The sequence below is a fragment of the Theropithecus gelada genome, chromosome 14 (genome assembly GCF_003255815.1).
Source record: "Theropithecus gelada isolate Dixy chromosome 14, Tgel_1.0, whole genome shotgun sequence".
NCBI lineage: Eukaryota > Metazoa > Chordata > Mammalia > Primates > Cercopithecidae > Theropithecus > Theropithecus gelada.
This window is the reverse complement of record NC_037682.1, coordinates 60,401,347-60,545,525: the sequence shown is the minus strand read 5'-3', so window position 1 is coordinate 60,545,525 and position 144,179 is coordinate 60,401,347. Positions and strand designations below refer to the sequence as shown.

At 39.2% G+C, this 144,179-nt stretch overlaps 1 pseudogene across 1 annotated transcript; it reads right to left on the bottom strand.

Annotated features, from left to right (window-relative positions):
• Nucleotides 1–73,958: 73,958 nt before the first annotated feature.
• On the bottom strand, nt 73,959–75,719 carry LOC112606484 (annotated as a pseudogene). The gene has a single exon (XR_003115640.1). The product of XR_003115640.1 is annotated as a perilipin-2 pseudogene (transcript).
• Nucleotides 75,720–144,179: the final 68,460 nt, after the last annotated feature.

Below are 144,179 nucleotides of genomic sequence, written 5' to 3'. Positions count from 1 at the left end.
ATTCATCTCACATAGATAAAGCTTTCTTTATATTACGGAGCTTGGAAATTCTGTCATGGACGGAACCATGAAGGGATATTCAGGAGCACATTCAGGCCAATGGTGAAAAAGAAAATATGTTCAGAAAAAAACTACAGAGAAGTTTCCTGAGAAACTGCTTTGTGCTGTCTGCATTCCAGTCAGGGAGTAATAACTCCTTTCTCTAAAGGCAGTGTTTGAACACTGTTCCTGTAAAACCGAGAATGTTATATTTTGGAGTGCATTGAAAACTATGGGGAAAAGTGAACTGTCCTCAAATAAAACCCAGAAAGAAGCCTTTGAAGAAACGGCTCTCTGATATGTGCATTCATTTCACAGAGTTAAAACTTAGTCTACATGGCCCAGTTTGGAAACACTGTCTTTGAGGAATCTGCGAAGATATATTAAGTGGCACTCGGAGGCCTGTGGTGAGCAAGGAAATGTCTTGCATTGAAAACTGGAGAGAACCTTTCTGAACAACTGCTTTGTGACATGTGTATTAATCAAATAGAGTTAAATCATTCTTTGAATTGAGCAGTTTAAAATCACTGTTTCTGTGGAATCTGAGGAACGACATTTAAGAACGCTCTTTAGAATATGCAGAAAGAAATATCCTCTGATAAAAAACAGAAGGAAGCTTTCTGTGAAACTGCTATGTGTCACGTGAATTCCTTTTGCTCAGTTAAGCTTCTCTTTTCATGGAACACTTTTCTAACATTCTTTATGTTTAGCAAGTGAAGGGATATTTGGGAGTGCTTTGAGGCTTACTTTGAAAAAGGAAATATGTTCAGATAGAAACTGGAGAGAGGCTTTCCAAGGAACTTCTTTGTGACCTGAGCATTTCACTCACAGTGTTATACCTCTCTTTTCATAAAGAATTGGGGAGTGTCTTTTGGAGAAAAAGATACTAAGGGACATTCGGGTGTATATGGACGGCTATGGTGAAAAAGGAAATAGCCTCAGAGAACAACTGGAAAGAAGCTTTCTGTGAATCTGCTTTTTGCTATTTTTATTCATCTCACATAGATAAAAGTTTCTTTACGTTACGCAGCTTGGAAACTCTGTCATGGATGGATCCACAAAGGGACATTCGGGAGCACATTCAAGACTATTTTGAAAAGGGAAATATCTCAGATAAAAACTGGAGAGAAGCTTTGTGAGAAACTGTGTTGTGATGTGTGCATTCCACTCAGGGAGTTATACCTCTTTTCTCATAAGGCAGTGTTTGAACATGTCTCCTGTAAAACCGAAAAAGTGATATTTTGGAGCGCATTGAAGACTATGGTGAAAATTGAACTATCCTCAAATAAAACCCAGAAAGAAGCATTGCAAGAAGCAGCTCTCTGATGTGCGCATTCATTTCACAGAATGAAAGCTTACTCTACATTGCCTAGTTTAAAAACTCTGTCTTTGAGGAATCTGCAAAGAGATATTAAGTGGCACCCAGGAACCTGCGGTGAGCAAGAAAATTTCTTCCATTGAAAACTGGAGAGAAGCTTTCTGAGCAACTGCTTTGTGAAGTGTGGATTCATCTCATAGCGTTAAATCATTCTTTTGATTGAGCACTTTGAATTCATTGTTTCTGTGGAGCCTGAGAAAGAACATTTTGGAATGGTCTTTAGAATATGATGAAAAGGAAATACCCTCAGATAAAAACCACACGGAAACTTTTTGTGAAACTGCTCTCAGTCATGTGAATTCCACTCACACAGTTAAGCTTCTCTTTTCATTGAGCAGTATTCTAACACTGTGTTTAGTCTGCGAAGGGATACTCGGGAGTGCTTTGAGGCTTATGGTGAAAATGGAAATATCTTCAGATAAACACTAGACAGAAGCTTTCTGAGGAGCTGCTTTGTGACGTGTGCATTCCACTCACAGAGTTACACTTTTCTTCTCATATAGGATTGGGGAATCTCTTTTGGAACAAAAGCTACCAGGGGACATTCAGGTGTATATAGACGGCTATTGTGAAAAAGGAATTACCCTCTGACAAAAAAGGGAAAGAAGCTTTCTGGGAAACTGCTTTGTGAAAGATATGTTTATTCCTCACACATAGATAAAACTTTCTTTGTATTACGCAGTTTGGAAACTCCATCAGGGACAGATCTGCAAAGGGACATTGGGGAGTACCTTCAGGCCTACAGTGAAAACAGAAATCTCTTCATATGAAAATTGGAGAGAAGCTTTCTGAGAAACTGCTTTGTGGTGTGTGCATTCCACTCAGGGAGATATACCTCTTTCTCATAAGGCAGTGTTTCAACACTGTTCATGTAAAACCGAAAACGTGATATCTTGTAGCGCATTGAAGACTAAGGTGAAAAGAGAACACTCCTCAAATAAAACCCGGAAAGAAGCGTTCCAAGAAAGTGCTCTCTGATATGTGCATTCATTTCACAGAATTAAAGCTTAATTTACATTGCCCAGTTTGGAAACGCTGTCTTTGTGGAATCTGTGAAGGGATATTAAGTGGCTCCCAACGGTCTGTGCTGAGCAAGGAAATGTCTTCCGTTGAAAACTGGAGAGAAGATTTGTGAGCAACTGCTTTGTGATGTGTGTATTCATCTCATAGAGATAAACCATTCTTTGGATTGATCTGTTTGAAAAACACTGTTTCTGTGGAATCTGAGGAAGGACATTTGGGAACGCCCTTTAGAATATGGAAAACTAAATATCCTCAGATAAAAACAAGAAGGACGCTTTCTGTGAACCTGCTGTCTGTCCTGTGAATTCCTCTCTCTCAGTTAAGCTTCTCTTGCATTGATCAGTTTTCATACTGTTTATGTTTAGCGTGCGATGTGATACTCGGGTGTGAAAAAGGAAATATCTTCAGATAGAAAATGAAGAGAAGCTTTCCTAGGAACTGCTTTGTGATGTGTGCATTCTACTCAGAGTGTTATACCTCTCTTCTCATACAGCATCGGGAAAACATTTTGGAGAAAACAGTACCAAGGAATATTCTGGAGCATATTGACACCTATGGTAAAAAAGGAAATAGCTTCAGATAAAAACTGGAAAGAAGCTTTCTATGAAACTCATTCCTGATATGTGTATTTATCTCACATAGTTAAAGCTTTCTTTATATTATGCAGCTTGGAAACTCTATCATGGAAGGATCCGCGAAGGCACATTTGGGGGCACATTCAGGACTGTGCTGAAAAAGGAAATATCTTCAGATAAAAACTGGAAAGAAGTTTCTGTGAATCAGCTTTTTGCTATATTTATTCATCTCACATAGATAAAGCTTTCTTTACATTACGAAGCATGGAAACTCTGTCATGGACGGATCCGCGAAGGGATATTCGGAATCACATTCATGCCTATGGTGAAATAGGAAATATCTTCAGATAAAAACTGGAGAGAAGCTTTCTGAGAAACTGCTTTATGGTGTGTGCATTTCACTCAGCGAATTTTACCTCTTTTCTCATACGTCAGTGTTTGAACACTGTTCATGTAAAACCGAAAATGTGATATGTCAGAGCGCATTGAAGACTACGGCAAAAAGTGAAATATCCTCAAATAAAACCCAGAAAGAAGCATTCCAAGAAACTGCTCTCTGATATTTGCATTCATTTCACAGAGGTAAAGCTTACTCCATGTAGCCCAGTTTGGAAACTCTGTCTTTGCGGAATCAGAGAAGGGATATTAAGTGGTGCCTGGAGGCTTGGGGTGAGCAAAGAAATGTCTTCGGATGAAAACTGGAGAGAATCTTTCTGAGCAACTGCTTTGTGATGTGAGTATTTATCTCATAGAGTTAAACCAATTTTGAATGAGCAGTTTGAAGTCACTGTTTTTGTGGAATCTGAAGAAGGACATTTGGGAACGCACCTTAGAATATGGAGAAAGAAATATCCTCTGGTAAATTCCAGAAGGAAGCTTTCTTTGAAACTGCTCTGTGTCACCTTAATTCCTCTCACTCAGTGAAGCCTCTCTTTTCATTGAGCAGTTTTCTAACACTGTTTATGTTTAGCATATGAAGAGATATTCGGGAGCACTTTGAGGTTTACAATGAAAAAGGAAATATGTTCAGACCGAAACTGGAGAGAAGCTTTCTGAGAAACTGCTTTGTGATGTGTGCATTTCACTCACAGGGTTATACTTCTTTTCTCATACAGCATCGGGGAAACCCTTTTGGAGAAAAAGTTACCAAGTGATATTTGGGAGCATGTTGATGCCTATGGTGAAACGGGAAATAGCCTCAGACAAAAACTGGAAAGAAACATTCTATGAAACTGCTCTGTGATATGTGCATTCATCTCACATAGATAAAGCTTTCTTTACATTGCTCAGCTTGGAAACTCGGTCATGGATCAATCCACAAAGGGACATTCGGGAGCACATTCAGGACTATGGTGAAAAAGGAAATATCTTCAGATAAATATGGGTAAGAAACTTTCTGTGAATCTGCTTTTTGCTATGTTTATTCATCTCACATAGATAAAGATTTCTTTACATTACGCAGCATGGAAACTCTATCATGGATGGATCCATGAATGGATATTCGGGATCACATTCGGGCCTTTGGTGAAAAAGGAAATATCATCAGATAAAACATGGAGAGAAGCTTTCTGAGAAACTACTTTGTGATGTTTTCATTCCACTCAGGGAGTTATAACTTTCTTCTCATAAGGCACTGTTTGAACAATGTTCCTGTAAAACTAAAAAAGTGATACTAGGAGCACATTGAAGACTATCGCAAAAAGTGAAATGTCGTCAAATAAAACACAGAAAGAAGGATTCCAAGAAACTGCTCTCTAACATGTCCGTTCACTTCACAGAGTTAAAGCTTACTCCACATTTCCCAATTTGGAAAGTCTGTCTTTGAGGATTCTGCGAAGGGGTATTAAGTGGCAACCATAGGCCTGTGGCGAGCAATGAAATCTCTTCCGCTGAAAATTGGAGAGAAGCTTTCTGGGCCACTCCTTTGTGATGTTTGTATTCATCACATAGAGCTAAATCATTGTTTGGATTGAGCACTTTGAAATCACTGTTTCTGAGGAATCTGAGAAAGGACATTTGGGAACGCTCTTTAGAATATGCTGAAAAAGAAACAACTGCAGATAGAAACCAGAAGTTAGCTTTCTGTGAAACTGCTCTCTGTCATGTGAATTCCACTCGCACAGTTAAGCTTCTCTTTTCATTGAGCAGTAGTCTGACACTGTTTTTATTTAGTGTGTGAAGGGATATTCGGGAGCGCTTTGAGGCTAATGGTGAAAAAGGAAATACCTTCGCATGGAAAGTGGAGAGAAGCTTTCCAAAGAGCTACATTGTAACATATGTATACGACTCACAGGGATATTCTTTTCTTCCATTAGAGAATTGGGGAATCTTTTTTGGAGAAAAAGCTACCAAGGGACATTCGGGAGTATGTGGACGACTATGGTGAAATTGGAAATATCCTCAGATAAAAACTGGAAAGAAGATTTCTGTGAAACTCCTTTGGGATAGATATGTTTATTCATCTCACATAGATAAAACTTTCTTTTATTATGCAGTTTAGAAACTGCATCATGGACGGATTCGCGAAGGGACATTCAGGAGCTCATTCAGGCCTCTGGGGAAATAGGACATATCTTCAGATAAAAACTGGAGAGAAGCTTTCTGAGAAACTGCTTTGTGATTTGTGCATTCCACTCAGGGAGTTATACCTCTTTTCTCATAAGGTAGTGTTTAAACACTGTTCCTGTAAAACTGAAAAAGTGATATTTTGCAATGCATTGAAGACTATGGCGAAAAGTGAAATATCCTGAAATAAAACTCAGAAAGAAGTGTTCCAAGAACATGCTCTCTGACGTGTGCATTCATTTCAGAAAGTTAAAGCTTACACTACGTTGCCCAGTTTGGAAACTATCTTTGAGGAATCTGTGAAGGGATATTAAGTGACGCCCGTAGGATTGTGGTGAGAAAGAAATGACTTCCGATGAAAACTGGAGAGAAGCTTTCAGAACAACTGCTCTGTGATGTGTGTATTCATCTCATAGAGTTAAACCATTCTTTGGATTGAGCTTTTTGAAATCACTGTTTCTGTGGAATCTGAGAAAGGACATTTGGGAATGCTCTTAAGTGTGTGCTGAAAAAGTAATACCCACCAATAAAAACCAGAGGGAAATTTTCTGTGAAACTACCCTAGGTCATGTGAATTCCACTCACACAATTCAGCTTCTGTTTTCATTGATCATTATTCTAACACTGTTTTTGGTTAATGAACTAAGGGATACTCGGAAGAGCATTGAGGCTTACGGTGAAAACAGAAATATCTTCAGATAGATACTAGAGAGAATATTTCTGAGGAGTTGCTTTGTGACGTGTGCATTCCACTCGCAGAGTTATACTTTTCTTCTCATAGAGGATTGGGAAATCCTGTTGGGAGAAAAAGCTACCAGGGGACTTTCGTGGGTATATGGATGGCTATGATGAAAAAGAAAATATCCTCAGACAAAAACTGGAAAGAAGCTTTCTTTGAAACTGGTTTGTGATAGATATGTCCATTCATCTTACATAGATAAAATTTTCTTTCTATTACGCAGTTTTGAAACTGCATCCATACCGATTCACGAAGGGACATTTGGGAGCACATTCAGACCTATGGGGAAAGAGGAGATATCTTCAGAAAAAAATTGGAGAGAAGCTTTCTGAGAAACTGCTTTGTGATGTGTGCATTCCACTCAGGGAGTTATACCTCTTTTCTCATAAGGCAGTGTTTGAACACTCTTCCTGTAAAAATCGAAAAGTGATACTCTGCTGAGCATTGAAGACTATGGCGAAAAGTAAAATATCCTGATAAAAAACCCAGAAAGAAGCATTCCAAGAAACTGCACTCTGACGTGTGCATTCATTTCAGAGAGCTAAAGCTTAGACTACGTTACTCAGTTTGGAAACTCTGTCTTTGAGGAATCTGTTAGGGAATATAAAGTGGCTCCCAGAGGCTTGTGGTGAGAAAGGAAACCTCTTCCCATGAAAACTGGAGAGAAGCTTTCAGAGCAACTGCTTTGTGATGTGTATTAGTCTCATAGAATTAAATCACTCTTTGGATTGAGCAGTTTGAAATCACTGTTTCTGTGGAACCTGAGAAAGGACATTTGGGAATGCTCTTAAGAATATGCTGGAAAAAAATACACTCTGATAAAAACAAGAAGGAGACTTTCTGTGAAACTGCTCTAGGTCACGTGAATTTCACTCACACAGTTAAGTTTTTTTTTTCATTGAGCAGTATTCTAACACTGTTTTTGATTAGTCAGCGAAGGGATACTCGGGAGCACTTTGAGGCTTCCGTGAAAATGGAAATATTTTCAGAGAGATACTGGAGAGAAGATTACCCAGGAGATGCTTTTTGACTTGTGCATCCCACTCACAAAGCTACACTTTTCTTCTCAGAGATGATTGGGGAATCCCACATGGAGAAAAAGCTACCAGGAGCATTCAGGAGTATATGGACGGCTATGGTGAAAAAGGAACTATAATCAGACAAATAGTGGAAAGAAGCTTTCTGTGAAAATGCTTTGTGATAGATATGTCTCTTCATCTCACATAGATAAAACATTCTTTCTATTACACAGTTTTGAAACCACGTCATGGACAGATTCACAAAGGGACATTCGGGAGCACATTCAGGCCTGTGGGGAAATAAGAGATATCTTCAGATAAAAACTGTAGAGTAGCTTTCTGAGAAGCTGCTCTGATATGTGCATTCCACTCAGGGAATTATGCCTCTTTTCTCATAAGGCAGTGTTTGAACACTGTTCCTGTAAAACTGAAAAAGTGATATTTTACAGCTAATTTAAGGCAATGGTGAAAAGGGAAATGTTCTGAAATAAAACCCAGAAAGAAGCATTCCAAGCAACTGATCTCTGACGTGTGCATTCATTTCAGAGAGTTAAAGCTTACACTACATTGCCCAGTTTGGAAACTCTGTCTTTTAAAAATCTGTGAAGGGATACCAAGTGGCACCCAGAGTCCTGTTGTGAGAAAGGAAACGTCTTCCAATGAAAAACTGGAGAGAAGACTTCGGATCAACTGCTTTGTGATGTGTGTATTCATCTCATAGAGTTAAATCATTCTTTGGATTGAGCAGTTTGCAATCACTGTTTCTGTGGAACCTGAGAAAGGACATTTGGGAACGCTCTTAAGAATATGCTGAAAAAGAAATGCCCTCTGATAAAAGCAGTAGGAAACTTTCTGTGAAACTGCTCTAGGTCACGTGAATTCCACTAGCACAGTTAAGTTTCTGTTTTCATTGAGCAGTATTCTAACACTGTTTTAGGTTAGTCAGTGAAGGGATACTCGGGAGTGCATTGAGGTTTATGGTGAAAACGGGAATATCGTCAGATAGATACTGGAGGGAAGATTTCCGAGGAGCAGTTTTGTGACGTGTGCATTCTACTCACTGAGTTATGCTTTTCTTCTCATAGAGGATTGGGGAATCCAGTTTGGAGAAAACGCTACCAGGGGGCATTTGGAAGTATATGCACGGCTATGGTGAAAAAGGAAGTATCCCCAGACAAAAACTGGAAAGAAGCTTTCTGTGTAACTGCTTTGTGATAGATATGTCTATTCATCTCACATAGATAAACTTTCTTCCTATTATGCAGTTTTGAAATTGCATCAATGACGAATTCACGAAGGAACATTCGGGAGCCCAATCAGGACTGCAGGCACATAGGAAATATCTCCAGATAAAAACTGGAGAGAAGCTTTCTGAGAAACTGCTTTGTGATGTGCTCATTCCACTCAGGGTGTTATACATCTTCTCTCATAAGGCAGTGTTTGAACACTGATCCTGTAAAGCAGAAAAAGTGATATTTTGCAGTGCACTTAAGACTATGGTGAAAAGTGAAATACCCTGAAATCAAACCCAGAAAGAAGCATTCCAAGAAACTGCTCTTTGACGTGTGCATTTATTTCAGAGGGTTGAAACTTATACTACGCTGCCCAGTTTGGAAACTCTGTCTTTGAGTAATCTGGGAAGGGATATTAAATGGCTCCCAGAGGCTTGTGGTGAGAAAGGAAATATCTTCCGATGAAAAGTGGAGAGAGGATTACGGACAACGCCTTTGTGATGTGTGTATTCATCTCATAGAGTTAAATCATTCTTTGGATTGAGTAGTTTGAAATCGCTGTTTCTGTGGAACCTGAGAAAGGACATTTGAGAACGCTTTTAACAATATGCTGAAAAGAAATACCCTCCGTTAAAAACCAGTAGGAAACTTTCTGTGAAACTGCTCTTCTTCACGTGAAGTCCACTCGCATAGTTAAGCTTCTGTTTTCATTGAGCAGTATTCTGACACTGTTTTAGGTTAGTTAGCTAAGGGATACTTGGGAGCGCTTTGAGGCTTATGGTGCAAACTGAAATATCTTCAGATATGTACTGGAGAGAAGATTACCGAGGAGCTGCTTTGTGATGTGTGCATTCCACTCACAGAGTTATACTTTTCTTTTCATAGAGTATTGGGGCATCCCGTTTGGAGAAAACACTACCAGGGTCCATTCGGAAATATATGGATGGCTATGGTGAAAAAGGAAATATCCTCAGACAAATTGGAAAGAAACTTTCTGTGAAACTGCTTTGAGATAGATGTGTCTATTCATCTCACATAGATAAAACTTTCTTTCTGTTACACAGTTTTGAAACTGTGTCGTGGATGGATTCTCATAGGGACATTCGGGAGCACTTTCAGGCCTGTGGGGAAGTAGGAAATATCTTCAGATAAAAACTGGAGAGTAGCTTGCTGAGAAACAACTTTGTGATGTGTGCATTCCACTCAGGGAGTTATACCTATTTTCTCATAAGGCAGTTTTTGAACACTGTCGCTGTAAAAATGAAAAAAAATGATATTTTGCAGCACATTGAAGACTATGGTGAAAAGTGAAATATCCGGAAATCAAACCCAGAAAGAAACGTTCCAAGAAACTGCTGTCTGATGTGTGAATTCATTTCAGACAGTTAAAGCTTACACTACATTGCCGAGTTTGGGAACTCTGTCTTTTTTGAATCTGTGAAGGGATATTAAGTGGCGCATGGAGGTTTGTGGTGAGAAAGGAAACGTCTTCACATGAAAACTGGAGAGAAGCTTTCGGAGCAACTGCTTTCTGATGTGTGTATTCATCTCATAGAGTTAAATCATTCTTTGGATTGAGCAGTTTGAAATCACTCTTTCTGTGGAACCTGAGAAAGGACATCTGGGAACGCTTTTAAGAATATCCTGAAAAAGAAATACCCTCTGATAAAAACTAGAAGAAAACTTTCTGTGTAACTGCCCCATTAATCTAACACTGTTTTAGGTTAGTCAGCTAAGGGATACTCGGGAGTGCTTTGAGGCTTGCGGTGAAAACGGAAATATCTTCAGATAGATACTGGAGAGATTTCCGAGGAGCTGCTTAGTGATGGGTGCATTCCACTCACAGAGTTATACCTTTCTTCTCATAGAGGATTGAGGAATTCTCTTTTTAAGAGAATGCTACCAGGGGACATTCGGGTGTATATGGACTTCTATGGTGAAAAAGGAAGTATCCCCATACAAAAACTGGAAAGAAGCTTTATGTGAAACTGCTTTGTGATTGATATGTCCATTCATCTCACATACATAAAAGTTTATTTCTATTAGACAGTTTTGAAACTGAGTCGTGGACGGATTCAAGAAGGGACATTCGGCAGCACATTCAGGCCTGTGGGGAATAGGAGATATCTGCAGATAAAAGGAAATATCCTCAGACAAAAACTGGAAAGAAGCTTTCTGTGAAACTGCTTTGTGATAGATATGTCTATTCATCTCACAAAGATAAAACTTTCTTTCTGTTATGCAGTTTTGAGACTGTGACATGGACAGATTTGCGAAGCACATTCAGGCCTGAGGGGAAATAGGAAATATCTTCAGCAAAAAACTGGAAAGAGGCTTTCTCAGAAACTGCTTTGTGATGTGAGCATTCCACTCAGGGACTTATTCCTCTTTCTCATATGGTAGTGTTTGAACACTGTTCCTGTAAAACTGAAAAAGTGATATTTTGCAGCGCATTGAAGACTATGGGGAAAAGTGAAATATTCCGAAATACAACCCAGAAAGAAGTGTTCCAAGAAACTGTTCTCTCACGTGTGCATTCATTTCAGAGATTTAAAGCTTACACTATGTTGCCCAGTTTGGAAACTCTGTGTTTGAGGAATCTGTGAAGGGATATTAAGAGGCTCCCAGAGGCTTTTGGTGAGAAACGAAACGTCTTCTTATGAAAACCGGAGAGAAGTCTTCAGAGCAACTGCCTTGTGATGTGTGTATTCGTCTCATAGAGTTAAATCATTCTTTGGGTTGAGCAGTTTAAAATCACTGTTTCTGTGGAACCTGAGAAAGGACATTTGGGAATGCTATTAAGAATATGGTGAAAAAGAAAAGCCTTCTGATAAAAACCAGAAGGAAACTTTTTGTGAAACTGCTCTAGGTCACGTGAAGTCCACTCCCACAGTTATGCTTCTGTTTTCATTGAGCAGTATTCTAACACTGTTTTAGGTTATTCAGCTAAGGGATACTCAGGAGCGCTTTGAGGCTTACGGTGAAAACTGAAAAATCTTCAGATAGATACTGGAGAGAAGATTTCCGAGGAGCTGCTTTGTGACGTGTGCATTGCACTCACAGAATTGTACTTTTCTTCTCATAGAGGATTGGGAAATACTGTGTGCAGAAAAAGCTATGTGGGAACATTCAGAAGTATATGGACGGCTATGGTGAAAAAGAAAATATCTTCAGACAAAATCTGGAAAGAAGCTTTCTGTGAATCTGGTTTGTGATAGATATGTCTATTCATCTCACACTGATAACACTCTCTTTCTATTACGTATTTTTGAAACTGCATCATGGACGAATTCACAAAGGGACATTCGGGAGCACATTCAGGCCTACGATGAAAAAGGAGATACCTTCAGTTAAAAACTGGATAGAAGCTTTCTGAGAAACTGCTTTGTGATGAGTGCGTTCCACTGAGGGAGTTATTCCTCTTTCCTTATAAGGCACTGTTTTAACATTGTTCCTGTAAACCTGAAAAAGTGATAATTTGCAGTGCATTGCAGACAATGGTGAAAGGTGAAATATCCTGAAATAAATCCATGAAAGAAGCGTTCCAGGAAACTGCTCTTCGAAGTGTGCATTCATTTCAGAGAGTAAAAGCTTATACTACATTGCCCAGTGTGGAAACTCTGTCTTTGAGGAACGTGTGAAGGGATATTAAGTAGCACCCTGAGACTTGTGGTGACAAAGGAAACGTCTTCCGGTGAAAACTCGAGAGAAGCTTTCGGAGCAACTACTTTGTGATGTGTGTATTCATCTCATAGAGATAAATCATTCTTTAGATTGAGCAGTTTGAAATCACTGTTTCTGTGGAAACTGAGAAAGGACATTTGGGAACGCTCTTAAGAATATGCTGAAAAAGAAACACCTCAAATAAATAAAAGAAGAAAACATTCTATGAAACTGCACTAGGTCATGTGAAGTCCACTCGCACAGTTAAGCTTCTGTTTTCATTGAGCAGTATTCTAACACTGTCTTAGGTTGCTCAGCTAAGGGATATTCGGGAGCACTTTGAGGCTTATGGTGAAAGAGGAAATATCTTCAGATAGATCCTGGAGAGAAGATTTCTGACGAGCTGCTTTGTGACATGTGCATTCCACTCACAGAGTTATTCCTTTCTTCTCATAGATGATTGGGGAATCCCATTTGGAGAAAAAGCTACTAGGCAACATTTGGGAGTATATGGATGGCTATGGTGAAGAAGGAAATATCCTCAGACAAAACTAGAAAGAAGCTTCCTGTAAAACTGCTTTGTGATAGATATGTCTATTCATCTCAGAAAGATAAACCTCTCTATCTATTTTGCAGTTTTGAAACTGCATCATGGATGGATTCACGAAGGGACATTCGGGAACACATTCAGGCATACGATGAAAAAGGAGATACCTTCAGCTAAAAACTGGAGAGAAGCTCTCTGAGAAACTGCTTTGTGATGTGTGCATTCCACTCAGGGAGTTATACCTCTTTTCTCATAAGGCAGTGTTTGAACACTGTTCCTGTAAAAACTGAAAAAGTGATGTTTGAGAGCGCTTTGAAGACTATGGTGAAAAGTGAAATATCCTGAAATGAAAACCAGAAAGAAGCGTTCCAAGAAACTGCTCTCTGACGTGTGCTTTCACTTCAGAGTGTTAAAACTTACACTACGTTGCCCAGTTTAGAAACTCTGTCTTTGAGGAATTTGTGAAGGGATATTAGGTGGGGCCCGGAAGCTTGTGGTTAGAAAGGAATCGTCTTCCAATGAACACTGGAGAGAAGTCTTCGGGGCAACTGCTTTTTGATGTGTGTATTCATCTCATAGAGTTAAATCAGTCTTTGGATTGAGCAGTTTGAAATCACTGTTTTTGTGGAACCTAAGAGAGGACATTTGGGAACCTCTTGAGAATATGCTGAAAAAGAAATAGCCCCCAATAAAAACCAGAAGGAAACATTCTGTGAAACTGCTCTTCTTCACGTGAATTTCATTTGCACAGTTAAGCTTCTGTTTTCATTGAGCAGCATTCTCACACTGTTTTAGGTTACTCAGCTAAGGGATACTCGGGAGTGCTTTGAGGCTTACAATGAAAACGGAAATATCTTCAAATAGATACTGGAGAGACGATTTCCGAGGAGCTGCTTTGTGATGTGTGCATTTCACTCACAGAGTTATACTTTTCTTCTCACAGAGGATTGGGGAATCCCTTTTGGAGAAAAAGCTACGAGGGGACATCCGGGAGTATATGGACTGCTATGATAAAAAAGGAACCATCCTCAGAAAAAAACTGAAAAGAAGCCTTCTATGAAACTGCTTTGTGATAGATATGTCTATTCATCTCACATAGATAAAGCTTTCTTTCTATTATGCAGTTTTGAAACTGCATCATTGACAGATTCACAAAGGGAGATTCGGAAGCACGTTCAGGCCTGTGGGGAAATAGGAAACATTTTCAGATAAAAACTGGAGAGAAGATTTCTGAGAAACTGCTTTGTGATGTATGCATTCCACTCAGGGATTTATACCTCTTTTCTCATAAGGCAGTGTTTGAACACTGTCCTTGTAAAAATGAAAAATGATACTTTACAGTGCATTGGATACTATGGCGAAAAGTGAAATATCCCGAAATAAAACCCTGAAAGAAGCATTCCAAGAAACTGGTCTCTGACGTGTGCATACATTTCAGAGATTAAAAGCTTACACTACATTGCCCAGTTTGGAAACTCTGTCTCTGAGGAATCTGTGAAGGGATATTAAGTGGCGCCTGGAGGCTTGTGGTGGGAAAGGAAACGTCTTCTGAAGAAAACTGGAGAGAAGCTTTTGGAGCAACTGTCTTGTGATGTGTGTATTCAACGCATAGAGTTAAATCATTCTTTGGATTGAGCAGTTTGAAATCACTGTTTCTGTGGTACCTGAGAAAGGACATTTGGCAATGCTCTTAAGAATATGCTGAAAAAGAAATACTCTCCAATAAAAATGAGAAGGAAATTTTCTGTGAAACTGCTCTAGGTCACGTGAATTCCACTCTCACAGTTAAGCTTCCATTGTCTTTGAGCGGTATTCTAACACTGTTTAAGTTAGTCAGCTAAGGGATACCCGGGAGCGCTGCGGCATACGATAAAAACAGAAATATCTTCAGAGAGATCCTGGAGAGAAGATTTCTGAGGAGCTGCTTTGTGACGTGTGCATTCCACTCACAGAGTTATACTTTTCTTCTCATAGAGGATTGGGGACTCCCTTTTGGAGAAAAAGCTACCAGGGTACATTAGGGAGTACATGGACGGCTATGGTGAAAAAGGAAATACCCTCAGACAAAAACTGGAAAGAAGCTTTCTGTGAAACTGCTTTGTGATAGATATGTCTATTCTTCTCACATAGATAAAACTTTCTTTCTATTATGCAGTTTTGATACTGCGTCATGGACAGATTCGTGAAGGGAATTTCGGGAGCACATTGAGGCCTGGGGGAAATAGGAAATATATTCAGCTAAATACTGGAGAGAAGCTTTCTGAGAAAGTGCTTTGTGATGTGTGCATTCCACTCAGGGAGCTATACCTCTTTTCTCATAATGCACTGTTTGAACACTGTTCCTGTAAAACTAAAAAAACTGATATTCGGAGCACATTGAAGACTATGGTGAAAAGTGAAAATTGTCAAATAAAACCCGGAAAGAAGCATTAGAAGAAACTGCTCTCTGACATGTCCATTCATTTCACAGAGTTAAAGCTTACTCTACATTTCCCAGTTTGTAAAGACTGTCTTTGAGGATTCTGTGAAGGAATATTAAGTGGCAACCAGAGGCATGTGGCGAGCAAGGAAATGTCTTCCATTGAAAAATGGAGAGAAGCTTTCTGAGCAACTCTTCTGCGATGTTTGAATTCACCACATAGAGTTAAATCATTCTTTGGATTCAGCAGTTTGAAATCACTTTTTCTGTGGAATGTGAGAAAGGACATTTAGAAACGTTCTTTAGACTATCCTGAAAAAGAAATAACCTCAGATAGAAACCAGAAGGAAGCATTCTGTGAAACTGCTCTGTGTCAAGTGAATTCCACTCTCACAGTTAAGCTTCTCTTTTCATTCAGCAGTATTCTAATACTGTTTTTGTTTAGTCTGCTAAGGGATATTCAGTAGCGCTTTGAGGCTTACTGTGAAAAAGGAAATATGTTCAGACAGAAAATGGAAAGAAGCTTTCCAAGGAGCTGTTTTGTGACGTGTGTACTCCAATCACAGACTTATACCTTTCTTCTCATAGAGGATTGGGGATTGCCTTTTGGAGAAAAAGCTACCAAGGGACATTCGCGCATATATGGATGGCCATGGGGAAAAAGGAAATATCCTCAGACAGAAACTGGAAAGAAGACTTCTGTGAAACTGCTTTGTTATAGATATGTTTATTCATCTCACATAGATAAAGTTTTACTCATATTGTGCAGTTTGGAAACTCCGTCATGGACAGATCCACGAAGGGATGTTCGGTAGCACATTCAGGCCTACAGTGAAAAAGGAGATATCTTCAGATAAAAACTGGATGGAAGCTTTCTGAGAAGCTGTTTGTGATGTGTGCCTTCCTCTCAGGGAGCTGCACTTCTTTTCTCATAAGGCAGTGTTTGAACACTGTTCCTGTAAAACCAAAAAAGTAATATTTTGAAACGCATGGGAGACTACACTGAAAAGTGAAATATCCTGAAATAAAACCCAGAAAGAAGCGTTCCACAAAACTGCTCTCTGACGTGTGCATTCACTTCAGAGTGCTAAAGCTTACTCTATATTTCTCAGTTTGGAAAGTCTGTTTTTGTGGATTCTGCGAAATGATATTAAGTGACAACCAGAGACCAGTGGCCAGCAAGGAAAAGTCTTCCACTGAAAACTGGAGAGAAGCTTTCTGAGCAACTGCTTTGTGATGTGTATATGCATCTCATCGAGTTAAATCATTCTTTGGATTGAGCAGTTTGAAATCACTCTTTCTGTGGTACCTGAGAAATACACTTGGGAACGCTCTTAAGAATATGCTGAAAAAGAACTGCTCTCTGATAAAAACCATAAGGAAGCTTTCTGTGAAACTGCTCTGGGTCACGTGAATTCCACTCACACAGTTAAGCTTCTGTTTTCATTGAGCAGTATTCTAACATTGTTTTAGGTTAGTCAGCTAAGGGATACTCAGGAGGGCTTTCAGGCTTATGGTGAAAACGGAAATATCTTCAGATAGAAATGGGAGAGATTTCCGAGGAGCTGCTTTGTGACGTGTGCATTCCACTCACAGTTATATTTTTCTTCTCCTAGAGAATTGGGGAATCACTTTTGGAGAAAAAGCTAACAGGGTACGTTCGAGAGTATATGGACGGCTATGGTGGAAAAGGAAATATCCTCAGACAAAAACTGAAAATAAACATTCTGGGAAACTGCTTTGTGACACATATGTTTATTCATCTCACATAGATAAACTTTCTTTCTATTACGCAGTTTTGAAACGCCGTCATGGATGGCTTTGCAAAGGGACATTCGAAAGCATATTCAGACCAATGGTGAGAAAGGAAATATCTTCAAATAAAAACTAGAGAGAAGCTTTCTGAGAAACTGTTTTGTGATGTGTGCATTCCACTCAAGGAGTTTTACCTCTTTTCTCATAAGGCAGTGTTTGAACACTGTTCCTGTAAAGCCAAATAAGTGATATTTCTTAGTGCACTGAAAACTATGACGAAAAGTGAAATATCCTCAAAACCGAGAAAGAAGCATTCCAAGAAACTGCTCTATGATACCTGCATTCATTTCACAGAGTTAAAGCTTATGCTACTTTGCTCAATTTGGAAAGTCTGTCTTTGAGGAATTTGTGAAGGGATATTAAGTGGCGCCCGGAGGTTTCTGGTGAGCTACGAAGCATCTTCCAATGAAAACTGGAGAGAAGCTTTCTGAGCAACTGCTTGGTGATGTGTGTATTCAGCTCATAGAGTTAATCCATTCTTTGGATTGAGGAGTTTGAAATCACTGTTTTTGTGGAAACTGAGGAAGGACATTTGGGAACGCTCTTTAGAATATATAGAAAGAAATATCCTCAGGTAAAATCCAGAAGGAAGCATTATGTGGAACTGCTCTGTGTCGTCTTATTTCCTCTTGCTCAGTTAAGCATCTCTTTTCATTTAGCAGTTTTCCAACCCTGTGTATGTTTAGCATGTGAAGGGATATTCGGGAGCACTTTGAGGCTTACGGTGAAAAAGAGATGTGTTCAGACCGAAACTGGAGAGCAGCTTTTGGAGGAACTGCTTTGTGACGTGTGCATTCCACTCACAGTGTTTTACCTCTCTTCTCATACAGCATAGGGGAAACCCTTTTGGAGAAGAAGGTAGCAAGTGATATACGGGAGCATGTTGACACCTATGATGAAATGGGAAATAGCCTCAGACAAAAACTGGAAAGAATCTCTCTGAAACTGCTCTGTGATTTGTGTATTCATCTCACACATATAAAGCTTCCTTTACATTACCGCAGGTTGGAAACTCTGTCATGGACGGGACCCCAAAGGGACATTCGGGAGCACATTCAGGACTATGGTGAAAAAGGAAATATCTTCAGATAAAAACTGGAAAGAAATTTTCTGGGAATCTGCTTTTTGCTATGTTTATTCATCTCACATAGATAAAACTTTCTTTACATTACGCAGCTTGGAAACTCCGTCATGGATGGATCCACGAAGGGATATTCGGGATCACATTTGGGCTTTGGTCAAAAAGGAAATATCGTCAGATAAAAAGTGGAGAGAAGGTTTCTGAGAAACTGCTTGGTGATGTGTGCATTGCACTCAGGGAGTTATACCTTTCTTCTCATAAGACACTGTTTGAACACACTGTTCCTGTAAAACTAAAAAGGTAATATTCAGAGCACTTTGAAGACTATGGACAAAAATGAAATGTCATCCAATAAAACCCAGAAAAAAGCATTCCAGAAACTGCTCTCTGCCATGTGCATTCATTACAGAGAGGTAAAGTTTACTTTACATTTCCTAGTTTGGAAAGTCTGTCTTTGAGGATTCTGTGAAGGGATACTAAGTGGCAACTGGAGACCTGTGGCGAGCAAGAAAATGTCTTGCATCGAAAATAGGAGAGAAGCTTTCTGAGCAACTCTTTTGTGATGTTTGTATTCATCTCAGAGAGTTAAATCATTCTTTGGATTGAGCAGTTTGAAATCACTGTTTCTGTTAAATCTGAGAAAGGACATTTGGGAACACTCTTTTGAATATCCTGAAGAAGAAAGAACCTCAGATAGAAACCAGAAGGGAGCTTTCTGTGAAACTACACTATGTTGCGTGAATTCTGCTACCACAGTGAAGCTTCCCTTTTCATTGAGCAGTATTCTTTTTTTTTTTTTTTTTTTTTTTTTGAGACGGAGTCTCGCTCTGTCGCCCGGGCTGGAGTGCAGTGGCTGGATCTCAGCTCACGAGCAGTATTCTAACACTGTTTTTGTTTAGTCTGTGAAGGGATATTCGGGAGTGCTTTGAGACTTATGGTGTAAAAGGAAATATCTTCAGATAGAAACTGGCAAGAAGCTTTCTGAAGAGTGGCTTTGTGACGTGTGCATTCCACTCACAGAATTATACCTTTATTGTCATAGAGGATTGGGGAATCCCTTTTGGAGAAAAATCTGCCAGGGGACATTTGGGAGTATATGAATGGCCATGGTGAAAAAGGAAATATCTTCAGACAAAAACTGGAAGGAAGCTTTCTGTAAAAATGCTTTGTGATAAATACGTTTATTCATCTCATATAGATAAAACATTCTTTCAATTACAGAATTTTGAAACTCTATCATGGACGGATTTGCAAAAGGACATTCGGGAGCACATTCAGGCCTATGGTGAAAAAAGTAGTGTATTCAGATAAAAACTGGATAGAAGCTTTCTGAGAAACCGCTTTGAGATGTGTGCATTCCACTCAGGGGCTTTTATCCCTTTTCTCATAAAACAGTGTTTGAAAACTGTTCCTGTAAAACTGAAAACGTAATATTTCAGAGCGCAGTGAAGACTATGGCCAAAAATGAAATATCCTCAAATGAAACTCAGAAGGAAGCATTCCAAGAAACTGCTCTCCGATATGTGCATTCATTTCACAGAGTTAAAGCATACTCTTCATTGCCCAGTTTGGAAACTCTGTCTTTGAGGAATCTGTGAAGGGATATTAAGTGGTGCCCAGAGGCTCGTGGTGAGCAAGGAAACGTCTTCCGATGAAAACTGGAGAGAAGCTTTCTGAGCAACTGCTTTGTGATGTGTGTACTGGTCTCATAGAATTAAACTATTGTTTGGATTGAGCAGTTTGAAATCACTGTTTTTGTGCAATCTGAGGAAAGACATTTGGGAACACTCCTTAGAATATGGAGAAAGAAATATCCTCAGGTAAAATCTAGAAGGAAGCTTTCTGTGAAACTGCTCTGTGTCTTTTTAATTCCTCTGGCTCAGTTTCACCTCTCTTTTCATTGGGCAGTTTTCTGACCCTGTTTATGTTTAGCGTGTGAAGGGATATTTGGGAGCGTTTGAGGCTTACAGTGAAAAAGGAAATATGGTCCGACTGAAACTGGAGAGAAGCTTTCTGAGGAACAGCTTTGTGACGTGTGCATTCCACTTATAGTGTTATACTTGTCTTCTCATACAGAATCGGGGAAACCCTTTTGGAGGAAAAGGTACTAAGGGATATTTGGTAACATATTGACGCATATGGAGAAAGGAGAAATAGCCTCAGAAAAAAACTGGAAAGAGCTTTCTGTGAAACTGTTCTGTGCTATGTGTATTCATCTCACATAGATAATGCTTTCCTTACATTATGCTGCTTGGAAACACTGTCATGGACATATCCACGAAGGGACATTCAGGAGCACATTCAGGACTATAGTGAAAGAAGAAATATCTTAAGATAAAAACTGGAAAGAAGATTTCTGTGGATCTGCTTTTTGCTATGTTTATTCATCTCACATAGATAAATCTTTCTTTACATTACGCAGCATGGAAACTCCATCATAGATGGATCCGGGAAGGGATACTCAGGATCATATTCCTGCCTATGGTGAAAAAGAAAATCTCTTCAGATAAAAACTGGAGAGAAGCTTTCTGAGAAACTGTTTTGTGTTATGTGCATTTCACTCAGCGAGTATTACCTCTTTTCTCATATGTCAATGTTTGAACACTGTTCATGTAAAACCGAAAATGTGGTACATCAGACCGCATTGAAGACTACGGCGAAAAGTGAAATATCCTCAAATAAAACCCAGAAAGGAGCGTTCCAAGAAACTGCTCTCTCATATTTGCATTCATTTCACAGAGATAAAGGTTACTCTATGTTGCCCAGTTTGGAAACTCTGTCTTTGCAGAATCTGTGAAGGGATATTATGTGGCGCCCGGAGGCTTGTGATGAGCAAGGAAACATCTTCTGAAGAAAACTGGAGAGAATCTTTCTGAGCAACTGCTTTGTGATGTGAATATTCACCTCATAGAGTTAAATCATTTTTGAATGAGGAGTTTGAAGTCATTGTTTTTGTGGAATCTAAAGAAGGATATTTGGGAACGCTTCTTAGACTATGGAGAAAGTAATATCCTCTGGTAAAGCTTCCAGAAGGAAACTTTCTCTGAAACTGCTCTGTGTCACCTTAATTCCTCTCACTCAGTGAAGCCTCTCTTTTCATTGAGCAGTTTTCTAACCCTGTTTATGATTAGCATGTGAAGGGATATTTGGGAGCACTTTGAGGCTTACGGTGAAAAAGGAAATATGTTCAGACCGAAAGTGGAGAGAAGCTTTCTGAGGAACTGCTTTGTGACGTGTGCATTTCACTCAAAGTGTTATACCTCTCTTTTCATACAGCATCGGGGAAACCCATTTGGAGAAAAAGTTACCAAGTGATATTCGGGAGCTTGTTGATGCCTATGGCATAAGGGGAAATAGCCTCCGACAAAAACTGGAAAGATGTTTTCTATGAAACTGCTCTGTGATATGTGTATTCATCTCACATAGATACAGCTTTCTGTACATTACACAGCTTGCAAACTCTATCATGGATGGATCCACAAAGGGACATTCAGGAGCACATTCAGGACAATGGTGAAAAAGGAAATATCTTCAGATAAAAACTGGTAAGAAAATTTCTGTGAATCTGCTTTTTGCTATGTTTATTCGTCTCACATAGATAAAGCTTTCTTTACATTATGCAGCTTGGAAACTCCGTCATGGATGGATCTGTGAATGGATATTCGGGATCATATCTGGGTCTATGGTGAAAAAGGAAATATTGTCAGATAAAAACTGGAGAGAAGCTTTCTGAGAAACTGCTTAGTGATGTTTTCATTCCACTCAGGGAGTTATAACTTTCCTCTCATAAGGCACTGTTTGAACAATGTTCCTGTAAAACTAAAAAAGTGATACTAGGAGCACACTGAAGACTATGGCGAAAAGTGAAATGTCATCAAATAAAACCCAGAAAGAAGCATTCCAAGAAACTGCTCTCTGACATGTCCATTCCTTTCACAGAGTTAAAGCTTACTTTACATTTCCCAGTTTGGAAAGTCTGTCTTTGAGCATTCTGTGAAGGGATATTTAGTGGCATCCGAAGGCCTCTGATGAACAAGGAAATCTCTTCTGTTGAAAATTGGAGAGAAGTTTTCTGAGTCACTCTTTTCTGATGTTTGTATTCATCTCATAGAGTTAAATCATTCTTTGGATTGAGCACTTTGAAATCACTGTTTCTGAGGAATCTGAGAAAGGACATTTGGGAACGCTCTTTAGAATATGCTGAAAAAGAAAAAATGGCAGAAAGAAAACAGAAGGAAGCTTTCTGTGAAACTGCTATCTCTCATATGAATTCTGTTTGCACAGTTAAACTTCTCTTTTCTTTGAGCAGTATTCTAACACTATTTTTTTTTTTTTAGTGTGCAAAGGATATTCGGGAGCAGTTTGAGGCTTACAGTGAAAAAGGAAATACCTTCAGAAGGAAACTGGATAGAAGCTTTCCAAGGAGCTGCTTTGTAACATATGCATTCCACTCATAGAGATATACTTTTCTTCGCTAGGGAATTGGGGAAACTGTTTTGGAGAAAAAGCTACCAAAGGACATTCGGGAGTACATGGACGACTATGGTGAAATAGGAAATATCCTAAGACAAATACTGGACAGAAGCTTTCTGTGAAACTGCTTTGTGATAGATATGTGTATTCATCTCACATAGATAAAACTTTCTATATATGATGCAGTTTTGAAACTGCATCATGGGCGGATTCATGAAGGGACATTCGGGAGCTCATTCAGGCCTGTGGGGAAATAGGACATAACTTCAGATAAAAACTGGAGAGAAGTTTTCTGAGAAACTGCTTTGTGATGTGTGCATTCCACTCAGGGAGTTATACCTCTTTTCCCGTAAGGCAGTGTTTAAACACTGTTCCTGTAAAACAGAAAAAGTGTTATTTTGCAGCACATTGAAGACTATGGAGAAAAGTGAAATATTATGAAATAAAACCCAGAAAAAATTGTTCTAAAAAACTGCTCTCTGACGTGTGCATTCATTTCAGAGAGTTAAAGCTCACACTACGTTGCCCAGTTTGGAAACTCTGTCTTTGAGGAATCTGTGAAGGATTATTAAGTGGCGCCCGGAGGCTTGTGGTGAGAAAGAAACGTCTTCCGATGAAAACTGGAGAGAAGATTGTGGAGCAACTGCTTTGTTATGTGTGTATTCATCTCATAGAGTTAAATCATTCTTTGGATTGAGCAGTTTGAAATCACTGTTTCTGTTTAACCTGAGAAAGTACATTTGGGAACGCTCTTAAGAATATGCTGAAAGAGAAATACCCTCTGGAAAAACCTGTAGGAGACTTTCTGTGAAATTGCTCTAGGTCATGTGAATTCCACTCACATAGTTAAGCTTCTGTTTACATTGAGCTGTATTCTAATACTGTTTTAGGTTACTCAGCTAAGCAATACTCGGGAGCGCTTTGAAGCTTGTTGTGAAAATGGAAATATCTTCAGAGATATACTGGAGAAAAGATTTCCGAGGAGCTGCTTTGTAACGTGTGCATTCGACTCACAGAGTTATACTTTTCTTCCCAGAGAGGATTGGGGAATCCCGTTTGGAGAAAACATTACCAGGGGACATTCAGGAGTATATGGATGGCTATGGTGAAAAAAGAAATATCCTCAGACAAAAACTGGAAAGAAGCTTTCTGTGAAACTGCTTTGTGATGTGTGCATTCCACTCAGGGAGTTTTACCTCTTCTCTCAATTGGCAGTGTTTTAACACTCTTCCTGAAAAGCTGAAAAAGTGATATTTTGCAGCGCTTTGAAGACTATGAGGAAAAGTGAAAATCCAGAAACAAAACCCAGAAAGAAACGTTGCAAGAAACTTCTCTCTGACGTGTGCATTCATTTCAGTGAGTTAAAGGTTACACTATAATGCCCAGTTTAAAAACTCTGTCTTTGAGGAATCTGTGAGGTGATATTAAGTGGCACTCGGAGCTCATAAGAATATGCTGAAAAAGAAATACCCTTTGATAAAAACCAGAAAGAAATTTTATGTGAAACTACTCTAGGTCATGTGAATTTCACTCGCACAATTAAGCTTCTGTTTTCATTGAGCAGTGTTCTAACACTGTTTTAGGTTAGTCAGCTAAGGGATACTCGGGAGCGCTTTGAGTCTTATGGTGAAAATGGAAATATCTTCAGATGGATACTGGAGAGATGATTTCCAAGGAGCTGCTTTTTGAAGTGTGCATTCCACTCATAGAGTTATAATTTTCTTCTCAGGAACTATTGAGGAATCCTGGTTGGAGAAATAACTACCAGGGGATAGTCTGGAGTATATGGATGGTGAAGGTGAAAAAGGAAATATATTCAGACAAAAACTGAAAAGAAGCTTTCTGTGAAACTGCTTTGTGATATACACGTCTATTCATCTCACATAGATAAAAGTTTCCTTCTATTAAGGAGTTTTGAATCTTTATCATGGATGGATTCGTGAAGGGACATTCGGGAGTACATTCAGGCCTTGGGGAAATAGGAGATATCTTCAGATAAAAACTGGAGAGAAGCTTTCTGAGAAACTGTTTTGTGATGTGTGCATTCCACTCAGGGAGTTATACCTCTTTTCTCATAAGGTGGGTTTGAACACTGTTCCTGTAAAACTGAAAAAGTGATATTTTGCAGCGCATTGAAGACTATGGTGAAAAGTGAAATGTCCTGAAATAAACCCAGAAAGAAGCGTTCCAAGAAACTGCTCTTCGACGTGTTCCTTCATTTCATGGAGTTAAAGCTTACACTGCGTTGCCCAGTTTAGAAACTCTGTCTTTGAGGACTCTGTGAAGAGATATTTAGTGGCGCCCGGAGGCTTGTAGTGAGAAAGGAAACTTCTTCCGATGAAATTGGAGAGAAGCTATCGGAGCAACTGCTTTGTAATGTGTGTATTCATCTTATAGAGTTAAATCATTCTTTGGATTGAGCAGTTTGAAATCACTGTTTCTGTGGAACCTGAGAAAGGACATTTGGGATCGCTCTTAAGAATGTGCTGAAAAAGAAAGACCTTCTGGTAAAAACCAGAAGGTCGTTTTCTGTGAAACCGGTCTAAATTACGTGAAATCCACTCACCATGTTAAGCTTCTGTTTTCATTGAGCAGTATTCTAACACTGTTTTAAGTTAGTCAGCTAAGGGATACTCCGGAGTGCTTTGAGGCTTATGGTGAAAACGGAAATATCTTCAGATAGTTACTGGAGAGAAGATTTCCGTGGAACTGCTTTGTGACGTGTGCATTCTACTCACAGTATTATAACTCTCTTCTCATAAAGCATCGGGGAAACCCTTTATTTGATACTGTTCTGTGATATGTGTACTCATCTCACATAGATAAAGCTTTCTCTACATTACACAGCTTGGAAACTCTGTCAGGGACAGATCCACAAAGGGACATTCAGGAGCACATTCAGGACTATGTTAAAAAAGGAAATATATTCAGATAAATACTGGAAAGAATCTTTCTGTGAATCTGCTTTTCGCTATGTTTATTCATCTCACATAGATAAAGCTTTCTTTACATTACTCAGCTTGGAAACTCCATCATGGATGGATCCACGACGGGATTTTCAGGGTCACATTTGGGCCAATGTTGAAAAAGGAAATATCATCTGATAAGAACGAGAAGCTTTCTGAGAAACTGCTTGGTGATGTGTACATTCCAATCAGGGTGTGATACCTTCCTTCTCATAAGACACTCTTTCAACACTGTTCATGTAAAACTAAAAAAGGGATATTCAGGGCACATTGAAGACTACGGTGAAAAGTGAAATGTCATCAAATAAAACCTGGAAAGAAGCATTCCAAGAAACTGCTTTCTGACATGTTCATTCATTTCACAGAGTTAAAGCTCACTCTATATTTCCCAGTTTGGAAAGTCTGTCTTTTGGGATTCTGCGAAGGGATATTAAGTGGCAACCGGAGGCCTGTGGCAAGGAAGGAAATGTCTTCCGTTGAAAATTGAAGGGAAGCTTTCTGAGCAACTCTTTTGTGATGTTTGTATGCAGCTCATAGTGTTAAATCATTCTTTGGATTGAGCTGTTTGAAATCACTGTTCCTGTGGAATCTCAGAAAGGACATTTGGGAATGCTCTTTAGAATATGGAGAAAGAAATATCCTCAGGTAAAATCCAGATGGAAGCTTTCTGTGAAACTCCTCTGTGTCGTGTGAATTCCTCTTGCTCAGTTAAGCTTCTCTTTTCATTGGGCACTTTTCTAACACTCTTTTCCTTTAGCGTGCGAAGGGTTATTCAGGAGCACTTTGAGGCTTATGTTGGAAAAGGAACTATGTTCAGATGGAAACTGAAGAAAAGCTTTCAGAGGAACTGCTTTGCGACGTGTGCATTTCACTCACAGTGTTATACCTCTCTTCTCATACAGCATTGGGGAAATCCTTTAGGAGAAAAAGGTACAAAGGGCTATTCCAGAGCATATTGATGCCTATGCTGAAAAGCGAAATGTCTTCAGACAAAAATTGGAAAGAAGATTTCTGTGAAACTGCTCTGTGATATGTGTATTCATCTCAAATAGGTAAAGCTTCCTTTACGTTATGCAGGTTGGAAACTCTGTCATGGACGGATTCGCGAAGGGACATTTGGGAGCATATTCAATAGTATGACTAAAAGGGAAATACCTTCAGATAAAAACTGCAAAGAAGCTTTCTGTGAATCTGCTTCTTATTATGTTTATTCATCTCACATAGATAAAGCTTTCTGTACATTACACAGCTTGGAAAGTCTGACATGGACATGTCCGCGAAGGGACATTCGGGAGCACATTCAGGACCATGGTGAAAGTGGAAATATATTCAGAGAAAAACTGAATAGAAGCTTTCTGTGAATCTGTTTTTTGCTATGTTTATTCATCTCACATTGGTAAAGCTTTCTTTAGATTATGCAGCTTGGAAACTCCGTCATGGATGGATTCACAAAGGGACATTCCGGTACACATTGAGGCCTATAGTGGAAAAGGAAATATCTTCAGAAAAAAACTGGAGAGAAGCTTTCTGAGAAACTTCTTTGTGATGTGTGCATTCCACTCAGGGATTTATAACTCTTTTCTCATAAGGTAGTGTATGAACACTGTTCTTGTAAAACAGAAAAAATGACAAATCGGAGCGCTTTGAAGACTATGGCGTAAAGTAAAACATCCTCAAATAAAACCCAGAAAGAAGTGTTCCAAGAAACTGCTCTGTAATATGTGCTTTCATTTCACAGAGCTAAAGCTTACTCTACATTGCCCAGTTTGGAAACTCTGTCTTTGAGGAACCTAAGAAGAGATATTAAGTGGCTCTGGAGGCCTGTGGTGAGCAAGGAAATGTCTTCTGTTGAAAACTGGAGAGAAGCTTTCTGAGCAACTTCTTTGTGATGTGTGTATTTGTCTCATAAAGGTAAATCATTATTTGGATTGAGCAGTTTGAAATCACTGTTTCTGTAGTATCCCAGCAAGGACATTTGGGATCATTGTTTGGAATATGGAGAAAGAAATATCCTCAGATGAAAACCAGAAGGAAGCTTTCTTGTGAAACTGCTATGTATCGTGTGAATTCCTTGAGTCCTACAGTGGGAAAGGAAATATGTTCAGATAGAAACTGGAGAGAAGCTTTCCGAGAAACTGCTTTGTGACATGTGCATTTTACTCACAGTATTGTACGTCTCTTCTCATACAGCATAGGGGAAACCCTTTTGGAGAACAAGGTACCAAGGGATATCTGGGAGCATATTGATGCCTATGGTTAAAAGGGAAATAGCCTCAGACCAAAACTGGAAAGAAGATTTCTATGAAACTGTTCTGTGATATGTGTATTCATCTCATATAGATAAAGCTTTCTTTACATTATGCAGCTTGCAAACTCTGTCATGGATGGATCCACGAAGGGACATTCACGAGAACATTCTGGACTACGGTGAAAAAGGGAATATCTTCAGATAAAAACTGGAAAGAAGCTTTCTGAGAGTCTGCTTTTTTCTATGTTTATTTATCTCACATAAATAAAGCTTTCTTTCCATTACGCAGCTTGGAAAATCTGTCATGGATGGATCCGGGAAAGGATATTCGGGATCACATACGGGTCTATGATGAAAAAGTAAATATCGTCAGATAAAACCTGGAGAGAAGCTTTTGGAGAAACTGCTTGAAGATGTGCGCATTCCACTAAGGGAGTTAGAAATTTCTTCTCCTAAGACACTGTTTGAACACTGTTCCTGTAAAACTAAAAAAGTGATATTAGGAGTCTGTCTTTGAAGATTCTGCAAAGGGATATTAAGTGGCAACCGGATGCCTGTGGCAAGCAAGGAAATGTCTTCCATTGAAAACTGGAGAGCTTTCTGAGCAACTGCTTTGTGATGTGTGTACTTATCTCATAGAGTTAAATCATTCTTCGGAATGAGCAGTTTGAAATCAATGTTTTTGCGGAAACTGAGAAAAGATATTGGAGAACGCCCTTAAGAATATGATGAAAAAGAAATACCATCCTATAAAAATCAGAAGGAAACTTTCCGTGAAACTTCTCTAGGTCACGTGAATTCCACTCACACAGTTAAGCTTCCTTTTTTATTGGGCAGGATTCTAACACTGTTTTTGCTTAGTCAGGTAAGGAATACCTGGGAGCTCATTGAGGCTTACAATGAAAACAGAAATATCTTCAGATAGGTACTGGAGAGAAGATCTCTGAGGAGCTGCTTTGTGACGTGTGCAATCCACTCATAGAGTTATACTTTTCTTCTCATAGAGGATTGGGGAATCAAATCTTGAGAAAAAGCTACAAGGGGACATTCGTGAGTATATGGATGGCTATGGTGAAAAGGAAATATCCTCAGACAAAAACTGCAAAGAAGCTTTCTGTGAAACTGCTTTGTGCTAGATATGTCTATTCATCTCACATAGATAATACTATCTTTCTGTTATGCAGTTTTGAAACTACGTCATCGATACATTCATGAAATGACATTCGGGAGCACATTCAAGTCTGTGGGGGAAAAGGAGATATCTTCAGATAAAAACTGGAGAGAAGTTTTCTGAGAAACTGCTTTGTGGTGTGTGCATTCCACTCAAGGAGTTTTACCTATTTTCCCATAAGGCAGTGTTTGAACACTGTTCCTGTAAAACTGAAAAAGTGATATTTTGCAGTGCATTGAAGACTATGGCGAAAAGTGAAATATCCTGAAATAAAACTCAGAAAGAAGCGTTCCAAGAAACTGCTCTCTGACGTGTGCATTTATTTCAGAGAAATAAGGTTACAATATGCTGCCCAGTTTGAGAATTCTGTCTTTGAGGAATCTGTGAATGGATATTAAGTGGTGCCCAGAGGCTTTTGGTGAGAAAGGAAAGGTCTTCCAGTGAAAACTGGAGAGAAGCTTTCGGAGCAACTGCTTTGTGATGTGTGTATTCATCTCCTAGAGTTAAATCATTCTTTGGATAGAGCAGTTTGATTTCACTGTTTCTGTGTAACCTGAGAAAGTACCTTTGTAAACGCTCTTAAGAATATGCTGAAAAAGAAATACCCTCCGATATAAACCAGAAGGAAACTTTCTGTGAAACTGCTCTAGATCACGTGAAGTCCACTTGTACAGTTAAGTTTCTGTTTTCATTGAGCAGTATCTAACAATATTTTAGGTTAGTCATCTAAGAGATACTCAGGAGCACTTTGAGGCTTACTGTGAAAACGGAAATATCTTCAGATAGATACTGGAGAGAAGATTTCCGAGGAGCTGCTTTGTGACGAGTGCATTTCACTCACAGAGTTATACTTTTCTTCTCATAGAGAATTGGGAAATCCTGTGTGGAGAAAAAGCTACTGGGAGCACATTTAGGCCTATGATGAAAAAGGAGGTATCTTCAGCTAAAAACTGGAGAGAAGCTTTCTGAGAAACTGCTTTGTGATGTGTGCATTACACTCTGGGAGTTATAGCTCTTTTCTCATAAGGCAGTGTTTGAACACTGTTCCTGTAAAACTGAAAAAGTGATATTTTGCAACGCATTGAAGAGTATGGTGAAAAGTGAAATATCTGGAAATAAAACCCAGAAAGAAGCGTTCCAAGAAACTACTCTCAGACGTGTGCATTCATTTAGGAGAGTGAAAGCTTACACTACGTTGCCCAGTTTGGAATCTCTGTCTTTGGGAATCTGTGAACTGATATTAAGTGGCGCCCAGGGGCTTGTCGTGAGAAAGGAAACTTCTTTTGGGAAAAATTGGAGAGAAGTTTTCGGAGCAACTGCTTTGTGATGTGTGTATTCATCTCATAGAGTAAAATAATTCTTTGGATTTAGCAGTTTGAAATCACTGTTTCTTTGGAATCTGAGAAAGGACATTTGGGAACGCTCTTAAGAATGTGCTGAGAAAGAAATACACTGCAATAAAAACCAGAAGGAAACTTTCTGTGAAACTGCTTTAGGTCACTTGAAGTACACTCGTACCATTAAGCTTCTGTGTTCATTGAACTGTATTCTAACACTGTTTCTGATTAGTCAGCTAAGGGATTCTCAGGAGTGCTTTGAGTCTTATGATGAAAATGTCTTCAGATAGATACTGGAGAGAAGATTTCTGAGGAGCTGCTTTATGATGTGTACATTACACTCACAGAATTATACTTTTCTTCTCATAGAGAATTGGTAAACCCTGTGTGGAGAAAAAGCTACCAGGGGACATTCGGGAGTGTATGTACGGCTATGGTGAAAAAGGAAATATCCTCAGACAAAAACCGGAAAGAAGCTTTCTGTGAATCTAGTTTGTGATAGATATTTCTATTCATCTCACACAGATAAAGCTCTCATTCTATTACACAATTTTGAAACTGCGTCATGCACGGATTTGCGAATGGACTCTTGGGAGCACATTCAGGACTATGATGAAAAAGGAGTTATCTTCAGCTAAAAACTGGAGAGAAGCTTTCTGAGAAACTGCTTTGTGATATGTGCATTACACTCTGGGAGTTATACCTCTCTCCTCATAAGGCAGTGTTTGAACACTGTTCCTGTAAAACTAAAAACGTGATATTTTGCAAGGCATTGAAGACTATGGCGATAAGTGAAATATCTGGAAATAAAACCCAGAAAGAAGCGTTCCAAGAAACTGCTCTCTGACATGTGCATACATTTCAGAGAGTTAAAGCTTACACTACGTTGCCCTGTTTGGAATCTCTGTCTTTGAGGAATCTGTGAACTGATATTAAGTGGCACCTGGGGGCTTGGGGTGAGAAAGGAAACTTCTTTTGGGAAAAACTGGAGAGAAGTTTCCAGAGCAACTGCTTTGTGATGTGTGTATTCATCTCATAGAGTTAAATCATTCTTCGGATTGAGCAGTTTGAAATCACTGTTTCTATGGAATCTGAGAAAGGACATTTGGGAATGCTCTTAAGAATGTACTGAAAAAGAAATACACTGCAATAAAAACCAGAAGGAAACTTTCTGTGAAACTGCTTTAGGTCACGTGAAGTGCACTCGCACAGTTAAGCTTCTGTGTTCATTGAACTGTATTCTAACACTGTTTTTGGTTAGTCAGCTAAGGGATTCTTGGGAGCGCTTTGAGTCTTACGGTGAAAACGGAAATGTCTTCAGATAGATACTGGAGAGAAGATTTCCGAGGAGCTGCTTTGTGATGTGCGCATTCCACTCACAGAGTTATACTTTTTTCTCATAGAGTATTGGGGTATCCCGTTTGGAGAAAACGTGACCAGGGAACATTCAGGAGTATATGGACTGCTATGGTGTGAAAGGAAATATCCTCAGACCAAAACTGGAAAGAAACTTTCTGTGAAACTGCTTTGGAAAACATATGTCTACTCATAACACATAGATAAAATTTTCTTTATATTATGCAGTGTGAAACTGCGTCATGGATGGATTCACAAAGGGAATTTCGGGAGCACATTCAGGCCTGTGGGGAAATTGGAAATATCTTCAGATAAAAACTGGAGAAAAGCTTTCTGAGAAAGTGCTTTGTGATATGTGCATTCCACTCAGGGAGTTATACCACTTTTCTCATAGAGCAGGTTTGAACACTGTTCTTGTAAAACTGAAAAAGTGATATTTTGCAACACATTGAAGACTATGGTGAAAAGTGAAATATTCGGAAATAAAACCCAGAAATAAGCATTCCCAGAACCTGCTCTCTAATATGTGCATTAATTTCAGAGATTTAAAGCTTACACTACGTTGCTCAGTTTGGAAACTCTGTCTTTGAAGAATCTGTGAAGGGATATTAAGTGGCGCCCGGGCTTGTGGTGGAAAAGAAACCTCTTCCGATGAAAACTGGAGAGAAGCTTTTGGAGCAACAGACTTGTGATGTGTGTATTTATCTCATAGAGTTAAATCATTCTTTGGATTGAGCAGTTTCAAATCACTGTTTCCTGAGAAAGGTCATTTGGGAACACTCTTTAGAATATGTTGAAAAAGAAATACCCACCGATAAAAACCAGAAGAAAACCTTCTGTGAAACTGCTCTAGGTCACGTTAAGTCCACTTTGCACAGTTAAGCTTCTGTTTCCTTTGAGCAGAATTCTCACACTGTTTCAGGTTAGTCAGCTAAGGGATACTCGGGAGCGCTTTCAGGCTTACAGTGAAAATGGAAATGTCTTCCGAAAGATACTAGAGAGAAGATTTCCGAGGAGCTGCTTTGTGACATGTGCATTCCACTAACAGAGTTATACTTTCCTTCTCAGATAATATTAGGGAATCCTGTTTGGAGAAAAAGCTACCAGGGTCCATTCGGGAGTATATGGATGGCTATGGTGAAAAAGGAAATATCCTCAGACAAACTGGAAAGAAGCTTTCTATGAAACTGCTGTGGGATAGACATGTCTATTCATCTCATGTAGATAAAACTTTCTTTCTATTACGCAGTTTTGAAACTCCGTCATGGACGGATTCACGAAGGGACATTCGGGAGCACATTCAGGCCTTTGGGGAACCTGGAAATATCTTCAGATAAAAACTGGAGAGAAGCTTTCTGAAAACAGCTTTGGGGTGTGTGCATTCCACTCAGGAAGTTATACCTCTTTTCTCATAAGACAGTGTTTGAACAGTGTTCCTGTAAAACTGAAAAAGTGATATTTGGCAACACATTGAATACTATGGCGAAAGGTGAAATATCTTGAAATAAAACACAGAAAGAAGCATTCCAAAAAACTGGTCTCTGACATGTGCATTCATTTCAGAGAGTTAAAGCTTACACTATGTGGCCCAGTTTGGAAACTGTGTCTTTGAGGCATCTGTGAAAGGATATTAAGTGGTGCCCAGAGGCTTGTGGTGAGAAAGGAAACATCTTCCCATGAAAACTGGAGAAGAGCTTTCGGAGCAACTGCTTTGTGATGTGTGTATTCATCTCATAGAATTAAATCATTCTTTGGATTGAGCTCTTTGAGAACAATGTTTCTGTGGAACCTGAGAAAGAATATTTGGCAATGCTCTTAAGAATATGCTGAAATAGAAATACTCTCAGATAAAAGCAGAAGGAAACTTTCTCTGAAACTGCTCTAGGTCACGTGAATTCCACACTCACAGTTAATCTTCTGTCTTCATTGAGCAGTATTCTAACACTGTTTTAGGTTAGTCAGCTAAGGGATACTTGGAAGCCCTTTGAGGCTTATAGTGAAAACGGAAATATCTTCAGATAGACACTGGAGAAAACATTTATGAGGAGCTGCTTTGTGACGTGTGTGTTCCACTCACAGAGTTATACTTTTCTTCTCATAGACGATTGGGGAATCCCATTTGGAGAAAAACTACCAGGGGGCATTTGGGAGCATATGGACGGCTATGGTGAAAAAGGAAGTATCCCCAAACAAAAACTGGAAAGAAGCTTTCTGTGAAACTGCTCAGTGATACATATGTCTATTCATCTCACATAGATAAAACTTTCTTTCTGTTATGCAGTTTTGAGACTGCGACATGGACGGATTCATGAAGGGAGATTCAGGAGCACATTGAGGCCAGTGGGGAAACAGGAAATATCTTCAGCTAAAAACTGGAGAGAAGCTTTCTGAGAAACTGCTTTGTGATGTGAACATTCCACTCAGGGAGTTATACCCCTTTTCTCATAAGGCCGTGTTTGAACACTGTTCCTGTAAAACTGAAACAGTGATATTTTGCAGTGCATTGAAGACTATAGTGGAAAGTGAAATATCCTGAAATAAAACCCAGAAAGAAGCATTCGAATTAACAGCTCTCTGACGTGTTCATTCCTTTCAGAGAGTTAAAGCTTACTCTACGTTGTCCAGTTTGGTAACTCTGTCTTTCAGGAATCTGTGAAAGGATATTAAGTGCAACTGGAGGCTTGTGGTGAGAAAGGAAATGTCTTCCGATGAAAACTGGAGAGAAGCTTTCGGAGCAACTGCTTTGTGATGTGTGTATTCATCCCATAGAGTTAAATCATTCTTTGGATTGAGCAGTTTGAAATTACTGTTTCTGTGGAACCTGAGAAAGGACATTTGGGATCGCTCTTAAGAATATGCTGAAAAAGAAATACCCTCAGATAAAAGCAGAAGGAAACTTTCTGTGAAACTGCTCTAGGTCACATGAAGTCCACTCACACATTTAAGTTTCCGTTTTCATTGAGCAGTACTCTAACACTGTTTTAGGTTAGTCAGCTAAGGGATACTCAGGAGCACTTGGAGACTTACGGATAAAACCGAAATATCTTCAGATAGATACTGGAGAGAAGATTTCTGAGGAGCTGCTTTATGGCGAGTGCATTCCACTCACAGAGTTATGCTTTTCTTCTCATAGAGGATTGAGAAATCCTGTGTGGAGAAAAAGCTGCCAGGGGACATTTGGGAGTATACGGATGGCTATGGTGAAAAAGGAAATATCCCCAGAGAAACTGGAAAGAAGCTCTCTGTGAAACTACTTTGTGATATATATGTCCATTCATCTCACATACATAATGCTCTCTTTTTATTATGCAGTTTTGAAACTGCATCATGGATGGATTTCCGAAGGGACATTCAGGAGCACATTCAGGCTTGTGGGGAAATGGAATTATCTGCAGTTAAAAACTGGAGACAAGCTTTCTGAGAAAATGCTTTGTGATGTGTTCATTCCACTCAGGGAGTTTTACCTCCTTTCTCATAAGACAGTGTTTGAACACTGTTCCTGTAAAACTGAAAATGTGACAATTTGCAGTGCATTGAAGACTATGGTGAAGAGTGAACTGTCCTCAAGTAAAACCCAAAAAGATGTGTTTCAAGAAACTGCTCTCTGATATGTGCATTCATTTCAGAGAGTTAAAACTTACACTACATTGCCCAGTTTGGAAACTCTGTGTTTTAGGAATCTGTGAAGGGATATTATGTGTCAGACAGAGGCTTGTGGTGAGAAAGGAAACGTCTTCCAATGAAAACTGGAGAGAAGATTTCAGAGCAACTACTTTGTGAGGTGGGTATTCATCTCATAGAGTTAAAGTATTCTTTGGATTCAACAGTTTGAAATCACTATTTCTGTAGAACCTGAGAAAGGACACTTGGGAACGCTCTTAAGAATATACTGAAAATGGAACACCTTCTGACTAAAACGAGAAGGAACATTTCTCTGAAACTGCTCTAGGTCACGTGAAGTCCACACACAGTTAAGTTCCTGTATTCATTGGGCAGTATTCTAACACTGTTTTAGGTTAGTCAGCTAAGGGATACTCGGGAGAACTTTGTGGCGTACGGTGAAAACAGAAATATCTTCAGATAGATACTGGAGAGAACATTTCCAAGGAGCTGCTTTGTGACGTGTGCATTCCACTCACAGTGTTATACTTTTTTTCTCATAGAGGACTGGGGAATCCCGTCTGGAGAAAAAGCTACCAGGGTACATTCTGGAGGATATGGACGGCTATGGTGAAAAGGAATGTATCCTCAGACAAAAACTGGAAAGAAACTTTCTGTGAAACTGCTTTGTGCTAGATATGTCTATTCATCTCACATAGATAAACCTTTCTTTCTATTACACAGTTTTGAAACTGCATCATGAATGGATTCGTGAAGGGACATATGGGAGCACATTCAGGCCTGTAGGCTAATAGGAGATATCTTCAGCTAAAAACTGAGAGAAGCTTTCTGAGAGAGTGCTTTGGGATATGTACATTCCACTCAGGGAGTTATACCTCTTTACTCATAAGGCAGTGTTTGAACACTGTTCCTGTAAAACTGAAAAAGTGATAGTTTGCAGCGCATTGAAGACTATGGTGAAAATTGAAAACCCGGAAATAAAACCCAGGAAGAATCGGTCCAAGAAGCTGCTCTCTGACGTGTGCAGTCATGTCAGAGAGTTAAAGCTTACACTACATTGCTCAGTTTACAAACTCTGTCTTTGAGGAATATGTGAAGGGATATAAAGTGGCGCATGGAGGTTTGTGGTGAGAAAGGAATTGTCTTCCGATGAAAACAGGAGAAAAGCTTTCGGAGCAACTGCTTTGTGATGTGTGCATTGATCTCACAGAGTTAAATCATTCTTTTGATTAAGCAGTTTGAAATCACTGTTTCTGTGTAACCTGAGAAAGGACTTTTGGGAATGCTCTTAAAAATATGCTGAAAAAGAAATACCCTCCAATAAAAACCAGAAGGAAACTTTCTCTGAAACTGCTCTAGGTCACGTGAATTCCACACTCACAGTTAATCTTCTGTCTTCATTGAACAGTATTCTAACACTGTTTTAGGTTAGTCAGCTAAGGGATACTTGGAAGTGCTTTGAGGCTTATGATGAAAACGGAAATATCTTCAGATAGACACTGGAGAAAAGATTTACGAGGAGCTGCTTTGTGACTTGTGTGTTCCACTCACAGAGTTATACTTTTCTTCTCATAGACGATTGGGGAATCCCGTTTGGAGAAAAACTACCAGGGGCATTCAGGAGTATATGAACGGCTATGGTGAAAAAGGAAGTATCCCCAAACAAAAACTGGAAAGAAGCTTTCTGTGAAACTGCTCAGTGATACATATGTCTATTCATCTCACATAGATAAAACTTTGTTTTTGTTATGAAGTTTTGAGACTGAGTGGTGGACAGATTCACGAAGGGAGTTTCAGGAGCACATTGAGGCCAGTGGGGAAACAGGAAATATCTTCAGCTAAAAACTGGAGAGAAGCTTTCTGAGAAACTGCTTTGTGATGTGAGCATTCCACCGAGGAAGTTACACCTCTTTTCTCATAAGGCAGTGTTTGAACACTGTTCCTGTAAAACTGAAAAAGTGATATTTTGCAGTGCATTGAAGACTACAGCAGAAAGTAAAATATCCTGAAATAAAACCCAGAAAGAAGCATTCTAAGAAACTGCTCTCTGACGTGTGCGTTCATTTCAGAGAGCTAAAGCTTACACTACGCTGCCAGTTTGGAATCTCTGTCTTTGAGGAATCTGTGAACTGATATTAAGTGGTGCCTGGAGGCTTGTGGTGAGAAAGGAAACGTCTTTTGAGGAAAACTGAAGAGAAGTTTTTGGAGCAACTGGTTTCTGATGTGTATATTCATCTCATAGAGTTAAATCATTCTTTGGATTGAGCAGTTTGAAATCACTGTTTCTTTGGAACCTGAGAAAGTACATTTGGGAACGCTCTTAAGAATATGCTGAAAAAGAAATACCCTCTGATAAATACCAGAAGGAAACCTTCTGTGAAACTGCTCTAGGTCACGTGAATTCCACTTGCACAGTTAAGCTTCTGTTCTCATTGAGCAGTATTCTAACACTGTTTTAGGTTAATAGGCTAAGAGATACTCAGGAGCGCTTTGAGGTTTACGAGGAAAATGGAAATATCTTCAGATACATACTGGAGAGAAGTTTTCCAAGGAGCTGCTTTGTGACCCGAGAATCCCATTCACAGAGTTATACTTTTCTTCTTATAGAGGATTCGGGAATCCCGCTTGCAGAAAAGCTACCAGGGGACATTTGGGAGTATATGGACGGCTATGGTGAAAAAGGAAATATCCTTAGACAAAAACTGGAAATAATATTTCTGTGAAACTGCTTTGTGCTAGATAGGTCTATTCATCTCACATAGATAAACTTTCTTTCTATTACGCAGCTTTGAAACTGCGTGATGGATGGATTTGCAAAGGAACATTTGGCAGCACATTCAGGCCTATGGGGAAATAGGAGATATCTTCAGATAAAAACTGGAGAGAACCTTTCTGAGAAACTGCTTTGTGATGTGTGAATTCCACTCAGGGAGTTACACCTCTTTTCTCACAAGGCAGTGTTTGAATACTCTTCCGGTAACACTGAAAAAGTGATATTTCGCAGTGCATTGAAGACTATGGCGAGAAGTGAAATATCCTGGTATAAAACCCAGTAAGAGGCATTCCAAGAAACTGCTGTCTGACGTGTGCATTCATTTCAGAGTGTTAAAGCTTACACTATGTTGCTCAGTTTGGAAACTCTGTCTTTGAGGAATCTGTGAAGGGATATTGACTGGCGCACGGAGGCTTGTGGAGAGAGAGGAAATGTCTTCCAAAGAAAACTGGAAAGAAGCTTTTGGAGCAACTGCTTTGTGATGTGTGTATTCACCTCATAGAGTTAAATCATACTTTGGAAGGAACAGTTTGAAATCACTGTTTCTGTGGAACCTGAGAAAGGACATTTGGGAACGCTCCTAAGAATATGCTGAAAAATGAATACCCTCCGATAAAAACCAGAAGGAAACTTTCTGTGAAACTGCTCTACGTCACGTGAAGTCCACTCACACAGTTGAGCTTCTGTTTTCGTTGATCAGTATTCTAACACTGTTTTAGGCTAGTCAACTAAGGGATACTCGAGAGTGCTTTGAGGCATACGGTGAAAATGGAAATATCTTCGAATAGATACTAAGAGAAGATTTCCGAGGAGCTGCTTTGGGATGCGTGCATTCCACTAAGGGAGTTATACGTCTTTCCTCATAAGGCACAGTTTGAACACTGTTCCTGTAAAACTGAAAAAGTGAAATTTTGCAGCCCATTGAAGACTATGCCGAAAAGTGAAATATCCTGAAATAAAATCCAGAAAGAAGTGTTCCAAGAAACTGCTCTCTGATGTGTGCATTCACTTCAGAGTTAAAGCTTACACTACGGTGTCCAGTTTGGAAATTCTGTGTTTGAGGAATCTGTGAAGGGATATTAAGTGGTGCCTGGAGGCTTGTGGTGAGAAAGGAAACGTCTTCTGATGAAAACTGGAGAGAAGATTTTGGAGCAACTGCTTTGTGATGTGTCTATTGACCTCATAGAGTTAAATCATTCTTTGGATTGAGCAGTTTGAAATCACTGTTTCTGTGGAACCTGAGACAGGACGTTTGGGAACGCTGTTAAGAATATGCTGAAAAAGAAATACCCTCCGATAAAAACCAGAAGGAATCTTTCCGTGAAGCGGCTCTAGGTCACGTGAAGTCCACTTGCACAGTTCAGCTTCTGTTTTCATTGAGCAGTATTCTAACACTGTTTTAGGTTAGTCAGCTAGGGGATACTCGGGAGCGCTTTGAGGCTTATGGTGAAAACAGAAATATCTTCAGATAGATACTAGAGATTAGATTCTTGAGAAGCTGCTTTGTGACGTGTACATTCCACTCAGTGTTATATTTTTCTTCTCCTAGAGGATTGGGGAATCCCGTTTGGAGGAAAAGATACCAGGTGACATTTGGGAGTATACGGTCGGCTATGATGAAAAAGGAAATATCTTCAGACAAAAACTGGAAAGAAGCTATCTGTGAAACTACTTTGTGATAGATATGTCTATTCATCACCAACAGATAAACCTCTCTTTCTGTTACGCAGTTTTGAGACAGTGACTTGTACGGAATCGCGAAGGGAGACTCGGGAGCACATTCAGACCTACGATGAAAAAGAAGATCTCTACAGCTAAATGCTGGAGAGAAGCTTTCTGAGAAACTGCTTTGTGATGTGAGGATTACACTCAGGGACTTATACCTTTTTCTCATAAGGCAGTGTTTGAACACTGTTCCTGTATAACTGAAAAAGTGATATTTTACAGCACATTGAAGACTATGGCGAAAAGTGAAATATCCTGAAATAAATCCCTGAAAGAAGTGTTCCAAGAAACTGCTCTCTGACGTGTGCATTCATTTTAGAGATTTAAAGGTTACACTACATTGCCCAGTTTGGAAACTCTATCATTGAGGAGTCGGTGAAGGGATAGTAAGTTTCGCACAGAGGATTCTTTTGAGAAAGGAAACGTCTTCCGATAAAAACTGGAGAGAAGTCTTCGGAGCAACTGCTTTGTCATATGTGTATTCATCTCATAAAGTTAAATCATTCTTTGGATTGAGCAGTTTGAAATCACTGTTTCTGTGGAACCTGAGAAAGGACATTTGGGAATGCTGTTAAGAATATGCTGAAAAAGAAATACTCTGCGATAAAAAACTGAAGGAAACTTTCTGTGAAACTGCTCTAGCTCACGTGAAGTACACTCCCACAGTTAAGCTTCTGTTTTCATTGAGCAGTATTCTAACACTCTTTTAGGTTATTCAGTTAAGGGTTACTCGGGAGTGCTTTGAGGCTTATGGTGAAAACAGAAATATCTTCAGATGGATACTGGAGAGAAGATATCCGAGGACCTGTTTTCTGATGTGTGCATTCCACTCATGGAGTTATACTTTTCTTCTCATAGAGTATTGGGAAACACTTTTGGAATAAATGCTACCAGTGGACATTCTGGAGTATATGCACGGCTATGGAGAAAAAGGAAATATCCTCAGACAAAAAGTGGAAAAAAGCTTTCTGCAAAACTGCTCTGTGATAGATATGTCTATTCATCTCACATAAATAAAACTTTCTATTATGAACTTTTGAAACTGCGTCATGGAAGGATTATTGAAGGGACATTCGGTAACACATTCAGGCCATTGGGGAAATAGGAGATATCTTCAGACAAAGACTGGAGAGAAGCTCTCTCAGAAACTGCTTTGTGATGTATTCATTCCACTAAGGAGGTTATACCCCTTTTCTCATAAGGCAGTGTTTGAACACTGTTCCAGTAAAACTGAAAGAGTGATATTTTGCAACCCATTGAAGACTATGGCAAAAAGTGAAATATCCTGAAATAAAACCCAGATAAAAGCATTCCAAGAAACTGCTCTCTGACATGTGCATTCATTTCAGAGAGTAAAAGCTTACCCTACATTGCCCAGTTTGGAAACTTTGTCTCTGAGGAATCTGTAAAGGGATATTAAGTGGTGCCCGGAGACTTGTGGTGAGAATGGAAACGTCTTCCAATGAAGAGTGCAGAGAAGCTTTCGAAGCAACTGCATTGTGATGTGTGTATTCAACTCATAGAGTTAAATCATTCTTTGGATTGAGCAGTTTGCAATCACTGTTTCTGTGGAACATGAGAAAGGACATTTGGGAATGCTCTTGAGAATATGCTGAAAAGGAAATACCCTCCGAAAAAATCAGTAGGAAACTTTCTGTGAAACTGCTCTATGTCACGTGAAGTCCACTCGTACAGTTAAGCTTCTGTTTACATTGAGGAGTATTCTAACACTGTTTTAGGATAGTCAGGTAAGGGATACTCGAGAGCAATTTAAGGCTTATGGTGAAAACGGAAATATCTTCCGATAGATACTGGATAGTAGATTTCTGAGAAGCTGCTTTGTGATGTGCACATTCCACTCAGAGAGTTATACTTTTCTTCTCATAGAGGATTGGGGAATCCTGTTTGGAGAAAAAGCTACCAGGGGACATTGGGAAGTATATGGTCGGCTACAGTGAAAAAGAAAATATCCTCAGACAAAAACTGGAAAGAAGCTTTCTATGAAACTACTTTGTGATAGATATGACTATTCATCTCACATAGATAAAACTTTCTTTTTTACGCAGTTTTGAAGCAGCATCATGGACAGAATCGCGAAGGGACACACGGGAGCACCTTCAGGCCTATGGGGAAATGGAAAATACCTTCAGATAAAAACTGGAGAAAAGATTTCTGAGAGACTGCTTTGTGATGTGTGCATTACACTCAGGGAGTTATACCTCTTTTCTCATAAGGCGTTTTTGAACACTGTTCTTGTAAAACTGAAAAAGTGATATTTTGCATCGCTTTGAAGACTATGGTGAAAAGTGAAAATTCGCAAATACAACCCAGAAAGATGCTTTGCACGAAACTGCTCTCTGACGTGTGTATTCATTTCAGAGAGTTAAATCTTACACTACGTTGCCCAGTTAGGAAACTCTGTCTTTGAGGAACCTGTGATGGTATAGAAAGTGACGCACAGATGCTTGTTGTGAGAAAGGATATGTCTTCCAATGAAATCTGGAGAGAAGCTTTCAGGGCAACTACTTTGTGATGTGTGTATTCATCTCGTAGAGTTAAAAATCCTTTGGGTTGAGCGGTTTGAAATCACCGCTTCTGTGGAACCTGAGAAAGGACATCTGGGAACGCTCTAAAGAATATACTGAACAAGAAATACCTTCCAATAAAAACCAGAAGGAATGTTTCTGTGAAACTGCTCTAGGTTATGTGGATTCCACTTACACAGTTAAGCTTCTGTTTTCATTGAACAGTATTCTAGCACTGTTTTTGGTTAGTCAGCTAAGGGATACTTGTGAGCGCTTTGAGGCTTATGGTGAAAACCGAAATATCTTCAGATAGATACTGCAGAGAAGATTTCTGAGGAGCTGCCTTATGAGGTGTGCATTCCACTCACAGAGTTATACTTTTCTTCTCAGAGAGGATTAGGGAATCCCATTTGGAGGAAAAGCTACCTGGGGACATTCGGGAGTATATGGACAGCTATGGTGAAAAAGGATATATCCTCAGACAAAAACTGGACAGAAGCTTTCTGTGAAACTGCTTTGTGATAGATATATCTATTCATCTCACATAGATAAAACTTTCTTTCTATGACGCAGTTTTGAAACTGCATCATGTATGAATACATGAAGCAACACTCGGAGTACATTCAGGCTTGTGGGGAAATAGGAGATATCCTCATATAAAAACTGGAGAGAAGCTTTCTGAGAAACTCCTTTGTGATATGTGCATTCCACTCAGAGAGTTATACCTCTTTTATCATAAGGCAGTGTTTGAATACTGTTCCTGTAAAACTGAAAAAGTGATATTTTGCAGCACATTGAAGACTATTGGGAAAAGTGAAAATCCAAAAATAAAACCCAGAAAGAAGCGTTGCAAGAAACTGCTCTCTGAAGTGTGCATTCACTTCAGAGAGTTAAAGCTTACACTGCATTGCCCAGTTTGGAAACTCTGTCTTTGAGGAATCTGTGAAGGGATATTTGGTTGCACCTGGAGGCTTGGTGAGAAAGGAAACGTCTATTAGGCAGTTTTGGGACTACGTCATGGACGGATTCGCAGAGGGAGTTTGGGGAGCACATTCAGGCCTGTGGGGATATGGGAGATATCTTCAGCAAAAAATTGGAGGGAAGCTTTCTGAGACACTGCTTTGTGATAGATATGTCTACTCATCTCACATAGATAGAACTTTCTTTCTATTATGCAGTTATGAAACTGCGTCATCAGTGGATTCACGAACGAACATTCGGGAGCACATTCCAGCCTGTGGGGTATAGGAAATATCTTCAGATAAAAACTACAGAGAATATTTCTGAGGAACTGATTTGTGATGTGTGCATTCCACTTAGGGAGTTATACCTCTTTTCTCATAAGGCAGTGTTTGAACACTGTTCCTGTAAAGCTGAAAAAGTGATATTCTGCAGCGCATTGAAGACTATGGTGAAAAGTGAAATATCCTGAAATAAAACCCAGAAAGAAGCATTCCAAGAAACTACTCTCTGACGTCTGCATACATTTCTAGAGTTAAAGATTAAACTATGTTGCCCAGTATGGAAACTCTGTGTTTGAGGAATCTGTGAAGGGATATTAAGTGGTGCCCAGAGGCTTGTGGTGAGAAACGAAACCTTTTCCGATGAAAACTGGAGAGAAGCTTTCGGAGCAACTGCTTTGCGATGTGTGTATTCGTCTCATCGAGTTAAACCATTCTTTGGATTGAGCACTTTGAAATCACTGTGTTTGTGGAATCTGAGAAAGGACATTTGGGAACGCTCCTTAACATATGGAGAAAGAAATATCCTCCGATAAAATCCAGAAGGAAGCTTTCTGTGAATCTACTCTGTTTCGTCTTAATTCCTCTCGCTCAGTTAAACCTCACTTTTCATTGTGCAGTTTTCTAACCCTGTTTATGTTTAGTGTGCAAAGGGATATTCGGGAGCGCTTTGAGGTTATGGTGAAAAAGGAAATATGTTTAGACTGAAACTGGAGAGAAGCTTTCCGAGAAACTGCTTTGTGACGTGTGCATTCCACTCACAGTGTTATAACTCTCTTCTCATACAGCATCGGGGAAACCCTTTTGGAGAAATAGGTACCAAGTGATATTCAGGAGCATATTGAATCCTATGGTGATAAGGGAAACAGCCTCAGACAAAAACTGGAAAGAAGCTTTCTATGAAACTGCTCTGTGATATGTGTATTCACCTGCCATAAATAAAGCTTCCTTTACATTACGCAGCTTGGAAATTCTCTCATGGACGGATTCTCGAAGGGACATTCGGGAGCACTTTCAGGACTATGGTGAAAAAGTAAATATCTTCAGATAAAAACTGTAAAGAAGCTTTCTGTAAATCTGCTTTTGCTATGTATACTCATCTCACATAGATAAAGCTTTCTTTACATTACACAGCTTGGAAACTCCGTCATGGATGGATCCGCAAAGGGATATTAGGTATCACATTCAGGCCTATGGTGAAAAAGGAAATATCATCAGATGAAACCTGGAGAGAAGCTTTTGGAGAAACTGCTTGGTGATGTTTGCATGCCACTCAGGGAGTTATAACTTTCTTCTCATAAGGCACTGTTTGAACACTGTTCCTGTAAAACTGAAAAAGTGATACTCGGAGCACATTGAAGACTATGGTGAAAAGTGAAAATCGTCAAATAAAACCCGGAAATAAGCATTCGAAGAAACTGCTCTCTGATATGTCCATTCATTTCACAGAGTTAAAGCTTACTCTACATTTCCCAGTTAAGAAAGACTGTCTTTAAGGATTCTGCGAAGGGATATTAAGCAGCAACAGGAAGCGTGTGGCGAACAAGGAAATGTTTTCTGTTGAAAAATGGAGAGAAGGTTTCTGAGCAACTCTTCTGTGATGTTTAAATTCACCACATAGAGTTAAATCATTCTTTGGATTCAGCAGTTTGAAATCACTGTTTCTGTGGAATCTGAGAAAGCACATTTGGAAACGCTATTTAGAATATCCTGAAAAAGGAATAACCTCAGAAAGAAACCAGAAGGACGCATTCTCTGAAACTGCTGTGTGTCATGTGAATTCCGCTCACACAGTTAAGCTTCTCTTTTCAGTCAGCAGTATTCTAACACTGTTTTTGTTTAGTCTGCTAAGGGATATTCGGGAGCACTTTGAGGCTTATTGTGAAAAAGGAAATATGTTCAGACAGAAAGTGTAAAGAAGCTTTCCAAGGAGCTGTTTTGAGACGTGTGTATTCCAATCACAAAATTATACCTTTCTTCTCATAGAGGATTGGGGATTGCCTTTTGGAGAAAAATCTACCAAGGGACATTCATATTCACCATAGTCCATGAATGGCTATGGTGAAAAAGGAAATATCCTCAGAAAGAAACTGGAAAGAAGATTTCTGTGAAACTGCTTTGTGATAGATATGTTTATTCATCTCACATAGATAAAACTTTCCTTATAGCATGCAGTTTGGAAACTCCATCATGGAAGTATCCATGAAGGGATGTTTGGTAGCACATTCAAGCCTATGGTGAAAAAGGAGATATCTTCAGATAAAAACTGGATGGAAGCTTTCTGAGAAACTGCTTTGTGATGTGTGCATTCCACTCCGGGAGTTATACCTCTTTTCTCAAAAGGTAGTGTTTGAACACTGTTCCTGTAAAACTGAAAAAGTAATATTTCGAAGTGCATGGGAGACTATGGTGAAAAGTGAAATATCCTAAAATAAAACCCAGAAAGAAGCGTTCCACGAAACTGCTCTCTGACGTGTGCATTCATTTCAGAGTGTTAAAACTTCCTCTATATTTCCCAGTTTAGAAAGTCTCTCTTTGTGGATTCTGCAAAAGGATATTAAGTGGCAACCAGAGACCAGTGGCTGGCAAGGAAAAGTCTTCTGCTGAAAACTGGAGAGAAGCTTTCTGAGCAACTGCTTTGTGATGTGTGCATGCATCTCATAGAGTTGAATCATCCTTTGGATTCAGCAGTTTGATATCACTTTTTCTGTGGAACCGGAGAAAGGACATTTGGGAATGCTCTTAAGAACATGCTGAAAAAGAACTACCCCCCAATAAAAATCATAAGGAAGCTTTCTGTGAAACTGCTCTAGGTCACGTGAATTCCACTCTCACAGTTAAGCTTCGGTTTTCATTGAGTAGTATTCTAACACTGTTTTAATTAAGTCAGCTAAGGGATACTCGGAAGCGCTTTGAGTCTTGTGAAAACGGAAATATCTTCAGCTAGTAACTGGAGAGAAGATATCCGAGGAGCTGCTTTGTGATGTGTCCATTCTACTCACAGTTATACTTTTCTTCTCATAGAGGATTGGGGCGTCCATTTTGGAGAAAAAGCTACCAGGGGACATTTGGGAGTATATGGACGGCTACCGTGGAAAAGGAAATATCTTCAGAAAAAAACTGAAAATAAGCTTTCTGTGAAACTGCTTTGCGGTACATATGTTTATTCATCTCACATAGATAAACTTTCTTTCTATTATGCAGTTTTGAAACGCCGTCATGGACGGATTCGTGAAGGGACAATCGAGAGCACATTCAGACCAATGGTGAGAAAGGAAATATCTTCAAATAAAAACTGGAGAGAAGCTTTCTGAGAAACTGCTTTGTGATGTGTGCATTCCACTCAGGGAGTTTTACCTCTTTTCTCATAAGGCAGTGTTTGAACGCTGTTCCTGTATAACCGAAAATGTGATATTTCTTAGCACATTGAAAACTATGACGAAAAGTGAAATATCCTCAAATAAAACTGAGAAAGAAGTGTTCCAAGAAACTGCTCTATGATACGTGCATTCATTTCACAGAGTTAAAGCTTATGCTACTTTGCTCAATTTGGAAAGTCTGTCTTTGAGGAGTCTGTGAAGGGATATTAAGTGACGCCCGGAGGCTTGTGGTGAGCTAGGAAGCGTCTTCCGATGAAAACTGGAGAGAAGCTTTCTGAGCAACTGCTTTGTGATGTGTGTATTCAGCTCATAGAGTTAAACCATTCTTTGGATTGAGCAGTTTGAAATCACTGTTTTTGTGGAATCTGAGGAAGGACATTTGGGAACGCACTTTGGAATATATAGAAAGAAATATCTTCAGGTAAAATCCAGAAGGAGGCATTCTGTGGAACTGCTCTTTGTCGTCTTAATTCCTCTTGCTCAGTTAAGCCTTTCCTTTCATTGAGGAGTTTTCTAACCCTGTTTATGTCTAGCATGTGAAGGGATATTCGGGAGTTCTTTGAGGCTTACGGTGAAAAAGAAATGTGTTCAGACCGAAACTGGAGAGAAGCTTTCCACAGAACTGCTTTGTGTCGTGTGCATTCCACTCACAGTGTTATACCTCTCTTCTCATACAGCATAGGTGAAAACCTTTTGGAGAAGAAGGTAGCAAGTGATATTCGGGAGCATGTTGATGCCTGTGGTGAAATGGGAACTAGCCTCAGACAAAAACTGGAAAGAATCTCTCTATGAAACTGCTCTATGATTTGTGTACGCATCTCACATATGTAAAGCTTCCTTTATATTACCTCAGCTTGGAAACTCTGTCATGGACGGGTCCCCGAAGGGACATTCGGGAGCACATTCAGGACTATGGTGATAGAAGAAATATCTTAAGATAAAAACTGGAAAGAAGATTTCTGTGGATCTGTTTTTTGCAATGTTTTTTCATCTCACATAGATAAAGCTTTCTTTACCTTATGCAGCTTGGAAACACTGTCATGGACGGATCGATGAAGGGACCTTCAGGAGCACATTCAGGACTATGGGGAAAATCGAAATATCTTCAGACAAAAACCAAAAAGAAGCTTTCTGAGAAACTGCTTTGTGATGTGTGCATTCCACTCAGGGAGTTATACCTTTTCGCATAAGGCAGTGTTTGGACACTTTTCCTGTAAAACCAAAAATGTAATATTTCAGAGCGCATTGAGGACTACAGCAAAAAGTGAAATATCCTCAAATAAAACCCAAAAAGAAGCCTTCCAAGAAACTATTCTCTGATATGTGTTTTCATATGACAGAGTTAAAACTTACTCTACATTGCCCAATTTGGAAACTGCATCTTTGAGGAATCTGCGAAGGGATACTAAGCGGCGCCCGGAGGCCTGTGGTGAGTAAGGAAATGTCTTCCCTTGAAAACTGGAGAGAAGATTTCTGAGCAACTGCTTTGTAATGTGTGTATTCATCTCTTAGAGTTAAATCATTCTTTTGATTGAGCAGTTTGAAATCGCTGTTTCTGTGGAACCTGAGAAAGGAAATTTGGGAATGCTCTTTAGAATATGCTGGAAAAAAAATACCTTCAGATAAAACCCAGAAGCAAGCTTCCTGTGAAACTGCTCTGTGCCGTGTGAATTCCACTCGCCCAGTTAAGCTTCACTTTTCATTAAGCAGTTACCTGACACTGTTTATGTTTAGCGTGTGTAGGCATATTCGGGAATACTTTGAGGCTTACAGTGAAAAAGGAAATATGTTCTGATGGAAACTGGAGAGAAGCTTTCCGAAGTGCTGCTTTGTGACGTGTGCATTCCACTCACAGTGTTCTGCTTCTCTTCTCATATAGCATCTAGGAAACCCTTTCTGTGAAACTGTTATTAGATATGTGTATTCATCTCTCATAGATAAATCTTTCTCTACATTGCGCAGCTTGGAAACCCTGTCATGGATGGATCCACGAAGGGATATTCGGGAGCACATACAGGACTATGGTGAAAAAGGAAATATCTTCAGATAAATACTAGAATGAAGCTTTCTGAGAATCTGCTCTTTGCTCTGTTTATTCATCTCACATAGATAAAACTTTGTTTATATTACGCAGTTGGAAACTCCGTCACAGACGAATCCGCGCAGTGATATTTGAAAGCGCATTCAGGCCTATTGCGAAAAAGGAAACATATTCTGATAAAAACTGGAGAGAAGCTTTCTGACAAACTGCTTTGTGATGTGTGTATTCCTCTCAGAGAGTTATACCTCTTTTCTCATAAGGCAGTGTTTGAACCCTGTTCCTGTAAAACAAAAAAGTGATATTTTGGAGCGCATTGAAGACTATGGCTGAAAGTGATATATCCTCAAATAAAACCCAGAAAAAAGCATACCAAGAAACTGCTTTTGGATATGGGCATTCATTTCACAGAGGTAAAGCTTTCTCTACATTGCCCCATTTGCAAATTCTGTCTTTCAGGAATCTCTGAAGGGATATTAAGTGGTACCCGTTTGACTGTGGTGGGCAAGGAAATGTCTTTTGATGAAAACTGCAGAGAAGCTTTCTGAGCAACTGCTTTGTGATGTGTGTATTCATCTCATAGAGTTAAATCATTCTTTGGATTGAGCAGTGTGAATTCACTGCTTCTGTAGAATCTGAGGAGGGACCATTGGGAACGATCTTTAGCATATGGAGAAACATATATCCTCAGATAAAAACCAGAAGGAATCTTTCTGTGAAACTGCTGTGTGTCGTGTGAATTCCTCTTGCTCAGTTGAGCCTCTTTTCATTGAGCAGTTTTCTAACATTGTTCATGTTTAGCATATAAAGGGATATACGTCAGTACTTTGAGGCTTACAGTGAAAAACAAAATATGTTGAGATAGAAACTGGAGAGAAGCTTTCCACGGAACTGCTTTGTGACGTGTGCATTCCACTCACAGTATTATAACTCTCTTCTCATAAAGCATCGGGGAAACCCTTTATGTGATACTGTTCTGGGATATGTGTATTCATCTCACATAGATAAAGCTTTCTCTACATTACGCAGCTTGGAAACTCTGTCAGAGACGGATCCACGAAGGGACATTCGGGGGCACATTGAGGACTAGGTTAAAAAAGGAAATATATTCAGATAAATACTGGAAAGAATCTTTCTGTGAATCTGCTTTTCGCTATGTTTATTCATCTCACATAGATAAAGCTTTCTTTACATTACACAGCTTGGAAACTCCGTCATGGATGGATCCGCGACGGGATATTCAGGGTCACATTCGGGCCAATGGTGACAAAGGAAATATCATCTGATAAATACTGGAGAGAAGTATTCTGAGAAATTGCTTGGTGGTGTGTGCATTCCACTCAGGGACTTATACGTCTTTTCTCGTAAGGCAGTGTTTGAACACTGTTCTTGTAAAACTGAAAAAGTGATATTTTGCAGCACATTGAAGACTACGGCAAAAAGTGAAATATCCTGAAATAAAACCCAGAAAGAAGTGTTTCAAGAAACTGCTCTCTGAAGTGTGCATTCATTTCAGAGAGTTAAAGCTTACACTACATTGCCCAGTTTGGAAACTTGGTCTTTAAGGAATCTGTGAGGGGATATTAAGAGGCGCTCGGAGGCTTGTGGTGAGAAAGGAAACATCTTCCGATGAAAACTGGAGAGAAGCTTTTGAAGCAACTGCTTTGTGATGTGTGCATTCAACTCATAGGGTTAAATCATACTTTGTATTGAGCAGTTTGAAATCACTTTTTCCGTGGAACCTGAGAAAGGACGTTTGGAAACAGTCTTAAATATATGCTGAAAAAAAATACCCTCCAATAAAAACCAGAAGGAAACATTCTGTGAAACTACTCTAGGTCACAGGAAGTCTACTTGCACAGTGAAGCTTCTGTTTTCATTGAGCAGTATTCTAACACTGTTTTAGGTTAGTCACCTACGGGATACTCGGGAGCGCTTTGAGGCTAACAGTGAAAACGGAAATATCTTCAGATAGATACTGGAGAGACGATTACCAAGGAGCTGCTTTGTGACGTGTGCATTCCACTCACAGAGTTATAATTTTCTTCTCTTAGACGATTGGGGAATCCCGTTTGGAGAAAAAGCAACCAGGGGACGTTCTGATTAAATGGATGCCTATGGTGAAAAAGAAAATATCACCAGACAAAAACTGGAAAGAAGCTTTCTGTGAAACTACTTTGTGATAGATATGTCTATTCATCTCACATAGAAAACCTTCTTTCTATCACACAGTTTTGAAACTGCATCATGGACGGATTTGCAAAGGGACATTCGAGAGCACATTCAGGCCTGTGGTGAAATAAGACTTATCTTCAGCTAAAAACTGGAGACAAGCTTTCTGAGAAATTGCTTTGTGATGTGTGCATTCCACTCAGGGAGTTACACCTCTTTTCTCATAAGGCAGTGTTTGAACACTGTTCCTGTAAAACTGAAAAAGTGTTATTTTGCAGCCCTTTGAAGACTATGGTGAAAAGTGAAAATCCGGAAATAAAACACAGAAAGAAGCATTCCAAGAAACCACTCTCTGATGTGTGCATTCATTTCAGAGAGTTAAAGCTTACACTACGTTGCCCAGGTTGGAAACTCTGTCCTTGAGGAATCTGTGAGGGGATATTAAGTGGTGCCCAGAGGCTTGTGGTGAGAAAGGAAACGTCTTCTGACGTAAACTGGAGAGAAGCTTTGAGAGCAACTCTTTTGTGATATGTGCATTCATCTCATAGAGTTAAATCATTCTTGTTATTGAGCAGTTTGAAACCACTGTTTCTGTGGAACCTGAGAAAGGACATTTGGGAACGCTCTTAAGAATATGCTGAAAAAGAAATACCCTCCGATAAAAACCAGAAGGAAACTTTCTGTGAAACTGCTCTAGGTCACTTGAATTGCACTCGCACAGTTAAGTTTTTGTTTTCATGAAGCAGTATTCTAACACTGTTTTTGGTTAGTCAGGTAAGGGATACTCAGGAGCGCTTTGAGGCTTACGGTGAAAACCGAAATATATTCAGATAGATACTGGAGGGAAGATTTCCAAAGAGCTGCTTTGTGACATGTGCATTCCACTCACAGAGTTATACTTTTCTTTTCATAAAGTATTGTGGCATCCCATTTGGAGAAAACACTACCAGGGGCTATTCGGGAGTATATGCACGGCTATGGTGAAAAAGGAAATATCCTCAGACAAATTGGAAAGAAGCTTTCTGTGAAACTGCTTTGGAATAGATGTCTCTATTCATCTCACAAAGATAAAAATTTCTTTCTATTACACAGCTTTGTAACTGTGTCATGGACGGATTCGTGAAGTGACATTCGGGAGCACATTCAGGCCTGTGGGGAAGTAGAAAATATCTTCAGATAAAAACTGAAGAGTAGCTTTCCGAGAAACAACATTGTGATGTGTGCATTTCACTCAGGGAGTTATACCTATTTTCTCATAAGGCAGTCTTTGAACACTGTTACTGTAAAATGAAAAAGCGATCTTTTGCAGCGCATTGAAGGCTATGGCAAAAAGTGAAATATTCGGAAATAAAACCCAGATAGAAGCGTTCCAAGAAACTGCTCTCTGACGTGTGCATTCATTTCAGAGAATTAAAACTTACAGTACATTGCCCAGTTTGGAAACTCTGTCTTTGTGGAATCTGTGAATGGTTATTAAGTGGCTCCTGGAGGCTTGTGGTGAGAAAGGAAACGTCTTCCGATGAAAACTGGAGAGAAACTTTCAGAGCAACTGCTTTGTGATGTGTGTATTCATCTCATAGAGTTTAATCATTCTTTGGATTGAGCAGTTTGAAATCACTGTTTCTGTGGTCTCTGAGGAAGGACATTTGGGAATGCTCTTAAAGATATGCTGAAAAAGAAATACCCCCTGATAAAAACCAGAAGGAAACTTTCTCTGAAACTGCTCTAGGTCATGTGAAGTCCACTCACACAGTTAAGATTGTCTTTTCATTGAGAAGTATTCTAACACTGTTAAGGGTTAGTAAGCTAAGGGATACTCGGGAGCTCTTTGAGGCTAACAGTGAAAACAGAAATATCTTCAGATTGATACTGGAGAGAAGATTTCTGAGGTGCTGATTTCTGACGTGTGCATTCCACTCACAGAATTATACTTTTCTTCTCACAGAGGATTGGTGAATTCCGTTTGTGGAAAAAGCTACCAGGGGACATTCTTGAGTATATCGATGGCTATGGTGAAAAAAGAAATATCCTCTGACAAAAACTGTAAAGAAGCTTTGTGTGAAACAGCTTTGTGATAGACATGTCTATTCATCTAACATAGATAAAACTTTCTTTCTATTATGCAGTTTTGAAACTATGTCACGGACGGATTCGAGAAGGGACATTTGGGAGCCTTTCAGGCCTGTGGGGAAGAAGGAGATATCTTCAGATAAAAACTGGATAGAACCTTTCTTAGAAACTGCTTTATGATGTGTGCATTCCACTCAGGGAGATATACCTCTTTTCTCATAACTCAATGTTTGAACACTGTTCCTGTAAAACTGAAAAAGTGATAATTTGCAGTGCATTGTAGACTGTGGCAAAAAGTGAAATATCCTGAAATAAATCCCTGAAAGAAGCGTTCCATGAAACTGCTCTCCGACGTGTGCATTCATTTCAGGGAGTTAAAGCTTACACTATGTTGCCCAGATTGGAAACTCTGTCTTTGAGGAAACTGTGAAGGGACATTAAGTGGCGCACGGAGGCTCGTGGTGAGAAAGGAAACGTCTTCCTATGAAAACTGGGGAGAAGTTTTCTGAGCAGCTGCTTTGTGATGTGTGTATTCATCTCATACATTTAAATCATTCTTTGTACTGAGCAGTTTGAAATTACTGTTTCTGTGGGACCTGAGAAAGAACATTTGGGAACGCTCTTAAGAATATGCTGAAAAAGAAATAGCCTCTGATAAAAACAAGAAGGAAACTTTCTGTGAAACTGCTCTAGGTCATATGAAGCCCTTTCACATATTTAAGCTTCTGTTTTCATTGAGCAGTATTCTAACACTGTTTTGGGTTAGTCAGCTAAGGGACACTCGGGAGCTCTTTGAGGCTTACGGTGAAAATGGAGATATCTTCAGTTGGATACTGGAGAGATTTCCCAGGATCTGCTTTCTGACGTGTGCATTCCACTCACAGAGTTGTACTTTTCTTCTCATAGAATATTGGGGAATCCCGTTTGAAATAAGTGCTACCAGGGAACATTCAGGAGTATATGCATGGCTATGGAGAAAAAGGAAATCTCCTCAGACAAACAATGGAAAGAAGCTTTCTGTGAAACTGCTTTGTGATATATATGTCTATTCATCTCACATAGAGAAAACATTTATTCCATTACACAGTTTTGAAACAGCATCATGGATGGATTCACGAAGGGTCATTCGGGAGCACATTCAAGCCTGTGGGAAATAGGAGATATCTTCAGATAAAAACTGGAGAGAACCTTTCTGAGAAACTGTTTTGTGATGTGTGCATTCCACTCAGGGAGTTATACCTCTTTTCTCATAAGGCAGGTTTGAACACTGTTCCTGTAAAACTGAAAAAGTGATATTTTGCAGTACATTGAAGACTACGAAGAAAAGTGAAATGTCCTGAAATTAAACCCAGAAAGAAGCATTCCAAGAAACTGCTCTCAGACGTGTTCATTCATTTCAGGTAATTAAAGCTTACACTACGTTGTCCAGTTTGGAAACTTTGTCTTTGAGACATATGTGAAGAGATATTTAGTGGCGCCTGGAGGCTTGTGCTGAGAAAGGTAACGTCTTCCGATGAAAACTGGACAGAAGCTTTCGGAGCAACTGCTTTGTAATGTGTGTATTCATCTCATAGAATTTAATCATTCTTTGGATTGAGCAGTTTGAAATCACTGTTTCTTTGGAACCTGAGAAAGGACATTTGGGAACTATCTTAAGAATATGTTGAAAAAGAAATACACTCCAATAAAAACCAGAAGGAAACTTTTTGTGAAACTGCTCTAGGTAACGTGAAGTCCACTCGCACAGTTAAACTTCTGTTTTCATTGAGCAGTATTCTAACACTGTTTTAGGTTAGTCAGCTAAGGGATACTCGGGAGCACTTTGAAGCTTATGGTGAAAACGGAAATATCTTCAGATAGATACTGGAGTGTAGATTTCCGAGGAGCTTCTTTGTGATGTTTACATTCCACTCACAGATCATACTTTTCGTCTCATGGAGGATTTCAGAATCCCATTTGGAGAAAAAACTACTAGGGGACATTCGGGAGTATGTGGTCGGCTATGGTGAAAAAGGAAATATCCTCAGAGAAAAACTGGAAAGAAACTTTCTTTTAAACTGCTTTGTGATAGATATGTCTATTCATCTCGCATAGATAAAACTTTCTTTCTATTATGCAGTTTTGAAACTGCATCAGTGACGGATTCGCGAAGGGACATTCGGGAGCACATTCAGACCTGTGGGGAAATAGGAGATATCATCCCATAAAAACTGGAGAGAAGCTTTCTGAGAAACTTCTTTGTGATGTGTGCATTCCGCTTACGGAGTTTTACCTCTTTTCTCATAAGGCAGTGTTTGAACACTATTCCTATAAAACTGAAAATGTGATATTTTGCAGTGCATTGAAGACTATGGTGAAGAGTGAACTATCCTCAAGTAAAACCCAGAAAGATGCGTTCCAAGAAACTGCTCTCTGATATGTGCTTTCACTTCACAAAATTAAAGCGTACTCTACATGGCCCAATTTGCAAACTCTGTCTTCGAGGATATGTGAAGAGATATTAAGTGGTGCCCCAGAGGCCTGTTGTGAGCAAGGAAATGACTTCCCATGATAACTGGAGAGAAGCTTTCTGAGCAACTGCTTTGTGATGTGTGTATTCATCTCATAGAGTTAAACCATTCCTTGGATTGAGCAGTTTGAAATAACTGTTTCTGTGGTATCTCAGGAAGGACATTTGGGACCGTTCTTTGGAATATGGAGAAAGAAATATCCTCAGATGAAAACCAGAAGGAAGCTTTCTGTGAAACTGCTATGTGTCATGAGAATTCCTCTCGCTCTGTTAAGCTTCCCATTTTATTGAAGAGTTTTCTAACTCTGTTTATCTTTAGCGTGCAAAGGGATATTCGGAAATGCTTTGAGTCTTACAGTGAGAAAGTAAATATGATTAAATAGAAATGGAGAGAAGCTTTCCGAGGAACTGCTTTGTGACATATGCATTCCACTCACAGTGTTATACCTCTCTTCCAATACAGCATCGGGTATACCCTTTTAGAGAAATACTTACCATGTGATATTCAGAAGCATGTTGATGCCTATGGTGAAAAGGGAAATAGCATCAGACAGAAACTGGAAAGAAGCTTTCTATGAAACTTCTCTGTGACATGTGTATTCATCTCCCATAAATAAAGCTTTCTTTACATTACACAGCTTGGAAACTCTCTCATGGACGGATCCTCGAAGGGACATTTGGAAGCACTTTCAGGATTATGGTGAAAAAGGAAATATCTTCAGATAAAAAATGAAAAGAAGCTTTCTGTGAATCTGCTTTTTGCTATTTTTATTCATCTCACATAGATAAAGCTTTCTTTACATTACGCACCTTAGAAACTCCATCATGCATGGATCCGCGAAGAGATATTCAGGATCATATTGCAGCCTATGGTGAAAAAGGAAATATCATCAGATAAAACCTGGGGAGAAGCTTTCTGAGAAACTGCTTGGTGGTGTGTGCATTCCACTCAGGGATTTATACCTTTTTTCTCATAAGGCACTGTTTAAGCACTGTTCCTGTAAAACTAAAAAAAATGGTATTTGGAGCACATTGAAGACTATGGTGAAAAGTGAAAATCTTCAAATAAAACCCGGAAAGAAGCATTCCCAGGAACTGCTCTCTGACATGTCCATTCATTTCACAGAGTTAAAGCTTACTCTAATTTCCCAGTTTGGAAAGACTGTCTTTGAGGATTCTGTGAAGGGATATTAAGTGGCAACCGGAAGCGTGTGGTGAGCAAGGACATGTTTTCCATTGAAAACTAGAGAGAAGATTTCTGAGCAACTTTTTTTGTGATGTTTGAATTCACCACATAGAGTTAAATCATTCTTTGGATTGAGCAGTTTGAAATCACTCTTTCTGTGGAATCTGAGAAAGCACATTTGGAAATGCTATTTAGAATATCCTGAAAAAGAAATAACCTCAGATAGAAACCAGAAGGAAGCATTCTGTGAAACTGCTCTGTGTTGCGTGAATTCCGCTCACACAGTTAAGCTTCTCTTTTCAGTCAGCAGTATTCTAACACTGTTTTTGTTTAGTCTGCTAAGGGATATTCGGGAGGCTTTGAGGCTTACTGTGAAAAAGGAAATATGTTCAGACAGAAAGTGGAAAGAAGCTTTCCAAGGAGCTGTTTTGTGACGTGTGTATTCCAATCACAGAATTATACCTTTCTTCTCATAGAGGATTGTGGATTGCCTTTTGGAGAAAAACCTACCAAGGGACATTCGGGAGTCTATGAATGGCTATGGTGAAAAAGGAAATATCTTCAGACAGAAACTGGAAAGAAGATTTCTGTGAAACTGCTTTGTGATAGATATGTTTATTCATCTCAAATAGATAAAACTTTCCTTATATCATGCAGTTTGGAAACTCCGTCATGGAGGGATTCACGAAGGGATTTTCGGTAGCACATTCAGGTCTACGGTGAAAAAGGAGGTATCTTCAGATAAAAACTGGACGGAAGCTTTCTGAGAAACTGCTTTGTGATGTGTGCATTCCACTCAGGCAGTTATACCTCTTTTCTCAAAAGGCAGTGTTCGAACACTGTTCCTGTAAAACTGAAAAAGTAATATTTAGAAGCACATGATAGACTATGATGAAAAGTGAAATATCCTGAAATAAAACCCAGAAAGAAGCGTTCCACAAAACTGCTCTCAGACGTGTGCATTCATTTCAGAGTGTTAAAGCTTTCTCTGTATTTCCCAGTTTGCAAAAGTCTGTCTTTGAGGATTCTGCAAAAGGATATTAAGTGGCAACCAGAGACCAGTGGCCAGCAAGGAAAGGTCTTCCACTGAAAACTGGAGAGAAGCTTTCTGAGCAACTGCTTTGTGATGTCTGTATGCATCTCATAGAGGTAAATCATTCTTTGGATTGAGCAGTTTGAAATCACTCTTTCTGTGGAACCTGAGAAAGGACATTTGGGAAAGCTCTTAAGAATATGCTGTAAAAGTACTACTATCCGATAAAAATCATATGGAAGCTTTCTGTGATACTGTTCTTGGTCACGCGAAGTCCACTCTCACAGTTAAGCTTCTGTTTTCATTCAGGAGTATTCTAACACTCTTTTAGTTTAGTCAGCTAAAGGACACTCCTGAACGCTTTGAGGCTTATGGTGAAAACGGAAATATCTTCAGATAGAAACGGGAGAGATTTCCGAGGTGCTTCTTTCTGACGTGTGCATTCCACTCAAAGTTATACTTTCTTCTCATAGAGGACTGGGTAATCCCTTTGGAGAAAAAGCTACCAGTGGACATTTGGGAGTATATGGACGGCTATGGTGGAAAAGGAAATATCCTCAGACAAAAACTGAAAATAAGCTTTCTGTGAAACTGCTTTGTGACAGATACGTTTATTCATCTCACATAGATAAATTTTCTTTCTATTACGCAGTTTTGAAATGCCATCATGGATGGATTCATGAAGGGACATTCGAGAGCATATTCAGACCAATGGTGAGAAAGGAAATATCTTCAAATAAAAACTGGATTTTGAACCATCAAAGATCAAAAGAGACAATAAGGCCATTACATAATGGTAAAGGGATCAATTACACAGGAAGAGCTAACTACCCTAAATATATATGCATCCAATACAGGAGCACCCAGATTCATAAAGTAAGCCCTTAGAGACCTACAAAGCGACTTAGACTCCCATCCAATAATAATGGGAGACTTCAACACCCCACTGTCAACATTAGACAGATCTACGAGAGAGAAAGCTAACAAGGATATCCAGGAATTGAACTCATCTCTGTAGCAAGCAGACCTAATAGACATCTACAGAACTCTTCACCTCAGATCAACAGAATATACATTCTACTCAGCACCGCATCACACTTATTCCAAAATTGACCACATAATTGGAAGTAAAGCACTCCTCAGCAAATGTACAAGAACAGAAATTATAACAAACTGTCTCTCAGACCACAGTGCAATCAAACTAGAACTCAGGACTAAGAAAGTCAATCAAAACTGCTCAACTACATGGAAACTGAATAACCTGCTCCTGAATGACTACTGGGTACATAACAAAATGAAGACAGAAACAAAGATGTTCTTTGAAACCAATGAGATCAAAGATACAACATACCAGAATTTCTGGGACACATTTAAAGCAGTGTGTAGAGGGAAACTTATAGCATTAAATGCCCACAAGAGAAAGCTGGAAAGATCTAAAATTGACACTCTAACATCACAATGAAAAGAACTAGAGAAGCAAGAAAAAACACATTCAAAAGCTAGCAGAAGGCAAGAAATAACTAAGATCAGAGCACAACTGAAAGAGATAGAGACACAAAAAACCCTCCAAAAAATCAATGAATCCAGGAGTTGGGTTTGGAAAAGATCAACAAAATTGACAGACCGCTAGCAAGACTAATAAAGAAGAAAAGAGAGAAGAATCAAATAGACGCAATAAAAAATGATAAAGGGGATATCACCACCGACCCCACAGAAATACAAACTACCATCAGAGAATACTATAAACACCTCTACGCAAATAAACTAGAAAATCTAGAAGAAATGGATAATTTCCTGGACACTTACACTCTTCCAAGACTAAACCAGGAAGAAGCTGAATCCCTGAATAGACCAATAGCAGGCTCTGAAATTGAGGCAATAATTAATAGCCGACCAATGAAAAAAAGGCCAGGACCAGATGGCTTCACAGCTGAATTCTACCAGAGGTACAAGGAGGAGCTGGTACCATTCCTTCTGAAACTATTCCAATCAATAGAAAAAGAGGGAATCCTCCGTAACTCATTTTATGAGGCCAACATCATCCTGATACCAAAGCCTGGCAGAGACACAACAAAAAGAGAGAATTTTAGACCAATATCCCTGATGAACATCGATGCAAAAATCCTCAATAAAATACTGGCAAACCGGATCCAGCAGCACATCAAAAAGCTTATCCACCGTGATCAAGTGGGTTTCTTCCCTGGGATGCAAGGCTGGTTCAACATATGCAAATGAATAAACGTCATCCAGCATATAAACAGAACCAAAGACAAAAACCACATGATTATCTCAATAGATGCAGAAAAGGCTTTTGACAAAATTCAACAGCCCTTCTGCTAAAAATGCTCAATAAATTCGGTATTGATGAACGTATCTCAAAATAATAAGAGCTATTTATGACAAATCCACAGCCAATATCATACTGAATGAGCCAAAACTGGAAAAATTCCCTTTGCAAACTGGCACAAGACAGGGATGCCCTCTCTCACCACCCCTATTCAATATAGTGCTGGAAGTTCTGGCTAGGGCAATCAGGAAAGAGAAAGGAATCAAGGGTATTCAGTTAGGAAAAGAAGAAGTCAAATTGTCCCTGTTTGCAGATGACATGATTGTATATTTAGAAAACCCCATTGTCTCAGCCCAAAATCTCCTTAAGCTGATAAGCAACTTCAGCAAAGTCTCAGGATACAAAACTAATGTGCAAAAATCACAAGCATTCTTATACACCAGTAACAGACAAACAGAGAGCCAAATCAGGAATGAAATTCCATTCACAATTGCTTCAAAGAGAAGAAAATACCTAGGAATCCAACTTACAAGGGATGTAAAGGACCTCTTCAAGGAGAACTACAAACCACTGCTCAGTGAAATAAAAGAGGACACAAACAAATGGTAGAACATACCAATCACATGGATACGAAGAACCAATATCGTGAAAATGGCCATACTGCCCAAGTTTATTTAGAGATTCCATGCCATCCCCATCAAGCTACCAATGACTTTCTTCACAGAATTGGAAAAATCTACTTTAAAGTTTATATAGAACCAAAAAAGAGCCTGCATTGCCAAGACAATCTTAAGTCAAAAGAACAAAGCTGGAGGCATCACGCTACCTGACTTCAAACTATACTACAAGGCTACAGTAATCAAAACAGCATGGTATTTGTACCAAAACAGAGATATAGACCAATGGAACAGAACAGAGTCCTCAGAAATAATACCACACATCTACAGCCATCTGATCTTTGATAAACCTGAGAAAAACAAGAAATGGTGAAAAGATTCCCTATTTAATAAATGGTACTGGGATGATTGGCTAGCCAAAAGTAGAAACCTGAAACTGGATCCTTTCCTTACTCCTTATACGAAAATTAATTCAAGATGGATTAGAGACTTAAATGTTTCACCTAATACCATAAAAACCCTAGAAGAAAACCTATGTAGTACCATTCAGGACATAGGCATGGGCAAAGACTTCATGTCTAAAACACCAAAAGCAACGGCAACAAAAGCCAAAATGCACAAATGGGATCTAATTAAACTGAAGAGCTTCTGCACAGCAAAAGAAACTACCATCAGAGTGAGCAGGCAACATACAGAATGGGAGAAAATTTTTGCAATCTACTCATCTGACAAAGGGCTAATATCCAGAACCTACAAAGAACTCAAACAAATTTACAAGAAAAAAACAAACAACCCCATCAAAAAGTGGGCAAAGGATATGAACAGACAGTTCTGAAAAGAAGACATTCATACAGCCAACAGACACATGAAAAAATGCTCATCATCACTGGCCATCAGAGAAATGCAAATCAAAACCACAATGAGATACCATCTCACACCAGTTAGAATGGCAATTATTAAAAAGTCAGGAAACAACAGGTGCTGGAGAAGACGTGGAGAAATAGGAACACTTTTACAATGTTGGTGGGATTGTAAACTAGTTCAACCATTATGGAAAATAGTATGGCGATTCCTCAAGGATCTAGAACTAGAAGTACCATATGACCCAGCCATCCCATTACTGGGTATATACCCAAAGGATTATAAATCTTGCTGCTATAAAGACATATGCACACGTATGTTTATTGTGGCACTATTCACAATAGCAAAGACTTGGAATCAACCTAAATGTCCATCAGTGACAGATTGGATTAAGAAAATGTGGCACATATACACCATGGAATACTATGCAGCTATAAAAAAGGATGAGTTTGTGTCCTTTGTAGGGACATGGATGCAGCTGGAAACCATCATTTTCAGAAAACTATCACAAGAACAGAAAACCAAACATCGCATGTTCTCACTCATAGGTGGGAACTGAACATTGAGATCACTTGGACTTAGGAAGGGGAACGTCATACACCGGGGCCTATCATGGGGAGGGGGGAGGGCGGAGAGATTGCATTGGGAGTTATACCTGATGTAAAAGACAAGTTGATGGGTGCTGACGAGTTTATGGGTGCAGCATGCCAACATGGCACAAGTATACATATGTAACAAACCTGCACGTTATGCACATGTACCCTAGAACTTAAAGTATAATAATTAAAAAAAAAAAAGAAAAAGAAAAGAAAAAAAAAAGTGGAGAGAAGCTTTCTGAGAAACTGCTTTGTGATGTATGCATTCCACTCATGGAGTTTTACCTCTTTTCTCATAAGGCAGTGTTTGAACGCTGTACCTGTAAAACCAAAAAAGTGATATTTCTTAGCACATTGAAAACTATGATGAAAAGTGAAATATCCTCAAATAAAACCGAGAAAGAAGTGTTCCAAGAAACTGCTCTCTGATATGTGCATTCATTCACAGAGTTAAAGCTTACTCTACTTTGCTTAGTTTGGAAAGTCTGTCTGTGAGGAATCTGTGAAGGGATATTAAGTGGTGCCCAGAGGCTTCTGATGAGCTAGGAAGCGTCTTCTGATGAAAACTGGAGAGAAGCTTTCTGAGCAACTGCTTTGTGATGTGTGTATTCGTCTCATAGAGTTAAACCATTCTTTGGATTGAGCAGTTTGAAATCACTGTATTTGTGGAATCTGAGGAAGGACATTTGGGAACGCTCTTTAGAGTATATAGAAAGAAATATCCTCAGGTAAAATCCAGAAGGAAGCATTTTGTGGAACTGGTCTGTGTCGCCTTAATTCCTCTTGCTCAGTTAAGCCTGTCTTTTCATTGAGCAGTTTTCTAACCCTGTTTTTGTTAAGCATGTGAAGGGATATTTGGGAGTGCTTTTAGGCTTACAGTGAAAAAGAAATGTGTTCAGACCAAAACTGGAGAGCAGCTTTCCGAGGAATTGCTTTGTGACGTGTGCATTCCACTCACAGTGTTATACCTCTCTTCTCATACAGCACAGGGGAAAACCTTTTGGAGAAAAGGTAGCAAGTGATATTCGGGAGCATGTTGACCCCTATGGTGAAATGGGAAATAGCCTCAGACTAAAACTGGAAAGAATTTCTCTATGAAACTGCTCTGTGATTTGTGTATTCATCTCGCATATATAAAGCTTCCTTTACATTACCACAGCTTGGAAACTCTGTCATGGACAGGTCCCCAATGAGATATACGGGAGCACATTCAGGACTATGGTGAAAAAGGAAATACCTTCAGATAAAAACTGGAAAGAAGTTTTCTGGGAATCTGCCTTTTGCTATGTTTATTCATCTCACATAGATAAAACTTTCTTTACATTACGCAGCTAGGAAACTCTGTCATGGATGGATCCGCGAAGGGATATTCGAGATCACATTTGTGACTTTGGTGAAAAAGGAAATATCGTCAGATAAAAAGTGGAGAAAAGGTTTCTGAGAAACTGCTTCGAGATGTGTGCAATTCACTCCAGGAGTTATACCTTTCTTCTCATAAGGCACTGTTTGAACACTGTTCCTGTAAAACTAAAAAAGTAATATTTGGAGCACATTGAAGACTACAGAGAAAAGTGAAATGTCATCCAATAAAACCCAGAAAGAAGCATTCCAAGAAACTGCTCTCTGACGTGTCCATTCATTTCACAGAGTTAAAGCTTACTCTATATTTCCTAGTTTGGAAAGTCTGTCTTTGAGGATTCTGTGAAGGGATATTAAGTGGCAACTGGAGACCTGTGGCAAGCAAGGAAATGTCTTCCATCGAAAATTGGAAAGAAGCTTTCTGAGAAACTCTTTTGTGATGTTTGTATTCATCTCATAGAGTTAAATCATTCTTTGGATTGAGCAGTTTGAATTCACTATTTCTGTGGAACCCGAGAAAGGACATTTGGGAACACTGTTTTGAATATCCTGAAAAAGAAATAACCTCAGATAGAAATCAGAAGGAAGCTTTCTGTGAAACTATACTATGTTGCGTGAATTCGGTTCACACAGTTAAGCTTCCCTTTTCATTGAGCAGTTTTCTAACACTGTTTTTGTTTAGTCTGTGACAGGATATTCGGGAGCACTTTGAGGCTTATGGTGTAAAAGGAAATATCTTCAGATAGAAACTGGCAAGAAGCTTTCTGAAGAACAGCTTTGTGACGTGTGCATTCCACTCACAGAATTATACCTTTCTTCTCATAGAGGATTGGGGAATCCCTTTTGGAGAAAAACCTACCAGGGGACATTCAGGAGTATATGAATGGCTATGGTGAAAAAGGAAATATCCTCAGACAAATACTGGAAGGAAGCTTTCTGTGAAACTGCTTTGTGATAGATACGTTTATTCATCTCATACAGGTAAAACTTTCTTTCAATTATGCAGTTTTGAAACTCCATCATGGACGGAATCGTGAAAAGACATTCAGGAGCACATTCAGGCCTATGGAGAAAAAGGTAGTATATTCAGATAAAAACTGGATAGAAGCTTTCTGAGAAACTGCTTTGTGATGTGTGCATTCAACTCAGGGACTTTTATCTCTTTTCTCATAAAGCAGTGTTTGAACATGGTTCCTGTAAAACTGAAAACATAATATTTCAGAGCACATTGAAGACTATGGCCAAAAGTGAAATAGCCTCAAATAAAACCGAGAAAGAAGTGTTCCAAGAAACTGCTCTCTGATATGTGCATTCATTTCACAGAGTTAAAGCTTACTCTTTGTTGCCCAGTTTGGAAACTCTGTCTTTGAGGAATCTGTGAAGGGATATTAAGTGGTGCCCAGAGGCTTGTGGTGAGCAAGGAAACGTCTTCCGATGAAAACTGGAGAGAAGCTTTCTGAGCAACTGCTTTGTGATGTGTATATTGGTCTCATAGAGTTAAACTATTGTTTGGATTGAGCAGTTTAAAATCACTCTTTTTGTGCAATCTGAGGAAAGACATTTGGGAAGACTCCTTAGAATATGGAGAAAGAAATGTTCTCAGGTAAAATCCAGAAGGAAGCTTTCTGTGAAACTGCTCTGTGTCTTTTTAATTCCTCTCGCTCAGATTCACCTCTCTTTTCATTGAGCAGTTTTCTGACCCTGTTTATGTTTAGCGTGTGAAGGGATATTCGGGAGTGCTTTGAGACTTATGGTGAAAAAGGAAATATGTTCAGACCGAAACTGGAGAGAAGCTTCCCGAGGAATGGCTTTGTTTCATGTGCATTCCACTCACAGTGTTATACTTCTCTTCTCATACAGCATTGGGGAAACCCTTTGGAGAAAAAGGTACCAACGCATATTTGGTAGCATATTGACGCATATGGAGAAAGGAGAAATAGCCTCAGAAAAAAACTGGAAAGAAGCTTTCTGTGAAACTGTTCTGTGCTGTGTGTATTCACCTCACATAGCAAAGCTTTCTTTACATTATGCTGTTTGGAAACTCTGTCATGGACAGATTTATGAAGGCAAATTCAGGAGCACATTCAGAACTATGGTGAAAGAAAAAATATCTTAAGATAAAAACTGGAAAGAAGATTTCTGTGGATCTGCTTTTTGCAATGTTTATTCATCTCTCATAGATAAAGTTTTCCTTACCTTACGCAGCTTGGAAACACTGTCATGGACTGATCGACGAAGGGATCTTCGGGAGCACTTTCAGAACTATGGGGAAAATCAAAATATCTTCAGACAAAATCCGGAGAGAAGCTCTCTGAGAAACTGCTTTGTGATGTGTGCATTCCACTCAGGGAGTTATACCTCTTTTCTCATAAGGCAGTGTTTGGACACTGTTCCTGTAAAACCGAAATTGTGGTATTTCGGAGCCCATTGAGGACTATGGCGAAAAGTGAAATATCCTCAAATAAAACCCAGAAAGAAGCCTTCCAAGAAACTGCTCTCTGATATGTGTTTTCATATGACAGAGTTAAAACTTTCTTTACATTGCCCAATTTGGAAACTTTGAGGAATATGAGAAGGGATATTAAGTGGCACCCAGAGGGCTGTGGTGAGCAAGGAAATGTCTTCCCTTGAGAACTGGAGAGAAGGTTTCTGAGCAACTGCTTTGTGATGTGTGTATTCATCTCGTAGAGTTAAATCATTCTTTCGATTGAGCAGTTTGAAATCACTGTTTCTGTGGAACCTGAGAAAGGACATTTGGGAACGCTCTTTAGAATATACTGAAAAACAAATATCTTCAGATAAAACCCTGAAGCAAGCTTCCTGTGAAACTGCTCTGTGCCGTGTGAATTCCACTCGCCCAGTTAAGCTTCACTTTTCATTGAGCAGTTGCCTAACACTGTTTATGTTTAGCATGCGTAAGGATATTCGGGAACACTTTAAGGCTTACAGTGAAAAAGGAAATATGTTCTGATAGAAACTGGAGAGAAGCTTTCTGAAGTGCTTCTTTGTGATGTGTACATTCCACTCACAGTGTTATACCTCTCTTCTCATACAGTATCTAGGAAACCATTTCTGTGAAACTGTTATTAGATATGTGTATTCATCTCACATAGATCAATCTTTCTCTACATTTCGCAGCATGGAAACCCTGTCATGGGTGAATCCACAAAGGGATATTCTGGAGCACATTCAGGACCATGGTGAAAACGGAAATATCTTCAGATAGAAACTAGAAAGAAGCTTTATGTTAATCTGTTTTTTGCTCTGTTTATTCATCTCACATAGATAAAACTTTGTTTATAATACACAGTTGGAAACTCTGTCGTGGATGGATCCGCGACGTGATATTTGAAAGCTCATTCAGGCCTATTGCAAAAAAGGAAATATATTCCGATAAAAACTGGAGAGAAGCTTTCTGACAAACTGCTTTGTGATGTGTGTATTCCTCTCAGAGAGTTATACCTCTTTTCTCATAAGGCAATGTTTGAACACTGTTCCTGTAAAACGAAAAAGTGATATTTTGGAGTACATTGAAGACTATGGCTAAAAGTGATATATCCTCAAATAAAACCCAGAAGGAAGCATACCAAGAAACTGCTCTCGGATATGGGCATTCATTTCACAGAGGTAAAGCTTACTCTACATTGCCCCATTTGCAAATTCTGTCTTTCAGGAGTCTGTGAAGGGATATTTAGTGGTGCCCGTTCGCCAGTGGTGGGCAAGGAAATGTCTTTCGATGAAAACTGCAGAGAAGCTTTCTGAACAACTGCTTTGTGATGTGTGTATTCATCACATAGAGTTAAATCATTCTTTGGATTGAGCAGTGTGAATTCACTGCTTCTGTAGAATCTGAGGAGGGACCATTGGGAACGATCTTTAGAATATGGAGAAAGAAATATCCTCAGATAAAAACCAGAAGGAATCTTTCTGTGAAACTGCTGTGTGTCATGTGAATTCCTCTTGCTCAGTTAAGCTTCTCTTTTCATTGAACAGTTTTCTAACATTGTTCATGTTTAGCATATAAAGGGATATAGGTCAGCACTTTAAGGGTTATGGTGAAAAACAAAATATGTTGAGATAGAAACTGCAGAGAAGCTTTCCACGGAGCTGCTTTGTGACGTGTGCATTCCACTCACATTATTATAACTCTCTTCACAGAAGGCATAGGGGAAACCCTTTATTTGATACTGTTCTGGGATATGTGTATTCATCTCACATAGATAAAGCTTCCTCTACATTTCGCAGCTTGGGAACTCTGTCAGGGATGGATCCACAAGGGGACATTTGGGAGCAAATTCGGGACTATGTTAAAAAAGGAAATATATTCAGATAAATACTGGAAAGAATCTTTCTGTGAATCTGCTTTTCGCTGTGGTTATTCATCTCACATAGATAAAGCTTTCTTTACATTACGCAGCTTGGAAACTTCATCATGGATGGATCCGTGAAGGGATATTCGAGTTCACATTTTGCCAATGGTGAAAAAGGAAATATCGTATTGTAAATAATGGAGAGAAGCTTTCTGAGAAACTGCTTGGTGATGTGTGCATTTCACTCAGGGTGTTATACCTTTCTCCTCATAAGACTCTGTATCAACACTGTTCCTGTAAAACTAAAAAAGTGATATTCAGAGCACATTGAAGACTATGGTGAAAAGTGAAATGTCATCAAATAAAACCTGGAAAGAAGCATTCCAAGAAACTGCTCTCTGACATGTTCATTCATTTCACAGAGTTAAACCTTACTCTTCATTTCCGAGTTTGGAAAGTCTATCTTTTGGGATTCTGCGAAGGGATATTTAGTGGCAACCGGAGGCTTGTGGCAAGCAAGGTAATGTCTTCCTTTGAAAATTGAGGAGAAGCTTTCTGAGCAACTCTTTCATGATGTTTGTATGCAGCTCATAGTGTTAAATCATTCTTTGGATTGAGCTCTTTGAAATCACTGTTCCTGCGGAATCTCAGAAAGGACATTTGGGAATGCTCTTTAGAATATGGAGAAAGAAATATCCTGAGATAACTTCCAGATGAAAGCTTTCTGTGAAACTCCTCTGTGTTCTGTGAATTCCTCTTGCTCAGTTAAGCTTCTCTTTTCATTGAGCAGTTTTCTAACACTGTTTTTCTTTAGCGTGCAAAGGGATATTCGGGAGCGCTTTGAGGCTTACGTTGAAAAAGGAAATATGTTCAGATAGAAACTGGATAGAAGCTTTCTGACGAACTGCTTTGTGACGTAGACATTCCACTCACAGTGTTATACCTCTCTTCTCATACAGCATTGGGGAAATCCTTTAGAAGAAAAAGGTACGAAGGGCTATTCCAGAGCATATTGATGCCTATGGTGAAAAGGGAAATATCTTCAGACAAAAATTGGAAAGAAGCTTTTGACAAAACTGCTCTGTGATATGTGTATTCATCTCACATAGATAAAGCTTCCTTTACGTTACATAGGTTGGAAACTCTGTCATGGACAGATTCACGAAGGGACATTCGGGAGCACATTCAGTAGTATGACTAAAAGGGAAATACCTTCAGATAAAAACTGGAAAGAAGCTTTCTATGAATCTGTTTCTTGTTATGTTTATTCATCTCACATAGAAAAAGCTTTCTGTATATTACGCAGCTTTGAAACTCTGACTTGGACATATCCGCGAAGGGACAATCAGGAGCACATTCAGGACTATGGTGAAAGTGGAAATATATTCAGAGAAAAACTGAATAGAAGCTTTCTGTGAATCTGTTTTTTGCTATGTTTATTCATCTCACATAGATAAAGCTTTCTTTACATTACGCAGCTTGGAAACTCCGTCATGTATGGAACCACGAAGGGACATTTGGGAACACAGTCAGGCCTATGGTGAAAATGGAAATATCTTCAGATAAAAACCGGAGAGAAGTTTTCTGAGAAACTACTTTGTGACGTGTACATTTCACTCAGGGAGTTATACCTCTTTTCTCATAAGGCAGTGTTTGAACACTGTTCCTGTAAAACCGAAAAACTGATATTTTGGAGCCCATTGAAGACTATGGCAAAAAGTGAAATATCCTCAAATAAAACCCAGAAAGAAGCGTTGCAAGAAACTGCTCTCTGATATGTGCATTCATTGCACAGAGTTAAAGCTTACTTTACGTTTCCCAGTTTGGAAACTCTGTCTTAGAGGAAACTGCGAAGGGATATTAAGTGATACGCGGAGGTCTGTGATGAGCAAGGAAATGTCTTCCATTGACAACTGGAGAGAAACTTTCTGCTTTGTGATGTGTGTATTCATCTCGTAGAGTTAAATCATTCTTTGGATTGAGGAGTTTGATATCACTGTTTCTGTGGAACCTGAGAAAGGACATTTGGGAACACTCTTTTGAATATGGTGAAAAAGAAATATCCTCAGATAAAAACCAGAAGGAAGCTTTCTGTGTAACTGCTATGTGTCATTTGAATTCCTCTCACTCAGTTAAGCTTCTCTTTACATTGAGCAGTTTTCTAACACTGTTTATGTTTAGCCTGTGAAGGGATATTCAGGAGTGCTTTGAAGCTTTCAGTGAAAAAGGAAGTATGTTCAGATAGAAACTGGAGAGAAGCTTTCTGAGGAACGATTTTGACGTTTGAAGAAGTTTCAATGTGATTCCGAATATCCCTTCGCAGATCCGTCCATGACGGAGTTTCCAAGCTGTGTAATGTAAAGAGAGCTTTATCTATGCATGATGAATAAACATAATAAAAAGCAGATTCACAGAAAGCTTCTTTTCAATTTTTATCTGACAATACTTCCTTTTTCACCATAGGTCCAAATGTGATCCCAAATATCCTTTCGCGGATACATCCATGACAGAGTTTTCAAGCTGTGTAATGTAAAGAAAGCTTTATCTATTTGAGATGAGTACACATAACACAGAGCAGTTTCACAGAAAGCTTCTTTCCAGTCTTTGTCTGAGGCTATTTCCCTTTGTATCATAAGCATCAATATGCTCCAAGATATCCCTTGGTACCTTTTTCTCCAAGAGTGTTTTCCTGATGCTCTATGAGAAGCGTGGTAAAACACTGTGAGAGCAATGCACACGTCACAAAGCAGTTCCTCGGAAAGCTTCTCTCCAGTTTCTTTCTGAGCATATTTCCTGTTTCTCTGTAAACCTCAAAGCCCTCCATAATATCCCTTCACACTCTAAACATAGACAGTGTTAGAAAACTGCTCAGTGAAAAGGGAAGCTTAACTGAGTAAGAGGAATTCACACAAAATGTAGCAGTTTCACAGAAAGCTTCCTTCTGGTTTTTATCTGAGGATATTACCTTCTCCATATCCTAAAGAGCATTCCCAAATGTCCTTCCTCAGATTCCACAGAAACAGTGATTTCAAAATGCTCAATCCAAAGAATGGTTTAATGCAATGAGATGAATGCACACATCACAAAGCAGTTGCTCAGAAAGCTTCTCTGCAGTTTTCATCGGAAGACATTTCCTTGCTCACGACCGGACTCCCGGTGCCACTTAATATCCCTTCGTAGATTCCTCAAAGACAGAGTTTCCAAACTGGGCAATGTAGAGTAAGCTTTAACTCTGTGAAATGAATGCAAATATCAGGGAGCAGTTTCTTGGAACACTTCTTTCTGGGTTTTATCTGAGGATATTACACTTTCTCCATAGTCTTCCATGTGGTCCGAATATCATTTTTTTAGTTTTACAGGAACAGTGTTCAAACAGTGCCTTATGACAAGAAAGGTATAACTCCCTGAGTGGAATTGCCACATCACCAAGCAGTTTCTCAAAAAGCTTCTCTCCAGTTTCTATCTGATGATATTTCCTCTTTCACCATAGGCCCAAAAGTGATCCTGAATATCCCTTCACAGATCCATCCATGAGGGAATTTGCAAGCTGCGGAATGTTAAAAAAGCTTTATCTATGTGAGATGAATAAACTTAGCAAAAAGCAGATTCACAGAAATCTTCCTTCCAGCTTTTGTCTGAGGATATTTCCTTTTTCAGCATAGCTGGCCATGTACTCCTGAATGTCCCTTGATAGCTTCTTCTCCAAAAGGGATTCTCCAATCCTTTATGAGAAGAGAGGTATAACACTGGCAGTGAAATGCACCGGTCACCAAATAGTTCCTCGAAAGCCTCTCTCCAGTTACTATCTGAGAAGCCTAACTGAGTTAGAGGAATTCACATGACACATAGCAGTTTCACAGAAAGCTTCCTTCTGGTTTTTATCTGAGGATATTTCTTTCTCCATATTCTAAAGAGCATTCCCATATGCTCCTCCTCAGATTCCACAGAAACAGTGATTTCAAACTGCTTCACCCAAAGGATGATTTCACTCTAGGAGATGAATACACACGTCAAAAAGCAGTTGCTCAGAAAGCTTCTCTCCAGTTTTCAATGGAAGACATTTCCTTGCTCAACACAGGCCTCCAGAGAGCAGATTCTTCAAAAAAATGATAATTTGGGAAGCTTTGAAGACTATGGTGAAAAGTGAAACATCCTCAAATAAAACCCAGAAAGAAGTGTTCCAAGAAACTGCTCTGTGATATGTGCTTTCATTTCACAGAGCTAAAGCTTACTCTACGTTGTCCAGTTTGGAAACTCTGTCTTTGAGGAATCTACGAAGGGATATTAAGTGGCTCCGGAGGCCTGTGGTGAGCAAGGAAATGTCTTCCATTGAAAACTGGAGAGAAGCTTTCTGAGCAACTGCTTTGTGATGTGCGTATTCATCTCATAAAGTTAAATCATTCCTTGGATTGAGCCGTTTGAAATCAATCTTTCTGAGGTATCTCAGCAATGACATTTGGGATCGTTCTTTGGAATATGGAGAAAGAAATATCCTCAGATGAAAACCAGTAGGAAGCTTTCTGTGAAACTGCTTTGTATCGTGTGAATTCCTCTCGCTCAGTTAAGCTTCCCTTTTCATTGAAGAGTTTTCTAACACTGTTTATATTTAGCGTGCAAAGGGATATTCAGAAGCTCTTTGAGTCTTACGGTGAGAAAGAAATATGTTCAGATAGAAACTGGAGAGAAACTTTCCGAGGAACTGCTTTGTGACATGTGCATTTTACTCACAGTATTGTACGTCTCTTCTCATACAACATTGGGGAAACCCATTTGGAGAACAAGGTACCAAGGCATGTCTGAGAGCATATTGACGCCTATGGTGAAAAGAGAAAGAGCCTCATACAAAAACTGGAAAGAAGCTTTCTATGAAACTGCTCTGTGCTATGTTTATTCATCTCACATAGATAAAGCTTTCTTTACATTACGCAGCTTGCAAACTCTGTCATGGATGGATCTCAAAGGGACATTCGGGAGAACATTCTGGACTACAGTGAAAAGAGAAATATCTTCAGATAAAAACTGGAAAGAAGTTTTCGGAGAGTCTGCTTTTTTTCTATGTTTATTCATCTCACATAGATAAAGCTTTCTTTACATTACGCAGCTTGGAAACTCCGTCATGGATGGATCCGCGAAGGGATATTCGGGATCACATTTGGGTCTATGGTGAAAAAGTAAATATCGTCAGATAAAAACTGGAGAGAAGCTTTCAGAGAAACTGCTTGGTGATGTTTACATTCCACTCAGGGAGTTGTAACTTTCTTCTCATAAGGCACTGTTTGAACACTGTTCCTATAAAACTAAAACAGTGATATTAGCAGTCTGTCTTTGAAGATTCTTCAAAGGGATATTAAGTGACAACCAGATGCCTGTGGCGAGCAAGGAAATGTCTTCTGTTGAAAACTGGAGAGAAGCTTTCTGAGCAACTGCTTTGTAATGTGTGGATTTATCTCATAGAATTAAATCATTCTTTGGATTGAGCAGTTTGACATCACTGTTTCTGTGCAATCTGAGAAAGGACATTTGGGAACGCTCTTAAGAATATGCTGAAAAAGAAATACACTGCGATAAAAATCAGAAGGAAGCTTTTGTGAAACTGCTCTGTGTCTTGTGAATTCCCCTTGCACAGTTAAGCTTCTGTTTTCATTGAGCAGTATTCTAACACTATTTTAGTTTTGTCATCTAAGGGATACTTGGGAGTGCTTTGAGGCTTATGGTGAAAATGGAAATATCTTCAGCTAGAAACTGGAGAGAAGATTTCCGAGGAGCTGCTTTGTGACGTGTGCACTCCATTCACAGAGTTATACTTTTCTTCTCATAGAGGAATGGGAAATGCCTTTTGGAGAAAATGTTACCAGGGGACATTCGGGAGTATATGGATGGCTATGGTGAAAAAGGAAATATCCTCAGACATAAACTGGAAAGAAGCTCTCTGTGAAACTGCTTTGTGATAGACATGTTTATTCATTTCACATAGATAAGTCTTTCTTTCCATTACGCATTTTTTTTTCAGATCATACCAGAGCTGACACCAGTTTCTACCCCAGCCCACATGAAGATGTTTTTATTCAATACAAACCGGAACAGAGGCAACACAATGGCCACAGAATGAGAACATAAGTGCACTTGAATTTTTTCTGAGTTCTGGCTATAGGCTCTAACAAGCCTAGCAGTCTTTTCTTACCAGGTGAACAGAATCATCTGCTAACGCCAGAAACTTTAAAGCTCTTAATTCAGCTAGAAACAACTATAATTGAGGGCCTTTTTACTAGCTTCTTGCTTCCCAATTTAGGGTTGCCTAGCAAGTTAATTTCAACATAACAGGTCATCTGCCTGGCCACATCATGCACTAGTGCCAGGGGCAGGTTTAATGAGTTTTGTGCTCAGATCGCTGGGTCTCCTGGCTGCTCTTGTCCATCTCTGCACCTTGGTCCTGAGCATTCTGAGACTCAGTCAGCTGAGGATAAAAGGGACCTACCAGCCAGTTGAAGGGCGTGTTGTTAACAAGATAATCCATCACATCATCTAAAGATTCCTTCATTTTCTGCAGCTGCCCCTTGCTAGAAGTGAGGAGGCTGTCAGACACTTCCTTAAAGGAGGCAGCACTGCGGAACACTGAGTAGATGTCGCCTGCCATCACCCCCATGTGCTTGGCCTGATCTTGGATGTTCTGTGGTACGCCTTGGATGTTGGACAGCAGGTTGTGGCACGTGGTCTGGAGCTGCTGAGTCAGGTTGCGGGCAATTTCAAGAGTACATGACTCAATGTGCTCAGCACAGTGGGACTCATCAGTATCATCGTATCCAATGCTCCTTTTCCACTCCACCCATGAGAGGTAGAGCTTATCCTGAGCATCCTGAATTTTCTGATTGGCACTATGCACATTCTTCCTGGCAAATTCAATCAGGTGAACAGTGGAATGGAGCTGAGAAATGGTCTCTTGGATTTTTTGCTTAGCTTCTTTAACCCTGCTGAGAGCCTGCTGGTAGGCACGGGAGCGAAGCTTGGTAGATAGGGATCCCAGTCTAACATAATAACTTGGCTTCTGAACCAGATCAAATCCTTCAACTTTTTTTGCTTCTTTTTCTAGTTCTTCCTCAGTGAGAGGGAGGTACTGTTCTACCAACAGCTCTGATTTGGTGAGTGCATTTTCTACGCCACTGTTCACGAGCTGCATCATCCGACTCCCCAATACTGTGTTAATGCTGCCACTGACCACAGACTTGGTCTTCTCCACACTGCCAGTCACTGCCCCTTTGGTCTTGTCCATCACCCCTGTGATCGTGCTGGCCACAGAATCCTTGGCGCCAGTCACGGTAGTCGTCACAGCATCTTTTGCCCCAGTCACAGCACCTTTGGCATTGGCAACAATCTGAGTTGATGGCTGATTCAGAATAGGCAGTCTTTCCTCAATCCTGTCTAGCCCCTTACAGGCATAGATATTGGCAACTGCAATTTGCGGCTCTAGCTTCTGGATGATGGGCAGAGCACTGGTCATGGCCACGGAGGTGATGGTCATCACGCCCTTCTCTGCCATCTCACACACAGACTTCAGGTAGGGATATTGGTCCTTTGTACTGAGATAGGCTGAGGACATGAGGTTATACGTGGAGCTCACCAATGGCAGGTTGATCACCCGAGTCACCACACTCGGTTGTGGATCAGCTGCAACAGATGCCATTTTTCTTCCTGGAGAAAGAAATCGACGGACTGCAGCGAAAGGCGGAGAGCAGGCGCGTCCCAAAGGCGACTCCGGCTGCTACCACCCGGTCAAACTCCATTACGCATTTTTAAAACGTCGCCATGGAGAGATTCGTGAAGGGACGTTCAGGAGCACATTCAGGCCTATGGTGAAACAGGAAATATCTTCAGATAAAAAATGGAGAGAAGCTTTCTGAGAAACTGATTTGTGATGCATGCATTCCAATCAGAGAGTTATACCTCCTTTCTCATTAGGCAGTGTTTGAACACTGTGCCTGTGAAACTGAAAACGTGATATTTCGGAGTGCATTGAAGACTATGATGAAAAGTGAAATATCCTCAAATAAATCCCAGAAAGAACTGTTCCAAGAAACAGCTCTCTGATATGTGCATTTATTCACAGAGTTAAAGCTTTGTCTATGTTGCCCAGTTTGGAAACTCTATCTTTGAGGTATCTGTGAAGGGATATTAAGTGGCGCCCGGAGGCTTGTGGTGAGCAAGGAAATGTCTTCCAATGAAAAGTGGAGAGAAGCTTTCTGAGCAACTGCTTTGGGATGTGTGTATTCTTCTCATAGAGTTACACCATTCTTTAGATTGAGCAGTTTGAAATCACTGTTTTTGTGGAATCTGAGGAAGGACATTTGGGAACGATCCTTAGAATACGGAAAAAGAAATATCCTCAGGTAAAATCCAGAAGGAAGCTTTCTGTGAAAATTCTCTGTGTCTTGTGAATTCCTCTTACTCGGTTAAACTTCTCTTTTCATTGAGCAGTTTTCAAACTCTGTTTATGTTTAGCATGCGAAGAGATTTTGGGAATTCTTTGAGGCTTACGGTGAACAAGGAAATATGTTCAGATAGTAACTGGAGAGAAGCTTTCCGAGGAACTGTTTTGTGACGTGTGCATTCCACTAACAGTATTATACCTCTCTTCCCATACAGCATCAAGGATACCCTTTTGGAGAAAAAGGTACCAATTGATATCCAGGGGCATATTGACGTCTATAGTGAAAAAGGATATATCTTCAGATAACAACTGGAAAGAATCTTTCTGTGAATCTGCTTTTTGCTATGTTTATTCATCTCACATAGATAAAGCTTTCTTTACATTATGCAGCTTGGAAACTCTGTCATGGACAGACTTACAAAGGGACATTTGGGAGCACATTCAGGACTATGGTGAAAAAGGAAATATCTTCAGGTAAAAACTAGAATATTTCTGTGAATCTGCTTTTTACTATGTGTATTCATCTCTCATAGGTAAAGCTTTTTTACATTATGCAGCTTGGAAACTCCGTCATGGACGGATCCGCGAAGGGATATTCAGGATCACATTCTGGCCTATGGTGAAAAAGGAATCTTCTTCAGATAGAAACTGGAGAGAAGCTTTCTGAGAAACTGCTTTGTGATGTGTGCATTCCACTCAGGGAGTTATACCTCTTTTCTCATAAGGCAGTGTTTGAACACTGTTCCTGTAAAACTGAAAAAGTGATATTTCGGAGTGCCCTGAAGACTATGGCAAAAAGTGAAATATAATCAAATAAAACCCAGAAAGAAGTGTTCCAAGAAACTGCCCTGTGATATGTGCATTCATTTCACAGAGTTAAAGTTTACTCTACATTGTTCAGTTTGGAAACTCTCTCTTTCAGGAATCTGCGAAGGGATAGTAATTGGCGCCCAGAGACCTGTGATGAGCAAGGAAATACCTTCCGTTGAAAACAGGAGAGAAGCTTTCTGAGCAACTGATTTTTCATGTGTGTATTCATCTCATAGATTTAAGTCATTCTTTGGATTGAGAAGTTTGAAATCACTGTTTCTGTGGAACCTGAGAAAGGACATTTGGGAATGCTATTAATAATATACTGAAAAAGAAATACCCTCCTATAAAAACCAGAATAAAGCTTTCTGCGAAAGTGTTCTGTGTCATGTGAATTCCATTCGCAAAGTTAAGCTTCTCTTTTCATTGAGCAGTATTCTAACACTGTTTTAGTTTATTCTTCTAAGGGATATTCGGGAGTGCTTTGAGGCTTATGGTGAAAATGGAAATATCTTCAAATAGAAACTGGAGAGAAACTTTCCGAGGAGCTGCTTTGTGACGTGTGCATTCCACTCACACAGTTACACTTTTCTTCTCATAGAAGGTTGGGGAATCCCTTTTGGAGAAAAAGCTACCAAGGGACATTCGGGAGTATATGGACGACTATGGTGAAAAAGGAAATATCCTCAGACAAAAACTGGGATGAAGCTTTCTGTGAAACTACTTTGTGATAGATAGGTTTATTCACCTCACATAGACAAAACTTTCTTTCATTATGCAGTTTGAAACTCCATCATAGATGGATTCGTGAAGGGAGATTCGGGAGCACATTCAGTCCCATGGTGAAACAGGAAATATCTTCAGATAAAAACTTTAGAGAAGGTTTCTGAGAAACTGCTTTGTGATATGTGCATTTCACTCAAGAAGTTATACCTCTTTTCTCATAAGGCAGTGTTTGAACACTGTTCCTGTAAATCTGAAAAAGTGATATTTCCCAGCACATTGAAGACTATGGCGAAAAATGCAATATCTTCAAATAAAACCCAGAAAGAAATGTTCCAAGAACCTACTCTTTGATAGGTGCATTCATTTCACAGAGTTAAAGCTTATTGTACATTGCCCAGTTTGGACACTGTCTTTGAGGAATCTTCTAAGGGATATTGAATTGTGCCCGGAGGCCTAGAGTATGAAAGGAAACATCTTCCGATGAAAACTGGAGAGAAGTTTTCTGAGCAACTGCTTTGTGATGAGTGTATTCATCTCATAGAGATAAACCTTTCTTTGGATTGAGCAGTTTGAAATCATTGTCTCTGTGGAATCTGAGGAAGGACATTTGGGAACACTCTTATGAATATGGAGAAAGAAATATCCTCACATAAAAACCAGAAGGAAGCTTTCTGTGAAACTGCTATATGTCATGTGAATTCCTCTCGCTCAGTTAAGCTTCTCTTTTCATTGAGCAGTTTTCTAACACTGTTTAATTTAGTGTGTGAAGGGATATTCGGGAGCACTTTGAGGCTTACGTTGAAAAAGGAAATACGTTCAGAGAGAAACTGGAGAGAAGCTTTCCGAGGAAATGCTTTGTGACGTGTGCATTCCACTTACAGTGTTATACCTCTCTTCTCATACAGCATTGGGGAAACCCTTTTGCATAAAAAGATACCAAGGGATATCCAGAAGCATATTGACGCCTATGGCGAATAGGGAAATAGCCACAGACAAAAACTCAGTAGAAGCTTTTGTGAAACTGCTCTGTGCTATGTGTATTCATCTCACATACAAAAAGCTTCCTTTACATTGCACAGCTTGGAAAATCTGTCATGGACGGATCCGAGACGGACATTATGTGGCACATTCAGGACTATGGTGAAAAAGGAAACCTCTTCAAATGAAAACTCGAAAGAAATTTTATGTGAATCTGCTTTTTGCTACGTTTATTCATCTCATATAGGTAAAGCTTTCTTTACATTAAGCAGCTTAGAAACTCCATCATGGACGGATTCGGGAAGGTACCTTTAGGAGCACTTTCTGGACTATGGTGAAAAAGGAAATATCTTCAGATGAGAACCGGAGAGAAGCTTTCTGAGAAACAGCTTTGTGATGTGGGCATTTCACTCAGGGAGTTATACTTCTTTTCTCATAAGGCAGTGTTTGAACCCTGTTCCTTCAAAACCGAAAAAGTGATATTTCAGAGCGCATTGAAGACTATGGTGAAAAGTGAAATATCCTCATATAACACCTAGAAAGAAGCATTCCAAGAAATTGCTTTCTGATATGTGCATTCATTTCAGAGTTAAAGTTTACTCTACATTGCCCAGTTTGGAAACTCTGTCTTTGAGTATTCTGCGAAGGAATATTAAGTGGTGCCCAGGGGCCTGTGGTGAGCAAGGAAATGTCTTCCATTGAAAACTGGAGAGAAGCTTTCAGGGCAACTGCATTGTGATGTGTGTATTCATCTCATAGAGTTAAATCATTCTTTGGATTGAGCAGTTTCAAATCACTGTTTCTCTGGAACCTGAGAAAGGACTTTTGGGAACACTTTTAGAATATGATGAAAAAGGAATACCCTCAGATAAAAACCAGAAGAAAGCTTTCTGTGAAACTGCTCTGTGTCATGTGAATTCCACTAGCACAGTTAAGCTTCTGCTTTCATTGAGCAGTATTCTAACACTGTTTTTGTTTAGTCTGCAAAGGGATATTCGGGAGCTATTGAGGCTTATGGTGATAACGGAAATATCTTCAGATAAAAACTGGAGATAAGCTTTCTGAGGAGCTGCTTTCTGACTTGTACATTCCATTCAAAGAGTTACAACTTTCTTCTCATTGAGGATTGGGTCATGCCTTTTGGAGAAAAAGCTACCAAGGGACATTCAGGCGTATATGGATGGCTATGGTGAAAAATGAAATATGCTCAGACCAAAACTGGAAAGAAGCTTTCTGTGAAACTGCTTTGTGATACATATGTTTTTTCATCTCACATAGATAAAGCTTTCCGTATATTACGCAGTTGGAAACTCTGTCATGGACGGATCTGCGAAGGAACTTTCGGGTACATATTCAGGCCTATGGTGGAAAAGGAAATATCTTCAGATAAAAACTGGAGAGAAGCTTTCTGAGACACTGCTTTGTGATGTTTGCATTCCACTCAGGGAATTATACCTTTTTCTCATATGGCAGTGTTTGAACACTGTTCCTGTAAAACCGAAAATTGATATTTCAGAGCGCATTGAAGACTATGGCCAAAAGTGAACTATCCTCTAATAAAACACAGAAAGAAGCTTTCCAAGAAACTGCTCTCTGATATGTGCATTCATTTCACAGAGTTAAAGCTTAGTCTACTTGCCCAGTTTGGAAACTCAGTCTTTGAGGAATCTGCAAAGGGATATTGGTGGCTCCCGGAGGCCTGTGGTGAGCAAGGAAATGTCTTCGATAAAAACTGGAGAGAAGCTTTCTAAGCAACTGCTTTGTGTTGTGTGTATTCATCTCATAGAGTTAAACCGTTCTTTGGATTGAGCAGGTTGAAATCACTGTTGATGTAGAATCTGAGGAAGAATATTTGGAAATGCACTTTAGAATATGGAGAAAGAAATATCCTCAAATAAAAACCAGAAGGAAGCTTTCTGTAAAACTGCTGTGTTGTGTGAATTCCTCTCACTCAGCTAAGCTTCTCTTTTCATTGAGCAGTTTTATAACACTGTTTATGTTTAGTGTGCGAAGGGATTTCAGGAACGCTTTGAGGCTTACAGTGAAAAAGGAAATATGTTCAGATAGCAACTGGAGAGAAGGTTTCCGAGGAACTACTTTGTGATGTGTGCATTCCACTCACAGTGTTATACGTCTCTTCTCATACAACATCAGGGAGACCCTTTTGGAGAAAAAGGTACCAATTGATATCCAGGAGCTTACGGATGCCTATGGTGAAAAAGGATATATCTTCAGATAAAAACTGAAAAGAAGATTTCTGTGAATCTGTTTTTTGCTATGTTTATTCATCTCACATAGATAAAGCTTTTTTACATTATGCAGCTTGGAAACTCTCTCATGGATGGATTCGCGAAGGAACATTCAGGAGCACATTCAGGACTATGGTGAAAAAGGAAATATCTTCAGGTGAAAAATAGAAAGAAACTTTCTGTGAATCTGCTTTTTGCTATGTTTATTCATCACACATAGATAAAGTTTTCTTTATGTTACACAGCTTGGAAACTCCGTCATAGACAGATCCACAAAGGGATATTAGGAATCACATTCAGGCCGATGGTGAAAAAGTAAATATCCTCAGATAAAAACTGGAGAGAAGCTTTCTGAGAAACTGCTTTGTGATGTGTGCCTTCCACTCAGCGAGTTATGCCTCTTTTCTCATAAGGCAGTGTTTGAATACTGTTCCTGTAAAACCAAAAATGTGATATTACGGAGTGCATTGAAGACTGTACAAAAAGTGAAATATCCTCAAATAAAACCCAAAAAGAAGCGTTCCAAGAGACTGCTCTCTGATACATGCGTTCATTTCACAGAGCTAAAGCTTAATCTCCATTGCCCAGTTTGGAAACTCTGTCTTTGAGGAATCTGCAAAGAGATAATAAGTGTTGCCCGGAGGCCTGTGCTGAGCAAGGAGATGTCTTCCATTGAAAACTGGAGAGAGGCCTTCTGAGCAACTGCTTTGTGACGTGTATATTCATCTCATAAAGTTAAATCATTCTTTAGATTGAGCGGTTTGAAATTACTGCTTATGTGGAATCTGAGGAAAGATATTTGGTAACGCTCTTTAGAATACGCTGAAAAAGAAATGCCCTCCAATAAAAACCACAAGGAAGCTTATTGTGAAACTGCTCTGTGTCTTGTGAATTCCATCGCACATTTAAGCTGCTGTTTTCATTGAACAGTTTTCTAAAACTGTTTATGTTTAGAGTGAGAAAGGATATTCAGGAGTGCTTTGAGACTTACAGTAGAAAAGGAAATATGTTCAGCTAGAAACTGGAGAGAGGCTTTCCCAGGAGCTGCTTTGTGACTTCTGCATTCCACTCACAGAGTTATACCTTTCATCTCATAGAGGATTGGGGAATCCCATTTGGAGATAAAGGTACCAATGGACATTCAGAAGTACATGGACGGCTGTGGTGAAAAAGGAAATATTCTCAGACAAAAACTGTAGAGAAGTTTTATGTGAAACTTCTTTGTGATAGACATGTTTATTCATCTCACATAGAAAAAACTTTCTTAATATTACGCAGTTTGGAAATTGTGTCATGGAAGGATCCGCGAAGGGACATTTAGGAGCACATTCAGGCCTATGGTGAAAAAGGAAATATATTCAGATAAAAACTGGAAAGAAGATTTCTGTGAATCTGCTTTTTGCTATGTGTATTCATCTCAAATACATAAAGCTTTCTTTCCATTACGCAGCTTGGAAACACTGCATGGACGGATCCCCAAAGGGACATTTCGGAGCACATTCAGGCCTATGGTGAAAAAGGAAATATCTTCAAATAAAAACTGGAGAGAAACTTCCTGAGAAACTACTTTGTGATGTGGACATTCCATTCAGAGAGTTATACCTCTTTTCTCATAAGGCAATGTTTGAACACTGTTCCGGTAAAACCCAAAAAGTGATATTTTGAAGCACATTGAGGACTATGTTAAAAAGTGAAATATTCTCAAATAAAACCCAGAAAGAAGCGTTCCAAGAAACTGCTCTCTGATATGTGCATTCATTTCACAGAGTTAAAGTTTACTCTACATTGCCCAGTTTGGAAACTCTGTCTTTGAGGAATCTGCGAAGGGATATTAAGTGGTGCCCCGAGGCCTGTGGTAAGCACGGAAATGTATTCCGATGAAAACTGGAGATGAGCTTTCTGAGAAAATCCTTTGTGATGTGTGTATTCATCTCATAGAGTTAAACTATTCCTTGGATTGAGCAGTTTGAAATCACTTTTTCTGTGGAATCTGAGGAATCACATTTGGGAATGCTCTATAGAATATGGAGAAAGAAATAACCACAGATAAAAATCAGAAGGAAGCTTTCTGTGAAACTGCTATGTGTCATGTGAATTTCTCTCACTCAGTTTAGCTACTCTTCTCATTTAGCAGTTTTCTAACACTGTTTATGTTTAGCATAGGAAGGGATATTTGGGAGAGCTTTAAGGCTTATGGTGAAAAAGAAAATAGATTCAGATAGAAACTGGAGAGAAGCTTTCCAAGGAACTGCTTTGTGACGTGTGCATTCCACTCACAGTGTTATACCTCTCTTCCCAGACAGCATCAAGGAAACCCTTTTGCAGAAAAAGTTGCCGAGGGATATTAGGGAGCATATTTACGTATATTGTGAAAAGGGAAATAGCCTCAGACAAAAACCGGAAATAAGCTTTCTGTGAAACTCCTCTGTGCTACGTGTATTTATCTCACATAGATAAAGCTTTCTTTACATTACGCAGTTTGGAAACTCTGTCATGCACGGATCCGCTAAGGGACATTCAGGAGCGCATTCAGGCCTATGGTGAAAAAGGAAATATCTTAGGATAAAAACTGGAGAGAAGATTTCTGAGAAACTTTTTTGCGATGTGTGCATTCCACTCAGGGAGTTATACCTCTTTTCTCATATGGCAGTGCTTGAACACTCTTCCTGTAAAACCGAAAATGTGATATATTGGAGCACATTGAAAACTATGGCGAAAAGTGTAATATCCTCAAATAAAACCCAGAAACAAGCATCCCAAGAAACTGTTCTCTGATACGTGCATTCTTTTCACAGAGTTAAACCTTAAAGTACATTGCCCAGTTTGGAAACTCTGTCTTTCAGTAATCTGCGAACGGATATTAAGTGGCACCTGGAGGCCTGTGGTGATCAAGGAAATGTCTTCGATGAAAACTGGAGAGAAGCTTTCTTAGCAACTGGTTTGTGATGTGTGTGTATTCATCTCATAGACTTAAACCATTCCTTGTATTGAGCAGTTTGGAATCTCTGCTTCTGTGGAATCTGAAGAAGGACATTTGTGAACACTTCTTAGAATATGGAGAAAGAAATATCCTCAGATAAAAACCAGAAGGAAGCTTTCTGTGAAACTGCTATGTATCTTGTGAATTCCTCTCCCTCAGTTAAACTTCTCTTTTCATTGAGCAGTTTTCCAAAACTCTTTATATTTAGTGTGCAAAGGGATATTCGGGAGCACTTTCAGGCTTACGGTGAAAAAGGAAATATGTACAGATAGAAACTGGAGAGAAGCTTTCCAAGGTACTGCTTTGTGACGTATGCATTCCACTCACACTGTTATACCTCTCTTCTCATACAGCATTGGGGAAACCCTTTTGGAGAAAAAAGTTGCAAGGGATATTCAGGAGCATATTGATGCCTATGGTGAAAAGGGAAATAGTCTCAGACAAACACTGGAAAGAAGCTTTCTGTGACACTGCTCTGTGATATGTGTATTCATCTCACATAGATAAATGTTTCTTTATATTACGCGGCCTGGAAACTCCTTGATGGATGGATCCGTGAAGTGATATTCGGGATCACATTCAGGCCTATGGTGAAAAAGGAAATTTCTTCAGATAAAAACTGGAGAGAAGCTTTCTGAGAAACTGCTTTGTGATGTGCGCATTACACTCAGGGAGTTGTACCTCTTTTTTCATAAGGCAGTATTTGAACACTGTCCTGTAATACTCAAAAAGGGATATTTCGGAGTGCATCGAAGACTAGGATGAAAAGTGAAGTATCCTCAGATGAAACCCAGAAAGAAGCGTTCAAAAGAAACTGCTTTCCAATATGTACATTCATTTCACAGAGTTAAAACTTACTCTACAATGCCCAGTTTGGAAACTCTGTCTTCAGAAATCTATGAAGGGATATTTAGTGGCACCCAGAGGCCTGTGGTGAGCAACATTTCTCCCGATGAAAACTGGAGAGAAGTTTTCTGAGCAACTGCTTTGTGATGTGTGTATTCATCTCATAGAGGTAAACCATTCTTTGGATTGAGCAGTTTCAAATCACTGCTTCTGTGGAATCTGAGGAAGGAACATTTGGAAATGCTCTTTAGAATATGGAGAAAGAAATATCCTCAGAATAAAAGCAGAAGAAAGCGTTCTGTGAAACTGCTGTGTGTCGTGTGAATTCCTCTCACTCAGCTAAGCTTCTCTTTTCATTGAGCAGTTTTATAACACTGTTTATGTTTAGCGTGCGAAGGGATTTCGGGAATGCATTTAAGGCTTATGGTGAAAAAGGAACTATGTTCAGATAGAAACTGGAGAGAAGCTTTCCGAGGAACTGCTTTGTGATGTGTGCATTCCACTCAGAGTGTTATACCTGTCTTCTCATACAGCATCAGGGAAATCCTTTTGGAGAAAAAGGTACCAAATGATATCCAAGGGCATATTGACGCCTATGGTGAAAAAGGATATATCTTCAGATAAAAACTGGAAAGAAGCTTTCTGTGATTCTACTTTTTGCTATTTTTATTCATCTCACATAGATAAAGCTTTCTTTACATTACACAGTTGGAAACTCCGTCATGGAGGGACACGCAAAGGGACAAGTGGGAGCACATTCAGGACTATGGTGATAATTGAAATATCTTCAGATAAAAAATAGAGATAAGCTTTCTGAGAAACTGCTTTGTGATGTGTGCGTTCCACTCAGGGAGTTATACCTCTTTTTCATAAGGCAGTGTTTGAACACTGTTCCTGTAAAACCAAAAAAGTGATATTTCAGAGTGCTTTGAAAACTATGGCAAAAAGTGAAATATCCTCAAATAAAACCCAGAAAGAAGCGTTCCAAGAAACTGCTCTCTGATATGTGCATTCACTTCACAGAGCTAAAGCTTACTCTACGTTACCCAGTTGGGAAACTTGTCTTTGAGGAATCTGCGAAGGGATATTAAGTGGCGCTCAGAGGCCTGTGGTGAGCAAGGAAATGTCTTCTGATGAAAACTGGAGAGAAGCTTTCTGAGCAACTGCTTTGTGATGTGTGTATCATCTCATAGAGTTAAACCACTCCTTGGATTGAGCAGTTTTAAATCACTGTTTCTGTGGAATCTGAGGAAGGACATTTGGGAACGCTCTATAGAATATGGAGAAAGAAATACCCTCAGATAAAAAAAAGAAGGAAGCATTCTGTGAAACTGCCATGTGTTATATGAATTCCTCTCGCTCAATTAAGCCTCTATTTTCACTGAGCCGTCTTCTAACACTGTTAATGTTTAGCGTGCAAAGGGATATTTGGGAGCGCTTTGAGGCTTACGTTGAAAAAGGAAATATGTTCAGATAGAAACTGGAGAGAAGCTTAGCGAGGAACTGCTTTGTGACGTGTGCATTCCACTCACAGTGTTATATCTCTCTTGTCATACAGGATCAGGGAAATCCTTTTGGAGAAAAAGGTACCAAGGGATATTCAGTACCATATTGACGCCTATAGTGAAAAGGGAAATAGCCTCAGACTAAAACTGGAAGGAAGCTTTCTGCGAAACTGCTCTATGCTATGTGTATTCATCTCACATAGATAAAGCTTTCTTTACATTACACAGCTTGGAAACTCTGTCATGGACGTATCCGAGAAGGGACATTCGGGAGCACATTCAGTACTATGGTGAAAAAAGAAGCATGTTCAGATGAAACAGGAAAGTAATTTTCTCTGAATCTGCTTTTTGCTACATTTATTCATCTCACATAGGTAAAGCTTTCTTTACATTAGGCAGCTTGGGAACTCCGTCATGGACAGATTCACGAAGGTACATTCATTAGCACTTTGAGGCTTATGGTGAGAACGAAAATATCTTCAAATAGAAACTGGAAAGCAGATTTCAGAGGAGCTGTTTTGTGAAATTTGCCTTCCACTCTCAGAGCTGTACCTTTCTTCTCATAGAGGATTGTGGAATTCCTTTTGGAGAAAAAGTTACCAAAGGACATTAGGGAGTATATGGATGGCTATTTTGAAAAAGGAAATATCCTCAGACAAAAACTGGAAAGAAGCTTTCTGTGAAACTGCTTTGAGATATATATGTTTATTCATCTCACACACATAAAACTTTCTTTATATTATGCAGTTTGGAAACTCCATCATGGAAAGATCCGTGAAGGGACATTCGGGCGCACATTCAGGACCATGGTGAAAAAGGAAATATCTTCCGATAAAACATGGAAAGAAGCTTTCTGTGAATCTGCTTTTTGCCTTGTTTATTCATCTCACATAGATAAAGCTTTCTTTACATTACACAGCTTGGAAACTCTGCCATGGACGGATCTGCAAAGGGACATTCCGGTGTACATTCAGGACATTCTTTGCATTGAGCAGTTTGAAATCACTGCTTCGGTGGAATCTGAGGAAGGACATTTGTGAACGGTCTTTAGATTATGGAGAAGAAATATCCTCATATAAAAACCAGAAGGAAGCTTTCTGTGAAACTATAATATGTCGTGTGAATTCCTCTCTCTCAGTTAAGTTTCTCTTTTCATTGAGCAGCTTACTAACACTGTTTTTGTTTAGCGTGCGATGGGATATTCGGGAGTGCTTTGAAGCTTACAGTGAAAAAGGAAATGCATTCAGATTGAAACAGGAGAGAATCTTTCCAAGGAGTTGCTTTGTGACGTATGCATTCCACTCACAGTGTTATTCCTCTCTTCTCATACAGCATCGTGGAAACCCTTTTGGAGAAGAAGGTACCAAGGGACATTTGGAAGCATATTGATGCCTATGGTGAAAAGAGAAATAGCCTCAGACAAAAACTGAAAAGAAGCTTCCTGTGAAACTGCTCTGTGATATTTGTATTCATCTCATATAGATAAAGCTTTCCTACACTATGCAGCTTGGAAACTCTCTCATGGACGGATCCTCGAAGGGACATTCAGGAGCACATTCAGGACTATGGTGAAAAAGGAAATATCTTCAGTTAAAAAATGGAAAGAAGCTCTCTGTGAATCTGCTTTTTGCTATGTTTATTCATCTCACATAGATAAAGCTTCCTGTACATTATGCAGCTTGAAAACTCCATCATTAACAGATTCATGATGGGAAGTTTGGGAGCACCTTCAGGCCTATGGTGAAAAAGGATATATGTTCAAATGAAAACTGGAAAGAAGCTTTCTATGAATCTGCTTTTCGCTATGTTTATTCATCTCACATCGATAAAGCTTTCTTTACATTACACAGCTTGGAAACTCTGTTATGGACGGATCCATGAGGGGACATTCAGGAGCACATTCAGTAACATACTCAAAATGGAAATATCTTCAGATAAAAGTTAGAGAGAAGCTTTCTGAGAAACTGCTTTGTGATGTGTGCATTCCACTCATGCAGTTATACCCCTTTTCTCTTAAGGCAGTGTTTTAACACTGTTCCTGTAAACCGAAAAGTGATATTTCGGAGCACATTGAAGACTATGGCAAAAAGTGAAATAGCCTCAAATAAAACTCAGAAAGAAGCATTCCAAGAAACTGCTCTCTGACATGTGCACTCATTTCACAGAGTTAAAGCTTACTCTACATTGCCCAGTTTGGAAACTCTGTCTTTGAGGAATCTGCAAATGGATATTAAGTGGCGCCCGGAGGCCTGTGGTGAGCAAGGAAATGTATTCCGTTGAAAACTGGAGAGAAGCTTTCTGAGCAACTGCCTGTGATGTGTTTATTCATCTCATAAAGTTCAATCATTCTTTGGATTGAGCAGTTTGAAGTCACTGTTTCTGTGGAACCTGAGAAAGGACTTTTGGGAATGCTCTTTAGAATATGCTGAAAAAGAAATACCCTCAGATAAAAACCAGAAGGAAGCTTTCTGTGAAACTATTCTGTGTTGTTTGAATTCCACTCGCACTGTTAAGCTTCTTTTTTCATTGAGCATTATTCCAACACTGTTTTTCTGTAGTCAGCGAAAGGATATTGTGGAGAGCCTTGAGGGTTATGTTGAAAACAGAAATATCTTCAGATAGAAACTGGAGAGAAGCTTTCTGAGGAGCTGCTTTTTGACCTGTACATTCCACTCACAGACTTATACCTTTCCTCTCATAGAGGATTGGGGAATTTCTTTTGGAGAAAAAGCTACGAAGGGACATTCGGGAGTATATGGATGGCTACGATGAAAAAGGAAATATCCTCAGACAAAAATCGGAAAGAAGTTTTCTGTGAAACTTCTTTGTGATAGATATGTGTATTCATTTCACATAAATATGACTTACTTTATAGTACGCAGTTTGGAAACTCTGCAATGGACCGATCTGCGAAGGGACATTCGGGAGCACATTCAGGACTATGGTGAAAAAAGAAATATCTTCAGATAAAAACTGGAAAGAAGCTTTCTGTGAATCTGCTTTTTGCTATGTTTATTCATCTCACACAGATAAAGATTTCTTTATATTACGCAGCTTGGAAACTCCGTCATGGATGGATACGCGAAGGGCTATTTGGGATCACATTCAGGCCTATTGTGAAAAAGGAAATATCCTCAGATAAAAACTAAAAAGAAGCTTTCTGAGAAACTGCGTTAAGATGTGTGAATTCATCTCATAGACTTAAAATTTCACTTCACGGGGCAGTCTACTACCACTGTTTTTGGGAAATTTGTGAAGCCATATTTTGGGTCACATTGAAGCCTATGTTGACAAAGGAAATCTCCTCAGATAAACACTAGAAAGAAGTTTTCTGAGAAACTTCTTTATGATGTGGGAATTCATCTCACAGAGTTACAGTTTTCTCTCAATGAAGCAGTTTGCTAACACTGTTTTCATGGAATCTGCAAAGTGATATCTGGGAGGGCATTGAGGGCTATGTTGAAAAAGGAAATATCCTCAGATAAAAACTAGAAAGACGCTTTCTGAGAAACTGCTTTCTGATATCTGAATTCATCTCACAGAGTTACACTTTCGTTTCATGAAGCAATATCTTACCATTGTTTCTGGGGAATCTGAAAGGGATATTTTTGATCTCATTGAGCCTACGCTGACAAAGGAAGTATCTTCAAATAAAAACGAGATTTTATTTTATTTTATTTTTTTATTGCAGCACTATTCACAATAGCAAAGACTTGGAATCAACCCAAATGTCCATCAGTGACAGATTGGATTAAGAAAATGTGGCACATATACACCATGGAATACTATGCAGCCATAAAAAAGGATGAGTTTGCGTCCTTTGTAGGGACATGGATGCAGCTGGAAACCATCATTCTTAGCAAACTATCACAAGAACAGAAAACCAAACACCGCATGTTCTCACTCATAGGTGGGAACTGAACAATGAGATCACTTGGACTCAGGAAGGGGAACATCACACACCGGGGCCTATCATGGGGAGGGGGGAGGGGGGAGGGATTGCATTGGGAGTTATACCTGATGTAAATGACGAGTTGATGGGTGCAGCAGACCAACATGGCACAAGTATACATATGTAACAAACCTGCACGTTATGCACATGTACCCTACAACTTAAAGTATAATAATAATAAATAAAAAAAATAAAATAAAATAAAATAAAATAAACGAGAAAGAAGCGTTCTGAGAAACTGCATTGTGATGTGTGAACGCAACTCAGAGAGTTACATTTGTCTTTTCATTGATCAGTTTGCTAACACTGTGCTCTTGAAACCGGCAATGGGATATTTCTTAGCGCAGCAAAGCTTATGGGGACAAAGGAAATCTCCTCAGATAAAAACGAGAAAGAAACTTTCTTAGAAACTGCTTTGTGATGTGAGAATGCAACTCTTCCTGTGTTTCGAGGACCCGTTTGCCATCACTGTTTCTATGGAATCTTAGAAGTGATAATGTGGAACGCTATGAAGAATCTATGGACAACAGACATAGGTTCAGATAAAAACCAGAATGAAACTTTCTGAGAAACTGGTTTGTTATGTGTGAATTCATTTCACAGTGACACCACTCTTTCTTGGAGGAGTTTGCTAGCACTGATTTTGTGGAATCTCAGAAGTGATACCTCGGATATCGTTGAATCCCAGGGTGGAAAAGGAAACATCCTCAGATAAAAACTGCATAGAAGTCTTCTGAGAAACTGCTTTGTTTAGGTGAATTCAGCTCACAGAGTTACAGCATTGTTTTCATGGAGAAGCTTGCTAACAGTGTTTTCGCAGAATCTGCAATGAGACACACGGAGGCGCTCTGAGACCAGAAATAAACTCAGATGAAAAAGGAAAGAAGCTTTCTGAGAAACTGCTTTATGATGTGTGAATTCATCTCACAGAGTTACACCATCCTTTCGGGGAGGAGTTTGCTAGCACTTTTTCTGTGGAATTTCACAAGTGATATTTTGGATATCATTGAATCCCATGGTGAAAAATGAAATATCCTCAGATAAAAAATGGAGAGAAGCCTTCTCAGAAACTGCTTTGTGATGTGTGAATTCATCTCACAGAGCTACATCTTTGTTTTCATGAAGCAGTTTGCTAGCACAGTTTTCGAGGAATCCACAAAATGACATTTGGGAATGCAATGAGGTCTATGGAGAAAAAAGAAATATTCTCAGATAAAAACTGGAAAGAAGCGTTCTGAGAAACTGCATTGTGATGTGTGAATGCAAGTCACAGAATTACACACATCTTTTCATTGATCAGCTTGCTAACATTATTTTCTTGAAATCTGCAGTGGAATATTTTTCAGCGCCATGAAGCTTACGGTGACAAAGGAAATGTCCTCAGATAAAAACTAGAAAGAAGGTTTCTGAGAAACTCTTTTGTGATGTGTGAATTCATCTCGCAGAGTTACACCTTTCTCTCAATGAAGCAGTTTGCTAACACTGCTTTCGTGGAATCTGTAAAGTGATATTTAGGAATGCCTTGAGTCCTATGAGGAAAAAGGAAATATACTCAGATAAAAACTAGAAAGAAGCTTTCTGAGAAACTACTTTATGATTGTGTGAATTCATCTCACAGAGATAAACGTTTCTCTTCATGAAGCAGTTTGCTAACACAGTTTTCCTGGAATCCGTAAAGTGATATTTGGTAACGCTGAGGCCTAAAATGAAAAATGAAATATCCTCAGATAAAAACTAGAAAGAAGCTTTCTGAGAAACTGCTTTATGATGTGTGAATTCATCTCACACTGTTAAAGTTTCACTTCATGGAGCAGTCTGTTACCACTGTTTTGGGGGAATTTGTGATGCAATATTTTGTATCACATTGAAATCTATGTTGACATAGGAAATCTTCTCAGATAAAAACTAGAAAGAAGCTCTTTGAGAAACTTCTTTGTGATGTGTGAATTCATCTCACAGAGTTACTCCTTTCTCTCAATGAAGCAGTTTGCTAACACTGTTTTCGTGGAATCTGCAATGTGATATTTGGGAGCGCATTGAGTGCTATTTTGAAAAATTAAATATCCTCAGATAAAAATTAGAAAGAAGCTTTCTGAGACACTGCTTTCTGATAAATGCATTCGTCTCACAGATTTAAACTTTCATTTCACGGAGCAGTATCTCACCATTGTTTTGGGGGAATCTGAAAGGGATATTTTGGATCGCATTGAAGCCTACGCTGACAAAGGAAGTATCTTCAAATAAAAACGAGAAAGAAGCGTTCTGAGAAACTGCATTGTGATGTGTGAACGCAACTCAGAGAGTTACATCTGTCTTTTCATTGATCAGTTGGAAAGGTGAAACTTTTCAACTGATGGAGGGAAAGGTGTAACTCTGCGAGATGAATACACGCACCACAAAGCAATTTCTTAGAAAGCTTCTTTCTAGTTTTTATCTGAGGATATTTCCTTGGTCACTGTAAGCTTCATGACACTAAGAAAGATCCTACTGCAGATTTCGAGAAAACAGTGTTAGCAAGCTGATCAATGAAAAGAAATGTGTAACTCTGTGACTTGCATTCACACATCACAATGCAGTTTCTCAGAACGCTTCTTTCCAGTTTTTATCTGAGAATATTTCCTTTTTCACCATAGGCTTCAACACGCTCCCATATATCACTATGTGGATTCCATGAAAACAGTGTCAGTAAACTGCTTCATGAAGACAAAGGTGTAGCTCTGTGAGATGAATTCACACACCACCAAGAAGCTTCTGAGAAGGCTTCTCTCCAGGTTTTATCTGAGGATATTTCACTTTTCACCATGGGATTCAATGATATTCAAAATATCACTTGTGAAATTCCACAGAAAAAGTGATAGCAAACTCCTCCACGAAACAATGATGTAACTCTGAGAGAATAATTCACACATTACAAAGCAGTTTCTGAGAATGCTTCTTTCTGGTTTTTGTCTGAGGATATTTCATTTGACCGTATAGTCTTCAAAGCAATCTGAAATATCAGTTCTCAGATTCTACAAAACAGGGGTATCAAACAGCTCCACAAAAGACACATGTATCTCTGTGAGTTGAATTCACACATTACAAAGCAGTTTCTCAGAAAGCTTCTTTCCTTTCCCATTTGAGTTTATTTCTGGTCTCGAAGAGCCGCCTTGTGTCTCAATGCAGATTCTGCGAAAACGCTGTTAGCAAGCTTCTCAATGAAAACAGTGCTGTAACTCTGTGAGCTGTATTCACCTACAACAAAGCAGTTTCTCAGAGGGCGTCTCTGCAGTTTTTATCTGAGGATATTTCATTTTCCACCCTTGGATTCAATGATATCCAAAATGTCACTTCTGAGAGTCCACAAAATCAGTGCCAGCAAACTCCTCCATGAAAAAGTAGTGTCACTGTGAAATGAATTCATACATCTCAAACCAGTTTCTCAGAAAGCTTTAGTCTGCTTTTTATCTGAGGATATTTCCTTTGTCCATAGAGTCTTCATAGCGATCCAAACTATCACTTCTCAGATTCCACAGAAACAGTGCTAGTAAAAGGCTCCTCGAAACACAGGTGTAACTCTAAGTTGCATTCTCACATCACAAAGCAGTTTCTCAGAAAGCTTCTTTCTGGTTTTTATCTGAGGAGATTTCCTTTGTCACCATAAGCTTCATTTCACTAAGAAATATCTCATTGCAGATTTCAAGAACACAGTGTTAGCAAACTGATCAATGAAAAGAAAGGAGTAACTCTCAGAGTTGCAAACACACAAAATGCAGTTTTTCAGAACTCTTCTTTCTCGTTTTTATTTGAAGATACTGCCTTTGTCAGTGTAGGCTTCAATGCGATCCAAAATATCCCTTTCAGATTCCCCAAAAACAATGGTAAGAGACTGCTCCATGAAACCTAAGTGTAACTCTGTGAGATGAATTCAGATATCAGAAAGCAGTTTCTCAGAAAGCGTTTTTCCAGTTTTTATCTGAGGATATTTCCTTTTTCACCATAGGACTCAATGCACTCCCAAATATCACTTTTCAGATTCCACTAAAACATGTGAGCAAACTGTTTCATGCAGAGAAAGGTGTAACTCTGTGAGATGAATTCACACATCACAAAGAAGTTTCTCAGAAAGCTTCTTTCTAGGTTTATCTGAGGATACTTCCTTTTTCACTCTAGGCCTCAATGCGTTCCCAAATATCACTTTACGGATTCCATGAAAACTGTGTTAGCAAACTGCGTCATTGAGAGAAAGGTGTAACTGTGTGAGATGAATTCACACGTCACGAAGAAGTTTATCAGAAAGCTTCTTTCTAGTTTTTATCTGATGATATTTCCTTTGTCAACATAGGTTTCAATGCAATGCAAGATATCCCTTCACAAAGTGCCCAGAAATAGTGGTAACAGACTGCTCCATGAAACGAAAGTGTAACTCTGTGAGAAGAATTCGCACATCAAAGAGCAGTTTCTCAGAAAGCTTCTTTCTGGTTTTTATCTGAGGATATTTCCTTTTTCAACATAGGCCCCAAAGCGTTGCCAAATATCACTTTGCCGATTCTACGAAACCTGTGTTACCAAACTTCTTCATTGAGAGAAAGGTGTAACTCTGTGAGATGAACTCACATGTCACAAAGAAGTTTCTCAGAAAGCTTCTTTCTAGGTTTTATGAGAGAATATTTCCATTTTAACCATAGGCCTCAAAGCGCTCCCAAATATCACTGCAGATTCCACGAAAACAGAGTTAGCAAACTGCTTCATGAAGAGAAATGTGTAACCCTGTGCATTGAATTCACACATCACAAAGAAGTTTCTCAGAAAGCTTCTTTGTCATTTTTATTTGAGGATATTTCCTTTTTCACCATAGGCTTCAATGCGTTCCCAAATATCACTTTACGGATTCCAGGAAAACTGTGTGAGTAAACTGCTCAATGAAGAGAAAAGTTTATCTCTGTGAGATGAATTCACACATCATGAAGTATTTTCTCAGGAAGCTTCTTTCAAGTTTTTATCTGAGGATATTTCCTTTGTCAACATAGGTTTCAATGTGATCCAAATTATCACTTCACGAATTGCCCAGAAACAGTGGTAACAGACTGCTCCATCAAACGAAAGTGTAACTCTGTGAGGAGAATTCGCACATAAAAAGCAGTTTCTCAGAAAGCTTCTTTCTGGTTTTTATCTGAGGATATTTCCTTTTTCACCATAGGACTCAAAGCGTTCCCAAATATCACTTTGCTGAGTCCACAAAAACTGTGTTAGCCAACTTCTTCATTGAGAGAAAGGTGTAACTCTGTGAGATGAATTCACACGTCACAAAGAAGTTTCTCAGAAAACTTCTGTCTCATTTTTATGAGAGAATATTTCCTTTTTAACCATAGGCCTCAATGTGTTCCCAAATATCACTTTGCAGATTCCACTAAAACAGTGTTAGCAAACTACTTCATGAAGAGAAATGAGTAACTCTGTGAAATGAATTCACATGTCACAAAGAAGTTTCTCAGAAAGATTCCTTCTCGTTTTTACTTGAGGATATTTCCTTTGTCAGCGTAGGCTTCAATGCAATCCATAATATCCCTTCTAAGAATTCCCAAAGACGGTGGTAACAGACTGCTCCATGAAGTGAAATTTTAACTCTGTGAGATGAATTCACACATCATAAAGCATTTTCTCAGAAAACTTCTTTCAAGTTTTTATCTGAGGATATTTCTTTTTTCACCATAAGCCTCAAGCGTTACCAAATATCACTTTACGGATTCCAGGAAAACCTTGTTAGCCAACGGCTCAATTAAGAGAAAAGTGTATGTCTGTGAGATGAATTCACACGTCACAAGGTAGTTTCTCAGAAAGCTTCTTTCTGTTTTTATCTGAGGTATTTCCTTTTTCACCATCAGACTCAATGCAATTCCAAAAACAACGTGGCCGATGCCATGAAAACTTTGTTAGCAAACTCTTCATGGAGGGAATGGTGTAATTCTGCGAGATGAATACACACACCACAAAGCAGTTTCTCAGAAAGCTTCTTTCTAGTTTTACCAGAGGATATTTCCTTTGACACCGTAAGCTTAATGGCACTGCGAAACATTCCTTTGCAGATTTCACGAAAAAAGTGTTGGCAAACTGATCAATGAAAAGAACAGTGGAAGTCTGTGAGTTGCATTCACACATCACAGTGCAGTTTCTCAGAACGCTTCTTTCCAGTTTTCATTTGAGGATATATCCTTTTTCAACACAGGCCTCAATGCGCTCCCAAATATCACGTTGCAGTTTCCACGAAAAGATTGCAAGGAAACTGCTCCATGAAGATTAAGGTGTAACTCTCTGAGATGAATTAACACATCACAAAGAGGTTTCTCAGAAAGCTTCTTTCAAGTTTTTAATTGAGAATATTTCTTTTCTCAGGGTAGGCCTCAATACAATCCAATATATCCCTTCTCACATTCCCCAAAGACAGTGGTAATAGACTGCGCCATGATGTGAAAGTATAACTCTCTAAAATGAACTCACACATCATAAAGCGGTTTCCCAGAAAGCTTCCTTCTAGTTTTCACCTAAAGATATTTCCTGTTTCACTATAGGTCTCAATGGGCTCCCAAATATCACTATGCACATTCCTGGAAAACAGTGTTAGCAAACTGCTTCAAGAAGAGAAAGGTGTCACTCTGTGAGATGAATTCACCCATCACAAAGCAGTTTCTCAGAAAGCTTCTTTCTGGTTTTTCTCTGAGGATATTTCCTGTGTCTGAGGAGTCTTCATAGCGATCCAAAATAGCACTTCTGAGACTCCACAAAAACAGGGCTAGCAAACGGCTCCATGAAATACAGGTGTAATTCAGTGAGTTTAATTCCCACATCACAAACAGTTTCTCAGAAAGCTTCTTGCTTTTTTCAGCTGAGGCTATTTGTTGTCTCAAAGCGCCCCCATGTGTCTCATTGCACATTCTGCGAAAACACTCAATGATATCAATCTGTGAACTGAATTCATCAAAGCACTTTCTAAAAAGGCCTCTCTGCAATTTTTATCTGAAGATATTTCATTTTTCACCATGAGATTCAACGACATTCAAGATATCACTTCTGAGATTTCACAAAAACAGCGCTATGAAACTCCTCCATCAAAGAGTAGTTTAACATTGTGAAAATAATTCAGAAATCACAGATAAGTTTCGCACAAAGTTTTTTTCACGTTTTTAATTGCAGATATTTCCTTTGTCCGTATAGTCTTCAAAGCAAACCCAAATATCCCTTCCCAGACTCAACAAAAAGAGTGGTAACAGAATGCTCCATGAAAGGAAAGTGTACCTCTGTGAGATAAATTTAAATGTCAGATAGCAGTTTCTCAGAAAACTGTTTTCTAATTTTCACCTAAGGATATTTCATTTTTCACCACAGGCGTCAATGAGCTCACAAATATCACTTTCCAGATTCCAGGAAAACAGTGTTAGGAAACTGCTTCATGGAGAGAAACGTGTAAAACTGTGACATGAATTCACACATCACAAAAGATTTTCTCAGAAAGCTTCTTTCTCATTTTTATCGGAAGATACTTGCTTTGTCACCATAAGCTTCATGGCACTAAGAAATATCCCATTGCAGATTTCAAGAAAACAGTGTTGGCAAACTGATCAATGAAAAGAACAGTGTAAGTCTGTGAGGTGCATTCACACATCACAATGTAGTTTCTCAGAACGTTTCTTTCCAGTTTTCGTCTGAGGATATTTCCTTTTTCACCACAGGCCTCAATGCACTCCCAAATATCAAGTTGCACTTTCCACGATAACAGTGTTAGAAACTGATCTATGAACACTAAGGTATAACTCACTAAAATGAATTAACATATCCAAAAGAAGATTCTCAGAAACATTCTTTCACGTTTTTAATTGAGAATATTTCCTTGCTCAGCGTATGCCTCAATGCGATCCATTATATCGCTTCTCACATTCCCCAAAGACAGTGTTAATTGACTGCTCCATGATGTTAAAGTATAATTCTTTAAAATGAACTCACACATCATAAAGTGGTTTCTCAGAAAGCTTCCTTCCAGTTCTCATCTAAGGACATTTCATGTTTCACCATAGGACTCAATGCGCTTCCAAACATCACTTTGCAGATTCCACGAAAACAGAGTTAGCAAACGGCTTCATGAAGAGAAAGGTGTCGCTCTGTGAGATGAATTCACACATCACAAAGCAGTTTCTCAGAAAGCTTCTTTCTGGTTTTTCTCTGAGGATATTTTCTCTGTCTGAGGAGTCTTCATAGCGATCCAAAACATCACTTCTCAGATTCCACAAAAGTAGGGCTAGAAAACGGCTCCACGAAATACAAGTGTATCTCTGTGTGATGAATTCACACAACAGAAAACAGTTTCTCAGAAACCTTCTTTCCCGTTTTCATCTGAGGATATTTTCTTTTTCACCACAGGCCTCAAAGCACTCCCAAATATCACTCTGCAGATTCCACAAAAACTGTGCCACAAAACTGCTTCATGGAGAGAAACATGTAAACCTGTGAGATGAATTTACACATCACAAACAGTTTCTCAGAAAGCTTCTGTCTAGTTTTTATGGGAGGATATTTCCTTTGTCACCGAAAGCTTCATGGCGCTAAGAAATATCCCATTGTAGATTTCAAGGAAATAGTGGTAGCAAACTGATCAATGAAAAGGACGCTGAAACTATGTGAGTTGCATTCTCATATCACAATGCAGTGTCTCAGAACGATTCTTTAAACTTTTCATCTGAGGTTATATGCTTTTTCATCATATCCCTCATTGCGATTCCAAATATCACTTTTCAGATTCCAGGAAAACAGTATTAGCAAACTGCTTCATGAAGAGAAAGGTGTAACTCTGTGAGATGAAGTCACGCATCACAAAGAAGTTTCTCAGAGCACTTCTTTCCAGCTTTCATCTGAGGATATTTCCTTCGTAAGAGGAGTCTTCATAGCGATCCAAAATATCACTTCTCAGATTCCACAAAAAGAGTGCTAGTAAACTGCTCCTCGAAACACATGTGTGACTCTGTGAGATGAATACAAACATTACAAAGCAGTTTCTCAGAAAGCTTTTTTCTCGTTTTTATCGGAGGATATTTCCTTTGTCACCGTAAGCTTCATGGCGCTAAGAAATATCTCATTGCAGATTTCAAGAAAATAGTGTTGGCAAACTGATCAATGAAAAGAACAGTAAAGTCTGTGAGTAGCATTCACAGATCACAATGCAATTTCTCAGAAGGCTTCTTTCCATTTTTCATCTGAGGATATTTTCTTTTTCAGCATAGGCCTCGATGCGGTCCCAAATAGCATGTTGCAGTCTCCACGAAAACAGTGTTAGCAAACTGCTCCATGAAGACTGAGGTGTAACTCTCTGACAAGAATTCACACATCACAAAGACATTTCTCAGAAAGACTCTTTCAAGTTTTTAATTGAGAATATTTCCTTTCTCAGCATAGGCCTCAATGCAATCCAATATATCCATTCTCACATTCCCCAAAGACAGTGGTAATAGACTGCTCCATGATGTGAAAGTATAACTCTCTAAAATGAACTCACACATCATAAAGTAGTTTCTCAGAAAGCTTCCTTCTAGTTTTCACCTAAGGATATTTCCTGTTTCACCATAGGCCTCAATGGGCTCCCAAATATCACTATACACATTCCACGGAAACAGTGTTAGCAAACTGCTTCAAGAAGAGCAAGGTGTCACTCTGTGAGATGAATTCACACATCACAAAGCAGTTTCTCTGAAAGCTTCTTTCTGGTTTTTCTCTGAGGATATTTCCTCTGTCTGAGGAGTCTTCATAGTGATCCAAAATATCACTTCGGAGATTCCACAAAAACAAGGCTAGCAAACGGTTCCACGAAATACATGTGTAACTGTGTGAGATGAATTCACACATCACAAGGCAGTTTCTCAGAAAGCTTCATTCTGCTTTTTACCCAAGGATAGTTCCTTTGGCCGTATACTCTTCAAAGCGATTCGAAATATCCGTTCTCAGATTCCACAAAATCAGGGATAGCAAACGGCTCCATGAAATACAGGGGTAATTCAGTGAGTTGAATTCACACATCACAAACAGTTTCTCAGAAAGCTTCTTTCTTTTTTCAGTTGAGGCTATTTGTGGTCTCAAAGCGCCCCCGTGTGTCTCATTGCACATTCTGCGAAAACACTCTTAGCAAGCTTCTCACTGAAAACAATGATGTCACTCTGTGAGCTGAATTCTCCCACAACAAAACAGTTTCTCGGAAGGCCTCTGTGCAGTTTTTATCTGAGGATATTTCATTTTTTACCAGGGAATTCAAAAATATTCGAGATATCACTTGTGAGATTCCACAAAAACAGTGCTAGCAAACACCTCCATCAAAGAGTGGTTTAAGTCTGTGAAATGAATTCATACATCACAGAGAAGTTTCGCAGAAAGCTTATTTCACTTTTTTTTTTTTTTAGCGCAGAATGTTTCCTTTGCCTGAATAGCCTTCATAGCGAATGCAAATATCCCTCCCAGACTCAACACAAAGAGTGGTAACACAATGCTCCATGAAAGAAAAGTGTATCTCTGTGAGATGAATTCACACATCAGATAGCAGTTTCTCAGAAACTTTCCTTCCAGTTTTCATGTGAGGATGTTTCCTTTTTCACCACAGGCCTCAATGTGCTCGAAAATATCACTATGCAGATTCCACAAAAACTGTGTTAAGAAACTGCTTCATGGAGAGAAACGTGAAAACCTGTGAGATGAAATCACACATCACAAAGCAGTTTCTCAGAAAGCTTTTGTCTAGTTTTTATCCGAGGGTATTTCCTTTGTCACAGTATGCTTCATGACGCTAAGAAATATCATATTGTAGATTTCAATAAAAGAGTGTTAGCAACCTGATGAATGAAAAGAACACTGTAACTCTGTGAGTTGAATTCACACATCACAATGCAGTTTCTGAGAACGCTTCTTTAAACTTTTCATCTGAGGATATATCCTTTTTCACCATATCCCTCAATGCACTCCAAAATATCACATTTCAGATTCCACGAAAACAGTGCTAGAAAACTGTTTCATGCAGAGAAAGGTGTAACTCTGTGAGATGAATTCACACATCACAAAGAAGTTTCTCAGAAAGCTTCTTTCCAGTTTTCATCTGAGGATATTTCCTTTTTCACCACAGGCCTCATTGCGCTTCCAAGTATCACGTTGCAGTTTCCACAAAACAGTGTTTGCAAACTGCTTCATGAAGAGAAAGGTGTCACTCTGTGAGATGAATTCACACATCAAAAAGCAGTTTCTCTGAAAGCTTCTTTCTGGCTTTTATCTGAGGATATTTCCTCTGTCTGAGGAGTCTTCATAGCAATCCAAAATATCACTTCTGTGATTCCACAAAAACATGGTTAGCAAACGGTTCCAAGAAATACATGTGTAACTGTGTGAGATGAATTCACACATCACAAGGCAGTTTCTCAGAAATCTTCATTCTGCTCTTTATCTGAGGATAGTTCCTTTGGCCGATAGTCTTCAAAGTGATTCAAAATATCCATTCTCAGATTCCACAAAATCAGGGCTAGCAAACGGCTCCACCAAATACAGGTGTAATTCAGTGAGTTGAATTCACACATCACAGTTTCTTAGAAAGCTTCTTTCTTTTTTCAGTTGAGGCTATTTGTGGTCTCAAAGCGCCCCCATGTGACTCATTGCACATTCTGCGAAAACACTCTTAGCAAGCTTCTCACTGAAAACAATGATGTCACTCTGTGAGCTGAATTCACCCACAACAAAGCAGTTTCTGAGAAGGCCTCTCTGCAGTTTTTATCTGAGGATATTTCATTTTTCATCATGGGATTCAACGATATTCAAGATATCTCTTGTGAGATTCCACAAAAACAGCGCTAGCAAACTCCTCCATCAAAGAGTGGTTAAACTCTGAGAAATGAATTCACACATCACAGAGCAGTTTCGCAGAAAGCTACTTTCACCTTTTTTAATTGAGGACATTTCCTTTGACTGTAGAGCTTTCATAGCGAACGCAAATATCCCTTCCCAGACTCAACAAAAAGAGTGGAAACAGAATGCTCCATGAAAGGAAACTGTATCACTGGAGATGAATTCACACATCAGATAGCAGTTTCTCAGAAACCTTCTTTCCAGTTTTCATCTGAGGATGTCTTTTTCACCACAGGCTTCAATGGGCTCCGAAATATCACTTTGCAGATTCCACGAAAACTGTGTTAGGAATCTGCTTCATGGAGAGAATCGTGTAAACCTCTGAGATAAATTCACATATCGCAAAGCAGTTTCTCAGAAAGCTTCTGTCTTGTTTTTATGGGAGGATATTTCCTTTGTCACCGTAAGATTCATGGCGCTAAGAAATATCCCATTGTAGATTTCAAGGAAAATGTGTTAGCAAACTCATCTATCAAAAGAGCATGGTAACTCTGTGAAATGCATTCACACATCACAATGCAGTTTCTCAGAACGCTTCTTTAAACTTTTCGTCTGAGGATATATCCTTTTACAACATATCCCTCAAAGTGCTGCCAAATGTCACTTTTCAGATTCCATGAAGACAGTGTTAGCAAACTGCTTCATGAAAACTAAGGTGTAACTCTCTGAGATGAATTAACACATCACAAAGAAGTTTCTCAGAAAGATTCCTACATGTTTTTAATTGAGAATATTTCATTTCTCAACATAGGCCTCAATGTGATACAATATATCAATTCTCACATTCCCCAAAGACAGTGGTAATAGACTGCTCCATGATGTGAAAGTATAACTCTCTAAAATGAACTCACACATCACAAAGCAGTTTCTCAAAAAGCTTTCTTCTAGTTTTCATCTAAGGATATTTGCTGTGTCACCACAGGCCTCAATGCACTCCGAAATATCACTTTGCAGATTCCATGAGAACTGTGTTAGGAAACTGCTTCATGGAGAGAAACGTGTAAACCTGTGAGATGAATTTACGCAGCACAAAGCAGTTTCTCAGAAAGCTTCTGTCTAGTTTTTATGGGAGTATATTTCCTTTGTCACCATAAGCTTCATGGCGTTAAGAAATATCCCATTGTGGATTACAAGGAAAGAGTGTTAGCAAACTGATGAATGGAAAGAACACTGCAACTCTGTGAGTTGTAGTCACACATCACAATGTAGTTTCTCAGAATGCTTCTTTAAACTTTTCATCTGAGGATATATCATTTTTCACCAGATCCCTCAAAGCGCTCCCAAATATCACTTTTCAGATTCCACGAAGACAGTGTTAGCAAACTGCTTCATGAAGAGAAATGTGTAGCTCTGTGAGATGAATTCACACATCACAAAGAAGTTTCTAAGAAAGCTTCTTTCCAGTTTTCAACTGAGGATATTTCCTTCGTTCGAAGAGTCTTCATAGCGATCCAAAATATTACTTCTCAGATTCCACAAAAAGAGTGCTAGCAAACGGCTCCTCGAAATACATGTGTAACTCTGTGAGATGAATACACACATCACAAAGCAGTTTCTCAGAAAGCTTCTTTCTCGTTTATATCTGAGGATATTACCTTTGTAACCATAAGCTTCATGGTGCTGAGAAATATCCCATTGCAGATTTTAAGAAAACAGTGTTGAAAAACTGATCAATGAAAAGAAAAGTGTTACACTGTGAGGTGCATTCACACATCACAATGTAGTTTCTCCGCATGCTTCTTTCCCATTTTCATCTGAGGATATTACCTTTTTCACCACCGGCCTCAATGCGCTCCGAAATATCACTTTGCAGATTCCACGAGAACTGTGTTAGTAAATTGCTTCATGGAGAGAAACGTGTAAACCTGTGAGATGAATTCACACATCACAAAGCAGTTTCTCAGAAAGCTTCTGTCTAGTTTTTATGGGAAGATATTTCGTTTGTCACTGAAAGCTTCTTGGCGCTAAGTAATATCCCATTGTAGATCTTAAAGATATTGTGTTAGCAAACTGATCAATGTAAAAAACATGGTAACTCTCTGAGTTACATTCAAACATCACAATGCAGCTTCTCAGAATGCTTCTTTAAACTTTTCATCTGAGGATATATCCTTTTTCACCAGATCCCTCAATGCACTCCCAAATATCACTTTTCAGATTGTACGAAGAGAGTGTTAGGAAACTGCTTCATGAAGAGAAAGGTGCAGCTCTGTGAGATGAGTTCACATATCACAAAGAAGTTTCTCAGAAAGCATCTTTCCAGTTTTCATCTGAGGATATTTCCGTTTTCACCACAGGCCTCAATGCGCTCCCAAATAACATGTTGCAGATTCCACAAAAAGAGTGTTAGCAAACTTCTCCATGAAGAATAAAGTGTAACTCTCTGAAATGAATTCACACATCACAAAGAGGTTTCTCAGAAAGCTTCTTTCCAGTTTTCATCTGAGGATATTTCCTTTTTCACCACAGGCCTCATTGCACTCCCAAACACCATATTGCAGTTTCCACAAAAACAGTGTTCGCAAACTGCTCCATGAAGACTAACGTGTAACTCTCTGAGATGAATTAAAACATCACAAAGAAGTTTCTCAGAAAGCTTCTTTCACATTTTTAATTGGGAATAATTCCTTTCTCAGCTTAGACCTCAATGCGATCCAATATATCTCTTCTCACATTCCCCAAAGACAGTGGTAATAGACTGCTCCATGATGTGAAAGTATAACTCTCTAAAATGAACTGACACATCATAAAGCGGTTTCTCAGAAAGCCTCCTTCTAGTTTTTATCTAAGGATATTTCCTGTTTCACCATAGGCCTCAATGTGCTCCCAAATATCACTATGTAGATTCCACGAAAACAGTGCTAGCAAACTGCTTCATGAAGAGAAAGGTGTCACTCTGTGAGATGAATTCAGCCATGAAAAAGCAGTCACTCAAAAAGCTTCTTTCTGGCTTTTATCTGAGGATATTTCCTCTGACTGAGGAGTCTTCATAGCAATCCAAAATATCACTTCGGAGATTCCACAAAAACACGGCTAGCAAACGGTTCCACGAAATACATGTGTAACTGTGTGAGATGAATTCACACATCACAAGGCAGTTTCTCAGAAAGCTTCATTCTGCTTTTTACCCGAGGATAGTTCCTTTGGCCGAATAGTCTTCAAAGCGATTCGAAATATCCGTTCTCTAATTCCTCAAAATCAGAGCTAGCAAACGGCTCCACCAAATACAGGTGTAATTCAGTGAGTTGAATTCACACATCACAAACAGTTTCTCAGAAAGCTTCTTGCTTTTTTCAGCTGCGGCTACTTGTGGTCTCAAGGAGCCCCTGGTGTCTCATTGCACATTCTGCGAAATCACTCTTAGCAAGCTTCTCACTGAAAACAATGATGTCACTCTGTGAGCTGAATTCTCCCACAACAAAGCAGTTTCTGAGAAGGCCTCTCTGCAGTTTTTATCTGAGGATATTTCATTTTTCACCATGGGATTCAACCATATGCAAGATATCACTTCTGAGAGTCCGCAAAAACAGCGCTAGCAAACTCCTCCATCAAAGAGTGGTTTAACTCTGAGAAATGAATTCACACATCACAGAGCAGTTCCGCAGAAATCTTCTTTCACCTTTTTTAATTGAGGCTATTTCCTTTGACCGTATAACCTTCATAGCGAACGCAAATATCCCTTCCCAGACTCAACAAAAATAGAGGTAACACAATGTTCCATGAAAGGATAGTGTATCTCTGTGAGATGAATTCACACATCAGATAGCAGTTTCTCAGAAATCTTCTTTCCAGTTTTCATTTGAGGTTATTTCCCTTTTCACCACAAGCCTCAATGCGCTCTGAAATATCACTTTGCACATTCCATGAAAACTATGTTGGGAAACTCATTAATGGAGAGAAACTTGTGACTCTGTGAGATGAATTCACACATCACAAAGCAGTTTCTCAGAAAGCTTCTTTCTCGTTTTTATCTGAGGATATTTCCTTTGTCACCGTAAGCTTCATGGCACTAAGAAATATCCCATTGCAGATTTCAAGAAAACAGTGTTGACAAACTGATCAATGAAAAGAACAGTGTGACTCTGTGAGGTGCATTCACACATCACAATGCAGTTTCTCAGAATGCTTCTTTCCAGTTTTCATCTGAGGATATTTCCTTTCTCAACACAGGCCCAAATGCGCTCCCAAATATCACTATGCAGATTCCAAGAAAACTGTGTTAGCAAACTGCTTCATGAAGAGAAAAGTGTAGGTCTGTGACATGAATTCACACATCATGAAGAAGTTTCTCAGAAAGCTTCTTTCCAGTTTTCGTCTGAGGATATTTCCTTTTTCACCACAGGCCTCATTGCACTCCCAAATATCATGTTGCAGTTTCCCCGAAAACAGTGTTAGCAAACTGTTCCATGAAGACTAAAGTGTAACTCTCTGAGATGAATTCACATATCACAAAGAAGTTTCTCAGAAAGCTTCTTTCACGTTTTTAATTGAGAATATTTCCTTTCTCCACATAGGCCTCAATGTGATCCTATATATCTCTTCTCACATTCCCCAAAGACAGTGGTAATAGACTGCTCCATGATGTGAAAGTATAACTCTCTAAAATGAACTGACACATCATAAAGCGGTTTCTCAGAAAGCTTCCTTCTAGTTTTAATCTGAGGATACTTCCTGTTTCACCATAGGCCTCAATGCACTCCCAAGTATCACTATGCAGATTCCACGAAAACAGTGTTAGCAAACGGCCTCATGAAGAGAAATGTGTCATTCTGTGAGATGAATTCACACATCACAAAGCAGTTTCTCAGAAAGCTTCTTTCTGGTTTTTCTCTGAGGATATTTCCTCTGTCTGAGGAGTCTTCAGAACAATCCAAAATATCACTTCGGAGATTCCACAAAAACACAACTAGCAAATGGTTCCAAAAAATACATGTGTAACTGTGTGAGATGAATTCACACATCACAAAGCAGTTTCTCAGAAATCATTCTGCTTTTTATCTCAGGATAGTTCCTTTGGCCGAATAGCCTTCAAAGCGATTTGAAATATCCGTTCTCAGATTCCACAAAATCAGGGCTAGCAAACGGCTCCACCAAATACAGGTGTAATTCAGTGAGTTGAATTCACACATCACAAACAGTTTCTCAGAAAGCTTCTTGCTTTTTTCAGCTGAGCTATTTGTGGTCTCAAAGCGCCCCCATGTGTCTCATTGCACATTCTGCGAAAACACTCTTAGCAAGCTTCTCACTGAAAACAATGATGTCACTCTGTGAGCTGAATTCACCCACAACAAAGCAGTTTCTGAGAAGGCCTCTCTGCAGTTTTTATCTGAGGATATTTCATTTTTCACCATGGGATTCAATGATATTCAAGATATCACTTGTGAGATACCACAAAAACAGCGCTAGCAAACTCCTCCATCAAAGAGTGGTTTAACTCTGAGAAATGAATTCACACATCACAGAGCAGTTTCGCAGAAAATTTCTTTCACCTTTTTAAATTGAGGATATTTCCTTTGACTGTATAGCCTTCATAGCGAATGCAAATATCCCTTCCCAGACACAACAAAAAGAGTGGTTACAGAATGCTCCACGAAAGGAAAGTGTATCTCTGTGAAATGAATTCACACATGAGACAGCAGTTTCTCAGAAAACTTCTTTCCAGTTTTCATCTGAGGACATTTCCTTTTTCACCACAGGCCTCTATGCCCTCCGAAATATCACCCTGAAGATCCACGAAAATTGTGTTAGGAAACTGCTTCATGGAGAGAAACGTGTAAACCTGTGAGATGAATTCACACATCACAAAGCAGTTTCTCGGAAAGCGTATGTCTAGTTTTTATTGGAGGATATTGCCTTTGTCACCATAAGCTTCATGGTGCAAGAAATATCCCATTGTAGATGTCAAGGAAAGAGTGTTGGCAAACTGATGAATGAAAAGAACACTGTAACTCATCACAATGCAGTTTCTCAGAACGCTTCTTTAAACTTTTTATCTCAGAATATATCCTTTTTCACCATATTCCTCAATGCACTCCCAAATATCACTTTTTGGATTCCACGAAAACAGTGTACGCAAACTGCTTCATGAAGAGAAAGGTGTAGGTCTGTGAGATGAATTCACACATCACAAAGAAGTTTCTCAGAACGCTTCGTTCCAGTTTTCATCTGAGGATATTTCCTTTTCCACCACAGGCCTCATTGCGCTCCCAAATAACACGTTGCAGATTCCACAAAAAGAGTGTTAGCAAACTGCTCCATGAAGAATAAAGTGTAACTCTCTGAGATGAATTCACACATCACAAAGAGGTTTCTCAGAAAGCTTCTTTCCAGTTTTCATCTGAGGATATTTCCTTTTTCACCACAGGCCTCATTGCACTCCCAAACACCATATTGCAGTTTCCACAAAAACACTGTTCGCAAACTGCTCCATGAAGACTAACGTGTAACTCTCTGAGATGAACTCACGCATCACAAGGAAAGCATCTTTCTCGTTTCTATTGGAGGATATTTCCTTTGTCACCGTAAGCTTCATGGCACTAAGAAATATTCCATTGCAGATTTCAAGAAAGCAGTGTTGACAAACTGATCAATGAAAAGAAAAGTATAACTCTGTGAGGTGCATTCACACATCACAATGCAGTTTCTCAGAATGCTTCTTTCCACTTTTCGTCTGAGGATATGTCCTTTTTCACCACAGGCCTCAATGTGCTCACAAATATCACTATGCATATTCCACGAAAACTGTGTTAGGAAACTGCTTTATGGAGAGAAATGTGGAAACCTGTGAGATGAATTCACACATCACAATGCAGTTTCTCAGAAAGCTTCTGTCTAGTTTTTATGGGAGGATATTTCCTTTGTCACCTTAAGCTTCATGGCACTAAGAAGTATCCAATTTTAGATTTCAAGGAAAGAGTGTTAGCAAACTGATGAATGAAAAGAACACTGTAACTCTGTGAGTTGCAGTCACACATCACAGTGCAGTTTCTCAGAACGCTTCTTTAAACTTTTCGTCTGGTCGGGGCGGAGCAAGATGGCCCAATAGGAACAGCTCCAGTCTCCAACTCACAGCGCAAGTGACACAGAAGACCAGTTATTTCTGCATTTTCAACTGAGCCTCTGCTGCTGACAACCAGGCAAACAGGGTCTGGAGTGGACCTCAAGCAATCTCCAAGAGACCTACAGCTGAGGGTCCTGACTGTTAGAAGGAAAACTATCAAACAGGAAGGACACCTACACCAAAACCCCTTCAGAACGTCACCATCATCAAAGACCAGAGGCAGATAAAACCACAAAGATGGGGAAAAAGCAGGTCAGAAAAGCTGGAAATTCAAAAAATAAGAGCGCATCTCCCCCTGCAAAGGAGCACAGCTCGTCGTCAGCAACGGATCAAAGCTGGACGGAGAATGACTTTGACGAGATGAGAGAAGAAGGCTTCAGTCCATCAAACTTCTCAGAACTAAAGGAGGAATTACGTATCCAGTGCAAAGAAACTAAAAATCTTGAAAAAAGAGTGGAAGAATTGATAGCTAGAGTAATTAATGCAGAGAAGGTCATAAGCGAAATGAAAGAGATGAAAACCATGACATGAGAAATACATGACAAATGCACAAGCTTCAGTAACCGACTTGATCAACTGGAAGAAAGAGTACCAGCGATTGAGGATCAAATGAATGAAATGAAGTGAGAAAAACCAAAAGAAAAAAGAAGAAAAAGAAATGAACAAAGCCTGCAAGAAGTATGGGATTATGTAAAAAGACCAAACCTACGTCTGATTGGGGTGCCTGAAAGTGAGGGGGAAAATGGAATCAAGTGGGAAAACACTCTTCAGGATATCATCCAGGAGAACTTCCCCAACCTAGTAGGGCAGGCCAACATGCAAATCCAGGAAATACAGAGAACGCCAGAAAGATACTCCTCGAGAAGAGCAACTCCAAGACACATAATTGCCAGATTCACCAAAGTTGAAATGAAGGAAAAATCTTAAGGGCAGCCAGAGAGAAAGGTCGGCTTACCCACAAGGGGAAGCCTATCAGACTAACAGCAGATCTCTCGGCAGAAACTCTACAAGCCAGAAGAGAGTGGGGGCCAATATTCAACATTCTTAAGGAAAAGAATTTTAAACCCAGAATTTCATATCCAGCCAAACTAAGTTTCATAAGTGAAGGAGAAATAAAATCCTTTACAGATAAGCAAATGCTTAGAGACTTTGTCACCACTAGGCCTGCCTTACAAGAGACCCTGAAGGAAGCACTAAACATGGAAAGGAACAACCAGTACCAGCCATTGCAAAAACATGCCAAAATCTAAAGACCATCGAGACTAGGAAGAAACTGCATCCACTAACGAGCAAAATAAGCAGTTAATATCATAACGGCAGGATCAAGTTCACACATAACAATATTAACCTTACATGTAAATGGACTAAATGCTCCAATGAAAAGACACAGACTGGCAAACTGGATAAAGAATCAAGACCCATCAGTCTGCTGTATTCAGGAGACCCATCTCACATGCAGAGACATACATAGACTCAAAATAAAGGGATGGAGGAAGATCTACCAAGCAAATGGAAAACAAAAAAAAAGCAGGGGTTGCAATACTAGTCTCTGATAAAACAGACTTTAAACCATCAAAGATCAAAAGAGACAAGGAAGTCCATTACATAATAGTAAAGAGATCAACAGGAAGAGCTCACTATCCTAAATATATATGCACCCAATACAGGAGCACCCAGATTCATAAAGCAAGTCCTTAGAGACTTACAAAGAGACTTAGACTCCCATACAGTAATAATGGGAGACTTCAACACTCCACTGTCAACATTAGACAGATCAACGTGACAGAAAGTTAACAAGGATATCCAGGAATTGAACTCATCTCTGCAGCAAGCAGACCTAATAGACATCTATAGAACTCTCCACACCTAATCAATAGAATATACATTCTTCTCAGCACCACATCACACTTATTCCAAAATTGACCACGTAATTGGAAGTAAAGCACTCCTCAGCAAATGTAAAAGAACAGAAATTATAACAAACTGTCTCTCAGACCACAGTGCAATCAAACTAGAACTCAGGACTAAGAAAATCCAAACCGCTCAACTACATGGAAACTGAACAACCTGCTCCTGAATGACTACTGGGTACATAACGAAATGAAGGCAGAAATGAAAATGTTCTTTGAAACCAATGAGAACAAAGATACAACATACCAGAATCTCTGGGACACATTTAAAGCAGTGTGTAGAGGGAAATTTATAGCACTAAATGCCCACAAGAGAAAGCTGGAAAGATCGAAAATTGACACTCTAACATCACAATTAAAAGAACTAGAGAAACAAGACCAAACACATTTAAAAGCTACCAGAAGGCAAAAAATAACTAAGATCAGAGCAGAACTGAAGGAGATAGAGACACAAAAAACCCTCCAAAAAATCAATGAATCCAGGAGTTGGTTTTTTGAAAAGATCAACAAAATTGACAGACCGCTAGCAAGACTAATACAGAAGAAAAGAGAGAAGAATCAAATAGACGCAATAAAAAATGATAAAGGGGATATCACCACCGAACCCACAGAAATACAAACTACCATCAGAGAATAATATAAACACCTCTATGCAAATAAACTAGAAAATCTAGAAGAAATGGATAATTTCCTGGACACTTACACTCTCCCAAGACTAAACAAGGAAGAAGTTGAATCCCTGAATAGACCAATAGTAGGCTCTGAAATTGAGGCAATAATTAATAGTCTGCCAACGAAAAAAAGGCCAGGACCAGATGGATTCAGAGCTGAATTCTACCAGAGGTACAGGGAGGAGCTGGTACCATTCCTTCTGAAACTATTCCAATCAATAGAAAAAGAGAGAATCCTCCGTAACTCATTTTATGGGGCCAACATCATCCTGATACCAAAGCCTGGTAGAGACACAACAAAAAAAGAGAATTTTAGACCAATATCCCTGACGACCATCGATGCAAAAATCCTCAATAAAATACTGGCAAACCGGATTCAACAGCACATCAAATAGCTTATCCACCATGATCAAGTGGGCTTCATCCCTGGGATGCAAGGCTGGTTCAACGTTCACAAATCAATAAACGTCATACAGCATATAAACAGAACCAAAGACACATGATTATCTCAATAGATGCAGAAAAAGCTTTTGACAAAATTCAACAGCTCTTCATGCTAAAAACGCTCAATAAATTCGGTATTGATGGAACGTACCTCAAAATAATAAGAGCTATTTATGACAAACGCACAGCCAATATCATACTGAATGGGCAAAAACTGGAAAAATTCCCTTTGAAAACTGGCACAAGACAGGGATGCCCTCTCTCACCACTCCTATTCAACACAGTGTTGGATGTTCTGGCTAGAGCAATCAGGAAAGAGAAAGAAATCAAGGGTATTCAGTTAGGAAAAGAAGAAGTCAAATTGTCCCTCTTTGCAGATGACATGATTGTGTATTTAGAAAACCCCATTGTCTCAGCCCAAAATCTCCTTAAGCTGATAAGCAACTTCAGCAAAGTCTCAGGATACAAAACTAATGTGCAAAAATCACAAGCATTCTTATACACCAGTAACAGACAAACAGAGAGCCAAATCAGGAATGAACTTCCATTCACAATTGCTTCAAAGAGAATAAAATACCTAAGAATCCAACTTACAAGGGATGTAAAGGACCTCTTCAAGGAGAACTACAAACCACTGCTCAGTGACATAAAAGAGAACACAAACAAATGGAAGAACATACCATGCTCATGGATAAGAAGAATCAATATCGTGAAAATGGCCATACTGCCCAAGTTTATTTACAGATTCCATGCCATCCCAATCAAGCTACCAATGAGTTTCTTCACAGAATTGGAAAAATCTACTTTAAAGTTTATATAGAACCAAAAAAGAGCCTGCATTGCCAAGACAATCTTAAGTCAAAAGAACAAAGCTGGAGGCATCACGCTACCTGACTTCAAACTATACTACAAGGCTACAGTAATCAAAACAGCATGGTATTTGTACCAAAACAGAGATATAGACCAATGGAACAGAACAGAGTCCTCAGAAATAATACCAGACATCTACAGCCATCTGATCTTTGACAAACCTGACAAAAACAAGAAATGGGGAAAGGATTCCCTATTTAATAAATGGTGCTAGGAAAATTGGCTAGCCATAAGTAGAAAGCTGAAACAGAATCCTTTCCGTACTCCTTATACGAAAATTAATTCAAGATAGATTAGAGACTTAAATTTTAGACCTAATACCATAAAAACACTAGAAGAAAACCTATAGTACCATTCAGGACATAGGCATGGGCAAGGACTTCATGTCTAAAACACCAAAAGCAATGGCAGCAAAAGCCAAAATTCACAAATGGGATCTAATTATACTGAAGAGCTTCTGCACAGCAAAAGAAGCTACCATCAGAGTGAACAGGCAACCTACAGAATGGGAGAAAATTTTTGCAATCTACTCATCTGACAAAGGGCTAATATCCAGAACCTACAAAGAACCCAAACAAATTTACAAGAAAAGAACAAGCAACCCCATCAAAAAGTGGGCAAAGGATATGAACAGACAGTTCTCAAAAGAAAACATTCATGCAGCCAACAGACACATGAAAAAATGCTCTTCCTCACTGGCCATCAGAGAAATGCAAATCAAAGCCACAAAGAGATACCATCTCACACCAGTTGGAGCGGCAATTATTAAAAAGTCAGCAAACAACAGGTGCTGGAGAAGATGTGGAGAAATAGGAACACTTTTACATTCTTGGTGGGATTGTAAACTAGTTCAACCATTATGGAAAACAGTACGGTGATTCCTCAAGGATCTAGAACTAGAAGTACCATATGACCCAGCCATCCCATTACTGGGTATATACCCAAAGGATTATAAATCATGCTGCTATAAAGACACATGCTCATGTATGTTTATTGCAGCAGTATTCACAATAGCAAAGACTTGGAATTAACCCAAATGTCCATCAGTGACAGACTGGATTAAGAAAATGTGGCACATATACACCATGGAATACTATGCAGCCATAAAAACGGATGAGTTTGTGTCCTTTGTAGGGACATGGATGCAGCTGGTAACCATCATTCTTAGCAAACTATCACAAGAACAGAAAACCAAACACCGCATGTTCTCACTCATAGGTGGGAGCTGAACAATGAGATCACTTGGACTCGGGAAGGGGAACATCACACACCGGGGCCTATCATGGGGAGGGGGTAGGTGTGAGGGATTGCATTGGGAGTTATACCTGATGTACATGATGAGTCGATGGGTGCTGACGAGTTGATGGGTGCAGCACAGCAACATGGCACAAGCATACATATGTAACAAACCTGCACATTATGCACATGTACCCTAGAACTTAAAGTATAATAATAATAATAAATTTTTAAAAAATAATAGAAATAAACTTTTCATCTGAGGATATATACTTTTACATCATATCCCTCAGTGCGTCCCCAAATATCACTTTTCAGATTCCACGAAGATAGTGTTAGCAAACTGATGAATGGAAAGAACACTGTAACTCTGTGAGTTGCAGTCACACATCACAATGCAGTTTCTCAGAACGCTTCTTTAAGCTTTTCATCTGGGGATATATTCTTTTTTACCATATCCCTCAATGCGCCCCCAAATATCACTTTTCAGATTCCACGATGATAGTGTTAGCAAACTGCTTCATGAAGAGAAAGATGTAGGTCTGTGAGATGAATTCACACATCACAAAGAAGTTTCTCAGAAAGCTTCTTTCCAGTTTTCATCTGAGGATATTTCCTTTTTCTCCACGGGCCTCATTGCACTCCCAAATATCCTGTTGCAGTTTACACGATAACAGTGTTAGCAAACTACTCCATTAAGACTAAGGTGTATCTCTCTGAGATGAATTCACACATCACAAAGAAGTTTCTCAGAAGCTTCTTTCACGTTTTTAATTGGAAATATTTCCTTTCTCCGCATAGGCCCCAATGCAATCCAATATATCTCTTCTCACATTCCCCAAAGACAGTGGTAATAGACTGTTCCATGATGTGAAAGTATAACTCTCTAAAATAAACTCACACATCATAAAGCGGTTTCTCAGAAAGTTTCTTTCTAGTTTTCATCTAAGGATATTTCCTGTTTCACCATAGGCCACAATGCGCTCCCAAACATCACTATACAGATTCCATGAAAACAGTGTTAGCAAACTGCTTCATGAAGAGAAATGTGTCACTCTGTGAGATTAATTCAGCCATTAAAAAGTAGTTTCTCAGAAAGCTTATTTCTAGCTTTTATCTGAAGGTATTTCCTCTGTCTGAGAAGACTTCATAGAGATCCGAAATATCGGTTCCCAGACTCAACAAAAAATGGACTAGCAAACAGCTCCATGAAATACAGCTGTAACTCAGTGAGTTGAAATCACATATCACAAAGCAGTTTCTCAGAAACTTCTTTTTACTTTTTGTTTGAGTATATTTCCTTTGTCACCTCAAGCTTCATTGGGTAAGTAAATATCCCACTGCAAATTGCAAGAAAACTGTGTTAGCAAACTGATCAATGAAGAGGAAAGTTAAACTCTGTGATTTGCTTTCACACGTCACAATGCAGTTTCTCAGAACGCTTCTTTTCAGTGTTTATCTGAAGATATATTCTTTTTCACTGTAGCCCTCAATGTGCTCCCAAATATCACTTTGCAGATTCCATGAGAAAAGTGCTAGCAAACAGCTACATGAAGAGAAAGGTGAAACTCTGTGAGATGAATTCAAACATCAGAGAGACATTTTTCAGAAAACTTCTTTCTCGTTTTTATCTGGGAACATTTCTTTGGGCTGTATACTCTTCAAAGTGATCTGGAATATCAGTTCTCAGATTCCACAAAAACAGGACTAGCAAACAGTTCCATGAAATACAGCTATAACTCAGTGAGTTGAATTCACACATCCCAAAACAGTTTCTCAGAAAACTTCTTTCTACTTTTTGTTTGAGTATATTTCCTTTGTCACAGCAAGCTTGATTGGGCAAAGAAATATCCCATTGCAGATTTGAAGAAAAGAGAGTTAGCAAAGTGATCAATGAAAAGAAATGTGTAACTCTGTGAGTTGCATTCACACAATACAAAGCAGTTTCTCAAAACGGTTCTTTCCAGGTTTTGTCTGTGGATATTTTCTTTGTCACCATAGCCCTCATGCACTCCCAAATGCCACTTTGCAGTTTCCACGAGAACAGTGTTAGCAAACGGCTTCATGAACTCAAAGGTGGAACTCTGTGACATGAATTCACAAATCACAAAGAAGTTTCCCAGAAAATTTCTTTCTCGTTTATATCTGATTATATTTCCTTTTCCACCATAGCCCGCAATGGGCTCCCAAATATCACTTTGCAGATGCCAGGAGAAGAGTGTTAGCAAACAGCTACATGAACAGAAAGGTGGAACTCTGTGAGATGAATTCGCAGATCACATACAAGTTTCTCAGAACACTTCTTTTCAGTTTTTATCTGAAGATATTTCGTTTTTCACTGTATCCCTCAATTTGCTCCCAATTATCACTTTGCAGATTCCACCAGAAGAGTGTTAGCAAAGAGCTTCATGAACAGGAAGGTGGAACTCTGTCAAATGAATTCACAGATCGGAAAGAAATTTCTCAGAAAATTTCTTTGTCGTTTTTATCTGAGGATATTTCCTTTGGCCGTATAGTATTCAAAGTGATTGAAAATATCAGGTCTTAGTTTCCACAAAAACAGGACCAGCAAACAGCTCCACGAAATACAGCTCTAACTCAGTGAGTTGAGTTCACACTTCACAAAGGAGTTTCTCAGAAAGCTTCTTTCTACTTTTTATCTCAAGATATTTCCTTTGTCATAGTAAGCTTGATTGGGGAAAGAAATATCCCACTGCAGATTTGAAGAAAACTGTGTTACCAAACTGATTAATAAATAGAAAAGTGTAACTCTGTGAGTTGCATTCACACATCACAAAACAGTTTCTTAGAACGGTTCTTTCCAGGTTTTATCTCTGGAGGTTTTCTTTTTCACTGTAGCCCTAATGTGCTCCCACATATCACTTTGCAGTTTCCACGAGAACAGTGTTAGCAAACGGCTTCATGAACACAACGGTGGAACTCTGTGAGATGAATTCACAGATCACAAAGAAGTTTCTCAGAAAAATTCTTTCTCGTTTTTATCTGATTATATTTCCTTTTCCACCATAGCCCTCAATGCACTCTCAATTACACCTTGTAGATTCCACGATTAGAGTGTTAGCAAACAGTTCCATGAACAGAAAGGTGGAACTCTGTCAAATGAATTCACAGAACAGAAAGAAATTTCTCATAAAACTTCTTTGTCATTTTTATCTGACGATATTTCCTTGTCCGTAGAGTATTCAAAGCGATCGAAAATATCAGGTATTAGATTACACAAAAACAGGTCTATCAAACAGCTCCACGAAATACAGCTGTAACTCAGTGAGTTGAATTCATACATCACAAATCAGTTTCTCAGAAAGCTACTTTCTACTTTTTATCTGAAGATATTTCCTTTGTCACCGTAAGCTTCATTGGGCAAAGAAATATCCCACTGCAGATTTGCAGAAAAGTGTTAGAAAACTAATCAATGAACAGAAAAGTGTAACTCTGTGAGTTGCATTCACACGTCACAATGCAGTTTCTCAGAACGCTTCTTTTCCGTTTTTATATGAAGATATTTCATTTTTCACTGTAGCCCCCAATGCGCTCCCAAATATCACTTTGCAGATTCCAGGAGAAGAGTGTTAGCAAACAGCTACTTGAACGGAAAGGTGGAACTCTGTGAGATGAACTCAGTGATCACAATGCAGTTTCTCAGAACGCTTCTTTTCAGTTTTCATCTGAAGATATTTCCTTTTTCACTGTAGCCCTCAATGCGCTCCCAAATATCACTTTGCAGATTCCACCAGAAGAGTGTTAGCAAATAGCTTCATGAGCATGAAGGTGGAACTCTGTCAGAGGAATTCACAAATTAGAAAGAAATTTCTCAGAAAACTGCTTTCTTGTTTTTATCTGAGGATATTTCCTTTGGAGGTATATTTGGAGCGATTGAAAATATCAGGTCTTAGATTCCACTAAAACAGGACCAGCAAACAGCTCCGCGAAATACAGCTGTAACTTAGTGAGCTCAATTCACACATCACAAAGCAGTTTCTCAGAAAGATTCTTTCTACTTTTTATCTGAAGATATTTCCTTTCTCACTGTAAGTTTTATTGGGCAAAGAAATATCCCATTGCAGATTCCAAGAAAACAGTGTTAGAAAACTGATCAATGAACAGAAAAGTGTAGCACTGTAAGTTGCATTCACAGGTCACAATGCAGTTTCTCACAACCCTTCTTTTCAGTTTTTATCTGAAGATATTACCTTTTTCATTGTAGCCCTGAATGCGTTCCCAAATATCACTTAGCAGATTCCACAAGAAGAGTGTTAGCAAACAGCTACATGAACAGAAAGGTGGAACTCTGTGAGATGAATTCACAGACCACAATGCATTTTCTCAGAATGCTTCTTTACAGTTTTTATCTGAAGATATTTCCTTTTTCACTGTAGCCCGCAATGTGCTCCCAAATATCACTTTGCAGATTCCATGAGAAGAGTGTTAGCAAACAACTGCATGGACAGAAAGGTGAAACTCTGTGAGATGAATTCAGAGATCAGAAAGATATTTCTCAGAAAACTTCTTTCTCGTTTTTATCTGGGGATATTTCTTTGGGCTGTGTACTCCTCAAAGTGATCAGAAATATCAGTTCTCAGATTCCACAAAAACAGGACTAGCAAACAGTTCCACGAAACACAGCTATAACTCAGTGAGTTGAATTCACACATCACAAAGCAGTTTCTCAGAAAGCTTCTTTCTACTTTTTGTTTGAGTATATTTCATTGGTCCCCTTAAGCTTGATTGGGCAAAGAAATATCCGAAAGCAGTTTTGAAAAGAGAGTTAGCAAACTGATCAATGAAAAGAAATGTGTAACCCTGTGAGTTGCATTCACACATAACAAAGCAGTTTCTCAGAGCAGTTCTTTCCAGGTTTTTATCTGTGGATAATTTCTTTGTCACCATAGCCCTAATGTGCTCCCACATATCACTTTGCAGTTTCCACGAGAACAGTGTTAGCAAACGGCTTCATGAACACAAAGGTGGAACTCTGTGAGATGAATTCACAGATCACAAAGAAGTTTCTCAGAAAAAGTCTTTCTCGTTTTTATCTGATTATATTTCCTTTTCCACCATAGCTTGCAATGGGCTCCCAAATATCACTTAGCAGATTCCACGAGAAGAGTGTGAGCAAACAGCTACATGAACAGAAAAGTGGAACTCCGTGAGATGAATGAACAGGTCACATAGAAGTTTCTCAGAACCCTTCTCTTCAATTGTTATCTGAAGATATTTCCTTTTTCACTGTAGCCCTCAATGCGTTCCCAAATATCACTTTGCAGATTCCAGGAGAGTGTTAGCAAACAGCTACATGAAACGAAAGGTGGAACTCTGTGAGATGAATTCACAGATCACAATGCAGTTTCTCAGAACGCTTCTTTTCAGTTTTCATCTGAAGATATTTCCTTTTTCACTGTATCCCTCAATGCGTTACAAATATCACTTTGGAGATTCCACGAGAATAGGGTTAGCAAACAGCTACATGAACAGAAAGGTGAAACTCTGTGGCATGAATTCAGAGTAAGAAAGACATTTCTCAGAAAACTTCTTTCTCGTTTTCATGTGGGGATATTTCCTTGGGATGTATACTCTTCAAAGCAATCCGAAATATCCGTTCTCAGATTCCACAAAAACAGGACTAGCAAACAGTTCCACGAAATATAGCTGCAACTCAGTGAGTTGAATTCATACATCACAAAGTAGTTTCCCACAAAGCTTCTTTCTACTTTTTGTTTGAGTATATTTCCTTTGTCACCACAAGCTTCTTTGTGCAAAGAAATATCCCATTGCAGATTTGAAGAAAAGAGAGTTAGCAAACTGAGCAATGAAAAGAAATGTGTAACTCTATGAGATGCATTTACATATCACAAAGCATTTTCTCAGAAAGGTTCTTTCCAGGTTTCATCTGAAGATATTTCCTTTTTCACAGTAACCCTAAATGCGCTCCCAAATATCACTTTGCAGATTCCAGAAGAGAGTTAGAAAAAGGCTACATGAACAGAAAGGTGGAAGTCGGTGAAATATATTCGCAGATCACCTAGAAGTTCCTCAGAACGCTTCTTTTCAGTTTTTATCAGAAGATATTTCCTTTTTCACTGTATCCCTCAATCCGCGCCCAAATATCACTTTGCAGATTCCACCAGAAGAGTGTCAGCAGACAGCGTCATGAACAGAAAGGTGGAACTCTGTGAGATGAATTCACAGATCGCAATGCAGTTTCTCAGAATGCTACTTTTCAGTTTTTATCTGAAGATATTTCCTTTTTCACTGTAGCCCGCAATGTGCTCCCAAATATCACTTTGCAGATTCCACGAGAAGTGTGTTAGCAAACAGCTACATGAAGAGAAAGGTGAAACTCTGTGAGAAGAATTCAGAGATCAGAAAGTCATTTCTCAGAAAACTACTTTCTCATTTTTATCTGGGGATATTTCCTTGGGCTGTATACTCTTCAAAGCAATCCGAAATAGCAGTACTCAGATTCCACAATAACAGGACTAGCAAACAGTTCCACGATATACAGCTGTAACTCAGTGTTTGAGTTCACACATCACAAAGCAGCTTCTCAGATAGATTCTTTCTACTTTTTATCTGAAGATATTTCCTTCGTCACTCTAGCTTCATTGGGCAAAGAAAAATCCCCCTGCAGATTTCAAGAAAACTGTGTTAGCAAACTGATCAATTAACAGAAAAGTGAAACTCTGTGAGTTGCATTCACGTGTCACAATGCAGTTTCTCAGAACGCTTCTCTTCAGTTTTTTTCTGAAGATATTTCCTTTTTCATGTAGCCGTCAAAGCGCTCCAAAACACCACTTAGCAGATTTCACGAGAAGAGTGTTAGGAAACAGCTACAAGAACAGAAAGGTGGAACTCTGTGAGATGAATGCATAGGTCACTTAGAGGTTTCTCAGAACACTTCCTTTCAGATTTTATCTGAAGATATTTCCTTTTTCACTGTAGCCGTCAATGGGCTCCGAAATGTCACTTTGCAGATTCCAGAAGAGTGTTAGCAAACAGCTACATGAACAGAAAGGTGGAACTCTGTGAGATGAATGCACAGGTCACATAGACGTTTCTCAGAACGCTTCCTTTCAGTTTTTATCTGAAGATATTATCTTTTTCATTGTAGCCCTCAATGCGCTCCCAAATATCACTTAGCAGATTCTACGAGAAGAGTGTTAGCAAACAGATATATGAACAGAAAGGTGGAACTCTGTGAGATGAATGCACAGGTCACATAAAAGTTTCTCAGAACGCTTCCTTTCAGTTTTTATCTGAAGATATTTCCTTTCTCACTGTGGCCCTCCATGCGCTACCAAATATCACTTTACAGATTCCAGGAGAAGAGTGTTAGCAAACAGCTGCATGAAGAGAAGGGTGGAACTCTGTGAGATGAATGCACAGGTCACATAGAAGTTTCTCAGAAAGCTTTCTTTCAGTTTTGATCTGAAGACACTTTCTTTTTCACTGTAGCCATCAAAGCGCTCCCAAATATCACATTGCAGATTTCACGAGAAGAGTGTTACCAAACAACTACATGACCAGAAAGGTGGAACTCTTTGACATGAAACTGTAGGTCACACAAAAGTTTCTCAGACCGTTTCCTTTCAGTTTTTATCTGAAGATATTTCCTTTTTCAATGTAGCCCTCAATGCGCTCCTGAATATCACTTGGCAGATTCCACGAGAAGAGTGTTAGCAAACAGCTACATGAATAGAAAGCTGGAACTCTGTGAGATAAACTCAGAGATCAAAAAGACATTTCTCAGAAATCTTCTTTCTCACTTTTATCTGGGGATATTTCCTTTGGCAGTATACTCCTCCAAGCGATCTGAAATATCAGTTTTCAGATTCAACAAAAACTGGACTAGCAAACAGCTCCATGAAACACAGCTGTAACTCAGTGAGTTGAATTCACATATCACAAAGCAGTTTCTCAGAAAGCTTCTTTGTCCTTTTTATCTGAAGATATTTCCTTTGTCACCGTAAGCTTCATTGGGCAAAGAAATATCCCCCTGCAGATTTCAAGAAAACTGTGTTAGCAAACTGATCTATGGAGAGAAAAGTGTAACTATGTGAGTTGCATTCACAGGTCACAATGCACTTTCTCAGAAAACTTCTTTTCAGTTCTTATCTGAAGATATTTCCTTTTTCACTGTAGCCCTCAATGCGATCCTAAATATCACTTAGCAGATTCCACGAGAAGAGTGTTAGCAAACAGCTACATGAACAGAAATGTGGAACTCTGTGAGATGAATGAACAGGTCACATAGAAGTTTTTCAGAAAGCTGCCTTTCAGTTTTTATCTGAAGATATTTCCTTTTTCACTGTAGCCCTCAATGCACTCCCAAATATCACTTTGTAGATTCAACGAGAAGAGGGTTAGCAAATTGCTACATGAACAGAAAGGTGGAACTCTGTGAGATGAACTCAGAAATCAGAAAGACATTTCTCAGAAATCTTCTTTCTCGTTTTTATCTGGGGATATTTCCTTTGGCTGTATATTCCTCTAAGCAATCCGAAATATCGGTTCCCCAATTCAACAAAAACTGGACGAGCAAACAGCTCCATGAAATACAGCTGTATCTCAGTGAGTTGAATTCACACATCACAAAGCAGTTTCTCAGAAAGTTGCCTTCTACTTTTTATCTGACGGTATTTCCTTTGTCACCATAAGCTTCATTGGGCAAAGAAATTTCCCACTGCAGATTTCAAGAAAACTGTGTTAGCAAATTGATCAATGAACAGAAAAGTGTAATTCTGTGAGTTGCATTCACAGGTCACAATGCAGTTTTTCAGAACGCTTCTTTTCAGTTTTTATCTCAAGATATTTCCATTTTCACTGTAGCCGTTGGTGTGCTCCCAAATATCACTTAGTAGATTCCACGGGAAGAGTGTTAGCAAACAGCTACTTGAACAGAAAGGTTGAACACTGTGAGATTAATGCACAGTTCACATAGACGTGTCATAGAACGCTTTCTTTCAGTTATTATCTGAAGATATTTGCTTTTTCACTGTAGCCCTCAAAGCGTTCCCAAATATCACTTAGCAGATACCACGAGAAGAGTGTTAGCAAACAGCTACATCAACAGACACGTGGAACTCTGTGAGAAGCATGCACAGGTCACATAGAAGTTTCTCAAAACCCTTCCTCTCAGTTTTTATCTGAAGATATTTCCTTTTTCACTGTAGACCTCAATGCGCTCCTTAATATCACTTTGCAGATTCCACAAGAAGAGTCTTAGCAAACAAATATATGAACAGAATGATGGAACTCTGAGAAATGAATGCACAGGTCACATAGAAGTTCCTCAGAACGCTTCCTTTCAGTTTTTTTTCTGAAGGAATTTGCTTTTTCACTGAAGCCCTCAATGTGCTCCCAATTATAACTTTGCAGATTCCACTAGAAGAGTGTTAGCAAACAGCTACATGAACAGAGAGGAGGAACTTGGTGAGATGAACTCACATATCAGAAAGGTATTTCCAGAAATCTTCTTTCATGTTTTTATCTGAGGATATTTCCTTTGACTGTATACTCCTCCTAGTGATCTGAAATATCGGGTCTCAGATTCAACAAAAAATGTACTAGCAACAGCTCCATGAAATACAGCTGTAACTCAGTTAGTAGAATTCACATATCACAAAACAGTTTCTCAGAAAGATTCCTTCTACTTTTTATCTGAAGATATTTCCTTTATCACCATAAGTTTCATTGGGCAAAGAAATATCCCACTGAAGATGTTCCAGAAAACTATGTTAGCAAACTGATCAATGAACAGAAAAGTGTAACTCTGTGAGTTGCATTCACAAGTCACAATGCAGTTTCTCAGAATGCTTCTTTTCAGTTTTTATCTGAAGATATTTCCTTTTTCACTGTAGCCGTCAATGGGCTCCCAAATATCACACAGTAGATTCCACGAGAAGAGTGTTAGCAAACAGCGACATGAACAGATAGGTGGAACTCTGAGAGGAGAATGCACAGGTAACATAGAAGTTTCTCAGAACGCTTCCTTTCAGATTTACCTGAAGATATTTCCTTTTTCACTGTAGCCCTCAATACGCCCCAAATGTCACTTTGCAGATTCCACGAGAAGAGTGTTAGCAAACAGCTACATGAACAGAGAGGTGGAACTCGGTGAGATGAACTCACATATCAGAAAGGCATTTCTCAGAAACCTTCTTTCTCATATTTATCTGGGGATATTTCCTTTGGCTGTATACTCCTCCAAGCGATTTGAAATATCGGGTCTCAGATTCAACAAAAACTGGACTAGCCACAGCTCCATGAAGTACAGCTGTAATCAGTGAGTAGATTTCACATATCACAAAACAGTTTCTCAGAAAGCTTCTTTCTACTTTTTATCTGAAGATATTTCCTTTGTCACCATAAGCTTCATTGGGCAAAGAAATATCCGACTGAAGATTTCAAGAAAACTGTGTTAGCAAACTGATCAATGAACAGAAATGTGTAACTATGTGAGCTGCATTCACAGCTCACAATGCAGTTTCTGAGAATGCTTCTTTTCAGTTTTTATCTGAAGACATTTCCTTTTTCACTCTAGCCGTCAATGGGCTCCTAAATATCACTTAGTAGATTCTACGAGAAGAATGTTAGCAAACAGCTACATGAACAGAAAGGTGGAACTCTGTGACGTGAATGTACAGGTCACATAGAAGTTTCTCAGAACGCTTCCTTTCAGTTTTTATCTGAAGATATTTCCTTTTACCCTGTAGCACTCAAAGCGCTTCCAAATATTACTTTGCAGATTCCACAAGAAGAGTGTCAGCAAACAGCTACATGAACAGTAAGTTGGAACTCTGTGAGATGAACTCAGAGATCAGAAAGACATTTCTCAGGAATTTTCTTTCTCGTTTTTATCTGGGTATATTTCCTTTGGCTGTATACTCCTGCAAGCGATCCGAAATATCGGTTCTCAGATTCAAAAAAACTGGACTGGCAAACAGCTCCATGAAATACAGCTGTAACCCAGTGTGTTGAATTCACACATCCCAAAGCAGTTTCTCAGAAAGCTTCTTTCTACTTTTTATCTGAAGATATTTCCTTTGTCACCATAAGTTTCATTGGCTAAAAATATCCCACTGCAGATTTCAAGAGTACTGTGTTAGTAAACTGATCAATGAACCGAAAAGTGAAACTCTGTGAGTTGCATTCACACGTCACAATGCAGTTTCTCAAACGCTTCTTTTCAGTTTTTATCTGATGATATTTCGTTTTTCACTATAGCCGTCAGTGCGCTCCCAACTATCACTTAGCAGATTCTATGAGAAGAGTGTTAGCAAACAGCTACATGAGCCGAAAGGTGGAACTCTGTGAGATGAACTCAGAGATCAGAATGACATTTCTCAGAAATCTTCTTTTTCGTTTTTATCTGGGCATATTTCCTTTGGCTATATACTCCTCTACGTGGTTCGAAATATCGGTTCTCACATTCAACAAAAACTGCACGAGCAAACAGCTCCATGAAATACAGCTGTAACGCAGTGAGTTGAATTCATACATCACAAAGCAGTTACTCAGAAAAATTCTTTCTACTTTTTACCTTAAGATATTTCCTTTGTCACCGTAAGCTTTTTGGCTAAAGAAATATCCCACTGCAGTTTTCAAGAAAACTGTGTTAGCAAACTGATCAATGAACAGAAAAGTGTAATTCTGTGAGTTGCATTCAGACCTCACAATGCAGTCTCTCAGAAAGCTTTTTTCAGTTTTTATCGGAAGATATTTTCTTTTTCACTGTAGCCGTCCATGCCCTCCAAAATATCACTTAGCACATTCCACGAAAGGAGTGTTAGCAAACAGCTACATGAACAGGAAGGTGGAACTCTGTGAGATGAACTCAGAGTTCAGGAAGTCATTTCTCAGAAATCTCTTTCTCGTTTTTATCTAGGGATATTTCCTTTGGCTGTATACTCCTAGAAGTGATCCAAAATATCGGTTCTCAGATTCAACAAAAACTGGACTAGAAAACAGCTCCATGAAATACAGCTGTATCTCAGTGAGTTGAATTCACATATCTCAAAGCAGTTTCTCAGAGAGCTTCTTTCTACTTTTTATCTGAAGATATTTCCTTTGTCACCATAAGCTTCATTGGGCAAAGAAATATCCGACTGAAGATTTCAAGAAAACTGTGTTAGCAAACTGATCAATGAACAGAAAAGTGTAACTCTGTGAGTTGCATTCACACGTCGCAATGCAGTTTCTCAGAATGTTTCTTTTCAGTTTTTAATCTGAAGATATTTCCTTTTTCACGGTAGCCATCAATGTGCTCCCAAATATCACTTAGCAGATTCCACGAGAAGAGTGTTAGCAAACAGCTACAAGATCAGAAAGGTGGAACTCTGTGAGATGAATGCACAAGTCACATAGAAGTTTTTCAGAACGCTTCCTTTCAGTTTTTATCTGAAGATATTTTCTTTTTCACTGTAGCCCACAATGGGCTCCAAAATATCACTTTGCAGATTCCACAAGAAGTGTGTTAGGAAACAGCTACATGAAGAGAAAGGTGAAACTCTGTGAGAAGAATTCGGAGATCAGAAAGTCATTTCTCAGAAAACTACTTTCTCGTTTTTATCTGGGGATATTTCCTTGGGCTGTATACTCTTCAAAGCAATCCGAAATAGCCGTTCTCAGATTCCAAATAACAGGACTAGCAAACAGTTCCATGAAATACAGCTGTAACTCAGTGAGTTGAATTCACACATCACAGAGCAGTTTCTCAGAGAGATTCTTTCTACTTTTTATCTGAAGATATTTCCTTTGTCACTCTAAGCTTCATTGGGCAAAGAAAAATCCCCCTGCAGATTTCAAGTAAACTGTGTTAGCAAAGTGATCCATGGACAGAAAAGTGTAACTCTGTGAGTTGCATTCACACGTCACAATGCAGTTTCTCAGAATGCTTCTTTTCAGTTTTTTTTCTGAAGATATTTGCTTTTCCATGTAGCCGTCAAAGTGCTCCAAAACACCACTTAGCAGATTTTATGAGAATAGTATTTGGAAACAGCTAAAAGAACAGAAATGTGGAACTCTGTGAGATGAATGCATTGGTCACTTAGAGGTTTCTCAGAACGTTTCCTTTCATTGTTTCTCTGAAGATATTTCCTTTTTCACTGTATCCATCCATGCGCTCCCAAATATCACTTACGAGATTCCATGAGAAGAGTGTTAGCAAACAGCTACATGAACAGAAAGGTGGAACTCTGTGAGATGAATGCACAGGTCACATAGACGTTTCTCAGAATGCTTCCTTTCAGTTTTTCTCTGAAGATATTTCCTTTTTCACTGTAGCCGTCAATGCGCTCCCAAATATCACTTAGCAGATTCTACGAGAAGAGTGTTAGCAAACAGATATATGAACAGAAAGTGGAACTCTGTGACATGAATGCACAGGTCACATAAAAGTTTCTCAGAACGCTTCCTTTCAGTTTTTCTCTGAAGATATTTCCTTTTTCACTGTGGCCCTCCATGCGCTCCCAAATATCACTTTACAGATTCCAGGAGAAGAGCTACATGAACAGGAGGGTGGAACTCTGTGAGATGAATGCACAGGTCACATAGAAGTTTCTCAGAAACTTCTTTTCAGTTTTGATCTAAAGATATTTCCTTTTTCACTGTAGCCATCAATGCGCTCCCAAATAGCAGTTAGCAGATTCCACGAGAAGAGTGTTAGCAAACAGCTACAAGAATGGAAACACGGAACGCTGTGGGATAAATTCAAAGGTTACGGAGAAGTTTTTCAGAACGCTTCCTTTCAGTTTTTATCTGAAGATATTTCCTTTTTCACTGTAGCCATCAATGTGCTCCTAAAAAACACTTTAAATAACACTTTGCAAATTACACGGCAAGAGTGTTAGCAAACAGCTACATGAACATAAAAGTGGAACTCTGTGAGATGAACTCAGAGATCAGAAATACATTTCTCAGAAATCTTCTTTCTCGTTCTTATCTGGGGATATTTTCTTTCGCTGTATACTCCTCAAAGTGATCGGAAATATCGGTTCTCAGATTCAACAAAAACTGGACAAGCAAACAGCTCCATGAAATACAGCTGTAGCTCAGTGAGTGCAATTCACACATCACAAAGCAGTTACTCAGAAAGCTTCTTTGTACTTTTCATCTGAAAATATTTCCTTTGTCACCATAAGCTTCGTGTTAGCAAACTGATCAATGAAGAGAAAAGTGTCACTCTGTGAGTTGCATTCACAGGTCACAATGCAGTTTCTCAGAATGCTTCCTTTCACTTTTTATCTGAAGACATTTCCTTTATCACTGTAGCCCTCAATGCGCTCCCAAATATCACTTAGCAGATTCCACGAGAAGAGTGTTAGCAAACTGCTACATGAGCAGAAAGGTGGAACTCTGTGACATGAATGCACAAAACACATAGAAGTTTCTCAGAATGCTTCCTTTCAGTTTTTATCTGAAGATATTTCCTTTTTCACTGTAGCCCTCAATGTGCTCCCAAATATCACTTAGCAGATTCCACGTGTCACAATGCAGTTTCTCAAAACGCTTCTTTTCAGTTTTTATCTGTAGATATTTCCTGTTTCACTGTAGCCAATGCGCTCCCAAATATCACTTCACAGATTCCACGAGAAGACTGTTAGCAAACAGCTACATGAACAGAATGGTGGAAGACTGTGAGATGAACTCAGAGATCAGAAAGTCATTTCTCAGAAATTTTCTCTCTCGTTTTTATCTGGGGATATTTCCGTTAACTGTACACTCCTTCAAGCAATCTGAAATATCGGTTCTCAGTTCTCAGATTCAACAAAAACTGGACTACCAAACAGCTCCATGACATACAGCTTTAACTCAGTGAGTTGAATTCACACATCACAAAGCAGTTTCTCAGAAAGCTTCTTTCTACTTTTTACCTGAAAATATTTCCTTTGTCACCATAAGCTTCATTGGGAAAAGAAATATCCCACTGCTGTTTTGAAGAAAACTGTGTTAGCAAACTGATCAATGAACAGAAAAGTTAACTCTGTGAGTTGCCTTCACAGGTCACAATGCAGTTTTTCAGGACGCTTCTTTTCAGTTTTTATCTGAAGACATTTCCTTTTTCACTGTAGCAGTCAATGCGCTCCCAAATATCACTTAGCAGACTCCACGAAAAGAGTGTTAGCAAACAGCTACATGAACAGAAAGTGGAACTCTGTTAGGTGATCTCAGAGATCAGAAAGACATTTCTCAGAAATCTTCTTTCTCGTTTTTATCTGGGGATATTTCCTTTGGCTGTATACTCCTCCTAGCGATCTGAAATATCGGTTCTCAGATTCAACAAAAACTGGACTAGAAAACAGCTCCATGAAATACAGCTGTAACTCAGTGAGTTGAATTCACACATCACAAAGCAGTTTCTCAGAAAGCTTCTTTCCACTTTTTATCTGAAAATATTTCCTTTGTCACCATAAGCTTCATTGGGCAATGAAATATCCCACTAAAGTGGGATAAAAATGAAAAAGAAGATTTCTGAGAAATGTCTTTCTGATCCCTGAGTTCATCTCACAGAGTTCCATCTTTCTGATCATGAAGCTGTTTGCTAACACTCTTCTCCTGGAATCTGCACAGTGACATTTGGGAGTGCATTGAGGGCTACAGTGAAAAAGGAAATATCCTCAGAAAAAAAACTGAAAGGAAGCGTTCTGAGAAACTTCTATGTGACCTGTGAATTCATGTCACAGAGTTCCACCTTTCTGTTCATGTAGCTGTTTGCTAACACTCTTCTCGTGGAATCTGCTCAGTGACATTTTCTAGCGCATTGACGGCTACAGTGACAAAGGAAATGTCTTCAGATAAATACTGAAAGGAAGCGTTCTGAGACACTGCATTGTGACCTGTGAATGCAACTCACAGAGTTACACTTTTCTCTTCATTGGTCAGTTTGCTAACACAGTTTTCTTGAAATCTGCAGGGAGATATTTCTTTGCCCAATGAAGCTTATGGTGACAAAGGAAATATCTTCAGATAAGAAGTAGAAAGAAACTTTCTGAGAAACTGCTTTGTGGTGTGTGAATTCAACTCACTGAGTGACAGCTGTATTTCATGTAGCTGTTTGCTGGTCCAGTTTTTGTTGAATCTGAGAACCGATATTTCGGATCACGTCGAGGAGTATACAGCCAAAGGAAATATCCCCAGATAAAAAGTAGTAAGAAAATTTCTGATAAATGTCATTATCATCTCTGAGTTCATCTCACAGAGTTCCACCTTTCTGTTCATGTAGCTGTTTGCTAACATTCTTCTCGTAGAATCTGCAAAGTGATATTTGGGAGCGCATTGAGGGCTACAGAGAAAAAGGAAATATCTTCAGATAAAAACTGAAAGGAAGCGTTCTGAGAAACTTTTATGTGACCTGTGCATTCACCTCACAGAGTTCCACCGTTCTGCTCATGTAGCTGTTTGCTAACACTCTTCTCCTGGAATCTGCAAAGTGACATTTGGGAGCGCATTGAGGGCTACAGTGAAAAAGCAAATATCTTCAGATAAAAACTGAAAGGAAGCGTTCTGAAAAACTTCGATGTGACTTGTGCATTCATCTCACAGAGTTCCATCTTTCTATTCATGTAGCTGTTTGCTAACACTCTTCTCGTGGAATATGCTAATTGATACTTCGGAGTGCATTGTCGGCTACAGCGAAAAAGGAAATATTTTCAGATAAAAAGTGAAAGGAATCGTTCTGAGAAACTGCATTGTGACCTGTGAATGCAACTCATAGACTTACACTTTTCTGTTCATTGATCAGTTTGCTAACACAGTTTTCTTAAATCTGCAGTGGGATATTTCTTTGCCCAATGAAGCTTATGGTGACAAAGGAAATATCCTCAGATAAAAAGTAGAACGAAGCTTTCTGAGAAACTGCTTTGTCATGTGTGAATTCAACTCACTGAGTTACAGTTGTATTTCATGAAGCTGTTAGCTAGTCCAGTTTTTGTTGAATCTGAGATCCGATATTTTGGATCACTTGGAGGAGTATACAGCCAAAGGAAATATCCCCAGATGAGAACAAGAAAGAAAATTTCTGAGAAATGTCTTTCTGATCTCTGAGTTCATCTCACAGAGTTCCACCTTTCTGTTCATGTAGCTGTTTGCAAAAACTCTTTTTGTGAAATCTGCAAAGTGATATTTCAGAGCGCATTGAGGGCTACAGCATTAAAAAGGAAATATCTTCAGATAAAACTGAAAGGAAGCATTCTGAGAAACTTCTATGTGACCTGTGCATTCTCCTCACAGAGTTCCACCTTTCTGTTCATGTAGCTGTTTGCTAACAGTCTTCGCCTGGAATCTGTAAAGTGACTTTTGGGAGTGCATTGATGGCTACAGTGAAAAAGGAAATATCTTCAGATAAAAACTGAAAGGAAGCATTCTGAGCAACTTCTATGGGATCTGTGCATTCACCTCACAGAGTTCCACCTTTCTATTCATGTGGCTGTTTGCTAACACTCTTCTCCTAGAATCTGCAAAGTTACGTTGGGGAGCACATTGAGGGCTACAGTAAAAAAGATAATATCTTCAGATAAAAACTGAAAGGAAGCTTTCTGAGAAACTTCTATGTGACCTGTGACTTCACGTCACAGAGTTCCACCTTTCTGTTCATGTAGCTGTTTGCTAACACTCTTCTCGTGGAATCTGCTACGTGATATTTGGCAGCACACTGACGGCTAAAGTGAAAAAGGAAATGTCTTAAGATAAAAACTGAAAAGAAGTGTTCTGAGAAACTGGAATGTGACCTGTGAATGCAACTCACAAAGTTACACTTTTCTGTTCATTGATCAGTTTGCTAACACAGTTTTCTTGATATCTTCAGTTGGATATTTCTTTGCCCGATGAAGCTTATGGTGACAAAGGAAATATCTTTAGATAAAAAGTAGAAAGAAGCTTTCTGAGAAACTGCTTTGTGATGTGTGAATTCAACTCAGTGAGTTAAAGCTGTATTTCATGGAGCTGTTTTCTAGTCCAGTTGTTGTTGAATCTGAGAACCGATAATTCCGATTACGTGGAGGAGTATACAGCCGTAGGAAATATCCTCTGACAAAAAAGAGAAAGAAGCTTTCTGAGAAACTTTTCTGTGATCTGTGAATTCATCTCACAGAGTTATAGCTTTCCTCTCAAGAAGCCGTTCGCTAAGACGGTTTTTGTGGAACTTGCAAAGTGATATTTGGAAGCCCATGGAGAGCTATGTTGAAAAAAAATATATCCTCAGATAAAAACAGAAAAGAAGATTTCTGAGAAATGTCTTTTTAATCTCTGAGTTCATCTCACAGAGTTCCAACTTTCTGTTCAGGTAGCTATTTGCTAACACTCTTCTCGTGGAATCTGCAAACTGATATTTGGGAGCTCATTGAGGGCTACAGAGAAAAAGGAAATATCTTCAGATAAAAACTGAAATGAAGCATTCTGAGAAACTTCTATGTGACCTGTGCATTCACCTCACAGAGTTCCACCTTTGTGTTCATGTAGCTGTTTGCTAACACTCTTCTCGTGGAATCTGCTACGTGATATTTGGGAGCACGTTGACGGCTACAGTGAGAAAGGAAATGTCTTCAGATAAAAACTGAAAAGAAACGTTCTGAGAAACTGCATTGTGACCTATGAATGCAACTCACAGAGTTACACTTTTCTGTTCATGGATCACTTTGCTAACACAGTTTACTTGAAATCTGCAGGGGGATATTTCTTTGCCCAATGAAGCTTACAGTGACAAAGGAAATATCTTCAGATAAAAAGTAGAAAGAAACTTTCTGAGAAACTGCTTTGTGGTGTGTGAATTCAACTCACTGAGTTACAGCTGTATTTCATGGAGCTGTTTGCTAGTCCAGGATTGTTGATTCTGAGAACCGATATTTCGGATCACGTGGGAAAAGTATACAGCCAAAGGAAATATCCCCAGATAAAAACGGGAAAGAAGATTTCTGAGAAATGTCTTTCTTATCTCAGAGTTCATTTCACAGAGTTCCACCTTTCTGTTCATGCAGCTGTTTGCTAACACTCTTCTCCTGGAATCTGCCAAGTGGTATTTGGGAGCACATTGAGGGCCACAGAGGAGAAGGAAATATCTTCAGATAAAAACTGAAAGGAAGCTTTCTGAGAAACTTCTATGTGATCTCTGCATTCATGTCACAGAGTTCCACCTTTCTGTTCATGTAGCTGTTTGCTAACACTCTTCTCGTGGAATCTGCTCACTGATATTTGGGAGAGCATTGATGGCTACAGTGAAAAAAGAAATGTCTTTCGATAAAAACTGAAAAGCAGCATTCTGAGAAACTGCATTCTGACGTGTGAATGCAACTCACAGAGATACACTTTTCTCTTCATTGATCAGTTTGCTAACACAGTTTTCTTGAAATCTGCAGGGGGATATTTCTTTGCCCAATGAAGCTTACGGTGACAAAGGAAATATCTTCAGACAAAAAGTAGAAAGAAACTTTCTGAGAAACTGCTTTGTGATGTGTGAATTCAACTCACAGAGTGACAGCTGTATTTCATGTAGCTGTTTGCTAGTCCAGTTTTTGTTGAATCTGAGAACCGATATTTCGGATCACGTCGAGGAATATACAGCCAAAGGAAATATCCCCAGATAAAAAGTAGTAAGAAAATTTCTAAGAAATGTCTTTATCATCTCTGAGTTCATCTCACAGAGTTCCACCTTTCTGTTCATGTAGCTGTTTGCTAACATTCTTCTCGTAGAATCTGCAAAGTGATATTTGAGAGCCCATTGAGGGCTACAGAGAAAAAGGAAATATCTTCACATAAAAACTGAAAGAAAGCGTTCTGAGAAACTTTTATGTGACCTGTGCATTCACCTCACAGAGTTCCACCGTTCTGTTCATGTAGCTGTTTGCTAACACTCTTCTCCTGGAATCTGCAAAGTGACATTTGGGAGCGCATTGAGGGCTACAGTGAAAAAGGAAATATCTTCAGATAAAAACTGAAAGGAAGCGTTCTGAAAAACTTCGATGTGACTTGTGCATTCATCGCACAGAGTTCCACCATTCTGTTCATGTAGCTGTTTGCAAAAACTCTTCTCATGGAACCTGCAAAGTGATATTTCGGAGCGCATTGAGGGCTACAGTGAAAAAGGAAATATTTTCAGATAAAACTGAAAGGAAGCGTTCTGAGAAACTTCTGTGTGACCTGTGCATTCACCTCACAGAGTTCCACCTTTCTGTTCATGTAGCTGTTTGCTATCAGTCTTCACCTGGAATCTGTAAAGTGACGGTTGGGAGTGCATTGATGGCTAGAGTGAAAAAGGAAATATCTTCAGATAAAAACTGAAAGGAAGCATTCTGAGAAACTTCTATGGGACCTGTGCATTCACCTCACAGAGTTCCACCTTTCTATTCATGTAGCTGTTTGCTAACACTCTTCTCCTAGAATCTGCAAAGTTACATTGGGGAGCACATTGAGGGCTACAGAGGAGAAGGAAATATCTTCAGATAAAAACTGAAAGGAAGCTTTCTGAGAAACTTCTATGTGACCTGTGACTTCACGTCACAGAGTTCCACCTTTCTGTTCATGTAGCTCTTTGCTAACACTCTTCTTGTGGAATCTGCTACGTGATATTTGGGAGCTCATTGACGGCTAAAGTGAAAAAGGAAATGTCTTAAGATAAAAACTGAAAAGAAGCATTCTCAGAAACTGCATTGTGACCTCTGAATGCAACTCACAAAGTTACACTTTTCTGTTCATTGATCAGTTTGCTAACACAGTTTTTTTGAAATCTACAGTGGGATATTTCTTTGCACAATGAAGCTTATGGTGACAAAGGAAATATCTTCAGATAAAAAGTAGAAAGAAGCTTTGTGAGAAACTGCTTTGTGATGTGTGAATTCAACTCACTGAGTTACAGCTGTATTTCATGGAGCTGTTTTCTAGTCCATTTTTTGTTGAATCTGAGAAGCGATATTTCGGATGCGTTGGAGGGATACACAGACAAAGGACATATTCCCAGATAAAGGAGGAAAGAAAATTTCTGAGAAATGTCGTTCTGATCTCTGAGTTCATCTCACAGAGTTCCACCTTTCTGTTCATGTAGCTCTTTGCTCATACACTTCCTGTGGAATCTTCAAGTTGATACTTCGCAGCGCTTTGAGGGATACAGTGAAAAAGGAAATATCTTCAGAGAAAAACTGAAAGGAAGCGTTCTGTGAAACTTCTATGTGACCTGTGCATACACCTCTCAGTGTTCCACCTTTCTGTTCATGTAGCTGTTTGCTAACACTCTTTTCGTGGAATCTGCTAAGTGTTATTTGGGAGAGCATTGACGGCTACAGTGTCAAAGGAAATGTCTTGCGATAAAAACTGAAAAGAAGCGTTCTGAGAAACTGCATTGTGATTTGTGAATGCAACTCATACAGTTACACTTTTCTGTTTATTGATCACTTTGTTAACACAGTTTTCTTGAAATCTGCAGTGGGATATTTCTTTGCCCAGTGAAGCTTATGGTGACAAAGGAAATATCTTCAGAGAAAAAGTAGAAAGAAGGTTTATGAGAAACTGCTTTCTGATGTGTGAATTCAACACACTGAGTTGCAGCTGTATTTCATGGAGTTGTTTGCTAGTCTACTTTTTGTTGAATCTGAGAACCGATATTTCGGATTACTTGGAGGAGTAAAGAGGCAAAGGAAATATCCCCAGATAAAAACGTGAAAGAAAATTTCTGAGAAATGTCTTTCTGATCTCTGAGTTCATCTCACAGAGTTCCACCTTTCAGTTCATGAAGCTGTTTGCAAACACTCTTTTTGTGGAATCTGCAAAGTGATATTTGGGAGCGCATTGAGAACTACAGAGAAAGAAGAAATATCTTCAGATAAAAACTGAAAGGAAGCCTTCTGAGAAACTTCTATGTGACCTGTGCATTCACCTCAGAGAGTTCCACCTTTCTGTTCATGTAGCTGTTTACTAACACTCTTCTCGTGGAATCTGCAAAGTGATATTTGGGAACGCTTAGAGGGCTACAGTGAAAAAGGAAATATCCTCAGATAAATAATGAAGGGAATCGTTCAGGGAAACTTCTATGTGACCTGTGCAGTTATCTCAAAGAGTTCCACCTTTCTGTTCATGTAGCTGTTTTCTAACAGTCTTCTTGTGGAATCTGCTAAGTGAAATTTGGGAGCGCATTGATGGCTTCAGTGAAAAAGGAAATAACTTCAGATAAAAACTTAAAAGAAGGGTTCTAAGAAACTGCATTGTGACGGGTGAATGGAACTCACAGAGTTACACTTTTCTGTTCATTGATCATTTTGCTAACACAGTTTTCTTGAAATCTACAGGGGGATATTTCTTTGCCCAATGAAGCTTATGGTAACAAAGGAAATATCTTCAGATAAATAGTAGAAAGAAGCTTTCAGAGACACTGCTTTTTGATGTGTGAATTCAACTCACTGAGTTAGAGCTGTATTTCATGGAGCTCTTTGCTAGCCCTTTTTTGCTATATCTGAGAACAGATATTTCCGATCACTTGGATCAGTATATAGTCAAAGGAAATATCAATTTTCAAATTCCACAAGAAGAGTCTTAGGGAAAGGCTCCTTGAGAGGAAAACTAAAAAACTTGGAGATGAATACACAGATAACAAAGAAGTTTCTCAGAAAGATTCTTTCTCTTTTTTGTCGGAGGATATATTGTTTTTCAACATAGCCCTCCATGGGCTTCCAAATATCACTTTGCAAATTCCACAAGAACAGTCGTAGCGAAAGGCTACTTGAAGGGAAACCTGTACCTCTGTGAGATGAATTCACAAGTCAGAAAGAAGTTTCTCAGAAAGTTTCTTTCTCATTTTTATCAGAGGATATTTCCTTTGGCCCTATAGACTTCAAGGGGATCCGAAATATCAGTTATCAGATTCCACAGAAATAAGGCTAGCAAAGAGTTCCACAAAATACAGCTGTAACTTACTGAGTGGAAGTCACAAAACACAAAGCAGTTTCTCAGAAAGCTTCTTTCCAGTTTTTATCTGAGGATATTTTCTTTTTCACTGTAGCCCTCTATGGGCTTCCAAATATCACTTCGCAAATTCCACAAGAATAGTCTTAGCGAACGGCTTCTTGAGAGGAAAGCTGTAACTCTGTGAGAGGAATTTACAGAACACAAAGCACTTTCTCAGAAAGCTTCTTTCCAGTTTTTATCTGAGGATATTTTCTTTTTCACCGGAGTCCTCTAAGGGCTCCCAAATATCACTTTGCAAATTCCACAAGAACAGTTTTAGCGAAAGGCTTCTTCAGGGCTAAGCTGTAACTCTGTGAGATGAATTCACAGGAAACAAAGCAGTTTCTCAGAAAGCTTCTTTCCAGTTTTTATATGAGGATATTTTCTTTTCCCCATAGCCCTCTATGGGCTTCCATATATCACTTTGCAAATTCCAGAAGAACAAATTTCGCGAAAGGCTTCTTGAGGGGAATGCTGAAACTCTGTGAGATGAATTCACAGATCACAAAGTAGTTTCTCAGAAAGATTCTTCCTCATTTCCATCCGAGGATATTTCCTTTTTCCCTGTAGTCTTCCAAGGGATCCGAAATATCAGTTCTCAGATTTTACAGAAATAAGGCTAGGAAACTGCCCCACGAAATACAGCTGTAACTCAGTAAGTGGAAGTCACACATTCAAAGCAGTTTCTCAGAAAACTTCTTTCTAGTTTTTATCTGAGGCTATTTCCTTTTTCCTCATAGCCCTCCATCGGCTGCCAAATATCACTTTGCAAATTCCACAAGAACAGCCTTAGCAAAACGCTTCTTGAGTTGAAAGCTGTAACTGTGTGAGATGAATTCACAGATCACAAGGAAGTTTCTCAGAAAGCTTTTTTCTCATTTCTATCGGAGGATATTTCCTTTGGCCCTATAATCTTCGAAGGGATCCGAAATATCAGTTCTCAGATTTCACAGAAATAAGGCTAGCAAAGAGCTCCAGGAAATACAGCTGTAAAGCAGTGAGTGGAAGTCAAACATCACAAAGCAGTTTCTCAGAAAAGTTCTTTCCAGTTTTTATCTGAGGATATTTACTTTTTCACCACAGCCCTCTATGGGCTTCCAAACATCACTTTGCAAATTCCACAAGAACAGTCTTAGCGAACGGCTTCTTGAGTGGAAAGCTGTAACTCTGTGAGATGAATTCACAGAACATAAAGCGGTTTCTCAGAAAGCTTCTTTTCAGTTTTTATCTGAGAATATTTTCTTTTTCACCAGAGCCCTCCATGGGCTCAAGAATATCACATTGTAAATTCCATAAGAACAGTTTTAGCGAACGGCTTCTTCAGGGGTAAGCTGTAACTCTGTGGGATGAATTCACAGAACACAAGGAAGTTTCTCAGAAAGCTTCTTTCTCATTTCTATCGGAGGATATTTCCTTCGGCCCTATAGTCTTCCAAGGGATCCGAAATAGCAGTTCTCAGATTCCACAGAAATAAGGCTAGCAAAGAGCTCCACGAAATAGAGCTGTAACTCAGTAAGTGGAAGTCACACATCACAAAGCAGTTTCTCAGAAAGCTTCTTTCCAGTTTTTATCTGAGGATATTTTCTTTTTCACCATAGCCTTCTATGGGCTTCCAAATATCACTTTGCAAATTCCACATGAACAATCTTAGCGAATGGCTTCTGGAGGAGAAAGCTGTAACGCTGTGAGATGAATTCACAGAACACAAAGCAGTTTCTCAGAAAGCTTCTTTCCAGTTTTTATCTGAGGATATTTTCTTTTTCCTCAGAGCCTTCTACCTTCTTCCATATATCACTTTGCACATTCCACAAGAACAGTCTTAACGAACGGCTTCTTGAGGAGAAAGCTGTAAGTCGGTGAGATGAATTCACAGAACACAAAGCAGTTTCTCAGAAATCTTCTTTCCAGTTTTTATCTGTGGATATTTTCTTCTTTACCAGAGCCCTCCATGGGCTTCCAAATATCACGTTGCAAATTCCACAAGAACAGTCGTAGTGAAAGGCTTCTTGAGGGGAAAGATGTAACTCTGTGAGATGAATTCACAGATCACAAGGAAGTTTCTCAGAAATCTTCTTTCTCATTTCTATCTGAGGATATTTACTTTGGCCCTAGAGTCTTCCAAGGGATCCGAAATATCAGTTCTCAGATTCCACAGAAATAAGGCTAGCAAACAGCTCCACGAAATACAGCTATAACACAGTGAGTGGAAGTCACTCATCACAAAGCAGTTTCTCAGAAATCTTCTTTCAGTTTTTATTTTAGGATATTTCCTTTTTCCCCATAGCCCACCATGGGCTTTCAAGTATCACTTTGCAAATTGAATAAGAACAGTCTTAGCGAAAGACTTCATGAAGAGAAAGCTGTATATCTGTGAGATGAATTCACAGGTCACAAAGAAGTTTCTCTGAAAGCTTCTTTCTAATTTCTATCGGAGGATATATCCATTGGCCCTGTATTCTTCCAAGGGTTCCGAAATATCAGTTCTCAGATTCCACTGAAATAATGCTAGCAAACAGCTCCAAGAAATACACATGTAACTCAGTGAGTGGAAGTCACACATCACAAAGCAGTTTCTCAGAAAGCTTCTATCCAGTTTTTCTCTGAGGATAGTTTCTTTTTCACCATAGCCCTCTAAGGGCTTCCAAATATCACTTTGCAAATTCCACAAGAAAAGTCTTAGTGAACGGCTTCCTGAAGGGAAAAGCTGTAACTCTGTGAGATCATTTCACAGAACACAAAGCAGTTTCTCAGAAAGCTTCTTTTCAGTTTTTATCTGAGGATATTTCCTTTTTCCCCATAGCCCTCCATGGGATTCCAAATATCACCTTGGAAATTCCACAAGAACAGTCTTAGCGAAAGGCTTTTTGAGGGGAAAGCTGTAACGCTGTGAGATGAATTCACAGATCACAAGGAAGTTTCTCAGAACTATTCTTTCTCATTTCTTTTGGAGGATATTTCCTTTGGCCCTATAGTCTTCCAAGAGATCCGAATTATCAGTTCTCAGATAGCACAGAAATAAGGCTAGCAAACAGCTCCACAAAATACAGCTGTAACTCAGTGAGTGGAAGTCACACATCACAAAGCAGTTTCTCAGAAAGCTTCTTTCCACTTTTTCTCTGAGGATATTTTCTTTTTCACCACAGCCCTCTAGGGGTTCCAAATATCACTTTGCAAATTCCACAAGAAGAGTCTTAGCGAACATCTTCTTGATGGGAAAGCTGTAACTCTGTGAGATGAATTCACAGAACACAAAGCAGCTTCTCAGAAAGCTTTTTGCAGTTTTTATCTGAGGATATTTTCTCTTTACCCTTAGCCCTCCATGGGATTCCAAATATCATTATGCAAATTCCACAAGAACAGTCTTCGCGAAAGGCTTCTTGAGGCGAAAGCTATAACTCTGTGAGATGAATTCACAGATCACAAGGAAGTTTCTCAGAACGCCTCTTTCTTTTTTCTGTCGGAGGATATATCCTTTGGCCCTGTAGTCTTCCAAGGGATCCGAAATATCAGTTCTCAGATTCCACTGAAATAATGCTAGCAAACAGCTCCAAGAAATACACCTGTAACTCAGTGAGTGGAAGTGACACATCACAAAGCGGTTTCTCAGAAGCTTCTTTCCAGTTTTTCTCTGAGGGTATTTTCTTTTTCACCATAGCACTCTAAGGGCGTCCAAATATCACTTTGCAAATTCCACAAGAAAAGTCTTAGCGAACGGCTTCTTGAAGGGGAAAGCTGTAACTCTGTGAGATGATTTCACAGAACACATAACAGTTTCTCAGAAAGCTTCTTTCCAGTTTTTATCTTAGGATACTTTCTTTTTCCCCATCGCCCTCCATGGGATTCCAAATATCACTTTGCAAATTGCGCAAGAACAGTCTTAGCGAAAGGCTTCTTGAGGGGAAAGCTGTAACTCTGTGAGATGAATTCACAGATCACAAAGATGTTTTTCAGAAAGCTTCTTTCTCATTTCTATAGGAGGATATTTCCTTTGGCCCTATAGTCTTCCAAGGGATCCGAAATATCAGTTCTAAGACTCCACAGAAATAAGGCTAGCAAACAGCTCCACGAAATACAGCAGTAACTCAGTGAGTGGAAGTCACACTTCACAAAGCAGTTTCTCAGAAAGATTCTTTCCAGTTTTTATCTGAGGATATTTTCCTTTTCCCCATAGTCCTCCATGGGCTACCAAATATCACTTTGGAAATTTCACCAGAACAGTATTAGTGAAAGGCTTCTTGAGGGGAAAGCTGTAACTCTGTGAGATGAATTCAAAGATCACAAGGAAGTTTCTCAGAAAGCTTCTTTGTCATTTCTATCGGAGGATATTTCCTTTGGCCCTATACTCTTCCAAGGGATCTGAATTATCAGTTCTCAGATTCCACAGAAATAAGGGTAACAAACAGCTCCACAAAATACAGCTGTAACTCAGTGAGTGGAAGTCACACATCACAAAGCAGTTTCTCAGAAAGCTTCTTTCCAATTTTTATCTAGGATATTTTCTCTTTTAACCATATCCATCTATTGGCTTCCAAATATCACTTTGCAATCTCCACAAGAACAGTCTTAGCGAAAGGCTTCTTGAGGGGAAAGCTGTAACTCTGTGAGATGAATTCACAGAACACAAAGCAGTTTCTCAGAAAGCTGCTTTCTCCTTACTATCGGAGTATATTTCCTTTGGTCCTATAGTCTTCCAAGGGATCCGAAATATCAGTTCTCAGATTCCACAGAAATAACGCTAGCAAACAGCTCCACGATATACAGGTGTAACTCAGTGAGTGGAAGTTGCACATCACAAAGCAGTTTCTCAGAAAGCTTCTTTCCATTTTTTATCGGAGAATATTTTCTTATTCACCATAGCCCTCTAAGGGCTTATAAATATCACCTTGCAGATTCCAGATTCCACAAGAACAGTCTTAGCGAACGGCTTCTTGAGGGTAAAGCTGTAACTCTGTGACATGAATTCACAGAGCACAAAGCCGTTTCTCAGAAATCTTCTTTCCAGTTTTTATCTGAGGATATTTCGTTTTTCCCCATAGCCCTCCATGGGCTTTCAAATATCACTTTGCAAAATCCACAAGAACAGTCGTAGCGAAAGGCTTCATGAGGGGAAAGCTGTAACTCTGTGATATGAATTCACAGATCCTAAAGAAGTTTCTCAGAAAGCTTCTTTCTCATTTTGATCAGAGGATATTTACTTTGGCCCTATACTCTTCCAAGGAATCCGAAATATCAGTTCTCAGATTCCACAGAAATAAGGCTAGCAAACAGCTCCACGAAATACAGCTGTAACGCAGTGAGTGGAAGTCACACATCAAAAAGCAGTTTCTCAGAAAGCTTCTTTCCAGTTTTTATCTGAGGATATATTCTTTTTCACCACAGCCCTCTATGGGCTATCAAATATCACTTTGCAAATTCCTCAAGAACGGTCTTAGCGAAACGCTTCTTGAAGGGAAAGCTGTAACTGTGAGATGAATTCCCAGATCGCAAAGAAGTTACTCAGAAAGTTTCTTTCTCATTTTATCAGGGGATATTTCCTTTGGTTTTGTAGCCTTGCAAGGGATCCGAAATATCAGTTCTCAGATTCTACAGAAATAAGGCTTGCAAAAACTCCAGGAAATACAGCTGTAACTCACTGAGTGGAAGTCACACATCACAAAGCAGTTTCTCAGAAAGCTTCTGTCCGGTTTTTATCTAAGGATATTTTCTTTTTCACCATAGCCCTCTATGGGCATCAAAATATCACTTTGCAAATTCCACAAGAACAGTCTTAGCCAACGGCTTCTTGAGTGGAAATCTGTAACTCTGTGAGATGAATTCACAGAACACAAAGCCGTTTCTCAGAAATATTCTTTCCAGTTTTTATCTGAGGATATTTTCTTTTTCCCCATACCCCTCCATGGGCTTTCAAACATCACATTGCAAATTCTAAAAGAAAAGTTTAGCGAAAGTCTTCCTGAGGGGAAAACTGGAAGTCTGTGAGATGAATTCACAGATCACAAAGAGGTTTCTCAGAAAGCTTCTTTCTCATTTCTATCGGAGGATATTTCCTGTGGCCTTATAGTCTTCCAATGGATCCGAAATATCAGTCCTCAGATTCACAGAAAGAAGGCTAGCAAACAGCTCCACGATATACAGCTGCAACTCAGTGAGTGGAAGTCACACATCACAAAGCAGTTTCTCAGAAAGCTTCTTTCCAGTTTTTAGCTGAGGATATTTTCTTTGTCACCGTAGCCATCAATGGGCTTCAAAATATCACTTTGCAAATTCCACAAAAACCGTCTTAGCGAACGGCTTCCTGAGGTGAAAGCTGTAACTCTGTGAGAGGAATTCACAGAACACAAAGCAGATTCTCAGAAAGCTTCTTTCCACTCTTTATCTGAGGATATTTTCTTTTTCCCCATAGCCCTCCATGGGCTTCCAAATATCCCTTTGCAAATTCCGCAAGAACAGTCTTAGCGAACGGCTTCATGAGGGGAAAGATGCAACTCTGTTAGATGATTTCAAAGAACACAGAGCAGTTTCTCAGACACCTTCTTTCCAGTTTTTATCTGAGGATATTTCCCTTTTCACTATCGCCCTCCATGGGCTTCCAAATATCACTTTGCAAATTCCTCTATAACAGTCTTACAAAAGGCTTCTTGAGGGGAAAGCTGTAACTCTGTTAGATGAATTCACAGATCACAAAGCAGTTTCTCAGAAAGCTTTTTTCCAGATTTCATCTGAGGATATTTC